General features: G+C 40.6%; 1 protein-coding gene and 1 non-coding gene across 6 annotated transcripts; both read right to left on the minus strand.

The window, feature by feature from the left end:
* Nucleotides 1-13065: 13065 nt before the first annotated feature.
* LOC131238154 (cysteine-rich receptor-like protein kinase 44) lies at nt 13066-106884 on the minus strand. 5 transcript variants are annotated; one of them, XM_058236182.1, is made up of 7 exons: nt 105933-106884; nt 16630-16752; nt 16359-16498; nt 14842-15052; nt 14434-14671; nt 13943-14093; nt 13066-13536 (listed from the first exon to the last, which is right to left on the minus strand). In XM_058236182.1, the coding sequence occupies exons 1-7, from the start codon at nt 106768-106770 to the stop codon at nt 13189-13191; spliced, it is 2049 nt and encodes a 682-aa protein (XP_058092165.1). In that variant the 5' UTR covers nt 106771-106884; the 3' UTR covers nt 13066-13188. The 5 variants fall into 5 exon arrangements, with proteins under 5 accessions (XP_058092165.1, XP_058092164.1, XP_058092166.1 ...); XM_058236181.1 differs by having other exon boundaries at nt 16624-16752; XM_058236183.1 differs by lacking the exon at nt 105933-106884 and adding an exon at nt 21345-22328 and having other exon boundaries at nt 16624-16752.
* Nucleotides 46021-46125, minus strand: LOC131222426 (small nucleolar RNA R71). Its single transcript, XR_009160038.1, has one exon. It is a non-coding gene; the product is annotated as a small nucleolar RNA R71 (small nucleolar RNA).
* Nucleotides 106885-144179: the final 37295 nt, after the last annotated feature.

Consider the following 144179-nt stretch of genomic DNA (forward strand, 5'->3'; position numbering starts at 1 on the left):
GAAACACATGTGATTTAATCTCCATATTTCCTACCATGTGGTCCACTTTAGCCTTCAATCTAGATGATTTTGGTTTTCATGCCCTATAATAATATTTTAAAATATATAGACGGCTTAAATAGAACACACACATATTATTAGGCCCTATAGGGCCCCTTATACCACCGTTAATTATTAATGGTGTGGCACCTTTTTAGGCCTTCCATCCATTTTGAGATATCAATATAAGTCATGAGCCAAAGAATGAGGCGGATAAAAATCTGTAGTGGACTCCACCACAGAAAATAGTGGGGAGAGTGATTCCCACCATTGAAACTATCATAAGGCCCATCGTAATATTTATTTGAATCCAACCTGTTCAAAAGTTAAAAAATACATGAAATAAGCGAAAACACAAATATCAGCTTGATCTAAAACTTTTGTGGCCTTTAAAAGTTTTTAATGGTGGGCGTCATTGTCCCACTATTTTTTGTGCTGGGGTCCACTGGAGCTTTGGATTTAACTCATTCTTTGGATATTGCCCTAAAATGATCTCTCCAAATGGATGGAAGGTGTAGATACAAAACATACATCATGGTGGGGCCCAAAAATGAGAGGTATATAAATCTCAGGTGGATCACACCACATGAAAACAATAGTGATTGGATATCCATCATTAAAATCCTCCTAAGGCTCACTGTACTCTTTATTTGACATCCAATCTGTTTATTATGTCATACAAGCCTAGATGAAGGGGAAAAATAAAAATCATCTCGATCCAAAATTTTTATGGCCCCCAAAATGTTTTTAATGGTTGACACTCATTCAACATTGTTTCCTGTGATGTGGTCCATTTCAGATTGGGATACACCTCATTTTTAGTCTCATACTGTGAGATGATCTCTAAAAATAGATGGACGGCATGGATTAAACACATACATCATGGTGGGGCCCACAGAGCACCAACCACCAACCATTGAATGGTGTCAGGGGAAGTAGCCAGTCCGTTTCCCTTATTTGTGGTGTGGTCCATTTAATCTTTAGATATGATTCATTTTTTTTGATAATTCTCTAAAATGATCTTGGAAAATGGATGAACGGTGTGCGTTGATCTCAAATTTTCGGTAAATCCAAATGCCACACGAAACAATGTGGAATAATGAATTTCCATCGTTGATACCTTCCTTAGGCCCACAGTAATGTTTATTTGCCATCCAACCTGTTCATAATATCAAAAAGATATGAATGAAGAGAAAACACAAACATCAGCTTGATCCAAAACTTCTATGGCCTCCAAGAAATTTTCAATGGTAGAGGTTCAATTACACTATTTCCTATGGTGTGGTCCACTTGAGCTTTGGATATGCTTCCCTTCTGTTCTTTAGACCTCAAATTATCTGTTAACATGGATGAACGGAGTGGATAAAATAAATAAATAACGGTGGACCCCACAGAATTTACTTAGTATGCTAAGGGTAATGAGTAACTCACTTAAATGTAGTGGAGATGGGTTTCCTTAAAACATTCCTAATGATATATTGTGCCTGCCTAGATGTGATTCACATATCCAACCCACTCATTGTGCGTTCCACTTGGATGAGGGGTCAGACTAACTTTCAGCCGCATTCAAAACTCATGTGGGCCCCACCAAGTGCTTTTATATTTTTAGGATGTCTTTGCATAGTTTTAGATGGTATGGCCCACCTGAGTTTCGTATATGGATGATTTTTGAGATATCTCATAACATAAAAGGGACCAAAAAAAAAAAAAAAAAACAAACAAACAAAGAAACAAAGAAAAACTCTTATAAACAAGTCTCTCAATACTAACTTGGCATATATAGAGACAGTATGCCAGCCTGACATGTGTATGTAGGATCCGGGCCATTGGTCAAGTGGGTCCCTCCATGGATGTTCTCTGTCCGAAAAATCGAGCCGGTTGGATCATCAGATGAGCCGCCACACTTGTACATTCCAGATTGTCTGCCAATTTTTTATGTCTGTTTCTTATGCATGTGTTATACTCCTGATGAGTGGACCACTCTTATTTTTGGACATAATACATGATTTATGAAGGCCCACTTTTGAACAGCCCGGATCTTGTGCACACGTGCCATGCCAACATGTGTTTATGCTAGTAGTTTTCGCATTTCATGTTCTTACATTCCTTCTACACCACTACCAAATCCTCTTCTAATCATAACTCTAATGGGTGTTAAGGCTTGATGATGTTTGATGAATCCTTGAGCTTATCTGACAGTTTGTAACCATCGAACTGGCACGAATCTGCATCAATCAGCAACTGGATGACTTCTTTCATGGTGGGGCGAAGAGCTGGGGCCGAACAAGTGCAACAGATGGCAATTCTCAGTGCTTGGATCATCTCGCTCCTGAATGAGCCCGATAATTGCTTGTCCAAGACATTGAACACCCCTTCTTTAGTTGGGATCTTTTACGAGACCCAAAAGACGATGTTCATGTTCTCGCCGAATTCTGCTTCGATGGGTTTTTTTCCCCAGTAATCAGCTCCATCAGTACTACTCCAAAGTTGTATACATCGCAATTGATTGTTGCCTTAGATGAACACGCGTATTCTGTTATCAGGAATAGGATGACATCGATCGTTATTTAACTAGTGAAGGAAGATCGTTTGTGTTTTGAATCATTTTAAATAAATGAAATGGCAATAGAATTCTAATACAGCTGGGGAAAAGGAATGAACTTCCTCCCATTAAGGTTTTGTTTGGATGTCCCCAGATGCATTTCCACTCAAATCAGGATTTCCAATATGTAAGGTCCAATCTATAATGCCAGCAATCACGATTTCATGCCAAGAAACAATAGCCTGCCTGACAATTACCATTCTATTAGATCAACACGTGTTCTGTTCTGCCCAACTATCCGGTCTACTTGTGATTTGGGTACATCCAAACACATCCTCTTGTAAAACTACATATGCTTTTCATATGCATTAAGTTCAAATATAATCCAACCAAATCAAGATTCAATTCAAAGGGATTAATAAAAAAAATTCAGAAGCAAAGACAAAATTATGTAAACTGTGAAATGACAATGCAAACAAATATTCTATCCAAGATTACTGAAAATATTTAAGATTTTTGAGTAAAAACCAATTTTAAATCAAACCCAAAAATTAAAATTAAAATAGAATTACATCGAAATTCCATTGCTAAGTGCCAAGTATCCATAGGTTCCAACGATGACGGTAGTGGTAGATTAAAACAACAAAATCTGCAAGACCTTTGCAACTACAAAATCTGTAAAATACCTTTACCGACGAAAATAATTTCATCGGTAATAACATTGCATCAGATTATTGCCAACGATTTATGTCCATCGGGAAAAACACCTTTACCGATGAAAATGTTATTTCGACGGATGAGATTTTTACCGACGGTTTATGTCCGTCGGGAAAAACACAAACGAAAATAATTTGATTTTTGCCAACGATTTGTCCATTGGGAAAAATTCCTTTATTGACGAAAATAATTTCGTTGGTAATAACAGTGTCAGATTTTTGCCCACCATTTATGTTCGTCAATAAAAACACTTTTACCAATGAAAAATAATTCGTCGGTAATAACATTATACCAGATTTTTGCTGACGATTTATGTCCGTCGGTAAAAACACCTTTACCAAAGACAACAATTTCGTTGGTAATAACATTGTATTAGATTTTTGCAGACGGTTTATGTCTGTCGGGAAAAACACTAACTGACGAAAATAGTTTTCGTCAGTAATAAAATTTTTCAAATTTTCTTTTTTGCCAAGAAATTCAAAACACCCATTACTGACAAAAAATTTGATCGTGAAAAAACACTTTTACTTACAAAAAATAATTTCCTCGGTAAAAGTTTACTTTTGCCGATGAAATTATATTTCGTCGGGGAAAGTCCTTTTTACTAACAAAATAAATTTCGTCGGTAATAATTTCATCAGTAAAAGGCTAATTTCTTATAGTGTTCCTTCCAGAAATGTCAAAGACTAAGAACTGTTACAAGACTAAGAACTGTTACAATATACAATCATTCCCTTTTCATTATATCTATTCACATTATCAGTATATTGACCATAAAAACATTATTAGAAATTGGAATGGGAAAAGGTGGTTTCGGTTTCAAAGATGTCTTAATCAAGCCTAACTCGCCCTTATGAAGAGAAGATACAAAATTCTTCCTGTTGAATGACGTCAATAGAATCTCCAACTTGTGTGCTCATTGTGGTTGGTCTTTGCGCCAATACCTGTGAACCATTGTATATGATTTACGTATTCTAATTTTTATTTTATTTTTTTAATATGTGAAGGTAGATGATTTCAACTTACAATTCAATGTTGTTATGCCTGTTGATTAATAATAAGTGGCTTGACATTTTCTCAAAACGTCCTTCCACTTGGTGAATCTCTACCAATTAGTTGTTATGATGATTGGACACAAGTATATTTTTTTTAGTGTGGCTTGCCCACTGTAGTGCCAGCAGATGATATAGTAGTCACATGTTAATGCTTGGGTGCGGTGATGGCATGCCTGATAACTTAGATACAAGCAACATCAGATGAGTCACCATGGGAGCAGTGATGGCATGCCTAATAAAAATCAAGGGTACATCCCTCTCCATACTGTTTCCTTTGAGGTGGCTTATTCACATAACTAGTCAGCTTAATTTTGCTTGGCCCTAAACTATATAGAAAGATCAACTACTTGGGTGTATTGGTTTTTAGTTTAATTTTGATGTTAGAAATGGGAAACTCTTTATTGCTTTCCATTGGATTTTAGTGTTTTTTGTGTTGATATTTATTTTCGTCTTTGAATCTTGCTAGTCATGGTATTTTCTAAATCTTGAGGATTTTCATGTGTATTTCTTTTGGACATGCAATTGGTTTTGTTTTGTTTTGCTTTTTTTTCTTTTTTTAATGACATTGTTCAAAAGAAAATTAAAATATGCTATAAAGGTTCAACATGGTTCAACCTAATGACATTGTTCTTGAGAATTTTTTTTTTTTTTAATGACATTGTTTAATGACATTTTATTAATGTATAATCAATTGGTATAAATTCGTAATACAAAATGATGAGGCCTTTTGGATGAAACTTTTTGTCGGTTTTTCACACACCCACACATACACCACCCACACACACACACACCGTAGTCGGGTTTTATTTTTAGAATCCCACACCGAAATACGCTGACCAAACAGATAGACAGAGTTAACGTATAAGACATATTTCACTGTGGGCCTGATGGCAAGGACCGCACCTAATCGATTACCGAACAGATTCACTTTGCCGAGAAGAATTGACGTCTAATTACCTATTGCTTAGTAGTACTATACCTGCAAATGCATCTTAAAATAACAACTTATCCAAAAAATCTTACGGATAAATGAAGTAAGCTCCTTTGAGGACTAGGTTTTACGTTTGCTACTATAGGTCATTAGGAATACTATGGATTTCTATTAAAGACACCTCTGGACATCTAAGTGTAGGTGATCCATTCAAATGGAAAGCGAAGAGGACGAAGATATTGCAAGGTCCGTTGTTGTTCAAACGGTTATGGCTTGTGTGGCCACGGTTGGAGAATACTGTCGAGCTTACATGTTCAAACAATCGGCACGTTATGGGGATGATAAGCGGACAAGGTTCATCAACTCGATTAGTCGGGCTAGTGACCGGGATTGTATTACTCAACTCAAGATGAGTCGAGAAGCATTTTTTCTGCTATGTACAAAAATACACGAGAAGACACTTCTTCGTGATAGTCGTAATGTCAATCTTGAAGAACAAGTCGTTATTTTTCTACACACAGTGGGTCATAATGTTCGCAATCGTGTAATAGGACATCGATTCATTTGATCAGGTGAAACCGTTAGTCGCCATTTTCACTGCATACTTGATGCCTTGGTATCACTGTACCCTGAGTACGTTTAACAGGCCGGACAAGAGACGCCCTCCGAGATCCGAACAAATCTAAATTGGGCTGCATATTTTCAGGTATAATTTTATCTGAAGGTCTCGTTGTATATATTCTTATTCTTGTCCATCTATTCACAATTATTCCGCCCTCTAAAATTCCATGAAATGTATCTAAGATTGTGTCGGTGCAATAAACCAGACACATTCCTGCTCATGTATTAGCAGCCGACCATGCTAGCTTCCGCAACAGGAAAGGGGTACTGTCTCAAAACGTACTTGCGGTCTATTCTTTTGATATGAAGATTTTGTATCTGCTAGCCGGCTGTGAAGGTTCTGCTTCTGATGCGAGGGTGCTACACAACGCGTTGACCCAAACCAATGATCCTTTGACTGTCCCTAATGGTAGTTATTGTTCATTATAATCGTTGCCATACAAATCAAATTCCTACTGAATATTTCAAATGAAACTCTTAATATAACATTCATTCAAATGTGTAGGAAAATACTACATTGTTGACGTTGGATATGCTCATTCACCATGATTTATGGATCCATACCGGGATGTTCGATACCATTTGTAAGAGTATTGAACTGGGAGAGCACCGGTGAACATGAAGGAGCTGTTTAATTATCGTCATGCCTAATTGTGTAATGTAATTAAACGTTGTTTTGGCTTAGTGAAGGGTAGATTTCCGATATTGAAGATGGTGATGCAGTATCCTCGAAACACAAGTTAAAGTTATCATTGCTTGCTTTGTCTTACATAATTTCATATGATCGGATTTTGAGTACCATAAAGATCTACAGGATGCTGGTATATCAATAGCCGACGTGGAAAGTAACCCTACACTGACCGAGGTCTTCACAAATGATAAGCGATAGTGGTTATTTCGATCGAATCAACTGGAGAAAGAAGCATGGGTTAGAGCGCGCGATGACATCGCACAGCGAATGTGGGAGATGCGTAATATAATAGTAGGACTAGATAGTGTAGTAGATAGCCGCAACATTCTAATTTTCTCTTCGCAAGTGTTGTCTTGAAGTAATGAACTGCTTTTTATATATGTTCATCGTTGTATGCAACGAATGGAGGACATAAGCTATATCAGTATTTGAATCGTATGATTAGAAACTTACTTCTAAGTTGTTTACGCATAGAAACAAGGTGTTATGAATATTCATTAGACCGGCCCATAATCATGTGCTTTATGTGTAGGTGCAATGTCGGACTCTTTGGTAAATAATACATCCACACCAATACAATCGCCGATTAGGTCTCCTGTGTTATACCTACTCGATCTTCACCACGAGAGAAGACAGTGAAATCCCTTGCAGAGCCCCTCTCCCGGGCAACAAAGATCAAATGGAGCAAACCAATGGATTAGGTTCTATTCGACACGTTGCTGGAAGAGATCGCATTGGGACGAAAATCCGACAATGGATTCAAGAGAGAAGCGTATCGATTAGCTGTTGAGGAAGTGACAAAACAAACGGATGTTCCTGTCAACTGGCAGAACGTATAGAACCGGTTGTGGTATCACAAGAGGGAGTTTACTGACGTTAGGGACATGCTTGCCGCTAGTGGATTTGGATAGGATAATGAACGAGAGGTGGTCACGGCACCTGACGAAGTATGGGAAGAGTATCTGAAGGTATGGAAATCTTGTCCATTTTTCCTGTTTGTATAATGTAATATGCTTTCATATGTTAACCTCTGATTATATAAATGTGAATACTTGTAATTACTTATACAGTGACTCATTTGTTGTAGTCACACTCGCGCGTTGAGAGGTTACGGGGCAAAAGAATCGAGAGAATGGATGGCCTACCAACTATCATCGGAGCCGAGCAGGCGACCGGATGCTATGTGCAAGGAAGTAGGAGTATGACTGTATCCTCCTCTCGGGTTCAAGGAGATCTTAACGAGACTTGGACAGAGCTCGATTATCATCTCGACGACCGTATTGACCTCTCAGAGGATACTTTTGGGGATTCGACAGAGAACAATCAATTTTTCTCGGACACACCGACTGGGGAAAATTGATTCTTTCGCAGTACTCCCCATCGCGGGTTAGATTCTAATCAAGTCAATGGGAGTAGCACCAAGAAGCGAATGCGCCCTCCTCGTCCCTATGATGTACTTGGCATATCTCTTAAGTCTGTTGTGGAGGCCATGCGTGATTTTAGCCTAGGAAAAGAGGTCAACCGAACTAGCAAAGTTCTGGATGTCCTGGAAGAGGTGCAGGGACTACCCAACTTTGAGTTTATTGAAGTTGGTTAGCGCCTAAGCAGGGACGAGAAGCTCGCATCATTCTTTGTCAATCTACGACCTGAGTGCCATGTCGATTGGTTAAAAAAAAACCCTCCGAGTTAAGTTTGGTGACGATGGTAGTGGTTTCGTATGATGGGGATTGTTCTATGTTTGAGTTACTGTGATGTTTTTGGACCTGTAATAACTTTTCTTATGTTGTTTGGTTGTGGAGAATGTTTTTTTTTTGGGTTTATATCTGGGATAGAACTATGATGCTTTCATAATTGGGATGACATTAAACTTGATATAATAGATTACTATGATCGTTTGCTATAACCAGATCAGGTAGACATTCCTGATAGTACTGTAGGGGAAAATCTTACGTTACAAATATTTAAGCTCTACTACAGTCGGACATAGCCAAGGTACGTATTCATATTCATTTCAATACGTTGCAATAGTCACAATAACCTTCGTAAAAAATATATTCAAGTGAGCTACGTTAGTTTATTATTAGATACATGTACATTTACTATCCTATTCACATATATATTTTTTTCTTTTCATCTGCGCTCAATTTGATTTATTGATTAACATGTTAATGCAGATGGGGAAGGAGAAATATTACGTCGTACTGGTTGGTCACCGACCGGGGATTTATTTCTTGGAATGAGGCTAGATTGTAAGTAGAAGGATACAACGGGAGTAGACACAGGGCCTTCAAAAATTGGAGAGAAGCTTCAACTTATTGGGACAGTCACTACAGTACCACAACTGCTCAGCCAACTATAAGACTGACCAAATTTGAGGGGGGGTGCATCCATGTCTTGTGATGAGCTTGCCTCACAGAGGACATCATGGTCGTCGACCTAACAGACGACCCGAACTATGGTTTCTCGAGCTACTTCGACAGATGATGCCGTTGTCTCTATTGGCGAGAGAGTAGCTGCACTTGTAACTGGTCTTGTGGTTTTATTTTTCGTTCTGTATATCTTCATTAAACTCTAGCTCTATGATGAAACAACATATTACTGTTTTGATTAAGCCTACCATGGTACTCTTATTCATGATATGCAAGATATGCTTTATGTTTTTTGCTAATTGACCTGCTTATGTTTAATGAGGTATATAGGATAAAAGTGAGTGTATGCATACTTGTGTATGTCGACATAATTAGAAATCAGTGATCGGTTTACACCGACACCCTGATTGGGCTTGATTTACGATACAGAGATACTGTTGAATGGTCCAGATCTTATATAATTTCATTTCGTCATTGAACCTTGACATGCCATGCCCCACGCTGTGGTGATTGAACCGTCCAACGAATGGGGTCCTCTTTTGCGGACACTGAACCAAAAATCTATCGAAATAGAAGGTTGCTTACGTATTCAATATCAAAAGAAGACCTGATATAGTGTTAGCTGGGCAATTCCATATCCGGAGATTCACTCAGCATGGATCGATGTACCTTAGGCTAGGTATGCAAGGGTACATCCGAGAACAAGTCCAAAATTCTACACGACGTAGTTCTTTTGATCCAGTACGATCGAGACCGTTGATTTGAAGGGTCCACAATAACCGTTTATGAAGCCATTTCTAATGGAATGAAGCGAAAACACAAAAGATATAACCTGACACAAAAAGTTTAATGGCCAAGATAATGCCTTTAATGGTTCTTACTGAATATCCACTATTTCCTGTCTTGTGGCCCATTTGAGTATTGGATACACATAATTCTGGGTCCTAAATACTAAAATGATCTAAAAATCGTCATGGATGGGGTGGATTTCTCAAAAACATCGAGGTGGCTCCACCCGGCATCCTTGCATTCTAACATTTTGCAGAAGGCTTTCTCAGGAGAACCGCGGATTGCGTCCTACCCCCGCCCGGACAAACGGATTACCGCGCGGGCAGGGCTATGTGGGGCCCACCATGATGTAAGTACTTTATCCACTCTGTTAATCGTTTTTATCAAATCTTTATAATATTTGAGCCTTTCTATTGGGCAGGTCCACAGCCCAGTGGACCACGGCAAATGAAGCTGCAGTGATAATGACAGCCACCGTTGAAACCTTTCATGGTACCACCGTGATGTTTTGATACCATCCAACTCATCAATAAGGTCACGTAGACATGTATGAAGTGAAACAACAAATGTCAGCTTGATCTGGAACTTCTGTGGCTCCCAAAATGTTCTAATGGTAGAAGGAAAATCTCTTTTTGGACCACGGATTCCCTTTCCCCCTCCCATATTTTGTCTCATAACTTAAAATGATTTGAGAAAAACGATTGACGGATTGGATTCAACACTTCCTGATCACGGTGGGCCCCACATAGCCCTACCTGGACGGATTACTGTCCGGGGCGGGGGTAGGACGCAATCCGCGTCCCCACAGGCGCTCCTTACGGCAATCCCTCGGCTGCCCAAACACATCAACAGCATGTTAACGGTCCAATCCCACCGACCGTCCAAACACGTAGCCGTGAATCCCATGGGCTATTGCAAACCCATGGGATCAAGGACAACCACTGAAAGCCCACCTGCAACCTTAAATTTGATCTCATACCGTGTAATCCCGTCTAATTCGCCTGCCCAAACACGCCCTGAAATACGCCCTGAAATGATGGCTAAAAACGGATGGACAGAGTTGATTTGTCACAAACATCACGTGGCCCCACCGAGCGCAGGAACTTCAGGAAATAAGTGTATGCCTTGTCACCTCTGTCTATCGTACGGTCAAGCCAGTGCCACGTATAATGCTGACAAGCTGTACAGAAATATATTTAAAAAATATGGTGCTTGACAGTAATGGCAAGGGGTCCAAGGACAGGACTGATATCTCTCCAGGAGTGATTGACCGCTCTTTTGGAGTCCTCGTCTTCGTTGAAAACGAAAAGATGAAAAATCGTACACGCTACAGCTAGGTCTTTATCCCACACCGACACGCGTTTTCTCTTACGACGTCTCATAGAGGCCGGGGGGTCAACTGAGATTACGTCCACCAGTTTCGCATGCCCAATAATGAGGCAGGTTCAAAGCTTAAGTGGGCCATGCTACAACAAACGGTGAGGATGGAAACTCCTGTCATTGTAACCTTTCATGGGCCATCCTGATGTTTATATGCCAATTCAGCTTGTTAACAATGTGATTTCCTCCGTATGAACAGAAGAAATTAATGTCAGCCTGTCCAAAACTCATGTGGTCCACAGTGCATTAATTTTACATTAATGGGCATGCTTTTGCATCCAGGGTGTAGAAAAATAAAAAATAAAAAAGGAAAACGAAAGGTGTTAATGCTTTATAATGGTCAATTGTCATCGCTGTTATCACGTGAAAAAAAAACTGAAAAAGTGGAAGCGGATTGCATCCTGCACCAGGGAGGGCGTGAGGCTCCCACTGATTACATTAGTTTTATCCATACAGTCCATTCATTTTACAAGATCATTTTAGGTCCATAAGGAAAAACAAGGCAGATCAAAGACTTAAGTAGGCCACATTAATAGGAATTGAATGTCCACCGTTGAAAACTTCTTGGTAGCCAGAAGTTTTGCATCAAGCTAAGCTTATACTTCGGTCCTTGCTCTTACTCCAGTTGTAGACTCTTAGGAGTTTCAACACTTGATTAAGGGTTCGAGCACCCATAGGTGGTGAAATCCCACTACAGCATGTGTTAAAAAAGAAAAAGAAAAAAGCTAAGCTTATACTTATGTTTTCCTTTCATCCAAGTCTACAGCGCCTTATGAACAGGTAGGATGGCCGATAAACATCACAACCCACCCCGTACAAAGTTTTCAATGATGAGCATCGTTATCAGCTCTGCTTCCTGTGGTGTGGTTCACTTGAGCTTAAGATCTGACTCATTTTTGGGTTTATAGACTATAATGATCTGGAAACATAAATGAACAACATGGATATAACCATAAATTAGGGTGGGCCCTACAAAGCCCCTGCCTGGTTTACATTAGAGACGCTTTTCACAAGGTTTAGATAGAGATGATGATGGTGATGAATTGGAAAGAGGGTTTCACATTGTACCTGAGGCTATGAGAATTTGTGAGAACTCCTTATGTGACTCGATGAAAACATGGCATGTTCAGATGTGGGTTCCTTTGTTGAAAGGATTGATATTACTCTCTTCAAGGTTAGCCCTTCCCTTTGACTTGTGGATGTGGTGCATCTTCATTGAGACATGACCATATCGCAAGAGATCCTATATAACTAGGTGCTTGCTAGACCCATGGTTGCTTAGTCTGTTTCTGCCAGATTTTAATTAGAAGTCTTTCACGAACTCTTTTATAATCTGTGTGACCTCTACAGTTGTGGGATTTGCTAACAAGGCTCCATGGCCATAAAACAACCTCATCAAATAATAAAGTATGCATCCCAAAACTATAATAATTGAAGGGAACGACGACAAATATTATGAAGAGTCCCAACTGATGCAAGCCACCATAACTTGGGGTACTATGCTATCTTTTCCTCTTAGTATGCCACGTGTAGAGAAAATCAGTATCATGAATACAAATGTCCCTAGAGTGAAGATCACTTGGCTTAAAAATCACTGAAATCCATGTGCCATGTTAGTGGTAGGTTATGGATGAGTGAAGAATATCACAATGGTAGTTTCAACCATGGTTTAAAATAAATAAATAAAAACCCCAAAATTAGCAGGATCTATCTGCATTGCCCTTCCAACCGAGTTCTAGCAGCCCATCAAATCCAAGTTCAATCCAAACTGCTGATCAATGTCGGCCCAAAGTGGAAAAATCTAATAACACTTGTAAATTGAATCTGGACTGTTGGCTGTTTTTTTTTTTTTTCCAACTGATGAGCAGGGTGGTTTGATTTCTTTGCCCCTGGCAAATCCATGCCAGGCATGCCTGGCGAACAGTGCGAACTTACACAAACAAAGATATTACATAAAATGTCCTAATTAATCATTTTCAACTTCATAGACAGTCTCATTAATTCATATCTAACTTAAATATCATAAGATTTCAAATACCATTTAATCCGATACTCTAACGGGGATCTAATTCAGTAATCGACATCTCATTTACGGACCATGGCGATGCCATAACGGGAGATTGATTCACCTCACCTGTCTGGGTACGGGACTCTGTCATAGACATGTCCGGAGCCATTCTACTAGCGATAAAGAATGCAGGCTGTGATGGTGTTGCGAGAGTGACAGTGAAGCTGTTGAGCATGAGCACAATCGATGACATTGTGGGCCTATCGATCACGTCTTCTTGAACACATAGCAATGCAATGTGGATGCACCGCATCACTTCGCTGCTTGAGTAAGATTCGCCTATAGTTGGATCAATGAGCTTTAAAACTGTGCCAGTTTTCCAATGCTTCCATGCCTACAAAAATTGCACCATTGCAAAAATCATGTTTTTAAAATGGAAATATTGATGTGTTAGATTAATAACATTAATAATGCTGTAGCTACTCATTTAAATTGTCCATCCAAATTGTACTCTCCTCATAGTGCAAGATCCAGGCCATTCATCAGGTGCGATCACTATGAAATTAATGGTTAGAAAATTAATAACCAGCAGTGTATATTCAGTGCGCACATGTGGGACCTGATTTTCGGGCAAATGCATGTTCATGGTCGACCCACCCAATGGATTTAACTCACCTCACACGTGTGCCATGTCGACCAGTGCGTAGCGAATAAAATCCTCTAGCCACAGCATTCTTTCAGCAATTTTACAAATTTCATTTCATATTGTTGAGATAAAATCGTCAAGACATTCTACTTACGTAGCTGAGAAGATCCTCGGCATGGTCTGACTCATAGAAGTTACTATTCTTCTGACCGGTCACGATCTCCAGAAGTAAAACACCAAAGCTGAATACATCTGATTTGACGGAGAATTGGCCGTGCATGGCATACTCTGGGGCCATGTATCCACTTCAAGGGAAAATCACAAATACCAACAGATGTTTGATAGATTAGTAGAGAATGTTTGATTTTACTAAAGCTAGATTTTAGTTATTAGATAGATAGGGAGAAATTAGAAAACATTTACAAGACCAGGAATGCTGAACCGGAGGTCCCAACAGTTTATGGGACATGACCCAAAATCAGGCTGATCAGACGATCCCCATCGTTCAATTATTTTTTTACCCTCCCATTCCTCATTCGGGTAGTTACTTCAGCTAATATTTGGGCCACATTCCAAATCCTGTCTGCTTCTGCAATAGGTACCTCTGAAGAAAATGAGCAATAGTTTTAAGGTTTAAAGACTTACTATGTCCCTGCAATATTACTTGTATTGCCCTGAGTTTCGTCTACTCCAACAATCTTAGCCATACCAAAATCTGCGATTTTTGGAATCATCTCGGCATCTAATAAAACATTGCTAGCTTTGAGATCTCGATGTATAATCCGAAGTCGGGAATCTTCGTGAAGGTAAAGTAGGCCTCGAGCCACCCCACCGATGATTTTGTAGCGCCTTTCCCAATTCAGACATGCCTTTTTATTTGGATCTATACAGTCAGCCAACAGATGCACATGAGTTCATCAAATAATTCACCAGAGTAAATAAAAAAATCATTTCATATGGTTTAATTGTAAGGAAAATTCTTATATAGGATGAGTTAATAATTTTGCAAAAGCATGGATAAAACAGATTATATGTATGGAGAAGGGTCCAAACCAAACAGAAACTTGTCGAGGCTGGCGTTGGGCACATATTCGTAGATGAGAAGCTTCTCTTCTCCTTGGACGCAGCAACCTAAGAGCCTAACAAGATTCCTGTGTTGAAGTTTTGCAATTAATGCAACCTCATTCTTGAATTCTTCTGAACCTTGTCCAGAGTCCCGAGAGAGCCTCTTCACGGCTATTTCTTGTCCATCTGAAAGCTTACCCTGCAACGATAGCAGGATTGTCAAGATCATTACTGATCAATATGATTCCAGAATGCACAGACCCATTTATATTTGGGCCATATTCCGAATGATGCACATCAATCTTTGGGTTAATTGGACACTTCCTCACACCGGGGATGCACAATTTCAGCCTAATCATTGCGGCATTTGAAGTGCCCCCATCTACATAGCGGTCCAAATTTTAGATAGTTTCGATTGATTTACAATGGCTTGGTTGATGGATACAATGAATAAACACATGATGGCTTTCTGATATCTTGCAATAATCATAATACGAGTATTGTTACATGTAATCCCCGGCTGAGGATATGAAAACATATATCGATATCAATAATACCCAAAAATATATCATCGACAGAGAAAAACACTGGGAAAACATTGGAAAATTGAAAAACCTTAGAAGATGGTAAAATAAAAGTAGTTGAATATTTATGAATTAAATAATTATAAAAGAGTCTCATACATAATAATTTTTCCTTTAATAGAGACCTAAAAGCATGTAACTCTGACACAAGGGAAATATTGGAATATATGAAGGAAATTGTGAAAATTGCCAATGATACTTCAACAAATATTAAAATACACATATTTACATATTTAGAAATCAAATACTAGCAAAAAAGATCTAATATTGCCAACTCAAGAAAATATTGGGAAACATGGGAAAATGATAGATCCATCCATCCATCCAATCATATATTTATGCATGCACATACATACATACAAACAAATATACATGATTTATTTATCCATCCATCCATCCAATTATCCATGCATGCATGTATACGTACAATAACACACACACACACACACACACACACACACACACACACACACATATATATATATACTTACATGCATGGTCTATCCATCCATCCATGCATACATATACACACATAAATGCATGCATTTTATTATATAACCATGCACCCATGAAAAAAATTTGAAAAAGAAAATTTTTAATAAATAGATTCTTAATGATATCAATGCATAGCCATTTTAATTTCGGATCTTATCAATAACATCTTCCATATATTCCATATATTGCAATACAAGGCGATACAAATGACCTCTAGAATTTTTGTAGTTGAAAGTATTGTGATTCATTGGCAATATTGATAAATTGGTGATAATTTACAGTATATCGACAATATATAGTCGATACCTATTTTTTTTTTTTTTTATTACTATGGGTGTCATCGGTTGGTATTGCCAAGCTGGGCTTGGAGTACCATTAATCAGGTGATCTTATCGATAATATAACTTATAGTTGAAATAGTGATACCTTATAAACAGCACCAAATCCGCCTTCTCCAAGCTTATTGTCTTCAGAGAAGTCGTCAGTTGCGGCTCTTATTGCGCCCAAATCAAATAGCAGTGACTCCTCATCAAATGGTAATGATTCATTTCTTTCAATCCTATGATCTACACAAACAGTGCCGTTTTCAATCATTTGTGCGTGTTTGCAAGACTTTAAGGTAGGTAGTGTTAACTGCAAATTTTAAAAAGAATGAGACTGTTTGCACCAGTGCAAACGTGCAAAGGTTAACCTTTACCGATCACTGATTTCTTCTTTTTCCTCCATAGGAAACAAGCTGCGATGACAGAGATGAGCACGACTGCAACAACTATAGGAACGATGATGATTATGATAGTTCGAGATGAGTTTCGCTTTCTTCCTGCAAAAACAAGAAATACAGAGGTTTTAAGGCTGGAAAGCAGGTCACATGGGTCAGAGCCAAATATAACTGGCCTGAGGCTTGTAGTATAGGCCCATGGAGTGGGCACTGCTTAGATATTTAGCGCTTTTGTTAAATAAAATTGGGCAGGGCACACCATTACTGTTAGTGTTCTTTAAAAATGGGTTAGGGTTGCCAAAACAACATACATGTGCTAGGGATACCATCCACACGCCACCACATGTATTCTCGCAAAAGAACATTTGAAAAGAAACGCATTGATCAAATCATGCGATATTGTCATTTTAAATCAATATTTCCCCTCCACATATATTTAGATATGTTTGTAAAAGAGTTAATAGAAAATCCACCTCCAAGATTAATTGTGGGCATTTAATCGCCCACCATTTTCCTATGGCGTGGTCCACCTAAGATTTGGATCCGCCTCGTTTTTGGGTTCATGCCCTAAAATGAGTTGGAAATTGGATATTGGACAGTATGAATAGAACACATACATCATGGTGGGGCCCATAAAGCACCATCGAGTAGCGACCTCACTTCTGGCAATGCCAGTACGGAATCTGCATCCCAACCAATGTATACACATGGCACACTTATTTACCTAGACTTGGACAGAAAACTAAAGCTGTAGAAGTACACATGGCACACTTATTTATCCATGCATGCTTATCCAAAAGCTAAGTTTGTAAAAAATACAAAATTTTCAAATAGCACCATTTCTGGAGGAGAGGGGAGGGGGTGCTGATTTAAGAGAAAGAAAGAAGGGTTTTAAAGGAAACAGAGGGGGCTTTAATAAAATAGGTTGTCATGATTCCTCATTGACCCAGGGCAACTTTTTATAGACCCAAGTGGATCATTTAAGAACCCTTGAACCTATCTCTAAAAAGATTTAAAGCTACTCATGAAGTGCAAAGTGCGCCTCAAATGCATGCTCTCCGCCTAACCAATCTCTCTATTCCATCCTTTTCTATAAAGCAACAAAAAAGAACTTGAGTGCGGATTGGATTGCCTATGTTGAAGGCACAGGAAAAGTCAGTGATGTCCCTTCTCCTTGGTCCTCCTTGTCGCCCATTAACACCATGTTACAGAGCATGCAGATTTTCCCTATCTGAATAGACTGCGTACCACACAACCCAATTTTTAATGTGTGAAACTTCTCTAGCTTCACCATGATTCATGTGTTAAATCCATACCATCATCAAATGTTTTTATATCATTCTAGAGCATGAGCCCAAAAATGAAGCACATCCAAATCTCAAGTGGACTACACCACAGAAAGTAGTGAAGATTGAATGACTACTGTTGAAACATTTCCAAGAGTCCACTGTATGGTTTATTTGCCATCTAACCTTTTCACCAGGTCACACAGACCTGGATTAAGGAAAACACAAATACCATCTTCATCAAAACCTTTTGTCACCGGAAGAAGTTTTCAATGATAGGCATTCAATTCCCATAGTTTCTTGTATTTCTTGTAGTGTGGCGTGCTTGAGCCTTTGATATGCTTCATTTTTTGTCTCATGCCCTAAAATGGTATGAAAATAGATGGACAATGTGGATCTGATATATGCATCATGATGAAGCCCGCAAAAGTTCTACATGTCAACCCTGCTCTGGTTTTCTTCTCCCCACGGAATGTGCTACACCACAGCAAGTAAATTTCTTAACATGTGAAATTTACATGGGCCCCATGATAATGTATTTCTTAAATGTACACTGTCTATCTATTTTTTCAGATCGTTATAAAATATGAGACAGAAAGAAAGTATAACAAAGCTAAAGTGGACCATACCTTATTTTTAGGCTCATGCTTTAGAATTATCTAGAAAATTTGATGGGGGATATAACACAAAAATCATGGTGGGACAAATTTGTGTTATGTAGCACGTAATCTATTTGAGAGAGAGAAATGCATCTTATCTTATGAGCTGGAGTCATCCAAAATTATCTAGCCAATGAGAAGCGATGGCACTAGAAATTCCCGTGCCTCCAACACCAACTATATGCACTGAAAAAGAATATGCTATATTCTTTAGGAAAAACAAAGTTAAAAAAGCTACTTTACAGTTCTACAATCTTAGTCCAATATTTTAATAAAACATATCAATGCACTATCCATTTTAAAAACACACAGCATATAGCTTGCACCCAAGTTATCCATTAAGTACTCTAGCCTTGAATATATTCTGAGCCAGTAATAAGGCCAGTGAACTCATCATATGGGTCATGTTAGAAATAATTGTGCGGCTTGAATAACTTCAGCCAGTTTTTATTTAGCTGTTCGTTTATTTTGCAACTATTGCCCAGCTGGTCAGTAAATCAACATAACTCTTGAGCCAGGGCACCAACATAGTGGGACCCTCTGTTGGAACATCATGGTTGTGTGCCAAGTCGGCACGTGCAGTGGCGTGTACATAATCTACCTTGTATACCTGCGAACGCCTAGAAAAGTTCTGTCAAAAGAATATCATGTAGAGGTATAAAGGAGAGTGCGGTTTGACATTCAACAGGCAAATCTTTTCATCATACAGGGAGGATCCTCCAATATTATGATTTGTAGTTATGGATCCTTTCCAATCAAGGTATGATGATTTGCTGAGTCAGATGCCACTTGCCTGAGTTGACTTGGGCTTGATTAAGTTTGATCCAGCTCAACGCCACAAGTCAGCAATGAAAACACACTTGAGTTGGACCGCTAAGCTGAGTCACCCCATGACTCAGCTTGACCAGGCTTAGCCACGACTTAACTCTGGACCTAGTAAACTGGTCGAAAGCTGCGACTATATATGGTTCATGTGGAAAAATATCAATAATGAAAGATTTCATCATCCAAACAAAGTAACTTAGAAGCAGTGATGACCCACAAAACATTTTCTAGCTAAACATTCACATGAACGGTGGCCATATTGAATCAGAAGGTATAAAGAGAAAAATCATCACCATCTTCCTTAAGTGAATAAGACCTTGAATCCACATGGGTATTTTTTTGAATCCACAGGCAAATAATAATAATAATAAAATAAAATTTTATTAATCAATAATTATCTAATTTGTATGTGTCTCAATTACATTGTTAATAAAGAAAAAATAAACTTAAATTCGTAAATATATATTAAAAAAGTAAAATTCTTACTCTAATAAAAATAACCATTCTAGTAAAACTTCTATAAAGCTTAATTTCTACAGATAAAAATTTTAAATAAACTTTTGCTAGAAAAGTCTTAACGTGATTACAAGTTTATTTCTAAAAAAGAATAAAATTTTAAACTTTAAAAATAAGAAAATGTTTATATATATATAAAGAATTACTAAAAATAGTAATTTTTTTTCTAATTTTTTATTTTTGGACTGAAAGCCCACATCTCTGACGAATTGGATAGACGCGACCCACTTTGTGGTCCTGTTAACCCCGGATGACCCGTTAAAGTAAAGATTGATAAGGTAACGTAACTCTGATCAAAAGTTATGGCCAAATTACGGTTGACCTTCTTTTGATCGAACCATGCGAGATATGAATGTATCCGCGTGGCCTCCAACATCACAAACAAAGAATATTTAAATGTTGACCGTGTACTGTAATAGGTTCTATATGAAACTATGAACGACCCAGATTATCGCGTGGTGGGGCAGAGGAGCCAAACAGATTGGGCGTGACTTTAGGAGGTTGCTAGCAAACCTCATCCCCCTAGGTCAGGGTCGACGGCAACCAGGCGCATTTCCTGTGGTGCAGAGTCCAAAAGTACTTCCGGGAATTATTGAATGATCATAGCCATCCATCTCTTATATGCGAACATGGATAGTCGCCAAAATTCAAGCCAAGCAGGTGAAATTTACCACTGAATATGTGTTTGTTATATTTGGAGTGACGAAAAATAATAAATAAAAAAAATCAATAGTAAACATTCAACTACATAAATCAATAATGAATATCATCTTTTCGATGTGGAAATTAGATTAAGGCCCACGGACTATAAAACCTAAAAGATGGACGATTTGGCATGATTATTTGTCCACTCCAAATAGGTGAACGCAACGCACTCAAAAATTTTTCAAAAAAAAAATCTAGAAGTGGGGATGTGCTTTGCAGTGCGGCACATCACAATTCAATCCATGACAGTTTCTCCATAAGGATATGGACAGAACACTCGGATTTTCTGTTTGTACAAGTGAGAGCCATAGCTTAATCATCAAGACCGTCCATCTGATTCAATCCACGATTAGTGGGCCATTCTGAAAAATCTCCCAGATTAGAAGATCCTAACCACCGATTTTTATCTTTTATCTGGGTTTCTCTTGTGAACCGTCTATTTACATACCACAAATTGAAATGTTCAGACCATATCGTGGAGGTGATTTTTCATTTGCAGCCCATCTACGGTGGAGACAAAAGAACCGATGGTTTTGATCACTAAAAAATGGACCCCACCTATACAAACCTAAAATCAGAAGGGAGGAGAATCATATAATCTCTCCATCTAAAAAAACCATTCAACAAGTAGCTGTGATTAATCAGAAAGGCGAAAATTTTTTTAAAAAAAAAAAATTCAAGAGAAGAAGACCAGAAATCTTACCCGTGGTAGTTGTGTTAGGTGATGGAGGAACCAGAGGTGGAGTGAGAGTAGTAGTAGTAGGAGGAGGAGCAGGTGCTATGGCTAAGTCGTCATAGAACTTGTATATCTCAAACCTCATAGTGCAACTCGGCCCAAGAACTCTCCCACCTTGTCTTCCATTACAACATGCCGGAATTCGACCGACTGCATCTTGTAAGCACGCATTGCAATCACTCCTTGACAGATCTTTTGTGCATTGCACAAGCCCATATATCGTTTGGAAATTCGAGAAATTCGTTGAACCTGTAGCATACCTATCTGGGTCAGAAGCCCCCCTCGAAACAAGACCATTCATCAGACCTCCCAAAAGCCGATTAAACTGATCTGGGTTTGATATATTTTGCGTATTCACCAAGTAAACCATTGGGCTGTTAGTAGACGATGACAAGATCGGTTGATTGGAGTAGCGCAAGAGACAATTATCATACCATGTAATTGCAGTCCTATTAGGGCAACTATCGACGATTTCTTGCCTTGCAGTGTTGAGGCAATCACCGCATGATTGGGGTGTAGTGTCACCTCTGCATTGTGCAAGTCCATAGATTCGGTTTGGGTTTTCGCCGAGCGTGAGGTTAGAGAAGCCGGTGCGTGAAGCATTAGAGGATAGAGAAGAGAGGGAGATGTTGAGGTTAGTTCCAAACGTGCTATTAGCAGTGTAATTAACTGTGCTTGGACAATAGGTCCAGAGAGGATCTGCAGTGTTTGTTGGGAGATGGAAGATGAAGAGGAGGGATGAAAGGAGGAGAAATTCAAAGGGTTTTGAAAAGAGAGAAGGCATCATCTGGTTGTTGGAAAGTATAGCTGACTAATGGGAAGATCAGATGCTTTTTTACGGATGAAGAAGGTTACTTAAAGAGATGTTGGGCTAGTAAACGATTTGAAAAGGGCGACGGATTGGCTGTGCCTGGGTACAGGAAGTTCCTTTAGTCAGAAACTGTCCGGGCCCACAGAGATGGCCGTCACAAATCCACTCTCCATCGGTTTGCAATACCACAATGAGACATGCAATTAAAAATCAGGTAGATCCAATATTCATGTGTGCCACACCAAACGAAACCGTTGGGACGGAAATATCTACCGTTGAAACCTTCCTGTAGCCGACCACGATGTTTAAATCCAAACCGTTGGTAGGTTTATCACTACCCAGATAAATTGTAGGCACAAATATCATCGTGATACTTCTATGAGCCCCACAAAGTTTCCAATGGTGGATGTTCGATCCACGCTGTTTCTTGTGGTGTGGCTCACATGGTTTTGCATTTGCTGACTTTTAGAGTCGTACGTCTTGAAAACTGCTGGATGGAGTGGATTTGTGACCACTATCTATGTGTTCCTCCCACAGCTTCCTACTACAGGAAGGCTTTGAAAAGTAGCCAGTGTGTCACCTACCATACTAGTGGCATTCATGTCCATTCAATGGAGCATGTATGAAAAGTCAAGACTTCAGACGAACTTATCCATCTGATTTCTCGCAATGAATTTGAACTTTAACATGGGTGTTTGGACCAGAATTTTTTATTTTTTATTTTTTTAATTGAAAACGAATACTTTCCTAATAAGGTCTCTTCTCATTATACTAAGCAATCATTAAACTTTTCTATAACCAATATTCTAAATGAAAAGTATAAGGTGAGCATTGCCTGCAAATGAGATTTCCATCTGCCAAGCATTGCCTCAAAAAAGAGATTTCCATTTCCCATCCAAATTAGATATCAATACATAGCCATATGTTGGGTTTTTTCTAAATAAAATAAAAACGAAAAAAAAAAATTAATTAAAAGACATGTCTCTTAATTGTCATTTTTGGTAAATCATGGTAAATAGTTATGGTGGGTGTGTTTTTATTTTATTATTAATTTTGAATTCAACAATGGTGGTGGAAGCATGTCATTTATTAAAAGACATCATGGATGGTCATGATTTTTTCATGGAAAGGGACTCAAAGCATCTTTTGTTAATTAGTCTATAAAAATACATCTTTAAATCGTTCCAAAGCACAACAACCTGGCAGTCTCATCTTTCCATCATCCTCTCCACTATTCCCCTGTTTTAGATAGTGTTTGGAATGTTGCAAATTGAAGAAATTTCTTAAGATAAATTGTAAATAGTTAAAAAGTGACTAATTAAACTGTAAAAATAACAAACTTAGGGGGTATGCTGTAGAAGTATGTATGGGGGCGCACAAGGTTTTACAGTTTTGTATGCCAAAACTTACATTTACCTAGTTAAAAAGACAAGGCTTATTGTATTTTGAATGCAAAATTATCATAACCCTCTTGGAAACTGATTTAAACATTAATAGGATGCAAAGATTACGTTAAAGTTAACGATGTCATAACATACCTCAAGAATATCTCTGGTTGCATTTTTTTTCTTTCTACTTCTCATCGTTCGCTATAGAATTCATAAAAATTCATTATTAGATAATCATTACAATTTTGACATATACCAATATAATTTTTGTTGCTTGTAAAATTGTTGAAATACGATTTTTCTTTCTTAGATAAATACATGAAACGTCTACAAGAAGTAAAAGAGTGCACATAAAGACATCCACCATGCAAAACTTTAAGCTTAGGGGTCATTTGGATGAAAGTAAATGGATAAATATGAGAATCAGATGTAAATGGAGATAAATGATGTGGCGTTTAGATAAGAGTAAATGCATGTAAATAAAATAAAATGAGAGTAAGTGGGCCCATAAAAGAAATCTCATTTTAAGAGAGAATTTGAAAGTAAATTGCATGGAAAGCCTTTTTATACAAGTAATATATATATATATATATATATATATATATATATATGTGTGTGTGTGTGTGTGTGTGTGTGTGTGCGCGCGCGCGCGCGCGTCTTGGAGAGTTGCACAAGTAAACATAAATGTCACTGTGCACATGCCTATTGTGCACATGGTAGCACATTAATGATACTCCAAAATAATTCAATTATTATTTATAACAGGTAGCCAAGCTATTAAGTCTAAACCTAAAAAAAATTAGGCAATTTCACCATTAATGTGAGCTATAACGTACAATGTAAATGGATGGCTTAAAATATTATTTCTAACCATTATTATTGTTATTATTATTGATAAATGGCTTACTTTTCAAACCATTATTATTGTTATTAATATTTAGTATCAAGTGTAAATGCCTTAATTTTTATGCTAAAAGTCCTGAATATGGTACATGGAAAGATATCCAAGCATAAAAGATTCCTTATACGCCCGCATACGTTTATCTGGCTACCTGAACCGTGTATTAGGTTGGACCCACGCGGTAAAATGGTTGGACGACTTTTCAACAAGCGGGTCATACAAGCAGAGATGTTGGACAGCTAAGTCAATGCAATCGCATCTCAGTCACGATGACTCGGTCACAGGTCATGAATTATAAGACTCGTGTAAACACGTCATTGGCCACAAAAAAGGAGGAGGGACCACACGGAGAAACGGGAAATGGACGCGTCTACCTGGGCGGCTCGGCCTATTGCAATCCCGAATGGTGTTTCCGTGATGTGCGACATATGCACCCGTGTGGTGCTTTCGTGATATGCGTTCGTTTTTTCATTTATGGGAGCACATTAGGTGCGGCACTTACAGTGGGCCCTACCTTGATGCATGTATTATATATCCACGCTGTCCATCCTTTTTTGCAGATCATTTTAGGGTGTGAACCCTAAAACGAAGAGGGTCCAAATCTCAGGCACCACGGGAAGGAGTTGTGATTGACGGTTAACAACTTATAATGGAAAACAAAAGTATTGGATCGATCTGATGTTTGTTTTCCCATTCATCCATGTTTATATGATCTAATCAACAGGTTGGATGGAAAATAAACGTTACAGTGGGCCCCTAGGAAGGTTTTAATGGTGGGAAATTCAATTAGCCACTATTTCTTATATAGCATGGTCCACGTGAGATTTGGATCGGCTTCGTTGTTTGGATCATGACCTAAATCAATCTGAAAAATGTATGGACGGCGTGGATGTAGAATACGCAAATCAAGGTGGGCCCGACGTTAAGGTACGCACTGTCTTGGGTGAGGCCGGGGTCGCACCTAATACGATTACCTTTTTCGCAGCGAATGCTATTCGTATTCGCAGGCGCACAAATTAACGCACATCACAGGAGGACCACACGGCTGCATATATCTCACACGTGTAAGATATCCAGACGGTTCATCAGACATTCCCAACGGTGAATTTATCTACGTTTATAATTAAGCCGACCTTCTCATTGGTTGGCCCACACAACACATTAAATACGGACCATTGGTTATCATTTTTCTTATTATATGTTTTCACTATGTGTAGCCAACTAGATGAGTAGACCAGCCCATCTTTTAACGGAGGATATTCCACATGTGACAAGCATGATAACCTGCCCGGATCTTCGAAATGTGTGTCAAAAGTTCATGTAGATTCGTGGCCGCGAATGGCGCGTTTGGCAACGGCATTCTGCTCAGCAAGAAATAATTGAGTCATGCCGTGTGCGGCGGACCACATAAGTGCGACCATACCGAAAATTTCATCAACTGCACGACCCTCATTTCAATCAGTATCCATCCAATCCCAATTGTTCGGATGGTTACAGCCGAGATGCAGAATTTTTACCAAGTCCCATCTTTCTTCTTCTCTCTTTTTTCTTTTTTTCTTCGGTTCTACTTCTATTCCTATATTTTTATTTGAATTTAGTTTAATTATATTAATGGTTAAATAAATTTTTTAGTTTGTAATAAGATGTGAAGCTTATAATTCATTCTAATGTTTTAATTTACTTTGATTCAAGTTATTAAGTTTAAATGTTAAACAATTCATTAATATTGATTTAAATAAAGTTTTAGTTTTAGTATACTTTGATTTATTATCTCCAAGAACTTTCAATGCTTAAGAAAGTTAAAATTGATTGCTTATTTCTTTTATAATGAATTAATCTGTAAAATCAATTGATCCATCATAGACTACGGGCACGATAGATGCTTTGAATTTTCCACAATTAATACTTTCATGCTTAATGTGATAATTGAATTAATTTAAGTTTAAATCTATTTTAGTGTAATGTCCTGTAAAATTTTAAGTGGAGACACTTTTATGTCCGTGAGCGAGACCATTATGAAGCCGTACTAGCCTAACTAAATACCCTAATCAAGATAAATTTGGTAAACTTAGGATAATTTAAGCCTAACACTGTTTTCGCTAAGCGCGAATGAGTAGCATTGTAAACTTAGGCAGTCCCAATAGAAAAATCCTGGGGGATAACTTATCCCAAAAATTTCCCGATTAGCCGAATTAGATATAGATTGTGTGTTAGTGATCCGCTAGAATCAAAACTATAGAATAATGTCCATCTTGCCGAGCTTGATGTCCCTCACAGATATTGAGTCGAGATAGTGCCTAAAAAATGCTCAACATAGGCCCGTAAGCTGGGTGCATGGGATGTGCAAATGACTTGGGGGATAACCTAGAATTTATGTGAAATCAGCACCCTTCATTCTTTCGTAAAGTTGTAGATTCCGGAACGTTGGATGATGACTAAATTTGTGGCACTAATAGAGGTTATTACCCTGCCCGTTTATGTATAGTTAAGAACTCGATCGACGCTCAGTGATCGTCGATCTTAGTTAAGGCCCTCCCAATTGATTAGCACACCTGATAATCAAATGTTTGTGTCAAAACATAGATCACTTAGTAGGACACCTACTCCATAGTGTATATTGCCCCGTATACCTCCTATGGGGCCCTATTGGTGTGAAACAACCTCCCTTAGGGTTAGTATGATGAACAAATAACTATTGGGGTCATTCATTCCTCTTACCCAAATTTTGGTGCCCAAGCCTTAAAATTAAGAGAGAAAGAGGAGAAAGAAGAAGAGAAATTGGTGTGAGAGAAGGATAGATCGGAAGAGATTATTCTTCCCTCCTTCGATTGTCGTCTGTGCCGCAATCGAAACCCTCATATGAGTCTCCCGGTAATGATAAGGTGAGATCTAACTCTTACTCCCAAACCTTAGAGCAAGTAGAATGATTTCCCAAAATCTTCATAAGCCCTTTGTGATTTTTAGGCCTCGATGACTTTCCCTGAAACCTTAACCATAGGAGCATTAAATTGGATGAATTGTCGCAAATGTGCAAACCATTATCATAGGTTGTCATTTATTAAATCTTGAGAGTTTCGATTACTGATTCTTAGTTGCGAACAAGTTGATACATGCTAACTTGCGTACGTTTCGGTTTTAATCACATATAGTGCTAATTCCGACTTATTGATGCTTACATGTTTGATGAAATGCCCGAATGAACGTGAATTACTAGATTTAGGATTCATGCTATATTTCATTGTATTGCTTGATGGATAGTTAGTCTTGATCGATATTTAGAACTACTTAAGAGTTTGGGTTAGTTGGCAAATGCCAAATACAGGGTTAGCCCGATTTAGGGAGGCTACCCTAGACTTGTTTGATTAACCATGTATGACCATGACTAATTGAATCTAAGATACCCTATGCCCATTGAATGAGTCCACTGATAACCATTAGTGATTCGATCCACAAGACTCATGGATCGAATATGACGGTATGGGATATCGTGTTTATGATATTGGCTTAAGCTGGGGTGACGAGCCTTCTCATAGTGACTGTGGCAATGCTATTATTCAAAATTTGTCTATCGTATGTGTTCAATTGGGAGTGACGAACCCAAACAGTTCAAGGGACATAGGCAATGAATGGTTAGACGAATAGGACTTAATAAATACTCAACTAAACATACATATCTACCTCATTGCATTACCTTATGTTGTGGAGATTTGGCGTTGTAGTCATATGATGAGGGAGTGTTGGCATTCACAAAATAGGCATTGAAGTCGCTTGAGGGGGAACGTTGGATTGTAAGAGCATGCATCATTTCATTATCCCATTTATGTATATTAACAAGAGTACTTAGAAAATGAGTGTTTATATTCTTTATTATTACTTATATTGATAAGGTTGATAATGTGTGTAACTTAAAACTAATGGAACCACTAAGTTGATCACTCACTCCCACTTTGGAACGATGCTTTAAAACACCAAACAGACGATGTTGTGGATGTAGGTGTTATCAAGGCTGACCCATTGGATGCATACATGGACCCAGAGGAGTTCTTGTACTTTCAGTTGTCGGATGGACCAATTTAGCCAGTGCGTTGCTCTGCTAGGAGTATCGGATGTTTTAGTGTTAGATGGACTTTACTTCGACACATTTTACTTACTTTTGGGACTATATATTGGGCCCTATCTATGGACCCATACTTTAGATAGATGTATATTATATATTTTTAATTGATTTAATTACTTCCGATGAATTTATTTTAGAGTATATTACACTGTCTAGCTTAGTTCTATGCTAGTTTGGATATCATGTTAAAACATATCGAAAGATCATAATTTCGCAAAGCATAAGTAACACTCGGAATATTAGGGATCAAGTACGTGCTTAACCCCTGAAATTTGGCACGTCACAAGTAGATATTAGAGGATGAGTTTAGAGTTAAAGAAGACTATGGGCTGGGGACCTACCATAATGAATACTCTGACACAGTTAGGAATTTGAAAAATCAGACACTTAAACCTAGGATCCAATTGCCCGTGTGATATGTCGTGGAACTTGAAACCTAGAAACTAGTACCATAGGATCAAACCCAGAAACTTGTATACTGGAATCTCGACATAGCAATTTGAGTGATAGAAGTCATGTTGGTAAATGTAATCAGGTCTATAAGGTTGTACATCGTTTGTAAGAGCACGAGGATCCTTTTAGGTGGTGCGTTAAAGCGTGAGAAGGAAGGCATTGGCCTTAAGCCTTTGGAAAATATCGAAAAGGGAAGAAAATTTAGAGTATAGCGCAAAAAGAGGGGTGAGGGTTAACCCTCAAATTGAGGGTCGACCGTCCCTTGCTAGTTGGACCAAAATAAGTCCAGAGTTTGAGGGTCGATCCTCAAAATCGAGGGTTGACCCCCAATTGTCTAAAGACCATGGGTTGACCCTCAAGTGCGGTTTATGTGTGCGTGTGGGTTGTATAAAAGACGAGTGGGGCTTCATTCGCCCCACTCCCTTCACATCTAAACACATATCTCTCTGCCCTCCAACGGAAACCCTAGCCTCCCAAGCTGGTTAAACCTCCCAAAACTCATTTTTGCATCGATTCCTTCATCCCCTTTCAGAATCAAAGTTCCTGGGTTGGCAAAGATGGCTCTTCTCTCTTCTCTTTCATCTTAGTTCGTGGTTCCTTTGATTTCGGTGCTAATGATGAAGAAAAGGAGTGCCGAAGCAGATGAGAGCCCACTCCGTGAACATTGCACAAAGCAAAAGGAAGACATGGGTGCTTCCTCTTTCGATCCCACTGCGGTTCAGTTTAAGAAAAATGTGGGTCACGATTGTGGCAGTCCATTGCCATCCCACGCATTGCCGGTGGGTAAACAAGCCGCCCCACCATGTGCTGCAAACCAAGAAAAGTTTGGCCACCACCCCATTTGCTTTGAACGCCATATAGACAATGAATTAATTATCACTGACAACGTAGCGCTCGACTAGCTATATGTACTCAGATGGGACCCCATCTTAGTGCCCAATGAGGAAGCGGATGAAGATTTGGTGTGCATATTCTATGCCACCATTAGGAATGCAAAATAAGAACCCTTGCGCTTCAACATAGTGCGTGGTGGGCTTGTGTACCACTTTGATGTGAAAGTCATTTCAAAAGTTATGGGGGTACCACATGAGAATGTAATTGTTCCGGAGAAGGATAAGAAAAGGGAAAGGCACAAGGACACTAGGATCGCTTTCATATGTGGGAAGCATAAGAGTTGGGAGTCCAAGACCTTCCTTAACGCTTACAGGATGCTTCCAGTGTTTTGGATGCTACATCTCATTTTCATAGATAATGTGCACCCTTGAGCAAGAAAACGCACCAAGGTAACGTAATATATGTTGGAAGTGTTTTATTTGTGTTGAGGGTCAAATATTGCCTATTAGACCCCAATTATTGCTTGGTTTTATGAACATGATTATGTTTAACGTCCTATTTTAATCGCGTTTGTGTTGCAAGGTGAATTGATGTCAAGAATCACTAAAGCAGGAGACGGATCTTAGGGGACTGAGATCGAAGAATTCACATGCCAAAGATCCGAGAAAACTCAGCGTTTGAAGTTAAAAAGGCCTTAAAAGCGTCCTGAATGTAAGATCATAGGGTTCCCACCATCCGTTTAGTTCGAAACTTTATCTGGCATGAGTATCACAAAATAACTAAACACATCGAATTTTAGCCATTGGATCCTTGTGGAAGTGGCCCAACGGATAGATCAATCCATAAAACACTGATCTGGGGCCCACCTGATCTTTGGATATGCTCTAATTTTGGTCTCAACCCCTTAAAGTAGATGAGGAAGCAGGTGGTTGGAGTAGATTTCTCATGAACATCATGATGGGCCCCACCTTTGGGTGCGTGCGCACACAGTGCATGTAATCTCGCTGTGCACCTGACTAGCCGAACTGGTTAATAGACCGTTGACCGAAGAATTTTTTTTTTTAAAACTTCTCTTCTTCCTACTACGCAAAGCAAAACGCGAACAGAGGATTGCGGTTGGGTCCTTGTGGCCACCATCGTGATTCGACGGTCCGATCCAGAATGTCCATTTGAACCCCATCGTCCATCTTACTAAGGCTTAGGTGACAAAATTCAAAGAAACAGCAAGGATGAGTTCTTATCCGTTCAAATGCAGGATGAACGACTGAATAGAAAATCCGTGGACCACACTGAAACCAATCTGAAACTGTCCATTCTTGACCAAAATTTTTGAGAGGAATTCAATGGACGGAGTGGAGTTCCTCACCGACGTTGATCAGGGGCCCACCGATCATCATCGCGTGATAAATTCTGCAAGCCCTGCGTTCGAGAAAACCAGCCACTGTCGGTCGTTGTGCGATCATGGACATAATCGGATCAGTGATCCGAACCGTTCAGAAGATGCAGAGGTGGTCACGACCCCAACCATGGAGCCAAATCAGAAGTTGGGATGATCGGCCCTCCCAAAATCTAATCAAATGCAACTGCTTAGGCATTTTTCTTGCGTAAGAACGACAGTCCGATTCTTTTGTGAAGTAGATTGCGTAAATAAGGTCGGTGACCGACCTTGCTACTCGGTTGGCCGTTATAAAAGGACGGGAAGGAGAGAGCTTAAAGCCATCTGGGGACATGCGAAGCCAAGAAGAGAGAGAGAGAGAGAGAGAGAGAGAGAGAGAGAGAGAGAGAGAGAGAGAAGTGGCCGACCATCATCTTCCTTCCTTCCTCTTTGCTTTTATTGTTTTGTTCATATCTTTCCTTTATGAAATTTTAGTTTCATTGTGTCTATGATGAGCTAAACCTCTTAGCTAGGGCTAAGAGGTGAAGCTTGTAGCGTGATGGGGTGGTTTCTATGGCTTTGATTCATGTTTAATGACTTCTCTTTGATTATAGTTTGATTATAAGGAATGTTTTTAGTTTTTAATGATTTATTGTGACTTAAATTACAATGGATCTGCTATAGCTCTGAGCATGTTCTTTACATTATGATGATTATAAAATTAGGAATCCCTATTGTTCACCATTATCTCGTGGACATGGTTGGATGATGGAACCCTTTCTAATGTTCATAAATCTTTCAGATTGGATATGGACTGGTTAAATTCTGTTGTTTATTTTATCTCATGGGCATGGTTTTTTGATGGAATCAAGTCTAATTCTCATACCTCTCATCTCTTGAAAACTAGATCAAAGGAAGTTCAGATTTGATTTTTAATGTTATATCCTCCAACTGGATGAAGATGGGACTCTAAATCCAGTTGTGTTTATGAATCAAGCGTAGATATCCTTGATCTCTATAAGTGGATCCTTGGAAACCCTTCCCACCTTTGAATTTTACAAGTTTTAGTTAAAGTAGTTCACCATTACTCTCTTAAAATTTTCTGATTTAGAGTATATCTTCTTCTAGTCACTTTAAGAATACGTACAAGGTTCAGCCCCTGTGGATTCGACCTCGGTCTTACCGAGATTATTACTACACCGCAACCCTATACTTGAGGTGGTGAACAAGTTTTTGGCGTCGTTATTGGGGACTGACGATTACGTTTTTCTAGGATTAACTAGTTTTAGAATTAGGTTAAGATTAGGGTTTTTCTAGTTTTTTATTCTAGGTTTATGTTTTTCTATTTGATTTCTAGAAACTAACCTAACTTTCTTATTTTGTAGGATTTTGACATAGACTTTCTAATTTGGTAATCTCTTTCTAATTTTTCTATTTTTCTATTTTTAGGATTAAGGTTTTATTTTCTATTTGTAAAAACTTTCAATTTTATGATCTCTTTTATTTTTAGAAACTTACTTTCTAATTTAGGTTTAGAACTTTCCTAATTTGTTTTTAGAAACTTTCTATTTTCCTTTATAGGAATTTTTCCTTTTTAGAAACTAATTTACTTTTTTAAAAGAACTTTCTGACTTTAGAATTTCTATTTTTTGAAAATAATTTCTTTTGTTTTCTTTTGTAGGATCTTAATATAGGAACTTCTAATTTGGTAACTTCCTTCTAACTTTTCCTCTACTTACTTTCCATATTTGCTGTAGGATTTTTTAGGATTAGGTTCAGGATTAGGGTTTCACCATATATATGCACGATTGGGAACGTTAATATGTTGAGAAAGCTTTTGAGAATGCGAAAAAGTGTGAAGGGATGTATGATGATTATGATAGAAATCAACTTGTGTCTCAAAAATTTTCTAAAACCATCATTGAAAACCAATTGGAATATACTACTCCACTGGTTAAGAAATCCTTATGCGATCATATGCGGGAGAACAATTACACCCCACGGACAGTACGCGATTGTTGGGGTTATCATAATTATGGGAATGAGAATTATTATTAACCATCAAATAAGAAGAAAAAAAATGAGAGATTATATTATGAGTGATAATATGTATCAACAGCCATCATATTCTCCCACCTATGATCCGTATGACTATGATCAGTGGAAAAATCAAAATTGGGAAGATGAACCAACAACTCGTTATAATAATTATTCTCTTAGATCTCCTACCTTTGAAATCTAACCAAAATCGATCTAAGAGAAGTTACTTAAGAGTGATACAGACTCTTCTGTGGACATGAGAAAATTATTAGAAGAGCTTGAATCACGCCTCAATAGGTTAATGGAGGCTAGTGTAGCCCAGCCTCAACCTAATCCAGAAACACAATTTGAGGAAGGTATAAGCACTTGCAGCTAATGGAGGCTCATTTACTCTAGCCTCAACATAGTTCAGAAATACAATACGAGGAAAGTGATCCTAACTTGCTTTTGAAGAACTCTGAAATTTGGAATGAAGAGTTGGATTATGTTAATAAGCATATGGTTCAATTTCTCGAAAAGTCGATCTCGATGACGGTTCAAAAGAATTATCAAGAGACGTTGGTGTCTTTCAAATATAATGATGATGACACACTTCACTCACATGACACATTTGGTTTCAATGATGAGGAAGGTGTTAGTTTATTTGAACCTCAACCCAATCTAAGAATAGAATGTGAGGAAAGCGATCCCATCCCAAGTGTGTACTGCACGGAATTAGATGGCGATCATAAATGTTCAGCCCAAGTTCTGTGGAATTAATCTTAAGTTTGGTCCAGGTCAGTGATCAAGAAGTATATGAAGTGATCGGTTATAAGGATTTACTCCACTCATCCAACATGTCTGATTTACATGTGGAGGATAAGCCCCTTACAACAAACCCTTCTAGCTCTTGTGAGACATGTTTGGACCACTACCCTTAATTGAATGATGATAGGATTCAGGGAATTGAAACCATTCAGTTAAGGCCACCATTTGAGTTATTAACCGTTGATAATACACCTCCTCTACTGGATGGTACCGATGAACAGAATTTTCACATCAATGTGTCGCTTATTAATCCTCGACTTATCTATGCAGGGCAAGAGCAAGAGAGCATGCTTCCATCCACTTCCAGAGATGATGAAATCCTTGGGTAGATCACACACTTCAATGGGAAAAATGAGCCATTCTCAGCTGAATTTCCAAATTTGGATGATTGCTTGGCACACTTTGTAGATTCAAATGATCACATAATAAAAGACAGTGAATGCCTCGCAAGACAATATCTCGGTAGTTGTCACTGACTGAGAGAACCCTTATTCTGAAACCCCTCCTTCCCCAGACCTTGAATGTCTACCATTAAAGGAGGAGCTGACAATTGAACTGAAGTCTAGAACTTCAGAATGTGTAGAGACTACATCTGCTGAGAATTTTTCTGAATTTTATCTACTTGTAGTCTCCGATTCACCATGGGGTACTAAATCTGAAACTTTCTCTGTCACAGGTGAATCATATATACTTTAGATACTTCAAGCGATTCAATGACTTTTTACTAAGATGTTCATCAATTTCTCTGGAAATTCATGCTCCTGGGCATCCAAGCTTATTTCAAAAAGGGCTTTTAGGTGTTCTTATTGAGAAACCTACTGAGAAATTTATCACGATATTGGCCGGAGGAGGAACCTTGCGGCATGACTAAGTAGCTTTTCCCTTGCTTTCATAGGACTAGGGTAGTTTGCTTTTGTCGTTCGAGGATAGTTGGTTTTATTTTGTTAGGATAGTTTGCTTTTTAGTTACTCTAGGATACTTTACTTTTTGTTGATTTAACTCTTGTGCTGACTCACCTTCACGCTGAGATCTCTTTGAAAAAATCGTACAACTCCTTCATCAAGTACTATCTTTCCATCACTTCATTTTCGTTGTCTTATATGCATTACATGCTTATATCTTTTACATTGAGGATAATGTAGATTTTAGGTTGGGGATGAGAGATTAGGTTACCTAATCAGTATTTTCTTGGTCTTGAGCAAGAATTGTGAAAATTTTTAAAATTTTTCTGAAAATTTTTGTGAATTCGAAGTGATTTTAACGGCCATCTTTGATTTAGAAGTATAAGATGCGTAATGTTGGTGATTTATGACTCTTGGATTCAGCTACCTGTTAGATTTCATGGTTAAGTTTGAATTAGTAATCTATGACTAGAAGTTTTAAACATTGATTGAGTTATGATTTCACATGTCACATCTAGCTTACACATTAAAGTTTCAGTTCGATATTAAATTATTAACCTGATAATCACTAAGCATGGAAGGAACCAACCTAGGAAATTTGTCCATCATGTTCATCGAAGAAAAAAAAAAGAGAAGAATATCCATCTAAAAAAAATAGTAGTCATCGAAAACGGCTACCTATTAAAGATCTTTAAAAAGGTTGACACAATGTGAAGCCATTGATAGAAAAATCAAAAGCTGGAAGAGTAAAAATGTTTAACTATAAGGCAAGTTTCGGTTTAGGTTGGGTTATCCCGGAATGCTCTGTTTGATTATCGATGTTATCATGAAAATTAACTATTGGACTCTTAATAATGATAAGCCGAGATTACACTATACATCCATGGAACTCAATGTTTATAATTATTCTAATTGATAGATTAATAATTTGAACTTGACTATGAAGTTTACTGTGCTCTTGACTATAGGAGAAAGTAATGCCCAACATTCATGAATCTTAGAATTCTAGTATCTATATGGCTTTTCAAAAATCACTCGAGTTTATAGAATTTGTCCTGTAAATCTTAAAATATTTTTCACATACTTTGCTTGTGATTAGAAAAATGTTGGTTGGAGATTTTGTTGAGGGTTAAATATTGCATATTAGACCCCAATTATTGCTTGGTTTTACGAACATGATAATGTATAACGTCTTATTTTAATGGTGTTTGTGTTGCAAGGTGAATTTAAGAGCTTGGACTGAAAAAGGGTGTTAGAAGCATGGATTTGATGGTTAAGAATCACCAAGGCAGGGGACGGATCTTAGGGGACCAAGATCGAAGAATTCACTTGCCAAAGATCCGAGAAAACTCAGTGTTTGAAGTTAAAAAGGCCTGAAAAGTGTCCTAAATGCAAGATCACTGGGTTCCCACCATCCATTTGGTTCGAAACGTTATATCTAGCCGTAGGATCACAAAGTAACCATACACGTCAAATTTCAGTCATTAGATCCTTATGGAAGTGGCCCAACGGACAGATCAGTCCATAAAATACTGATATGGGGCCCACCTGATCTTTGGATATGCTCCAATTTTAGTCTCAACCCCTTAAAGTAGATGAGGAAGCAGGTGGTCGGAGTAGATTTCTCATGAACATCACGATGGGCCCCACCTTAGGGTGCATGCGCACACAGCGCACGTAATCTCGCTGTGCACCAGCTAGCTGGACCGGTTGTCACACCCCAAACCTGAAAATTGGGCTCATAAAGTTCTCAATCGCTGAATTCGATGTCGACAACTTCCGTAGTACCCCATTCTCAGCTCCCAGCGTCCATACGCCAAATTCCGATCCTGGAATCCTATAAGAAGGATTTTCCAATATACATTTAAAACTCGTAATAAGCATAACCACAAGTTTACCCAAATCACAAAGGTAACATCATCATCACATATCTACTAATATAAACAATTGAATACAGTGCTGAAAGGAAAATACATATGTCAAAATTAAAGCTCCAGAAGTCAGCTACACGCTCCAAGCTCGACGCTGGTGCAACCTAATGCCACCTGCACGCATCTATCGTGCATAAGCTTATAGAAAGCTTAAAGGGTGATGTAAGTGTGTGCATAAGATAAGTACCAAGTATTCAATACAATGCCTTAATCATACAATATCGGAATTACTGGCAAGATCATGAATTATACGATATCAGAGTAAACGAAAATACTACAAGTCTATAAATCATACAATATCAGAGTATGAAATATAGATCAGCTATGTAAATGAGGAGTCATAGAGAGACAAATATCAGAGGATACAATACAATATGTAAATCCTGCTAAGTCTATCTAGGCTATATAAGTGTAGAAACATAACAACCCAAAAATACCATATGCCTGGGAATGTAATGCAATATGCGATACGAATGAAATGACCAAGCTGGAGTGTGAAGTCAAGATGATAGTATGTAGTATTGCAGGCTACAGGGTCCACCATAAGGGACTTCTATCCAAACCAGTCCCATACCTAAATTTGAATAGTCAGACTCAATGTGGTAAGCTCTTGATCTCAGGTTAGTTGTGCGCCCTAACCGAAATCTTGGCCATTGCGAAGGTACACGTAACAAATAGTTGTGCACCACCAGCCTGAGTGGATAGTGAATGAATGAATGAGTATGCGACTCCTGCTAAATAAGTCCATATATTAGAACTGTACATCTCTGGGATCATCATCGGGGTCTAGTACACTCCAAGCTGGCTATCGCTCCAATCGGCCGCGTAGCCTAGCGAGTGGAAAAGACCTCATTACCTGCCTGCCAGTAGTATAATAATGCCTACCCGGCTTGTCGATAGCAGACCCATTTGGGAGCTGGTCAGACTCAGCCTAGTTATGCCTACTACCTCAGGCAGGTAAGGCCACACTCCCTTCCAACCGACCATGACACAGTGGAAAACGCGGCCTCCAGGTATACGGCCCTCATGCGCTTATATAGATCCACTTGGTCTCAACGTTGGGGCGTCCTCTGGTACTAAGAGGGTTTAAGGATTTTCACCCAGGGCCATATATGGTAGCCCGATGTAAGTAACAGATTTTCGGTGTCCCATCTAGCCATCCACGACATGACTGTGGAGGATACGACCCTGATGTCGCTAGGGCGTACAGTAATCACCATCACACAATGCGAGTTGCATGAATCACGCAATCCAATCATACATCAATCCTGCACATACCATGCACGCATATGAGATAACTCCGCCTATTAGGGAGTCCCATAAACTATTTGTACTATGGCATATGCAATGGTCAATCACATCTCATAATAAATATGCAGATGATGCGTATGGGCATGTATCATGATGCTATGTTGTCACATACTCATAATTGATATCAATAACCGGCATCAACAATCGGCCTTAACAATGTGGACATTTAACCAACATTGCCCCCAAGGAATGACCCACATAGAGCCTAACATATAGTGGACCCATAGCCTCACACAAGGGCCTAATATACAACACCATAGTCCTCACTCGAGAGCTTAATACACATCACGATGGGCCTCTCATATGGCCCTAATATATATCACGATGGGTTTCATCGCCTGGCCCTCAAATGTACCACAATGGGCCTCATCACATAGGCCTTATATACATCACATTGGGCCTTAAACATGGGCTGAATATACATCACAATGGGCCTCAAATATGGGCCGCATATACATCACATTAGGCCTTAAACATAGGCCGAATGCACATCACAATGGGATTGACTAAATAGTGTTTGGTTGTAAGGTTTATTAGTGAGGGGATAATGAATGCATTGAACAAGGCTAAACTGCCAAGCAAAAAACTGAGGATAGTATTGTTCGACCCCAGCCTTGGCATTCTTTCCATGCTCGATTGACCCCCTGTATGGAAGGTCTCGACCGATGAGATAGAAGGCCATATATCACAAGCATGGGCAATACAATCTAATGAGCTATAACCCATGGGCCCCAAATACATCTCAATGGGCTCAACCAATGCGGCCATAAAACATCAATTGGGCCTCAAACATGGGCCATAAATACATCACATCGGGCCCCAACACATGGGCCGGGTACACATCATATTGGGCCTCAAACATGGGCCTTATATACATCAAGTGGGCCGCATCCATGGGCCTCATATATATCAAGGTGGGCCTCAACAACGGGCATCATTCATAACAAGGTGGGCCGCAACAACGGGCCTCATATATATGTATCAAGGTGGGCCTTATGCACGTGGGCCTAATACATTCCCCAAAAAAAAATGAATCATATTGAAGGATCATCTGGATCATACAACAACTAGCAGTGGAGATAATGATTTCCACCGTTAAAATCATATAGGGGCCACCATAGATAACCGTGGGAGCAGCCACACCCACCGTTGAAACATTTATAGGATCTACCGTTATGTATTTTTGAGACCGACCTATTCATAAGTTAACATGGAGATAGATGAAGTGAAAACACAAACATCAGCTTGATTGGAACTATCGTGGCCCTTAAGAAGTTTTGAATGATGGATGTCACTGTCCCCACTATTTTCATTGGTGGGGTCCGCTTGAATTATAGATCTGTCTCATTTTAGTCTCAAGCCTTGAGACAAGCTCACCAATTGGATGGACGGTTTGGATGTAACACGTACATCAAGTAGGGGTATAACACATGCCTCAGGATCAGACCCCAGAACTAGCTAACGTCAGTACAACAGCAACCTGATGCTGCTGGACTGCTAGTCCAGCATCCAGGTGGTATTCCCACCGTTCCAGCAGTGGACTGTGGATATCACATGCGTACAGTGGGCCACACCATCAGATGGACGGAGTAGATATACAATACATACTCCGAGTTGGGTCTCACGTTCTCTGGGATGGATGGCAAAGTTAAAACCCATACATCGGTGGCATTCCACCATCCAGACAGCTGGACAGTGTGGATATAATATACACATCAAGGTGGGCCCACTCGTCCATCACATGGACGCTGTGGATAACACATATATCATGTGTGGGACCCACAGGTCTGGATGACGTCACTTCAGCAGCTGATCAGCTGGTGTGGATGCACCAGCCAATCCGTTTCCAATCTAGGTGGGTCCCACGTGGGGCCCACCATAACATTTATTTTCCATCCCATTTATACATAAGGTCATAAAAACCTGAATAAAGAGGAAAAACAAATTTCATATTTGTCCAAAACTTCTAGACCCAAAAAGGGCTTCAATGGTAGACGTTCAATCCCCTACTATTTTGATGGTGCGGACCACTTGAGTGCCGTGAACGGCTGATTTTTGGCGGATCTCAATTCCCAAAGGGGACCCATCAAATGCACAGTGTAGATGTACAACATATATAATGGTGGGGCATGTGGTGGGACCCACGGTTGCACCCGTCAAAGGTAGCAAGGACGCCACTTGTTGGCAGTAGCAACGTCCCAATACATTTTTTTATTTGTAGTGGATTTTTATAGGTGGGGCCCACATCAGGAGAATCTACCCCGTTGGTTGGATTCTATGGCTCGTAATAGACCCAACGAGTCCAATATTCAACATGTTTTGATGTTAAGAAACATTACAGTGGGCCTTAACGGATTTTTAACCATAGAATTTCTGTTTTAGATGGTGTGGCCTACTATAGTTTCGGATTAGCTTTGTTTTTCGGCTCAACGCCTAAAATGAGCTAGGAAATAGGGTTAACGGTGTGGATTAAACATGCATCATGGGTGGGACCTGTTGTGGGTCCCACACTCCTCCCTACAAACACATGCAACATGGGATGTTGCTTGCTGACGCTGGTAGTAGCGTCTGTTACACACCCCATACTCACATTATAGTGGAATTTCACCACCTATGTGGGCTCACTTGGTGGATGGCATGGGTAAAATGCACACTTCATGGTGGGGTCCATCCGGGTGGGCCACAGGGCCTCATCATCACCATAAAAGAAAATGAAAGAGAGAGAGAGAGAGAGAGAGAGAGAGAGAGAGAGAGAGAAACACATGTGATGGAGGGACCTCGACACTATAGGCCCTCCCTTTCATGCATATAACATACATCAAGATGGGTCCACCACAAGTAGGCCCTCAAATCATCAAATCTAAACAAAATTACCCACCTTTGATCTTCTCGGACTCCTCCTTCTACCGATGCGACCTAGAGCTCCAAGGGATGGATTTTAACGGTTGAGATTGGCTTTGAAGGGTTGGATTGAGTGGTAGGGAGTGGGCCACACAAAGCTCTCTCATGAAGCTTGCTTGGACGTGAGTTGCTCTCATGGAGGTTGGGAGAAAAATGAGAGAGAGATGAGAGAGAGAGAGGTGATGTGAGTGATGGAGTGATGGGGAGAGGGATGGGTGAAGTGATGTAAAGTTGACTTTTGGGGATGGGTAGTTGTACTTGGAGATGGGTGTGAGTGATGGGAGTGATGTGATGTGTACTTGACATTTGATGTGATGGATTCTCTCGGGATTGTAACGCACGGTGCTTTCCTCGAACTGAACGCGGGCCCATATCTCCTAGCCTAGGTATCACCTCGGCACGTAAGACACGACATCGGAACCGCGGTGACGGCGTGGTCGCTAGGGTACAAGTCTCGGGTTGAGTCGACTCTGGAATGCGGGATACGACTCAGGGTTGTGCACAAATGCTGATTACAGGTCGCGGGTTGTCGAAATTCGACCGGGAGGACCGCGAAAGCCTAAGGGACGGTATAGTCTAGGACATGGGCCTTACACCGGTCAACAGACCATTGACCAAAGAATTAAAAAAACTTCTCTTCTTCCTGCTGCGCAAAGCAAAACGCGAACAAAGGATTGCGGTTGGGTCCTTGTGGACCACCATCGTGATTCGACGGTCCGATCCAGACCGTCCATTCGAACCCCATGGTTCATCTTACTAAGGCCTATGTGACAAAATTCTAAGAAACAGTGAGGATGGGTTCCCATATATTCAAACGCAGGATGGACGGCTGAATAGAAGATCCTTAGACCACACTGAAACCAATCTGAAACTGTCCATTCCTGATCAAAATTTTGAGAGGAATTCAATGGACGGAGTGGATTTCTTCACCGATGTTGATCAGGGGCCCACCAATCATCACGGCGTGATAAATTCTGCAGGCCCTGCTTCTGAGAAAAATGACCACCGTGGGTCGTTGTGTGATCATGGACACGGTCGGATCAATGATCTGGACCGTTCAGAAGATGCAGCGGGTGGTTACGACACCAATAATGGAGCCAAATCAGGAGTTGGGATGATTAACCTTCCAAAAATCTAATCAAACGCAGTTGCTTGGGCATTTTTCTTAGGCAGGAATGACGGTCTAGTTCTTTGCGAAGTGGATTGCGTAAATAAGGTTGGTGACCGACCTTGCTGCTCAGTTGGCTATTATAAAAGGACGGGAAGGAGAGAGCTTTAAGCCATCTGGGGGCGTGGGAAGCCAAGAAGAGAGAGAGAGAGAGAGAGTGAGTGAGAGAGAGAGAGAGAGAGAGAGAGAGAGAGAGAGAGAGAAGTGGCCAGCCATCATCTTCCTTCCTTCCTCTTTGCTTTCATTGTTTTGTTCATATCTTTCCTTTGTGAGATTTTAGTTTCATCGTGTCTATGATGAGCTAAACCTCTTAGCTAGGGCTAAGAGGTGAAGCTTGTAGCGTGATGGGGTGGTTTCTACGGCTTTAATTCATGTTTAATGATTTCTCTTTGTTATAGTTTGATTATTGTTGAGGGTCAAATATTGCATATCAGACCCATTTATTGCATGGATTTACAAGCATGACACCGTTTAATAGCCTAATTTAGTTGAATCTGTGATGCAGGGCGCCTTCATGAGCTTGGACTGGGAAAGGACACTAAAAAGCATGGATTTACCGATCTGATGACACTAAAGCATGGGACAGACTCCAGAAGACCAAGAGCGACGGAATTATACACCAGGGGTCCGCAGAAATCGAGGAATCGAAGCTCAAGTGGCCTGAAAAGTGTCCAAAATGCAAGATCATAGGGTCCCCACCATCTGATCAGTTCGAAACTTCACACGTGGCTTGAGGACCATAAATAAACCGTACACGTAAAATTTCAGCCCTGATCACTATGAAAGTGGCCCAACGGAGATCAGCCCCTTAAATCCTTAAGTGGGACCCACCTGTTTGGATCTGCTTCATCTCGGTCTCCACGGTCTAAATGATGTGACAAAATGGAACGGATTTCATATATACATCATGATGGACCCCACAGGGCCAGTGCGTGTACTAGACGGTGCACTCCTGCGGTGCACCGAATTCCTACAAAGGGTCACCACCGCGGCCGCGTCCTCCTTCAAAAAACGATTGCTCCGGTCCTCCTCGTGGGGCCCACTCACACTGTGATGATCCGAACCGCCCATCATCGAGGGTGGCGTGAACATCGCCTAGGTGGCGTAATCTCGGAAGATAATGGAGAGTGGATTTCAGCTGTTAAAACGGATGATTAACGGTGACTTGAAAGATAACGTGGGCCACATGAAATGAGGACCAAAAGTAGTGCTTCCCACCTGATTTTTCGAGTAGAACACAGTGGACGGATCGGATTTTCCAAAAAGATATTGAAATGGGACCCACCATCGTCACAGCGCTACCCTCGGATTGTACGCCCTAGTCCGCGGTCGGACAGCTGATCTGAACCGTTCATCATGTAGGTGGGCCAGAAAGCTCCCAGAGGACGTTGTCCTTTTGGAAGGAAAGCAAAGAAGAAGAAGAGGAGAAGACTCCGAGTTTGGCTGCTGTGCGTCTCCGCAACCAACTCGTCCGCGATCTCCGGCCTTTCGCACGGACCTCCTTCTCTACATACAAGGAGTCCCAGCTTCCGCAGCTGAGTCCTGCCAGGACTCCACAGAGGGAGAAAAAAAAGAAAAAAACAAAAGGACGGGAAGAAGAAGGTGAGGAGAAAACGGGGCTGCTGCTGCTGCTCGCTCCCGTTTTTGGCTTGTGAGGAAGAAAGGGAAACGGAGGACGTGAGAGCTGGCAGCGTGGATGCTCGGTTTTTACTTGGACAATTGCAAGGGAGAGAGAAGAAGGCAATAGAGAGTTCGTTTTCTCTTCTGATTTATTTTTTTATTTTATTTTGTTTTTATTCTTAAGAGCGCTAGCCATCCATGTGTGGCTAAACCTCTTAGCCAGGGCTAAGAGGTGAAGCTTGTAGCGAGATGGGAGAGTTTATTCTATGGAAGTGAATTAAATTTCTGAACTTACTGTGGTTTAGTTGATTATTACAAGGAATATTTTTATTAGTCTATAATGGTGTGTTGTGACTGAAATTACAATAAACTTGCAATGGCTTTGAGTATTTCCTCCCCTTTTTAGGTTTATGAAGTCAGGAAGCCCTGTTGTTCACCATCGTCTCCTGGGCATGGTAGGATGACGGTACCCTTCCTGATCTTCATACATTGTTGATTAGTTGGTAATTAGTTTAATTCCGTTATTTGCTTTGTCTCCTGGGCATGGTTAGATGATGGAATCCATTCTAATTCATATACTTTTCTTCTCTTAAAAAATCAGATCAAGTAAGTTCAGTTTGAATTCTATAATCCTTGCCGCAAGCATAAGATCTCCCTGATCTCTACAAGTGGATCCTCTGAATCCCTAGTTTCCTTCCTCTGAATTCCTTAAACTTTTAGATAATTATTCCACAATTATTTCTTAAATCCTATTTGGTTTAGATCACATCTTAGTCTAGTTCTAGTTCTACTTGGTTTCAGATAACGTACGGGTCAGGTCCTGTGGATTCGACCTCGGTCTTACCGAGTTTATTACTACATCACAACCGCACTTGGGGTGTGAACAAGTTTTCGGCGCCGTGACTGACGGTTACGATATTCTGAAATTAATTGGTTTTAGGATTAGTTTAAGATTAGGATTTTACTAACCTTAGTTTTATTTATTTATTTCTATTTGAGTTCAAAACTAACTTGTTTCCTATTTTATAGGATCTGGACATAAGTTTCTCAATTGGTAATTCCTTCCTAATCTCTCTACTTTTTCATATTTTTAGAATTAGGGTTTAAATTTTAGAAATTTTCTAATTCTAGCACTTTTAGAATCTAATTTATTTTCCTAATTTGTTTTAGAATATTTTTTAGGAACTAACCTTCTTATTTTGTAGGCCTTTAAGATAGAAATTTCTAATTTGGTAAGCTCTTTCCCTACTCCCTATCTTCCAGTTCTCTTTTAATAATCTACTCTCTAGTTTAGATCTTTCCTAATTTACTTTAGAAATTTCCACTTTCTTTTAAGAATTCCTTCTTTTAGAAATTAATTTACTGTTATTTTTCTTCTCTTTTTAGGAATCTAACTTATTTTTGTTTTATTTTGCAGGTTTTTAACTTAGGACTCCAATTTGGTAATTTCTTTCCAACTCTCTCTTTCTTTCTAGATTTTCTTTTCCTTTCTTAGGATTAGGTTTTTAATCGAGGGCTGCGAGTGTTTTCATGCCCAAGTGGGCCCGTGACGACACTCGACGTCTCTTGACTGAAGGAGGATTAGTTGAGGGGTTGACTATCCATCGCAGGATTAGACACCGCTCGAAATCCCCTGAGTTAACTGAGGTTATGGCTGAAGACCAACCTCCTCTACTTCCACCCAGGGTGGAGGATACCCAGGATGAAAATGAGGTGCAACAGGCACCCCCGCCTCGTACTTTACGAGATTTTTTACAACCGGCGGGAGTGAGTACGCCCTCATGCATGATTTTTCCTAAAAACACAGGACAAATGGACATCAAGCCAGGAGTTATCCAACTCCTTCCCAAATTCCATGGACTTGAATCGAGAGTCCATATTTACATTTGAAAGAGTTCGATGAAGATTATAGCTACATTATGTTTTCCTAATGTATCCGAGGATACAATTAGTGAAACTCTTTCCTTTTTCCTTAAAAGAGAAAGCTAAGACGTGGTTACATTCATGCGTCCTAGATCCATTGGCACATGGAACGACATGCGAGGGAATTCATAAAAAAATTCTTCCCACATCATAAAACGATTACCCTCGAAAGCGATCATGAACTTTGCCCAAAAGGAAGATGAAACATTCTTTCAATGTTGGGAAAGGTTCAAAGATTTGGTCAGTTCATGCCCACAACACGGATTTGAAACGTGGCGCATTACAATTTTTTTCTATGATGGACTGACATCTTCCATGCACCAAATGGTCGAGACAATGTGTAATGGAGAGTTCATTAATAAAGATATCGACGAGGTATGGGACTACCTCGATAGTTTGGCTAAAAAGACACAATCTTGGGACTATTACCCAAAGTCGAACACCACGTCTAGGCCAACTCAATTAAAGGAGAAGGGTGGATTATATCTCTTGAAAGAAGAGGATGATCTCAAGTGTAAAGTGACTACGCTCATAAGGAAAGTTGAGGCCATGGAAGGAAAGAAGGATAAGGTCAATGAAATTGTTTGCGGCATCTGTGATTGCAACATTCACACAACTGAAAACTGTCCTACAATACCTGCCTTTCGAGGAGTGTTGAATGAACAAGCCAATGCCGTAAATAACTATCAAAGACCTTTAACTGGACCTAACTCCAACACATACAATCCTGGCGGAAAAATCATCCAAACTTTAGTTGGAGGAATGGACAAACGGCGACTCCTCCGGTTTCTTCAATCAAAATCCAAATCAAGTGAAACCTCAAGAGGAACCTGGTTCAAAATCCCATACAAGAGCCGGCTCAAGCAATGCGGGGAATCACAGATTTCATGCAAAAAATAGATTCTCGTATGACGGTTATAGAAAAGGGGATGCTTCCCGCACAACCTCTCCCCAATCCTAAACCGCAATATGAGATAATGATCCCAGCTCTTCAAATCCGATGGGACATGCTAAATCCATCACCACTCTTAGGAGTGGGAAGATCATTGATAAAACTCTTCCGGTTAGGCCCGAAAAGCCTCAAGAACCAAAAGAGGACAACAATGATGGATCAGTGATGTTCCACAAAAAGTGGAACCGGAACTTTTATGAGGGCTTGCTCCATTCCCCCAACGGTTGGTTTCACCAAAACCTCTCTAACTCTCGGATATCCTAGAGGTGTTGAAACAGTGAAAGTCAACATTCCTCTACTTGATGTCGTTAAACTATACCTTCATATGCCAAATTCCTAAAAGACTTATGCACGACCAAGACGGAAAATTATTCAAAAGAAAATCTTCTTGATCGAGAAAGTGAGTGCCATCCTCAAGCAAGACGTGCCCAGAAATTCAAGGATCCCTGTAGCCCAACCATATCATGTGTAATCGGGAACCATCGAATTGATCACGCACTTCTTGACTTAGGAGCGAGCGTCAATGATTCCCTACTCGGTATACAAACAGTTAGGTTTGGGTGAATTAAAACCCACCCTAACCACACTACAACTTGATCGCTCTGTTCGTGTACCAAGAGGGATAATTGAGGATGTGTTGGTCCAAGTTGATAGATTTTACTACCCTGTAGATTTTATCATCCTGGACACCGAACCCATCAATAACATGAGCACTCAGATTCCCGTCATTCTTGGTCGCCCATTCCTTGCCACGTCAAATGCAATTATCAATTGTAGGAATGGTATCATGACTATGTCTTTTGGAAATTTGACATTGGAGTCAAACATTTTTTTCAATAACGGCAGCAACTCAGAGGATGATGACGATTTCCACGACATTAACATGATTGACTCTTTCGTGGAAGATACGACACCTCTGACCTTATCCTCCGACCATCTAGAGACGTGCCTGGCCCACTCCCATGATTTTGATGATGACATGATTAGGGAGACGTGCGCCTTGCTTGATACTGCACCGGTACTTGAAGTTAACCGATGGAGGCCACAATTTGAAGAATTACCACAAACCGATGTAGTGCCTCTACCGTCTAACCTCAAGCCGCCGAAGCTTGACCTAAAACCTTTGCCCTCTGATTTGAAATATGCCTATTTAGGTCAAGATGAGACATACCCGGTGGTGATCTCTGCCCACCTGGAGAAAGAACAGGAGAGTATGCTTATATCTACTCTCATTGAGCATAAAGGAGCCCTGGGATGGACGATAGCGGACCTCAAAGGAATCGATCCCTCGATTTGTACTCACCACATATATCTTGAGGATAATGCAAAAACCGCTCGGCAACCACAACGTAGACTAAATCCAAACATGAAGGAAGTGGTTAAGGCCGAGGTTCTTAAACTATTGGATGTGGGTATTATATACCCTATATCTGATAGTCAATGGGTGAGTCCAACTCAAGTGGTCCCTAAGAAGTCCGGAATCACCATCGTAGCCAATGCTAATAATGAACTCGTGCCAACTAGAGTCACTACTGGTTGGAGAATGTGCATTGACTACGGAAGTTGAATACCGTCACGAGGAAAGACCACTTTCCTTTACCATTCATTGATCAGATCTTGGAAAGGTTAGCTGGTCATTCCTATTACTGTTTCCTTGACGGGTATTCAGGCTACAACGAGATAGAGATAGCCCCGAAGACCAGGAAAAGACCACATTTACATGTCCCTACGGCACCTTTGCCTATCGAAGGATGCCATTCGGACTATGTAATGCCCCGACCACCTTTCAGCGATGTATGCTTAGTATCTTTTCTGATATGGTAGGGCAATATCTAGAGGTCTTCATGGACGATTTGTCTGTTTACGGTCCATCTTTCAGCAAGTGCTTGGAAAGTCTTAAATGTGTGTTGAAAAGATGTGAAGAAAAGAACTTGGTACTTAATTGGGAGAAGTGCCATTTCATGGTTCAAGGGAATTGTCCTTGGGCATATCATCTCGTCCAAGGGAATCGAGGTAGATAAGGCAAAAATCGATCTTATCTCTAACCTACCTCCACCCAAGAACATCGAGACGTGCGATCCTTCTTAGGACACGCGGATTTTACAGCGATTCATAAAGGACTTTAGTCTTCCTCTCGCCCTTTATGTAATCTTCTTCAAAAGGATGCTCCTACGAGTGGACTGAGATGCCCGGAAGCTTTCACCAAGCTTAAAGGCACGTTAACCACCGCACCTATCATGCACCACCCGACCGGAGCCTTCCTTTTGAGCTTATGTGCGACGCTTCGATTATGCTCTTGGGGCGGTCTTAGCCCGAGAAAAGATAAGAAGCCCTACGTCATTCATTACGCAGTAGGACTTTAAATCCCGCCCAAGTGAACTACTCGACTACGGAAAAGGAACTCTTAGCCGTAGTGTTCGCCTTGGACAAATTTAGGTCCTACTTGATCGGATCCAAGATCATTATCTATACGATCATGCGGCACTTAAGTATCTTCTTTCTAAGAATGATTCTAAGCCCCGCTTGATACGATGGATCCTTCTACTCCAAGAATTTGATTTGGAAATTAAAGATAAAAAGGAGTAGAGAATGTAGTGGCCGATCACCTTTCTCGCCTTAATACCTCCGATTCCCTTGAGGTGACCCATATCAATGATATGTTCCCCGATGAACAACTGTTCGAGTCTCCCATTCACCTTGGTTCACGATATTGCTAATTATCTTGCTACAGTGCCATACCGACATAGACAGCGCAAGATAAGAAGAAATTCTTCACCGAGGTGCGCAACTTTTTCCTGGGATGATCCTTACTTATTTAAATATTGCCCAGACTAAATTCTAAGGAGATGTGTACGACGAAATATTACCCACTCTCCTTCTGTCACTCCGAGGCCTGTGGTGGTCACTTTTCCGCTAAAAAGACCACGGCCAAGATTCTGCAATGTGGCTTTTATCGCCCACTATGTTCAGGGACACTCATGAGTTTTGCAAAGCTTGTGAGCGTTGTCAGAAATTGGGAGCATTGTCCCGTCGAAATATGATGCCTTTGAATCCCATCCTTATCATTGAAGCATTTGATTGTTGGGGCATCGATTTCATGGGACCATTCCCCCAATCGTTTGGAAATCTGTATATTTTGCTCGCCGTGGATTATGTCACTAAATGGGTTGAAGCGATTCCGTGTCGAAAGAATGACCATCGCATGGTCATTAAATTCTTAAAAGAAAACATCCTTTTCCGGTTCGGAATGCCTCAAGCCATCATTAGTGATGGGGGCTCACACTTTTGTAATAGACCATTCGAGAGCTTAATGAAGAAATACGGTATCTCTCATAAGGTAAGCACCCCATACCATCCGCAGACAAGTGGACAAGCTGAGATTTCCAATAGGGAGATTAAACACATTTTGGAGAAAACGGTTAACCCTGATCGTAAGGATTGGTCAATCCGATTGACCGATGCCTTATGGGCATACCGTATTGCCTTTAAAACCCCTATTGGAATGTCTCCCTTTAGACTTGTCTATGGAAAAGCTTGTCACTTGCCTGTGGAGTTGGAACATAAAGCGTACTGGGCGATCAAAAATCTTAATTTCAATCTGGACAATGCTGGTTCGCTACGTAAACTTCAATTGAATGAACTTGAAGAAATTCGGAATGATGCGTACGATAATTCGAGAATTTACAAGGACAAGATGAAAGCATTTCATGACCAACACATTTTATGAAAATCATTCACGCCTGGTCAGAAGGTCCTTTTGTACAATTCTCGATTACATCTCTTTCCGGGTAAGCTTCGATCTCGTTGGACCGGCCCTTACATTGTTGTTACTGTTTTTCCTCATGGGGCCGTTGAGATAAAAGATCCCGACAATGGCAAGGAAGTTTAAAGTCAATGGCCATCGATTGAAACAAAGATGTTGAGGAAATTTATTTGGCGAAACCATATTTAGATGATTTGGTGAACAAAGATGTTGAGGAAATTTATTTGGCGGACCCAGGTTATCAAGATTGATTAATTCATGGTCCATTCTTGTCTAGTTGAAGACGTTAAACTTAGCGCTCCTAGGACGCAACCCAAATTTTCATTCCATTTCACTTTTCTCATTCATTAGTTCAATGTTTGTGGGTAACATTACTGCAAACCCTCACGAGACTACAACTCGTCCACTAGGGGTAACCTAGGGGTTTAAAGGCTTGTTGCATGCGCTAAATGCAATCAAGAGCACCTGCGAAAGTGGTATAGGTAGGATTTTATTCTTGTTAGTTTTGTGTCACTTTCTCTCTCGTGCTGACCGGATTCCATGCTGCGATCTCTTGGAAAGTCCCTCACGATTCATCATCCAGGTACTATCTTCCCTTCACTTTTTCTTTACTTTTGTTGTTCTATGCGCATTCCATACTCATATCCTTTACATTGAGGACAATGTAGCTTTTAAGTTGCGGGTGGGAGATTAGGTTACCTAATCAGTATTTTCTTGAGCAAAAATTGTGAAAATTTTTAAATTTTCTCTGGACTTTCTGGTGAATTCAAAGTGATTGGACGACCATCTTTGATTTAGAATTACAGGATATGGAATGTTGGTGATTTACTGCTAGTGGATTCAGTTGCTCGTTAGATTTCACAGTTAAGTTTAATTATTAATCCATGATTAGAAGTTGTAAACATTGATTGAGTCATGATTTCACATGTCACATCTCGCTTACATATTAAGATTTCAGTTTGAAACTGAAGGGTTAATTTGGTGATCAGTAAGCATAGAAGGAACCAACTTGAACAATTGCCCGTCAAGATCAATTAAAAGGAAGAGATATCGTCGAGAAAGGTTAGGCAAAGAATCTTCACTATAGGTTTGCTCCCTATAAGTGTGGACTTCATTCCCCTTCTTGGTTTTTAGTTTTTTTTAAAAAAAAAAAAAAAAAAAAAAAACTGAAGGAATGAAAAGATGATCTTTGAGGCAAGCTTTGGTTATTATGAATTCTCTTGTTGATTACCGACAATATCCTGAAATAAAGACTTGAATATTAATGTTGAAAGTTGGGATTACACTTTACATCTGTGGAACTCAATGTTTAGAATTATTTCTAATTAAGGGACTAATACTTTGAATGAAGTTTATCGTGTGTTTGAGTCTAGGAGAGAGTAAGGCCCAACATTCATGAATTGTTGAATTCTGAATATCTAGATTGTTTTCCAAAATCACTCGAGTTCATAGAAATTCTCCTGTAATTCTCAACTTATTTTTCGCATACTTTGCTCGGGACTAGCAAAATGCTGGTTGGGGGTTGTGTTGAGAGTCAAATATTGCATATCAGACCCATTTATTGCATGGATTTACAAGCATGACACCGTTTAATAGCCTAATTTAGTTGAATCTGTGATGCAGGGCGCCTTCATGAGCTTGGACTGGGAAAGGACACTAAAAAGCATGGATTTACCGATCTGATGACACTAAAGCATGGGACAGACTCCAGAAGACCAAGAGCGACGGAATTATACACCAGGGGTCCGAGTAAATCGAGGAATCGAAGCTCAAGTGGCCTGAAAAGTGTCCAAAATGCAAGATCATAGGGTCCCCACCATCTGATCAGTTCGAAACTTCACACGTGGCTTGAGGACCATAAATAAACCGTACACGTAAAATTTCAGCCCCTGGATCACTATGAAAGTGGCCCAACGGACAGATCAGCCCCTTAAATCCTTAAGTGGGACCCACCTGCTGTTTGGATCTGCTTCATCTCCGGTCTCCACGGTCTAAATGATGTGACAGAATGGATGGACGGAGCGGATTTCATATATACATCATTATGGACCCCACAAGGAGCATGCGAGTGCATAGACGGTGCACTCCTGCGGTGCACCGAATTCCTACAAAAGGGTCAGCTACCGCTGACCCGCGTCCTCTTCAAAAAATGCAACAGCGTTTTCACAGTGGGGCCCACTCGACACCTGAAGTGATGATCCGAACCGTCCATTGTATCAAGAGGGTGGGCGTGAACATCGCCTAGGTGGCGTAATCTCGGAAGATAATGGAGAGTGGATTTCAGCTGTTAAAACGGATGATTAACGGTGACTTGAAAGATAACGTGGGCCACATGAAATGAGGACCAAAAGTAGTGCTTCCCACCTGATTTTTCGAGTAGAACGCAGTGGACGGTTCGGATCATCACTTCAGGTGTCGAGTGGGCCCCACTGAGGAGGACCGGCGGACGACAGCGAAAACGCTGTTGCATTTTTTGAAGAGGACGCGGGTCAGCGGTGGCTGACCCTTTTGTAGGAATTCGGTGCACCGCAGGAGTGCACCGTCTATGCACTCGCATGCTCCTTGTGGGGTCCATCATGATGCATATATGAAATCCGCTCCGTCCATCCATTCTGTCACATCATTTAGACCGTGGAGACCGGAGATGAAGCAGATCCAAACAGCAGGTGGGTCCCACTTAAGGATTTAAGGGGCTGATCTGTCCGTTGGGCCACTTTCATAGTGATCCAGGGGCTGAAATTTTACGTGTACAGTTTATTTATGGTCCTCAAGCCACGTGTGAAGTTTCGAACTGATCAGATGGTGGGGACCCTATGATCTTGCATTTTGGACACTTTTCAGGCCACTTGAGCTTCGATTCCTCGATTTCTGCGGACCCCTGGTGTATAATTCCGTCGCTCTTGGTCTTCTGGAGTCTGTCCCATGCTTTAGTGTCATCAGATCGGTAAATCCATGCTTTTTAGTGTCCTTTCCCAGTCCAAGCTCATGAAGGCGCCCTGCATCACAGATTCAACTAAATTAGGCTATTAAACGGTGTCATGCTTGTAAATCCATGCAATAAATGGGTCTGATATGCAATATTTGACCCTCAACAATTATAAGGAATGTTTTTAGTTTTTAATATGATTTATTGTGACTTAAATTACAATGGATCTGTGATAGCTCTGAGCGTGTTCTTTGCATTATGATGATTATGAAATTAGAAATTCCTGTTGTTCACCATCATCTCATGGACATAGTTGGATGATGGAACCCTTCCTAATGTTCATAACTGTTCACACACCAACTATAGGGTTGTGATGTAGTAATAATCTCGATAAGATCGAAGTCGACCCATAGGGACTGAACCTTGTACGTAATCTGAAAGTAACTTGAACTAGAACTTGGCGAAGATGTAATCTAAATCAGGAAATTTTAAGGGAATAATGGTGAAATCTTAAACTAAAACTTATAAAATTCAGAGGTGGTAAACTAGGGTGCCAAGGATCCACTTATAGAGATCAGGGAGATTTATGCTTGATTCACGAGCACAACTAGATTTAGAGTATCATCTTCATCCAGTTGGAAGATATATCATTAAAAACCAAATCTGAACTTCCTTTGATCTAGTTATCAATGGATAAGAGGTATGAGAATTAGAATTGATTCCAACACAAAACTATGCCCATGAGACAAATCAAACAACAGAATTTAACTAATCTACATCCAATCTAAGAGAGTTATGAATGTTAGGAAGGTTTCCATCATCCAACCATGCCTAAGAGACGATGGTGAACATAGGGTTCCCAAATTCACAAACCCTATAATGAAAAGAACATACTCAAAGCTATCGCAGATCTATTGTAATTTTAGTCACAACAAACCATTAAAACTATGAATATTCCTTATAATCAAACTTAAATCAAACAAAGTTCAACAACCATGAATCAAAGCAATAGAAAACTGCCCATCACGCTACAAGCTTCACCTCTTAGCCCTAGCTAAGAGATTTAACCAATCACAGACATGACTGACCTATAATCTCTTAGAAAAAATAAGAAAAGAATGAAGAAAAAGAAAGCAAACTCTTGTCTTGAACCAACCCTCCACACTTTCTCTTTCTTTCTTACTCCTCAGTTCCCAAAGATCTGCCTCCACGGCTCCCTGGATGAGTGCTACCCACGTCCTCCCTTCCTTTTAAAGCCTTCATGAGGCGGTGGAGAGTTTTTACGCTGGAGAGACGTAGTGCATATCTCGCATGCATGTTGCAAGCATAACGCAAAACGAGTTGCGTTTGGAGACAATTTTGGGACGGTGAACATCCTCACCTTGGTGATTTGGCTTGATAGCTAGGGTCGTGGCTGGCCTGAGCTCCAATTGGACAGTTCAAATCGACTGTCTGATCACGATCTTGATCGCATAGTGGCCCACGGAAGTCGGGTGCATCTGGACATGTGAAAAAGGAAAATTCTTAAGCTAAGATGCTCGGTGGGCCCCACAGTGATGTTTTTAGAGAGATCCACCCCGTTCATTGGATTTATGACGTGATTTCAGTCGGAAAGGAGTGGTTTTGATTGAGTTTTGGTGCGGTTCACTGCATCAAATCACCTTGTCATTCATCTTGCATTCGACAACGATCCACATGTGTACACATTAATGGGACAAAAATCTCAACATGGCTAGGGTCGTGGTCACCTTCTGAGGTGAGTGGACGGTCCAGATCGTCCCTTGGGATGAGTACGGTTAGCCACAATGATCGCCCAGTCGGACGCTAGCGGAAAAACAGGTTTTTCGTTTTTCTTTAAAGAAAGGTTGGGTCAACGGTCGTTTGACCAAATACCCTGGTTCAGTGCGGTGCGGAAGTGCACCACCTGTGTACTCCCACGCCATATGTGGGGTCCACTGTGATGTTATATGAGAGATCTGCTTTGCCCATTCATTTTGAAACCTCATTTAATGGGTTGAGACCAAAATTGAAGCATATCCCACTATTAGGTGGGCCCCAGATCAATGTTTTATGGGCTGATCTGTCTGTTGGGACACTTTCACAAGGATCCAATGGCTGAAATTAAACGTGTATGGTTAATTTATGGTCGTCAAACTATATATAAATTTTTGAGTCAAACGGATGGTGGGAACTCTATGATCTTGCATTCTAGACGATTTTCAGGCCTCTTTAACGTGAATGGCTTGATTTTCTCAGATCTCTAGCGTGTAAATTCTTCGATCTTAGTCTCCTGGGGTCCTTCCCTTACCTTGGTGATTCTGGAGTGTCAAATTCATGCATTTAGTACCCTTTTTCAGTCCATGCTCCTAAATTTACCTTGCAGCACAAACACGATTAAAATAGAGCGTTAAACATTATTATGTACATAAAACCAAGTAAAAATTGGGGTCTAGTATGCAATATTTGACCCTCAACAATAATTCTTTCAGATTGGATGTGTATTGGTTAAATTCTGTTGTTTACTTTGTCTCATGAGCATGATTTTGTGATGGAATCAAGTCTAATTCTCATACCTCTCATCTCTTAAAAATTAAATCATAGGAAGTTCAGATTTGATTTTTAATGTTATATCCTCCAACTGGATGAAGATGGGACTCTAAATCCAGTTGTGTTTATGAATCAAGCATAGATATTCCTGATCTCTACAAATGGATCTTTAGAAACCCTAGTTTCCCACCTCTGAATTTTACAAGTTTTAGTTAAATTAGTTCACCAGTACTCTCTTAAATTTTCCTGATTTAGATTACATCTTCTTCTAGTTTTACTTCTAGTCACTTTCAGAATACGTACAAGGTTTAATCCCTGTGGATTCGACCTCGGTCTTACCGAGATTATTACTACATTGCAACCCTATACTTGGGTTGGTGAACAATTTAGTGGGCAAAGGCAAGCAAGTTTGCCTCCCAACCATAGCACTTCATCATATCGTGACCTTTGCCAGTTCCTCCTGGAAGAAAGCCTTGCCCTTCTCTTGGTCTACAAGATGGCCAAGCAATGTGGGTTTGCAAGCCCTACCGATTCGAGATCGGTACCACTCCGTATCATTAATTCTACCACCCTTGCTTGGATGGGCCTCTCCGAGTAACAAGAGGAGGGAGAACTCCCCAAAGAAGAGGATGAAGAAGCAGAAGAGGAGGAAGAGGAGACTGAGGGCGAGAGCCAAGATGAAGAGTTTCGGGTGCCATTGGACATCGAGGCGCACTAAGATCGCATGCAGCAAGGGCTGACTAAGGTGAGGGCTGACCTAGCAGGGGTCAAGGCCAAGATGACTAAGATGGAGGAGAAACAAAATGTCTAGAATGAGAAGATTTGTAGAATCCTAAAGAGGAGTGCCACCCCCTGATTCCACTGCCCATTAGCTCCTAGCGATAGTCTAGGTCTGTATTAGTTAGGAGTGAAAGCTAGTTTTACCAAACATCCTTAGTTCTCTCCTTGTTTTGTTTCTATTAGTTGTTGTTGTTCTCTTTGCCTTCTCATTTGAATTAGTATGGTGTATGGGAAACAATGTGATTGTTCGGTGTAGCTTATCAATGAAACTATTCCCAAATTTTTGTTTGCTTGCACACTTGCTTACTGTGTATAGAATTGAAAACATAACATGTTCAACGAAAATGTGTAACCCAATTCCATAATTGATGCTTGCCCTGTAGTTAAATACAGCAAGTAATGCCACCCAAAGGCAATTGACATTTGGTTCGACTCTCGTATAGTGGGTTAACGTTAGTCGATGAGGGTCTCCCCTCCTTTAGTGGCTAGCAGGGCCCCAACTCGTGTTTAGGATCCAAGATGATATATGAGTAGCCACAGCTCATGCAGGGGTTGCAACACTTATCAACATCGGATTTGCATCAGGTCGTCAGTGCCGCTCATGGGGCAATACTGGATTTACCGCCGGCCTTTGACTAGCTGGAATCATGCGTCATCCTCTACCCCGCCTATGCCTCAGGCAACCCCGACCCTAGATTTGATGAGGCAAATGTTGCTACTAATGTAATAACAGTAACAGTAGCACCAGGCAGCAATGCAGTAGCAATAACGACAACAATAACAATAGACCTTGGCTATCACCCAAAATCTGAATGCCACCCCACCACCACAGCCAATGATGACTCCCACGACGACAACGATGAGTGGCTTATTTGAGCGCTTTTAGAGGCTTAGACCGTCTACCCTCGCAAGTACCCACCGACCCGAGGACACCGAATATTGGCTTAATTGGGTCGCTAAGATGATTAAACTACTCCATTGATCCAAGGCTGAGCAATTCAAACTTTTGACACACGAGTTCGAGAAGGAGGTAGACCTGTGGTGGGATAGTGTAGCAAGGGCCGTCTTGATCGAATTTGCTTAGATTTGGGACGAGTTTGAAAGTCATTTCTTCAAGAAGTATTACCCACTTGCCTACCACAATGATAAAGAGAGTGAGTTTCTTCGCTCATCATCTTTTTTGCCTTAAAATTTTTTTTTTGTCCTTATACACTATTTTTTTGGGTATTATACAAAGGGATTAGAAATATTAAATATAGAATTTAAAAATAACTCATTGAGTAGCACCTTAATTGGTTATGCTCATCATACCATAGCCCAGATGCCAAGAGGACCAAGTGGCTGAGTCGACTCAAAAAGCCTTGCTGAGTCGCCATGAAGTCATGCCCAAGATTGAGTTTTGCAATAACTCAGCTCAAAACTCACTGGACCGAGTTTCAAGTTGAGCCAGCCTTCAAGTTAACTTAGACTCAATTGACCCTGATCCAGTTCAAAATAATAAATAAAGAGATGGAGCATACCTAATTTGTTGATTGCCAAAACTAATTATAACATATTTTTAGCTGACACTTTCATGGTAAAGATGGACCAAAGAAGGCCCAATCGGAGGCGAACATGATTTGGACAGTCAAAACTTTAAAATAGATATATCTTGCAAATTGGGATTAGTTTTTCGACGTATCATATATGATTTTGGATAGGAGAAGCTACTTTAGCTAACTAACCCTGCTATATATGCTAGGTCACCCACGCTGTAAATGAGCCAAGTTGTAAATGATTTATAGGTAAATTGATCTCCTTTTTTTCCTATAAATCAGCTGTAAATGACTTGCAACATTTATCCCCATCTCATTTACAGGTTAAAAGTTTGGATTTCATTTATAGGCTCTCTCCATTTACAGCCTAAATGGCTATAAAATTTTGAAAAATCAGCTCTCCATTATCCAAGCAAACAAATCATTTATTTACATTTTAAAGCGAAACAGGAAAGTTGTAAATGATTTACAGCTTAATGCCAAATAGGACAAGTTGTATAAATCATTTACAGCTTAAGCCATTTGTAGGCATCCAAACAAATCTTTTTTTTTTTTTTTTTAATGTTTTTTCAGATCCAAACTTCAAGTGGACCACAGCACAGGAAACGGGAGGAATTGAATGCCTACAGTTGAAAGTTGAAATGAGCCTAGGGCCCACATGGATGTGTAGCTGTCATCCAACCTATTCATCAGGTCACATACATGTATGAAGGGTAAACACAAATATCAGCTTGATCCAAAACTTCTGTGGCCCCCAAGAAGAATTGAATGGTCGGTGTTCAATTTCTCGTTTCCTGTGGTGTGGTCCACTTGAAGTTTGGTTCAAGCTATTATTTATGTTTAACCTTTACGGAGTTCTATTGATTTCTTAAATGAGGTTGGGGATTAGCTACAGCCTTTTGGAGGTCTATTGTTGTTCTAAATGTTATTTCAGCAACTCTTAAAGCATAAAAATGAAAGATGTTTAAAAGTCCAGAAGTTCAGATTTCTCTATTAAAAAGTAAACTCATGTCTTTGTATTAAAATCATCGATGAAAATGGTGAAATTGCTATTGTTATTATTTGAACGATAACCAATCTCATACATATTTGAAAGCACAAGCTAAACTGGAGATGTGGCTCTTTGTGATTTTTCAATTAGGAAAGGATCTTCGTTTCTTTTCATAGACGTAACCATCACAAATCTGATTTGGTTGGTTGAAATTCAATACACTTTTTTTTTTTCTTTTGAAAGATACTGAATTTTATTAAAGCCTACAGGGCAAAAAAAAAAAAAGCTATCAAGATTTCCTCTCTGGTAATTTCCCCTGTTTTTAGACTTGCATATGTGGAAATCAGGATTAAAAATTCAAAACCTAACTCAAACTCAATAGGGCCAGACTTTTAAGTTGATTGGAAACTTGGTCAAGTTTTTTTTTTTCTTTTAAATTATTCAGCTGAGTTTCTTTTGTGGAGGCTCGTCGTTGTTTTCAAGAGCTCATTGAGCTTGTTGAATACTTCAAGTTTCCTACACTACACAAGGTAGCCTTGCCTTTTCCATCACAACTATCACTCTCACACATGGAAACTTCAATGGTGTGATGTTCCAAACGTAGGAACCTATCCCATCTCTTAGAGAGAAAAAGAGAAACCAACAACTTTTTTGAATTTAAAAACTTGGGTCCTTTTCTTTTCTATTCCTGGAAAACACTTACTTTTGTGGCCAATGAGAAAATTTTGAAAATTAATTCTCATGAATTGTGCCCTTGGTGTATACTTTTGTGTTGGATGAAGAGGACTAGTTTCTTTCTTCTCTTTTTTCCCATACTACAAGTCCACAAACAAGATCAAGGGTGGCATTTAATATGAAAACACGTAATTATCTACTGTGGGCCTCACTAGTTTGTAAAACTGTGTTTATCTGCAGTTTGTGGCAGTCATGGAAGAAAACATTCACCATTTTCTTTTAAAAAATCTTATTTCTTCCTTTAATCAATGAGGTCATGCATTCATTTTTCTGGCAGAAGCCAGAAATAAAAGGTCTGAAAGCAAGGCTTACAGGTAGCATTCAAACCATAAAATTCCCTAAACTTCCTAATTAGCCAATTCAATGATCACGAAATCTCTCTCCATGAATGTGGTTCTAGGTCTTGTTTGGTTTTGAATTTCATAGCTTTCTGGGTGTGGTCCACTTGGAGTTTGGATCTGCCGCATTTTTGGGCTCATGCCCTAAAATGAGTAGGTAAAATGGATGGATGGCTTTGGATTTAAAAAATACATAACAGCGGGCTCCACAGATTTGAGTGGAAAAAGTCTTCTTTACTCGGTTCTAGTGAAGTAGCATTCCAAACAAGCCTGATTAGTGGATTGGCCTGATTTTTGCACCATTTGTTCTTGAAGGCCAGTCCAACTCGTTGGATGGGTTGGATGCCATACGCACATGGCATGTTAACACTTGGGTGCTAGTTGCATGATACCATTATTTTCTAGCTAATTTTGTGTGAGATCTCAAGGTAGGTTTTACCTATCACCACGCCAAAATTGCAAATTTATGATGGAATTCTATCAGAAAAATCGCTTGGTTTAACGATGGATTTAATCCGTCGCTAACTGAAAAAGTCTGTTGCCAATCTCGTCTTTCTCGAAAATCTGTCGTCCAAACGTCATGGAATTTTTCGACGGACCAAAATCCGTTGCTAAAACCTGATTTACGATGGATTTCAGTCTGACGTAAACTGGCGACGGACTAAATCCGTCGCAAATTTTGATTTTGTGACGAAATATGATCAGTTGTAAATTCCCACCCAAAATAGCAATTCACGACATTATTTAGTTTCTTTTGCAACGGATCATGGTCTGTCATAAAATGGCTTTTGCCTTGAACAATTTTTTTTAAAATATGGTGGAAAATTATGTTTTTTTCTAGTCTAAGAATTGTTTTTTAATAGAATTTCAGTGGTTTAATTGTAAAGATTTGTATCTAATATTATTTTTTTAACAATTGATTGAATGCAAATATATATATATTATTGTTTTTATATTGAATGAGTGGAAATTATTATTTTTTTAAAAATTTAAAATTAATATTTAAATTATTTGTAATATGACATGAAAAAGAATATTGAGAAGTTTAAAAAATTAATAATGTTTGAGAAAAAAAAGAGATTTTGAAAAAATAAAAATTGTGATTTAATAAAAATCTATTTTGTGGGAAAAAAAAGAATATTGAATAAAGTTGATAATTTTGAAAAAAAAGAATTTGATTTCGAGAAAAAAAATAATATCTTGAAAAAGAAAATTAAAAATATTTTAAAAAATGTGAAAATTTTGAGATGTTGAAAAATGAAAATATTTTGAAAAAGAAAATGAGAGTTTGTATTTTGAAAAATAAAATAAAATTGAGAAGTTCGATAAAAATAGACAAGTTTGAAAAAATGCTTTTAAAAAAGAATGGAGAAGTTAGAATTGAAAATTTTAAAATTAAACAATATTAAAGAATCGATACTTTAACAAAAAACAGACATTTTGAAATGAAAAATAAACAAGTTGAAAAAATTTGTTATCTTAAAAAATAATTGAAAATGTTAAAAATTAGAAATTAAAAGAAAATTTTATTTATAAAAACATTGAGATTTTGAAAAAAAAAAATATATCATTTAAAAAAGTAAATTGAAAAGTTGAAAACAAAATGATGCTTTTGAAGGAAAAAAAATTGGCATTTTGGAATTTTTGAGTAAAAAATAATTTAAAATTTGATAAAATTTTTGAGATTTTGAAAATAAAAATTCAGAATTTGTATTTTAATTTTTTTTGAAATATTTTATAATAAAAATGATATTTTCTTAAAAGTTTTCAAAGAAAAATTAAGCGTAAAAAATATACATTTTTTTAAAAAATGTTATTTTTAAATGGAAATCAAAATTTATCTGTGAAAAAAAAAATGTACCCTGATCAGGGTGAGTAACTAGTCAAATTGAGGATATTGATCTCTAAAATAGAGTGAATGGGCCAAACATATAAAATGGGCCAAATATTCTGTTCAAAATTGTGACCCAACTTATTGACTTCGTGAGAACCTAAGAAATTATGTTAGTAAGTATTGTGGGGCCCATTATGATGTGTGTTGAACATCAACACCGTGCATTTGATGTGTCCCCTTTAGGTTATGAGATATCTCAAAATCATCCATATATGAAACTCAGGTGGGCCATACCATCTAAAACCATGTGAAGACATCCTAAAAAATATAAAAGCACTTGGTGGGGCCCACATGAGTTTTAGATGCAGCTGAAACTTGGTCTGACCCCTCATCTAAGTGGGACACACATAATGAGTGGGTTGGATATGTGAATCACATTTAGACAAGCCCAATATATAATTATGAATGCTTTAAGGAAACCCCTCTCCACTCCATTTAGGTGAGTTACTAATTACCCTTAGCACACTGAGTAAACTCTGTAGGGTCCATTATTTATTTATTTTATCCACTCCGTTCATGCATCTTAATAGATAATTTGAAGTCTAAAGAACAAAAAGCAAGCATATCCAAAGCTTAAGTGGACCACACCACAGGAAATAGTGTGATTGAACCTCTACTGTTGAAAAATCTTGGAGGCTATAGAAGTTTTGGATCAAGCAAATGTTTATGTTTTCTCTTCATTCACATCTTTTTGATATTATGAATAAGTTCGATGGCAAATAAACATACTGTGGAAATTATTATTCCACACTGTTTCGTGTGACATGGTCCACTTGAGCTTTGGATTTATCGAAAATTTGGGATCCACTGTTCGTCCATTTTTCGAGATCATTTTAGAGAATTATCCAAAAAATGAATAATATTCAAAGATTAAATGGACCACACCACAAATAACAACAGGGGTGATGATTTTTACCGTTAAAAAATTTGTAGGGCCCACCATAACGTTTATTTTCCATCCAATTTGTTCATAAGGTCACAAGGACCTGGATGAAGAGGAAAAACAAATTTCATATTGATCCAAAACTTCTGTGACCCCAAAAGGGTTTCAATGGTAAACGTTCAATCCCCCACATGCTTTCGATTGTGTGGTCCACTTGATAGTTAGATCTGTCTTATTTTTTATCTCAAGCCTTGCGACCAACACGCCGTATGGATGGACAGTTTGGATATAACACATACCTTGTAATAGAACCCACAGAACTTGCTGACAAGTTGAGTGTTGAGTAAGGAGACTGGGACGCGGATTTCCTGCAAAAGCTTTTAGCAAGAACTTCCCGCCCTGAAACCTAGGTGGGGACCACCGTGATGTTTGTGAGAAATCCACTCCGTCCATCCATTTTCTGAGATATTTTTAGGATAAGAGGCCAAAAATGAGCCGTATCCAATAGTCAAGTGGGCCTAAAATGTGAGTATTGAACGTACACAGTTGAAATATTCATGGGGCCACAGAAGTTTTGAATCAGGCTAATATATGTGTTTTCAGTTCATCCCAGTAAGAATGACGTTATTAACGGAATGGATGGCATGTAAACATCACTTTCTACCCCAGAGTTTTCAACGGTAGGAATTTTCCTACCCACCTTTTCCTCTAGTGCGGCCCACTTGAGTCTTGGATCCTTCTCACTTTTGGTCTCAAATCCTAAAATGGGCTCAGAAAATAAATTTATGGTGTGGATTTCTCAAAAACATCACGTTGGCTCCACCCAAGTTTCCAGCGCAGGAACTTCCTGCAAAAGGCTTTCACATAAAATCCGGGTCCTACTACTAAGTGACGTCACCAAGTTCTGTGGGCCCCACCATGATGTATGTTTTGTATCCAGGCTGTCCATCCATCTGGAGAGATCATTTTAGGGTAAGATCGAAAGAACAAGTCACATCCAAAGCTCCAGTGGACCCCACTAGAGAGAAAACAGTGGGGAGTGACACCACCGTTAAAAACTTCTATGCTTTGAGTGGTTAGGGCGCCGGCCCTAACCAACCCCTCTCTCATCCGCGTCTCTCTCTCTCTCTCTGCGCCTCTCCCTCTCCCTCTCCCTCTCCTCATTGCCTCTCTCCCTATGTGTCCCTCGAGACCCCTCTCTCTCTCTCTCTCTCTCTCTCTCTCTGTCCGACAGTGTCAGGGGCTCCGGCTTTGAAATTTTCGCGGGTATTTTCCCCTACTTTATTTTTCTCTCAGATTGAATTTATGATTCTGGTCTTTATCTGTTTGCATGTATTCCATCTTGTTTACAGGATTCAGATTATCAGAATCTTTCTCTAGTTGTTTTGATCATATCTCTCTTTCCAAGGAGATGCCTATCCTCCAAAAATAAATTTTTTTTGTCACCAGACCCAAATCGGGTTGTTAGCCTTGAAAGAAATTAGGTATTCACCCATATTCTTCTTCTTCTTCTTTTTTTTTAAACCTAAGAATATGCATTGGATAATCGTGTTTTCCATTTTATACTAGTGGGCCAATGTTTTAGTTATCAATCCACCGTGGATAGACTCAGACTTGAAAATCTCCTAGTTTGATAGATCCAATCCACCGATCTTGGGCCTGGTTTTTTGTTAAATGTTTAACCATCTATTCACCGCCCATTATTAAATGTTAGATTCTCCTATGGAGGAGAGTTCGTGGCGTGGTATAGTGGGCCACAAGTATCCACAGGATTTATCAAATCTCCATCAAGATTTAGCTGATTAATAGCCAGATCAGACCTGGGTCTATAGATTCAGATCCGATTAGAAATTAGGTCTTCTTAGGTACTTAAAAATCCATACCAGGCTTCTTCCTTGAGGCAGAGCAGCCTCGATGGACTATCCTTGATGCATATATTTCAAAGTTGAGCCCTTATCTGAAGTTCATATGTTGTCTTACGCCTGTCAAAGTAAAAAATACCGATTGATGTCTTTTATTCGACTTTAAGATTATCATAGGTTGGATCTTTTCTTTCATGCGAAAGTTTGTTCGAAATGGATGTTTACTAAGCATTGTATTCATCTTCTTAGAATGAAGATAAAATGTGTTGATTGTTTCGTTGCCTTTTGTAGTCTAAAAGCATATGATGTTTGCTTATCTAGAGATTTTAATATGTTTCACACTAGTAGCAGTTGATTTTATCTTGGCATGCAGGATGTCTACCCACAAGCTAGGAAGCTATTCCTCAGCAAAATACACCAATATATAAAGAAAGGCTCCTGGATGCGAAGTATGCTTGTGGCTTCTTATTCAACATAATTGGATCCCATCCACTTGAGTTTAAAGAGGCAAGCATTTCTTATAATTTATTCTATAGAGAACTCACTTCGCAAAGTTTCTCTATGCTGCATTTCATTGAATGCTGTCTTTTCTAGCCTATATGAATGGGGTTGAAGTTTCTTATACTAGCTAATGTCTTTCTATCTTTGTCATATTGATTCCATAGGACAAACATAACTTAAACGGAGGTTGTTCAAATGTGTTACCAACTGAAGGCACGACAACTTTCTATGCAACCTGATGTGAACTTGGCCTCTTATCCAGAAAATATTCTCACATATTTGGTCCATGCACTTGCACATCATCCTTCATTTCCTAGTGTTGATGAATGCAAGGAAGTTAAAGCATTTGAGTCAATTTACCGGTATCCTTGTTGTTCTCTATTGCATTTGTCTTTTAATTGCTCTAAATGAGGATTCTACATGGAATGGTCTCTTGATTGAGTACAAGCCAATATCCAATTATGTTTAAATCCGTGTTTATATTTCTCAGTTCTATGTATGCAACTTGGGAAAATTGTGCAGACATAGTTGTTGGGTAGGACTTATTTCAAAGTGTACATCAATGACCCACATTAAACTGAAGAAATGCTATCCATGGTTAGCCCTACTGAGGCATATTCATCTGGATTGCTGAACCATGGCTCCAGTTATAGAAATCAAGAATCAAATGTACCGTGGATATTTGCAGTTGAACAGTTATTAACGATTAAGTGAAGAATTGGAACATGGTCCATCCATAATGGGTTCATTTGAACAATGACTTTAGTTGCAAGGGCTATAAGAATAAATAGGATTTATAAGAATAAATAGGATTTATGTACCAGATACATGATGCATTCATGGTTTTCTAATCCAGGCCACTGGTCCATATAAGGGAACTGTGGTTGCTGGCCAATGAAAACTTACACTGTAAGCATACGTCCTACCAATCAAATCTCAATGGGCGTCTACTATGAATGGAAATGCCCCAAGTCCATGCAAACTAGAAAATCCAAACCATCTAGAAATGTCAAGCAAGGTGGGCCTAAAATCCCTGATGGAGAAACTGCAGCATATTTTAACATGCCATTTCTTCCTCTGTGAAAAACCTGGCAACACAAGCAAGGTGGGCCTAAAATCCCCGACGGAGAAACGGTTGGGTGGAGTGGATATATAACACATCATCAAGGTGGGCCCACGGCAAGGGTAACACATCATCAGACTGCATACTGAGTTGCTGCTATACTTTTTTTATACTAAGTAAATTCAGTTGGGCCCATTGTAAATGTATACGGTTTATCCAATTTGTCCATCCATTTTTTTCATCTAGATGTAGACGTTGAGCCATAAATTTAAGAATATCCAAAGCTCAAGTGGGCCATACCATAGGAAACAGTGGAAATACTGATTGATCGTTGAAACCTTTCTAGTTCCCATAGAGATCTTTATTTGTCATCCAACATGTTCATAAGATCACAAACGCCTGGATGAAGGGGAAAAAAAAATCATCTTGATCCATAACTTCTGTGGCCCCCCAAAAATTTTCAACGGTATACACTCAATTCACACTATTTCTTATGTTGTGGTCCACTTGATCTTTGGATATAGCTAATTTTTAGGATCATGACTTAAAATTAAGTATTAAATTGGATGGACAGTGTGGATCAAATACATATATCATGGTGGATCCCACAGATTTTACGGATTACTTAGCACGCGATCCCTTCCATTTTCAACGGAGAAAAAAAGGGTAGATGAAACCTACCGTTTTAAGAGGAGGAGACAGAAGGCGGTAACTGTAGCGAGAGATTGCAGAGACAGAGAGAGATTGTAGAGAGGGAGGGGGAGAGATTGCAGAGACGGAGGGGGAGAGACTGTAGAGACGGAGAGAGATTGCAAAGAGGGAGGGGGAGAGATTGCAGAGACGGAGAGAGATTGTCATTTTCAATGGCTGGTGCTTCTTCTTCATTCGCTGGAGCTTCATGGCTATAATGGTGGTTGGTGAGTTGGTGCGTTTCTCCCTCTTCCCCTCTTTTTAAAAATCTGACCATTGAGCCTGTAAGTGACTTATAGGGAAGTGACTTCCCACCCCCATCCCCCTGCAGTTTTTTTGAGCCTGTAAGTGACTTACAGGTTGTAAGTTACTTACAGGTGATTTTTCTCCCCCAAACACCACCTGTAAGTGACTTCCCCGTAAGTCACTTCCCACTTACCCAACTTACAGGCATTGATTCTGGTCTTTATCTGTATGCATGTATTCCATCCTGTTTACAGGATTCAGATTATCAGAATCTTTCTATAGTTGTTTTGATCATATCTCTCTTTCCAAGGAGATGCCTATTCTCCAAAAATAAATTTTTTTTTGTCACCAGACCCAAATCAGGTTGTTAGCCTTGAAAGAAATTAGGTATTCACCCATATTCTTTTTTTTTTTACCTAAGAATATGCATTGGATAATCGAGTTTTCCATTTTATACTAGTGGGCCAATGTTTCAGTTATCAATCCACCGTGGATAGACTCAGACTTGAAAATCTCCCAGTTTGATAGATCCTATCCACCGATCTTGGGCCTGGTTTTTTGTTAAATGTTAGATTCTCCTATGGAGGAGAGTTCGTGGCGTGGTATAGTGGGCCACAAGTATCCACAGGATTTATCAAATCTCCATCAAGATTTAGCTGATTAATAGCCAGATCAGACCTGGGTCTATAGATTCAGATCCGATTAGAAATTAGGTCTTCTTAGGTACTTAAAAATCCATACCAGGCTTCTTCCTTGAGGCAGAGCAGCCTCGATGGACTATCCTTGATGCATATATTTCAAAGTTGAGCCCTTATCTGAAGTTCATATGTTGTCTTACGCCTGTCAAAGTAAAAAATACCGATTGATGTCTTTTATTCGACTTTAAGATTATCATAGGTTGGATCTTTTCTTTCATGCGAAAGTTTGTTCGAAATGGATGTTTACTAAGCATTGTATTCATCTTCTTAGAATGAAGATAAAATGTGTTGATTGTTTCGTTGCCTTTTGTAGTCTAAAAGCATATGATGTTTGCTTATCTAGAGATTTTAATATGTTTCACACTAGTAGCAGTTGATTTTATCTTGGCATGCAGGATGTCTACCCACAAGCTAGGAAGCTATTCCTCAGCAAAATACACCAATATATAAAGAAAGGCTCCTGGATGCGAAGTATGCTTGTGGCTTCTTATTCAACATAATTGGATCCCATCCACTTGAGTTTAAAGAGGCAAGCATTTCTTATAATTTATTCTATAGAGAACTCACTTCGCAAAGTTTCTCTATGCTGCATTTCATTGAATGCTGTCTTTTCTAGCCTATATGAATGGGGTTGAAGTTTCTTATACTAGCTAATGTCTTTCTATCTTTGTCATATTGATTCCATAGGACAAACATAACTTAAACGGAGGTTGTTCAAATGTGTTACCAACTGAAGGCACGACAACTTTCTATGCAACCTGATGTGAACTTGGCCTCTTATCCAGAAAATATTCTCACATATTTGGTCCATGCACTTGCACATCATCCTTCATTTCCTAGTGTTGATGAATGCAAGGAAGTTAAAGCATTTGAGTCAATTTACCGGTATCCTTGCTGTTCTCTATTGCATTTGTCTTTTAATTGCTCTAAATGAGGATTCTACATGGAATGGTCTCTTGATTGAGTACAAGCCAATATCCAATTATGTTTAAATCCGTGTTTATATTTCTCAGTTCTATGTATGCAACTTGGGAAAATTGTGCAGACATAGTTGTTGGGTGTTGCATATTGATTGAAGTGTCTGAGCCCAATTTTCAATGGCCATTATATATACCAAAATACAAGGGCCACAAATGATTTCAATATTTTAAAGAAGTTGCTTTTGAACAAGAAATGGATTCTAGAGTTGAGAGAGCATCTTTGTGTGTTGGAATGATTTTTGCATCTGTAATGCTTCTTAGCTCCTTTAGTATATAGCTTTTTACCCATAAATGAATGAACATAAAATTACAAATTTGCAGATTTAGTTGTGCTTTTGGTATAAAAGACATTGTATTGGTTCCATTTCCATGTGATATTCTAGAATATACTTAACAGTAATAGGTGGGAAAGGTGGGTGTATAATGTGGCTCCCATATGATGTTGCTGCTTTATTTTTCAGCTGAGCAATTACTCTTCACTGGAAGGTGTTCCGTACTGCAAGCCTCATTTTGATTAGCTTTTCAAGGAAACTGGCAGTTTCAACAAGAGCTTCCGGTCACGTAAGGCTTCTCTCTTGAGTTGTATCAGATTCTCTTTGATTTCTATCTGCTTAATTACATGATGTGTTTTTGCTTTTTAGCAGCTGCAAAGTCGGCAGAGAAGTTGACCCCAGAAATGGTATGCTAAAACCATTGGACCTATCCATGAATTTGTGGCAAGATTTTCTTTTGTTGGAAAAATAATACATAAAAAGGTTTCCTTGGTCCCCTCTTTTGCAAATGAGGGAAACCTTCACATTTGAGGAAACTGATTTCCTTTTTTATTTTCTCAATATCATCTCCGTGTGAATCATTTTTTAAAGGACTATCAGGTGTAATATTTTTAAAAAATAAAAATAAAAATACAAAGATTAATTTTTGAACAAGTGGACTGGACGACGGATTTGAGGTCCGTCGCTCCTCAGATTAGCGATGGACCTTATTCGTCGCCAATACTTTTAATGACGAATAATTCTTGGTTATTTCCGAATTTCAGCAACGGATTTTTTTTTCCTTTTACGACGGATCTTATCCATCGGTGGTCCATTGTGTTGTGGTCCACTTGATCTTTGGATATAGCTAATTTTTAGGATCATGACTTAAAATTAAGTATTGAATTGGATGGACAGTGTGGATCAAATTCATATATTATGGTGGATCCACAGATTTTACGAATTACTCAGCACGCGATCCCTTCCGTTTTCAACGGAGAAAAAAAGGGTAAATGAAACCTACCGTTTTAGGAGGACGAGACGGAAGGCTGTAACTGTAGCGAGAGATTGCAGAGACGGAGAGAGATTGTAGAGAGGGAGGGGGAGAGACTGCAGAGACGAAGAGAGATTGCGGAGAGGGAGGGGGAGAGATTGCAGAGACGGAGAGAGATTGCCATTTTCAATGGCTGGTGCTTCTTCTTCATTGGCTGGAGCTTCTTCTTCATTGGCTGGAGCTTCATGGCTATAATGGTGGTTGGTGAGTTGGTGCGTTTCTCCCTCTTCCCCTCTTTTTAAAAATCTGACCGTTGAGCCTGTAAGTGACTTACAGGGAAGTGACTTCCCACTCCCATCCCCCTGCAGTTTTTGGGTAGATTTACTTGTAAGTGACTTATAGGTTGTAAGTTACTTACAAGTGATTTTTCTCCCCCAAACACTATGTATAAGTGACTTCCCTGTAAGTCACTTCCCACTTAACCCAACTTACAGGCATTGATTCTGGTCTTTATCTGTTTGCATGTATTCCATCCTGTTTACAGGATTCAGATTATCAGAATCTTTCTATAGTTGTTTTGATCATATCTCTCTTTCCAAGGAGATGCCTATTCTCCAAAAATAAATTTTTTTTTGTCACCAGACCCAAATCAGGTTGTTAGCCTTGAAAGAAATTAGGTATTCACCCATATTCTTTTTTTTTTTACCTAAGAATATGCATTGGATAATCGAGTTTTCCATTTTATACTAGTGGGCCAATGTTTCAGTTATCAATCCACCGTGGATAGACTCAGACTTGAAAATCTCCCAGTTTGATAGATCCTATCCACCGATCTTGGGCCTGGTTTTTTGTTAAATGTTAGATTCTCCTATGGAGGAGAGTTCGTGGCGTGGTATAGTGGGCCACAAGTATCCACAGGATTTATCAAATCTCCATCAAGATTTAGCTGATTAATAGCCAGATCAGACCTGGGTCTATAGATTCAGATCCGATTAGAGATCAGGTCTTCTTAGGTACTTAAAAATCCATACCAGGCTTCTTCCTTGAGGCAGAGCAGCCTCGATGGACTATCCTTGATGCATATATTTCAAAGTTGAGCCCTTATCTGAAGTTCATATGTTGTCTTACGCCTGTCAAAGTACCGGTATAAGAAAAAGTACTGGGAAAAAAAAAAACTGATTGATGTCTTTTATTCGACTTTAAGATTATCACAGGTTGGATCTTTTCTTTCATGCGAAAGTTTGTTCCAAATGGCTGTTTACTAAGCATTGTATTCATCTTCTTAGAATGAAGATAAAATGTGTTGATTGTTTCGTTGCCTTTTGTAGTCTAAAAGCATATGATGTTTGCTTATCTAGAGATTTTAATATGTTTCACACTAGTAGCAGCTGATTTTATCTTGGCATGCAGGATGTCTACCCACAAGCTAGGAAGCTATTCCTCAGCAAAATACACCAATATATAAAGAAAGGCTCCTGGATGCGAAGTATGCTTGTGGCTTCTTATTCAACATAATTGGATCCCATCCACTTGAGTTTAAAGAGGCAAGCATTTCTTATAATTTATTCTATAGAGCACTCACTTCGTGAAGTTTCTCTATGCTGCATTTCATTGAATGCTGTCTTTTCTAGCCTATATGAATGGGGTTGAAGTTTCTTATACTAGCTAATGTCTTTCTATCTTTGTCATATTGATTCCATAGGACAAAGATAACTTAACGGAGGTTGTTCAAATGTGTTACCAACTGAAGGCACGGGAACTTTCTATGAAACCTGATGTGAACTTGTCCTCTTATCCAGAAAATATTCTCACATATTTGGTCCATGCACTTGCACATCATCCTTCATTTCCTAGTGTTGATGAATGCAAGGAAGTTAAAGCATTTGAGTCAATTTACCGGTATCGTTGTTGTTCTCTATTGCATTTGTCTTTTAATTGCTCTAAATGAGGATTCTACATGGAATGGTCTCTTGATTGAGTACAAGCCAATATCCAATTATGTTTAAATCCGTGTTTATATTTCTCTGTTCTATATATGCAACTTAGGAAAATTGTGCAGACATAGTTGTTGGGTGTTGCATATTGATTGAAGTGTCTGAGCCCAATTTTCAATGGCCATTATATATACCAAAATACAAGGGCCACAAATGATTTCAATATTTTAAAGAAGTTGCTTTTGAACAAGAAATGGATTCCAGAGTTGAGAGAGCATCTGTGTGTTGGAATGATTTTTGCATCTGTAATGCTTCTTAGCTCCTTTAGTATATAGCTTTTTACCCATAAATGAATGAACATAAAATTACAAATTTGCAGATATAGTTGTGCTTTTGGTATAAAAGACATTGTATTGGTTCCATTTCCATATGATATTCTAGAATATACTTAACAGTAATAGGTGGGAAAGGTGGGTGTATAATGTGGCTCCTATCTGATGTTGCTGCTTTATTTTTCAGCTGAGCAATTACTCTTCACTGGAAGGTGTTCTGTATTACAAGCCTCATTTTGATCAGCTTTTCAAGGAAACTGGCAGTTTCAACAAGAGCTTCCTGTCATGTAAGGCTTCTCTCTTGAGTTGTATCAGATTCTCTTTGATTTCTATCTGCTTAATTGCATGATGTGTTTTAGCTTTTTAGCAGCTGCAAAGTCGGCAGAGAAGTTGACCCCGGAATTGGTATGCTAAAACGATTGGACCTATCCATGAATTTGTGACAAGATTTTCTCTTGTTGGAAAAATAATACATAAAAGGTTTCCTTGGTCCCCTCTTTTGCAAATGAGGGAAACCTTCACATTTGAGGAAACTGAATTCCTTTTTTAAAGTTACTTTTTTTTCTCAATATCATCTCCGTGTGAATTATTTTTTGAAGGACGGTCAAGTGTAAGATTAAAAAAAAATAAAAATAAAAATACAAAGATTAATTTTTGTGAACATGTGGACTGGATGATGGATTTGAGGTCCGTTGCTCCTCAAATTAGCGACGGACCTTATTCGTCGCCAATATTTTTAATGACGAATATTCTTGGTTATTTCCGAATTTTAGCGACGGATTTTATTATATATATATTTTGCAACGGACCTTATCCATTGCAAATGAAATGACGGATGTTATCCGTCGCAAATAAAACGGCCCAATAAACAGTGAGACTAAGCGGACAAAATCCGTCTTTTTTGGTTTTATGACGGATTTGGTCCGTCGCAAATTTGTGATTTTGGCGTAGTGTTTTCCCATACCATTTCGGCTCCAACAGATGTGGATCTTCCATGATTCATTCAAGCAGGTTGTTCAGTCCGCCTGGGAAGCTACTAGCAACCCGGATCCTATGTTTAACATGCTCAGGAAGCTACAGAATGTTAAACCTGCATTGAAAGGGTGGAATAAGGAATCTTTTGGCAACATTTTCGTCAATATCAAGTTAGCGGAGCAGTCAGTTCAGCAGGCGGAGGACCTTTTACTGCAGCTTCATGAGGATGGTGCAGACACTTGTTCAGCCCATATTGAGCTATGTGAAGCCAAAACTCATCTCAATCACTTGGAGCTCTTGGAGGAAATTTACTAGAAACAAAAATCCCATAATCACTAGTTAAAAGAGGGAGAGAGGAACTCCAAATTCTTTCATACATTAGCTAGCATAAAAAACTGGAACTCGGCAATTAATTCCCTCAAGCTGGATTCGGGGCAAACTATTGAGTCGCAGCAGGTATGAAAGAGGCGGCAACTATTAGATTCTTCCATAAGCAGTTTTCAACAGGTGCGATTGAGCTGGTGGAGGATCTCCTCGCATCAAACCCTGAAGTGTTAACCACGGCTAACAACGCCCTACTGATGGCCTGCCCACCCTCCAGGAAGTCAGGAAGGCGGCCTCGGCCCTCCATCCTGATGGGGCACCTGGCCCTGACAACTTTCCTGGGGCGTTTTTCACATCCTGTTGGGACATAATTTGCCACAATCTTCTTGCTGTAACCAAGGCTTTCTTTTTTGGGGAGCCACTTGCCCAAGGTATATACGACTTCCCTCATATGCCTCATCTCCAAAGGCCCATCTCCTAAGAATTTCACAGACTTTCGCCCTATAAGTCTGTGCAATTGTCTCTACAAGGTCCTGGCCAATATCGTAGCCTACCAGTTGGTGAGGGTGCTTCCTAAGCTAATCTCAAAGGAGCAAGGTGCTTTTGTTAAAGGCAGATCTAGCGCCGAAAACATCGCTCTAGCTCAGGAGGTTCTTAGGGAGATCAACAGGAAAGTTTGTGGCGGGAATATTGTGTTGAACCTAGATATGGAAAAAGCATATGACAGAACTGAGTGGCCTTCCCTTTCTAACGTGTTGAACCGTTTTGGCTTTGTCGCTTCATGGATCAGGTTGGTCGAGCGATGTTCAACAATTATTGCTGGTTTTTTTTATCTTAATCAACGGAGACAAAGGGATTTTTCAAATCAACCAGGGGCTTGCGCTAAGGGGATCCCTTGTCCCCTAGCCTCTTTATTCTAGCCACAGAGGTCTTAAGCAGAGGGTTTTCAAATCTGGTTAACAGGAGATCATATATGGCATATCAGTTGGGTAGGAGCGGTCCCGCGTATCTCACTTGCTGTACATGGATGACACACTACTATTCATCAATGGCAGGATCAAATCAGTCCGGGCAGCTAAGAGCTTCCTCAACCTATATCAGCGAGTTTCTGGTCAACTAATTAATCTTCAGAAGAGTACATGTCATTGTTCAGCTCACCTTTTAGCCTCCAGGGCCAGTAACATACAAAAAGTGTTGGATATGACTATCGGGACAACCAACCTGGTGTATCTTGGAGTCCCTATTTTTGCAGGTAGAGTAAAAATCTCATATTTCCAATCACTGATTGACAAAGTAGATCACCGGATCAATGGGTGGAAGACGAAATGCCTATCCCAAGCGGGGAGGGCCACACTGATCTCCCACATTCTCTCCAGTATCCCGATTCATGTTATGGCAACTATGGTGGTCCCGTCTCATATTTTGAAGTCCCTAGAGAGTAGGTTTGCGAACTTCTTCGGGGGATGGTCAGACGGGAAAAAGAAGTTTCACTGGAGGAAATAGGCAGAGATAGCCAGCTCGAAGGAAGAAGGGGGGCTGGGGATTAGAAGACTGTCGGAGGTCATGCAAGGGCTTCGCCTAAAGATGGCTTGGGGTGTGAAGTACAAACAACAGAAAAGCGTGTGGGCGTCTTTCATGTCTACAACTCATGGCCACGACTTGCAGCCCGTGGACCATGATTAGAGGACAAAGTGTGCTTCTCCTCTGTGGAAGAGGATCCGTGCGCTATTTCCTCTTTTGGATTCTAAGGTGTAGTGGCAGATCGGGAGAGACAATTATAGTTTTTGGCAGATTAATTGGACCTGCCACGGGCCCCTTCAAGGCAGAACATCTAAGCCCATTACTGTTGGGCTGGCTAATCTTCAGGGCCAGGATTGCCGGAGGAAACGCAGTCCCCTTCCTCCTACGGCGGCATACAATTTTCTTCCGCAAGAGATGATAAATACTATCTTTCACGGTGGATTTTGCACATCAGAAGGCCCGACGTCCCGTATTAGCCTTTTGGGCCATCTGGTACGTTCACCATCAGGTCTGCATGGGCAGTAAGTAGAACCCGTAGGCCGAGGGTGGCTTGGAGTAAGAAAGTGTGGTCCCGTTACCTGCCACCGAAGATCTCCTTACTGATATGGAAAGCACTTCACGATGTGGTCCCGGTGGAGATCACTATTCAATTTAAAGGTATTCACCTCGCTTCTCGTTGTGTTTGTTGCGATGATATCTCCCCCCTAGGGCCTTCTCTGGAATCCAGCAACCATATATTCCTATCCAGCCCTCGCGTGAAAGCGATATGGTCCCTCTTCGTAGCCATATTTGGCAAATCCCCTCTAGGTGGTTCCTCTATTGTAGAAAGGCTATCCCAGTGGTGGAGTGGCCCTTCTCCCAGGGGCTGGGCTGGAACCATAAGTAATTTGGTGTCAAGCCTCATCCTTTGGGAGTTGTGGAGAGGGAGAAATCAAGGCAAATTTGTTGGCAGCCCTCTCTCCATCCAAGTCTAGGTAGCCTGAATAAAAGGTTGGATATATAGTATCTTGTCCATGTGGAGCCGAACCTCAGCCCTCTCAGCCCACAACAGCCATGCCCTCTCAACGGTGAACTTGCGGTCAGTTTCGGGCCCCTCTCCTTCGAGATTGGTATAGGTTATTAGGTGGCTAGGACCTCCCATGGGCTGGGTGAAAATGAATGTAGATGGTTCTGCCAGGGGAAATCCAGGGTTGGCAGGAGGTGGAGGAATCTGTAGAGCTGAGAAGGGCGAGTTCCTTTTTAGGTTCTACGCAGGATATGGGACAACTTCTAACACTCAGGCTGAGATCAAGGCCATCCATGATGGCCTCTTTCACTGCTTCAGCGGGGGCTTCTCCAAAGTCATCATCAAATCGGACTCTTTGCTAGTGATCTCTTTCCTTTCCCCGAATTTCCAACTTAGCTGAAAATGGAAGTACTGGTTAAGCCGGATTAAGGGCCTGCAGGATAGAGGTGAAGTGAAATTTCAGCATACATTCAGGGAAGGCAATGAACCGGCTGATGGGCTGGCTAGGCTGGGTAGTGGCTTGCAACCCTCTACTCTCTTCGTGCACTTGAACAACCTCCTGAGAGAAGTGAAGGGAAGAATTTTCTAAACATAATGGGCCCGGGCGTTCTTAGGAGATGATTCCTTGCCCTATTTCCTATTGTTCGAAAGGATGTCCTTTTCTTTTCTTTTATGATAGGCTCCAGATAGGTAGTTTGCCTATTGGGCCCGAATGTAAAGCGGTTGTTCAGCTTATTCTATGGAATAGAAATCTATTTTGGGAAAAAACATGGCACACTTATTTACCCAGGCCAATCCAAAAATTAAATCTGTTGAACTACACATGGCACACTTATTTAACCAAACTAGTCCAAAAGCTAAATTTGTAAAAATACAATTTTTTTTTTTTTAAAATAGCACTTTCTTTGGGGGAGGGGAGGGGTTCTGATTTGAAGAGTAAGAAAGAGGGGCTTGAAAGGAAAAAGAGAGCTTTAATAGGGTAAGTTGTGGCAATTTAGTAAACTCTATTTGCAGAATTAAAGAAGATTGTCGAGTGCATCAGAGATGAGAATTTAAATAATTGAAATAAAATTCATACCTGATCGAGACAACATTGTTGTAACTCAATTGTTGTACTCTTATACACCTTACAATTCAAGAGAGACTTCAAGTGTAGGCTTGGGGACCCCGGCTTGTTTATATAGTTACAGAGGATGAGGAGTTTGTAACCCATTGAAACTCCTCCCCCTTAGGCTCTACATGAATTTAAGATTCCTATTTCAACTGAAACACTGTGTGTGCAATAGAATCCTAGCACACCACCCCTATACATTTTACATCAATCACAACTTGAGTGGGGGTCCACCAGTATGCCCGATCATGTTAAACCTTTATGGTAATCCACACCATTGATCAATAAGGCACACCTTATAGAATTCTTACATTCTCCCACCTGAGCCATATTGATCAATGTTAAGGATTAATTTTCAAAAATATTTTAAAAATATATATTTGTATTAAAGAAAACATCTGAATGGTCAACCAATGCAATTATTGGATAGTACGGGCAACACTTTTATAATCTAGTCTATCAAGACCACTAGTATTGGATCACGATAGCCATCAAAATATTTAATCTAGGCGAAGTGAGATTAAACGTGGTCACAAATACTACCAGTCTTAACGACATATATCAAGAACTAAAAAGTGTGATGTAAATATTACACGCGCAGTGTGATGATATGTGTCTATCCTTAAGAGGTCCAGGAACTTTCCGATGTCTTTAACGAGACAAGTCCACCTACTTAAAATAAATTGTGCATATATAAAGAGAATAAGAAATTAACTTCATATCAAAATCATCAAAATTTTATAAATGAAATGCCTTCAATATCTATGAAAATAAAATACACTCAACTCCTATTAGCTGAATACATATGTGGATTAATAAATCTCATACATATTACATGCTCTTGAAATGGCGTAATAGGGAGCCCTTTAGTGAGAGGATCCGCAATCATCTACTTAGTTCAAATGAACTCTATAAAAACTAGACGATTCTGAACCCTTTCCTTCACAACAAGATAATTGATGTCAATATGCTTCAACCTTGATGAATATTTATTTTTGTTAAATAATGAAACCGTAGCTAAGTTATCACAAAAAATTCTCGATAGTTTCTGGATATACTCTAATACTCGCAAAGTTAAGAAGAGATGTTGTAACCATAATACCTTATTTGATATTTCATAACAATCAATGAACTCAGCTTCCATGGTGGATAAGGTTGTTGTTGACTATTTGACACTTTTCCAAGACAGCACAACCAACTATCATGAATATGTAGCATGAGGTGGAATTCTTTGTATCAACACAGACAACATAGTCTGCGTCCGAGTATTTAGCCAACTCTAAATGATCACCCCTTCTGTATGTAAGTATGAAGTCTTTCGTTCCTGGAAGGTCAATCAGCTTTGGGGCGAGCCAAGCAATGGTGGAACCAAGCAACCGATGGCTCTAGGATAGGAATCCTTCGTGGCATGACCCCATCCATTATCTTTTGGGAAATTTGGTCATCCAGAAATTCCAGACGATTCGAAGACACACAGATCAGAGCGGACCACGTGAATGTCAGAATCCATAAATGGTTCTCCTCTATCTTATTTGCCTTCCCTCCGTCTCTTAGCAGGGATGTTACCAGCAAAGAAGCACTCCTATATCTGGGCATTCCCCTCCTCCCTAAAATACCGCCCATGGTCGTCATCAAATGGAGCAGACTCGAGGAGGGATGGGAAAAACTGAACGTGGATGGATCCTTGAGAGGAAATTCGGGCCTAGCAAGTAGTGGGGGTATTTTTCGAGACCTTAAAGGCAACTTTATCTTTGCCTTCTCCAAAGGTTTCGACATCGGAACCAATTTTCAGGTGGAAACAAAGGCAGTGGTGGATGGTCTTAACCTGTGTTTAGCCCGCGACGAAAATAGGGTTGTCATAAAAAGTGATTCCCAAGCGATAGTAGACCTTCTTTCCAACTCGAGCAGGACCCTGTGGAATATTTTCTACTGCAAAAGGAGGATTCAATTCAATCATGGGAATGATATCTATCACCATCAACCACATCCGGAGGGAGGCGAATAGAGTGGCAGATGGCCTGGCTCAGTTGGCAAGCTCAGATCGAATGGTCAAGGAATTCAACCAGGTAGCATATCTCCCCGCCATTCCACGTGGGGACCTTGTCCTAGATTGCACAGTCATAGGAACTGTTAGAGAATCTTAATTCCACCGTCTAGCTCACTAAGCGCCATCGTTGTTCCTCTGAATTCAGAGTTTTTATTTTCTTTAATTCCAGCTAGTCTTTCTTCTTTAATCCCCTATTTTCTGCTTAGCTGAAAAGATAGGTGAGGCCCGAAATTTTCTATAGAGCCCACTCGAAATACTTGATTGTACATAATCTTTCTTAAATGTGAACTGCATTTTGAAAAAGAAAAAAAGTCTTTCGTTCTTTGTAGGTAGCGCAATACCTTCTTTACAATTATTTAATGTTGTATTCCTAGATTTGATAGATAACTACCAACATTCCAACTACAAAGGCAATATCTAGTAGTATGTAGACTTGAGCATACATGATGCTTCCTACTACTGATGAATATGGAAAATTTTTCATTCAATTCTTTTTCAAATCATTCTTAGGGCATTAGAACTGTTCGAATTTATCATCCTATACAATGGACGATTATCTATGAGCATAGTTATGCATCCTATTCCTTTCAAGTACATAGGCTATCTGTGATAGGCCTACGTGATTTGTCACAACCTATCTCAATGCCGATGACATAAGAGGTATCACCAAGATCATTTATTTCAAACCTTTGAGATAAGAATTTCTTGGTATTACTCAATATCCTAATGTCACTTCTAGTTAACAAAATATCATTAACATACAAAACTAATATGAAGAACTTGCCCCCACCAATTTTACCGTAGATATTCTCATCTTTGGTTTTTTCTACAAAATCATATGAGGAAATTACTTTATGAAACTTTAGGTAGCACTATTGTGAAGCTTATTTCAACCCATATTTAGATTTCTTGAGTTATAAATCATATATTCTGAGCCATTAGATGCAAAACCTTCTAATTGCAACATTTATACATTTTCATCTACATCTCTATTAAGAAATGCAATCTTTACATACATTTAGTGTAGTTGTAAATCCATATGAGCCACAAGAAACATTATGATTCTCAATAAGTCTTTCTTAAATACTGGTGAGAATGTATATTTAAAATCAATACCTTCATATTAGTTAAAATCATTGGCAACAAGTTTGTCTTTATATTTTTCAATATTATCCTTAGAGTTCCATTTGGTTTTAAATACCTATTTATAACCAACCGGTGTTATTCCTTGGGGTAAGTCAACAAAATCTCAAACCTTATTGTCCTTTATAGATCTCAATTCATCTTCCATGACATCCACCCAACAAGAGGGGTTAGCACTTTGTTTGACTTGTGTAAATGATTTAAAATCATTTTCCACTCCTATGTCAAACTCGTGCTCCTATAAGTATACAATATAATCATTTGGAATCACATGCATCCTCTCTCTTTCAGATTTTCTTGATGGCTTACTATCTTTTAATGTGACTTTGATTTCCTTCCTCAGTGAGTTGTACAAGAGGTTCATTATGGTGATATGCAGTGATTAAAAGCTTAACTGAAGGATTTGTCCCCACGTGACCCAAAGTAGCCGTGACGAGAATCACAACTTGTACATCCTTAAAAACAAAATTTCTAATATTCGTGCTCACACTATTTTTAGTATTTTCAATGAATCTGGCATTCCGAATCTTAATAATCCTGATGGAGTAGGAAGGACAGTAGAATCGATAACCTTTTAACATTTCTAGATATCTTATAAATAAATAACTTCTGGTTCTGGAATTGAGATTTATTTCATGGGGGTTATAAACTTTGGCCTCAAGAGGGCATCCTCAAACGTGGAGATATCGGGTGCTTGGTTTTCTCCCATTTCACAACTCAAAATGAGTTTTATTTACAATCTTCCTGAGGACCCTATTAAGGATATGAACTATAGTTTTGATCACATCACTCCAGAGAGATTTTGACAATATTGAATTGCTTACCATGCTATTCACTATGTCCATAAGAGTGCAGTTACGCCTTTCAACAACACCATTCTTCTCTTAGGTCTCGGGCATGGTGTACAGGGCAACAATGCTAAAATCTTGTAGGTATCTAGCGAATGGTCTCGGATTGCGACCTGATTCGTCATATCTGTCATAGTATTTACTACTACGGTTAGACCTGATGACCATACTCTTCCTATCGAGTTGATTTTTAACTTCAACCTTATGGATTTCAAAAGCATCTAAGGCATCTGATTTTTTATTTATAAGATAAAGGTACTCAAAACGAGAATAGTCATTTATAAAAGCAATAAAATATTTATAATCAGTCCAAGATGTTGTAGGGAATGATATACAAATGTCAGTATGTATCACTTGTAAGAGTCGTACACTCCTAGTTGCACATTTCTTTCTAATTTTGGGTTGTTTACCCTTAATATAATCAACACGTATTTTATAATTGGAAAAGTATATAGAATGAAAATTTTCTTACTGCACTAGTCTTTCTAGTCTCTTACGAGAGATGTGGCCCAATCACCTATACCATAACACAAAAGAATTTTTATAGTCAAGTTTTCACTTAGATCCTAGTTTATTATGTAAAAGTAATATATATATATATATATATTAAAAGTTAAAACTTAAATCCTACCTAACCTTTCTATCCCTTTCTTACCTTTTCCATTCCTTACCCAACCCACCGTGCACCCGAGCCCCTCTCTCTCTCTCTCTCTCTCTCTCTCTCTCTCAGCACCAACAACATGGTACCTCTATGGCTCTATCTAATATTCCATATATATAATATTAATTGAATATTTGATTTAGAAGTTGTGTCGGGTGTGAATTAGGTTAGTTAGGTCCGGTGGCTGGGTTAAGTTCGGTGTGGGTTGGGTCGAGTGCAGGTTGAGGTGAGAGCAGGGTCAACTCAGATTCGAGGTAAGCTCACCTCGACTCGATCCACTAGCTCGTCTCAAGCTCGAATCAAAAGATTTGATAAACAAGCCAAGCTCCAATGATAAACTCGAGGCAGAAATCGAGCTTGAAGAGAGCATGGACAAGTCAAGCCAAGCTTAGCCCTCGACTCACTCGGCTCGGTTTACAGCCCTAACTAGCTGAGAGATAGGACGGCAATTATGCTTTTGATAGCAAGGCTCTTCCAAAAGAGTCCCTGCTCATCACTTCTATCACCACTATGTATTGATCCACACCACTCATCCGCAAACGACCACATTGGAAAAATCTCACCAATCAAAGATCTCATTATCCATACCATGTGACCTAAACAGCGGTCCACAAAACATTTTCTAACTCTACTTTCACAAGAACGGTGCCGATCTCCAATCGAAGAGAATATTTACACGTTGACCGTGTACTGTTATAGATTTGTATGAAATTATTAACGGCCTAGATCATCACGTGGTGGGTTAGAAGAGCCGAACAGATTGGACTTGACTCTAGGTGGAGAACCTTGCTAGCAAACCCCGTCGATCCTAGGTGGTGGGCAGCAAACAGGCCCATTTCTGTGGTGAACAGCCCACAGGCGTGCAGTACATCTTAAAGGACTTCCAGATTGGGTGGACATCGATGTAGAAATTGTTGAATGATCATAACCGTCCATCATTTAGATGCTGACTCTCCAAAATTCATGCCGAGCAGATGAACCTGATCAGTGACTATATGTTTATTATATTTGAACTACTGAAAATTAAATTTCAGTAGTTAATATTGAAATACATATATCAATAACGTAGATCATCTTTTCAATGCAGAAATTAGATTATGGCCCCCCGAATATAAATCCTGAAAGATGGACGGTTTCAATTATTTTTGAAATAAGAGTTGGTGGGATGCATGATTGCCTGTCCACTTTGAATGCGCGCACTCAAAATTTTTTCCCATAAAAATCTAAACGTAAGGTTGAGCCTTGCAGGGACGCGGATAAGGTACTACCCCCGCCTGTTCGGAGTTCCGTACTGGCGGAGGCTCCAAGGGCCACTGAGGGGTTAAACTAATGTATCAATTTTATCCACACCGTCCATCCATTTTTCCATATAATTTTAGAATACTGAACCAAAAATAAATCAGATCCATTTCTTGAGTGGACCACACCATAGGAAGAAGCGGTGCTAAGGATGCCCACCATTGAGTGATTTTTAGGGTCCACTGTGTTGTTTATTTGCCATCCAACCTGTTGATATGGTCATATACACCTGGATGAAGTCAAAAAACAAATATCATATTGATCCAAATCTTCCGTAGCCCCCAAGAATTTTTAAATGGTAGGATTTTTAATCCCCACTTTGTGGTCTGTTTAAGCTTTGATCTTTTCTGTTTTTATGTTAATAATCTAGAATGATCTTTTCTGTTTTTTCTTCTTGAAGCAAATAAATCTAGTTTATTTGCTTCAAGAAGAAATTTTTGTTGGCTTTGATAAGCCTCGAGACAACTCAGAAAATCTGATTTTATAAGAGAAGGAAGAGAGATAAATAAAAAACAAAAATAATAAAGATAAAATAAAAATAATAGACACTTATTAGCTTTCAAATTGTTTGACTGGACTAAACTTTTTGTACAGAACTGATGTTGCTGTGGTTTTTAGCTTATTCACCTTTGCTGTAACCGGATATACAAGTCCCTTTATACAGATATTTGCAAAAACGTGTGAAAAAACTACACACCTCTACTAAGTGCTTTCAACATTTAATATTCCTAGAAACCTACACAGCCTTTGCATCTTTCAAAACAGCTCCTTGAGAACTGCAGCTGCTGCATTGGGAGTTCAATGGTCGACGGTTGTTGCTGGGACATAGGTTTTGGGTTGCAACTCCAATGGAACTTGCACAAACAAATATATTACATAAAAAGCCCTAATTAACCATCCAAGACTTCCAGACAGTCTCATTAAAATATAAATTCACTAAAATACGCTCGAAGAGATCAGATACCCTTTAATCTGATGCACTAGCGAGGTTCTAATTCAGTAACTGACACCTCATTTACGGACCATGGCAATGCCAAACCTGGAGATGGATTCACATCACATGTCTGTGTGTGGGACTCTGTTGTAGGCATGTCCGGAGCCATTCTACTGGCAATAAAAAATGCAGGCTGTGAAGGTGCTGCAAGAGTGACAGAGAAGCTGTTGAGCATGAGCACAATCGACGACATGGTGGGCCTATCGATCACATCTTCTTGAACACATAGCAACGCAATGTGGATGCATCGCATCACTTCGCTGCTTGAGCAAGATTTGCTTATAGTTGAATCAATCAGCTCTAAAACTGTGCCATTTTTCCAATGCTTCCATGCCTGCAAAATGCACCATTGCGAAAATCATGTTTTTAGAATGGAAGTATTGATGTGGTGGATTAGTAACATGAGCAATGCTGTCACTACACATTTGAAGGATCCATCCAAATTCTACTCTCCCAGAGTGCAAGATCCAAACCATTCATCAAGTAGGGCCACTGCAAACATGGGATCTGATTTTTGGACAGAAGCATGTTCATGGTCGACCAACCCAATGGATAGAATTCACCTCGAACATGTGTGCCATGTCGACCAGTGCGCGGTAAAAAAAATCTTCATGCTTCTCATTTGAGAGTAGCCACAGCATTCGCTCAATGATTTATTAATTTCATTTCAAATATCTGTTGAGAAAAATTCATCCAGACATTCTACTCACATAGCTAATGAGATCCTCGGCACGGTCTGCCTGGTAGAAAGTACCGCTCTTCTCACCAGTCACAATCTCCAAAAGTAAAACTCCGAAGCTGAATACATCTGATTTGACGGAGAATTGCCCGTAAATGGCATACTCTGGGGCCATGTATCCACTTCAAGTGAAAGTCACAAACATCAACAGATGTTTGATAGATTAGTAGAGAATGTTTGATTTTACTAAAGCTAGATTTTAGTTATTAGATAGATAGGGAGAAATTGGAAAAACATTTGTAAGACCAGGGATGCTTATCTGGACGTCCCAACCATCTATGGGACATGACCAAAAATCAGGCTGAACGGAAAATCCCAACCGTTCAATCATTTTTTTACCCTTCCATTCGTCATTTGGGCTGTTACTTCAAACCAATATTTGGGCCACATATTTGTTTGGGTGACAGAATGGACATTCCATATCCTGTTTGCTTTTGTAATGTCTAACTCTGAACAAAATGAGCAATGGTTTTAAGGGGAAAAGGCTTACAATGTCCCTGCAATTCGATTTGTATTGCCTTGAGTTTGGTCCACTCCAACAATCTTAGCCAAACCAAAATCTGCGATTTTCGCATTCATCTCTGCATCTAATAAAACGTTGCTAGATTTAAGATCCCGATGAATAATCCGAAGTCGAGAATCTTCATGAAGATAAAGTAGGCCTCGAGCCACCCCAATGATGATTTTGTAGCGCCTTTCCCAATTCAGATATGCCTTTCTATTTGGATCTATACAGTCAACCAACAGATGCACATGAGTTCATCAAATAATTCACCAGAGTAAATAAAGTAATCATTTCATATAGTTCAATTATAAATTAATTTCTTATATAAGATGAGAGTTATAATTTCGTAAAAGAATGGATAAGCAGACTGGATGTGTGGAAAAGGGTCCAAACCGAACAGAAACTTGTCGAGGCTAGCGTTGAGTACATATTCATAGATAAGAAGCTTCTCTTCTCCTTCGACGCAGCAACCTAATAGCCTGACAAGATTCCTGTGTTGAAGTTTAGCAATTAACGCAACCTCATTCTTGAATTCTTTGAAACCTTGTCCAGAGTTGTGAGAGAGCCTCTTCACGGCTATTTCTAGTCCATCTGAAAACCTGCCCTGCAATGATATCAGGATTGTCAAGATTATGACTGATCGATAGGAGGGCCATAATCTGAATGAAACCCATCTATCTTTAAGTTAGGGACTTTTTTTAATTTTAAAGGAAAGCGGACGCATACCACTAGACTATCATTGATCGGAAAAATATGCAGGCATTCTGGAGGGTCCCAACAAAAAGTGTTAGGGACCCTCACTTGTCCCAACAAAGCTCAATTAAAAAAAAAAAAAAAAAGGCATGCATGAAAAGAAAATAACGGGACATGGGACATGAGAAAAATGGTAAAATATCTTAATGATACTTCAACAAATGCTAAGATACACATATTTCCATGTTTAGGAATCAAATAATTAACAAGCATGGATCGCTGGCTCATGAAATATCAGGAAAATATGGAAAAAATGGTGGATCCATCCATCCAATTATCTCACCATTTTTTATTTTCTTTTTTTCAATGAAAGGGAGACACCACTTGGAACTTTTTTATTTTTCTCACTTAGAACTTTGTTATTCAGATGGAAAAGTTATACAACTTTCTAACCATTTATCACTCCATGCATGCACATATATACATAAAAAAAATATATACATCATCCATTCATCCATCCTTCCATCCAACCACCCATGCATACAACCATATATAGACACATGCATAATCTATCCATACATCCAACCAACCAACCATCCATCCATATATGCATGCACATGCATGCATACATACATATTTACCAATACATGCATGCATTTGGTCATATAAACGTGCATCCATAAAAATAAAAACAAAAATAAAAATAAACAAATTTGAAATGGACTTTTTTTTTAAATAGATAGATTTTTTGCAGATATTGATCCATTGGTAACAAACTGGTGATATTATCAATAATATCATGGATACACTGGAAATACAAGCAACATGTGAAATTTATTCGGACAAAAATATCGCGATGCATTAATGACATTAATAGATTGGCCATACTTTTCAACACATCGGTGATATATCACCAAGATCTAGAATATTTTTATACCAGCTGTCGATGCCGAGAATAATATCAGCGATATTATCGCCTATTGCCCAGATAAGACTCTGCACTAATATTATTGATACTCAGAACAATGATACCTTATAAACAGCACCAAATCCACCTTCTCCAAGCTTATTGTCTTCAGAGAAGTCGTCCGTTGCAGCTCTTATTGTACGCAAATCATATAGCAGTGATTCCTCGTTTCTTTCAATCCCATGATCTACACAACCAATACCATTTTCAATCATTTGTGTAGGTTTGCCAGGCTTCAAGGTAGGCAGTGTTAATTACCAAAAATTTTAAAAGGGATGAAACTGTTTGCACTGGTGCAAAGGATAACCCATAGTGACTTACCGATCAATGGTTTCTTCTTTTTACTCCTCAAGAAACAAGTAGCGATTGCAAAGATGAGCACGACTGCAACTACTATAGGAATGACAATGATTATGGCAGTTCGAGATGAGCGTCGCTTTCCTCCTGGAAAAACAAGAAATACAGTAGTTTTTAGGCTGGAAAGCGGACCACATCGGTTCCCAACCAATATAATTGGGCTCAGGCCTGTAGTACCGGTCAAACAATGCCATTTTCAATCATTTGTGCCCACGTCAAAAATAAAATAAAACTTATATATATAAAAAAAAAGGCCTGTAGTACAGGTCCATGAAGTTGGCACAGGTCAAATATTCAGCGCTTTTGTTAAATAAGTTGGCCAGGGCGCACCATGACTGTTAATGTTCATTAAAAAATGGGTTAGGGTTGCTAAAGCCTCACACATGTGCAAGGGATACCATCTACATGCTATCCCATTTGTCAGCACAAAAGAACATTTTAAAAGAAACACACGGAAACAGAAAGAAAATAAAAATAAGTGTGTAACAAACTGAAATCTTACAATATTGTTATCTTTAAAGTAATATTTACCCTCTAGCAATATTGAAATACCTTTGTAAGAAAGTTAATAGCAAATCCACCTCCACAATATACCTAAGCTTTCTCCACTAGAGAAATGTGTGTTTCGAACCCGTATAATCCAAGCAACACCCAGTGTACCCACACGGCACACTTATTTACCCAGACCAATTCAAAAATTAAATTTGTTGAACTACACATGACACACGTATTTAGCCAAACTAATCCAAAAGCTAAATTTGTAAAAATACAATTTTTATTTTTATTTTTATTTTTTATTTTTTATTTTTTTTTAAATAGCACTTTCTTTGGGGGGAGGGGAGGGGTTCTGATTCAAAGAGTAAGAAAGAAGGGTTTCAAAGGAAAATGAGAGCTTTAATAGGGTAAGTTATGGCGATTCGGTAAACTCTATTTGCAGAATTAAAGAAGATTGTTGAGTGAGAGATGGGAATTTAAATAACTAAAATAAAATTCATACTTGATTGAGACAACATTGTTGTAACTTGATTGTCATACTCTTCCACACCTTACACCTCGAGAGAAGCACTAGGATGGTTGAGAGACTTCAACATGTGTAGGCTTAGGGACCCGGGCTTGTTTATATAGTTACAAAGGATGAGGAGTTTATAACCCATCGAAACTCCTCCCCCTTAGGCTCTATACGTATTTAAGATTCCTATTTCAACTGAAACACCATGCGTGCAATACAATCCTAGCGCACCACCCTTATACATTCTAGATCAATCACAACTTGAGTGGGGGTCCACCAATATGCCTAATCATGTTATCCAACCTTTACGGTAATTTAGACCATTGATCAATAAGGCACACCTTATAGAATTCTTACATTCTCCCGCCTGAGTCACATTGATCAGTGTTAAGGATTAATTTTCAAAAACATTTTAAAAACATATTTTTGTATTAAAGAAACATCTTAATGGTCAACCAATGCAATTATTGGATAGTACGGGCAATGCTTTTACAACTGGTCTATCAAGACCACTAGCATCGAATCGCGATAGCTATCACAATATTTAATTTAAGCGAAGTGAGATTAAACATGGTCACATATACTACCAGTCTTAACGACATATATCAAGAACTAAAAAGTGTGATATAAAGATAACATACGTCGTGTGATGATATGTGTCTATCCTTAAGAGGTCCAGGAGCTTTTGAATGTCTTTAATGAAACAAGACTGCGTACTTGAAATATATTGTGCATATATAAAGAGAATAAGAAATTAACTTTGTATCAGAATCATCAAAATTTTATAAATGAAATGCATATAAAAAAAATGCCTTCAACATCTATGAAAATAAAATACGCTCAACTCTCATTAATTGAATACATCTATGGGGTTAATGACTCTCATACATGTTACATGCTCTTGAAATGGCATGATAGGAAGCCCTTTAGTGAGAGAATCAGCAATCATCTGCTTAGTGCAAATGAACTCTATAAAAACTAGACAATTTTGAACTCTTCTCTTCATAACAAGATAATTAATGTCAACATGCTTCGGCCTTGATAAATATTTGTTGTTGTTAAAGAATGAAACCGCATTTGAGTTATCACAAAAGATTTTCAATAGTTTCAAAATATGCTTCAATACTAGCAAACTTGAGAAGAAACGGTGTAACCATATTACATTGTATGATGCTTCATGACAAGCAATAAATTCAGCTCCATGGTGGATGAGGTTGTTGTCAACTGTTTCACACTTTTTCACCACAGCCCAACCAACCATCATGAAGATATAGCCTAAGGTAGACTTTTTTGTATCAACATAGCCAACGTAGTCTACGTCTGAGTATTTAACCGACTCTAAATGATCACACATTTTGTATGCAAGTATGAAGTCTTTCGTTCTTTGTAGGTAGCGCAACACCTTGTCTACAGTTATCTAGTGATACATTCCTGGATTAGATAGATAGCTACCAAACATTCCAACTACAAAGGCAATATTCAGGTGTTTATAGACTTGAGCATACATGATGCTCCCTACTACTTATGCATACGAAAAATTCTTCATTCGATTCTTTTCCAAATCATTCTTAGGGCATTAGAACTGTCTGAATTTATCATCCTTAATTACACCGGAAGATTGTCTAAGAGCATAGTTTTGCATCCAATTCCTTTCAAGTACCATATCAATATAGACCATTTGTGATAGGCCTACGTGATTTGTTACAATCCATCTCAATGCCGATAACATAAAAGATTTCACCAAGATCTTTTATCTCAAACCTTTGAGATGAGAATTTCTTAGTATCGCTCAATATCCTAATGTCACTTCTAGCTAACAAATATTATGAACATACAAAACTAATATAAAAAACTTGCTCCCACTAATTTTTCCATAGATATACTCATCTTTGGTCTTTTCAACAAAACCGTATAAGGAAATCACTTTATGAAATTTCAGGTACCACTATTGCAATACTTGTTTCAACCCATATATGGATTTCTTGAGTTACAAATCATATGTTCTGAGCCATCGGATGCAAAACCTTCTAGTTGTAACATGTATATATTCTCATCTACAGCTCAATTAAGAAACATAGTCTTTACATCCATTTGATGTAGCTCTAAATACATATGAGACACAAGAGATATTATGATCTCAAATGAGTCTTTCTTACATACTGGTGAGAAAGTATATTTAAAATCAATACCTTCACATTGGTTAAAATCATTGGCAACAAAAATGTCTTTATATTTTTTAACATTACCCTTAGAGTCCTATTTGATTTTAAATACCTATTTACAACTAATCGGCTTGGTAACTCAACAAAATTTCAAACCTTACTGTCCTTCATAAATTTCGACTCATCCTTTATGACATCCACCCAACAAGAGGGATTAACACTTTTTTTGACTTGTGTAATGGATTTAGTATCATTTTTCACTCCTATGTCAAACTCGTGCTCCTATAAGTGTACGATATAATCATTTGGAATTACAGGCATCCTCTCTCTTTCAGATCTTCTTAATGGCTCACCATCTTTTAGTGTGACTTTCATTTCCTTCCTCAGTGAGTTGTATATGAGGTTTATTATAGTGATTTGCAGTAATTAAAAGCTCAACTGAAGGATTTGTCCCTACGTGACCCAAAGTAGTCGTGATGGGAGCCACAACCCACACTTCTTTAAATATAAAATTTATAATATTCGTGCTCACACTATTTTCAGTATCCTCAATGAATCTGACATTCTCAATCTCGATAATCCTGATAGATTAAGAAGGACAGCAGAATCGATAACCTTTTAACATTTTTAGATATCTTATAAAAAAACAGCTTATGGTTTTGAGGTCGAGTTTTATTTCAAGGGGGTTATAAACTTTGGCCAGAGGAGTGTTGCGCAACACGCCAATAATGCAGTGAACCGAGATCCAATCTTCAGCCTCACCCACAAACAATAAACAGAAAGAAATATAATTTAAAAGTAGAATCAAAGCATACCAAACAAACCACAAGACAAGATATACGTAGAAAAATCCCAAATAAGGGTAAAAAACCACAGGTGCAAACTTCCACTATGAAGAAAACGAGATTACAAGCAATATACTAACCTTTTCTCTTGGATGTATAAAGAAAACTCTTTGCCCACACTTTAAAATAACTCCCATTACCCTAGAATAGCCCTAGAGACTCCTATTTATAGTTTAGGTAACTTCTCTTTCGCACTTCTTGTGAAACCATCTTAAAAATCCGCAGTTCGTGCAAAATCTGAAAACGAATCTGCGTAACCTCGACTGGTCGAGCGGACCCTCGACTGGTCGAGCATGGGCCACGACCGGTCGAGCACCGTGGACCTAAAAAATCATAGCTCGCTAGACTTTGAGTCGAGTCAGCCCGTGACTGGTTGAGTGGGCCACTAGACCGGTCGAGCGACCCTGTCCAGATGTGGCTCCACATCTCAACAATCTCCCACTTGGAGACACAACACCATAAACCTTTATCTTCTACATCCAAAGTGCACCAACTCCTTGTCTTCAAGCCTGAAGATGAATCAAAGCTGAACAAAGCTTCAACTTCTCCTGTGTGATCGCCTTGGTCAGCATATCCATAGGATTCTCACTTATATGAATCTTCTCTAGAGCAATCGATTCATCTTCCAGTAAAGAACGTATGAAGTGATATCTGATGTCAATATGCTTGGTCCTTAAATGAAAAACTGAATTCTTAGCCAAGTGTATTGCAATCAGACTGTCATTGTATAGCTTGCAATCTGCTTGCTTCTTACTTAACTCTTCCATGAAACCTTGCATCCACATTATCTCCTTGTACACTTCTGTAGTTGCAACGTATTCTGCTTCCATTGTACTGATAGATAGTATCTTCTTAACTGAGAGACCCAACTGACTGCAGCACTACCCAGAGTAAAGACATAACCTGTAGTGCTTCTTCTGTTGTCGATATCTCCTGTCAAATCTGAATTTACGTAGCCCCATAGCTTGATTTTTGATCCACTATAGCACAGCCCTATATCCATAGTACCTACCAGGTATCTGAGGATCCACTTCACAACTTCTCCATGTTCCTTCCCGGGGTTGTTCATGAACCTGCTAACAACTCCCACTGCTTGAGCAATGTCTGGCCTCGTGCTCACCATAACATACATGAGACTCCCAATAGCTGACACATATGAGACTTTAGCCATATAGTCTCGTTCCTCCTGTATCTTCACATCTTGCTCTTTAGAAATCTTGAAGTGGTTGGCTAATGGAGTGTTAACTGGCTTAGCACCTCCCATATTGAATCAATTAAGTAACTTGGCTATGTACTCTGCCCGTGACAAAAATATTTTCTTATTTTCTCTTTCACGCTTTATCCTCATGCCTAGGATTTATTTTGCAGCTCATAAATCCTTCATGGTAAATTTTCTAGACAGTTGTCTTTTGAGATCTGAGATGTCCTCATGCTTGATCCGGCCACAAGCATATCATTAACGTACAGAAGAAGGATGATGTACGACATATCAAAATTCTTCAAATAATAACAGTGGTCTGCATGACATCTTCTACAACCGTTTCCTAACATGAAACTGTCGAACTTCTTGTATCACTGCCTCGTGGCCTGCTTCAGGCCATATAGACTCTTCTTCAGTCTACACACTTTGTTCTCCTTTCCTGGTGCCACATATCCTATCAGCTGATGCATATATATCTCTTCTTCAAGGTCCCTATGAAGAAAGACTGTCTTAACATCTAGCTGCTCTAAATGTAAGTCCTCTATAGCCACTATATTCAAAACCATGCGAATTGTAAACAATTTCACTATTAGTGAAAATATTTCAATGAAATCGATACCTGCCTTTTGTTGAAACCCTTTCACAACCAATCTGGCCTTGTACCGTTTCGAACCATTGTACTCCTCCTTTAGTCTATAAACCCACTTGTTATGAAGAGCTTTTTTACCCTTAAGTAGAGTGACTAGCTCCCATGTACGATTAGACTCAAGAGAGTCCATCTCATCATCCATGGCCTGCTCTCACTTAACCCGTGTATCTGACTGTAATGCCTCTTCAAAACACTCTGGTTCACCATTATCTGTCAGCAGTAGATAATGTAAGGAGGGTGAGTATCGAACCGTGGGTCTCCTCTCTCGAGTAGACCTCCTCACAACCGGTGTCTATAGATCTGCCTCATAATGCTCCTGTGCATGATCATCCTGTGGCGCTATAACACACGTGTCCGGTAACTCTTACAACTCTACGAATTCTTTCTCATCAGCCTTATTTTGCTGCACACTGTCCTTATGCATTACTTTTTCATTGAAGACTACGTCCTTGCTTCTGATAATTTTTCTATTTTCTGTATCCCAAAAACGGTATTCAAAATCATGCTGCTCGTAGCCTATAAACGTGCACTTCCTGAACTTCACATCCAGCTTGTTTTTGTGCTCTTCATCAATGTGAACATACAAAGTGCAACCGAACATTCTGAGATATGCAAGGTTCACTTTTCTCGCTCACGTTTCTTCTGGTAGCCCACCATCTAATGGTGATGAGGGATTTTTATTGATGAAATATGTGGCAGTATTAATAGCATCTGCCCAAAACATCTTAGGCAACCCTGCATGTAACCTCATGCTCCTGACGCGCTCAAGAATGGTTAATGCGCTCAGCCACACCGTTTTGTTGCGGCGTCCCTATAATCATTTTTTGTTGTTTAATTCCATTTGTTGTACAATACTCCTCAAACCATTTATCACAATACTCTCATCCATTATCTGATCTGAGACATTTTACTGTTTTACCTGTCTCGTTTTCTACCATAACTTTCACTTCTTAAATACATCAAATACATCAAATTTATACTTTAAGAAATAGACCCACAGTTTTCTACTAGCATCATTAATAAAGGAAATAAAATAACGTGAACCACCAAGAGATGATACCTATGCCGGTCCCCACACATCAGTGTGTACAAGCTCCAACAGATGCGTCTTTGAAGCGCGTCCTGTCTTTTTGAAATTTACCCTTGCCTGCTTGCCATACCGCAATCCTCGTAGAATTTTAAGTCAATAGACTTCGGCCCTGGTAGCTTCCCTTTTGATAATAACACTTTCATCCCTTTCTCACTCATATGTTCCAACCTTTGATGCCATAACTGCTCATTCACTCCAGTTGATGCGACTGCGAGTGAACTATACGATCTTGAAATCTCGTACAAAGTACCTTCCTTCTTGCTTCGAGATATCACCAAGGCACCTTTTATGATCTTTTAGGAATTATTAGTGAAGGTCGTCACATATCCGGTATTAACCAACTGTTCCACTGAGATTAAGTTCTGTTTCAAGCTTGGTACATGTCTAACATCTTTCAATTTCAAAGTTCTTCCATCTTTCTAATTTATATGAACATCTACCTTTTCAACATTACTGCACGACTCATCATCACCCAGGTAGACTCTCCTGAAGTCACCTGACACGTAATCACGCAGAACTTCCTTACATGAAGTGGCATGAAACGACGACCTGAGTCTATGACCCAAGACTCATTCATCGCATCAAGAGACAAGATCAGCGCCTCTGTGTCGCTCTCCTCAGATAGATTCACTGAATCCTTCCTGCCTTGAGAGCTTCCTTCTTGTTTCTTAAGCGCACTGCAATCACATTTCATGTGATCCTTCCCGCAATGTCAACACCCGTCTTTGTCTTTACTTCCCTTGGACTTCTTTCTTGAGAACGGCCATGTTTATTGCCTCATTTATTCAGAAATCTTCCTCTTCCTTCAACGTTTAAAGCATTCCCTGAATCCCCTGAAATTCCCGATGTCTTTCTTGTAGATTCTTCGTTGAGAATTAGACAGGCCACATCATCGAACTTCAACTTTGTCGACCCTGAAGAATTGCTCACAGCAATCACCAAACCATCTCAACTGTCTGACAAAATGGACAAGATCAAGAACAACTTCTCAATTCTAGTCTTCCCTTCTTCCGTCATCACTCTCAATAGAACTAAATCAATAGCTCTGATACCAGTTGTTGCGCAGCACGCTAACAATGCAGTGAACCGAGATACAATCTCCAGTCTCACCCACAAACGATAAAAAGAAAGAAATATAATCTAAAAGTAGATTCAAAGCATACCAAACAGACCACAAGACAAGATATACGTGGAAAAGCCCCAAACAATGTTAAAAAAGCACGGGTGCAAACTTCCACTATGAATAAAACGAGATTATAAGCAATATACTAACCTTTTCCTTTAGATGCATAGAGAAAACCCTTTGCCCACACTTTAAAATAACTCTCATTATCCTAGAATAGCCTTAGGGACCCCTATTTATAATTTAGGCAACTTTCCTTTCGCTACTCTTGCGAAACCTTTTAAAAAATCCGCAGTCCGTGTAAAATTCGAAGACGAATCTACATAACCTCGACTAGTCGAGCAGGCTGCTCGACTGGTCAAGCGGGCCCTCGACTGGTCGAGCATGGGCCTCGACTGGTCGAGCACCGTGGACCTAAAAAATCATAGCTCATTGGACTTTGAGTCGAGTCAGCCCTCGACTGGTCGAGTGGGCCACTCGACCGGTTGAGCAGGACCCTCGACTGGTTGAGCGGCCCTGTCCAGATGTGGCTCCATATCCCCAAACGTGGAGATATTGGGGGCATAGTTTTCTCCCATTTCGCAACTCAAAATGAGTTTTATTTATAGTCTTCCTGGGGACCTTGTTATGGATATAAATTGTAGTTTTGATCGCATCACCCTAAAGAGATTCTGGAAATATTAAATTGCTTATCATGCTATGCACTATGTCCATAAGAGTGCAATTACACCTTTCAACAACACCATTCGTCTCTTTGGTCCCAGGCATGGTGTACAGGGCGACAATGATAAAATCTTACAAGTATCTAGCGAATGGTCTCAGATTGCGACCTGATTCGTCATATCTGTCATAGTATTTACCACTATGGTCAAACCTGATGACCATACTCTTCCTATTGAGTTGATTTTTAACTTCAACCTTATATATTTCAAAAGCATCTAAGGCATCTGATTTTTCATTTATAAGATAAAGGTACCCAAAATGAGAATAGTCATCTATAAAAGTAATAAAATATTTATACTCAGTCTAAGATGTTGTAGGGAATGACACACAAATGTCGGTATGTATCACTTGTAAGAGTCATACACTCCTAGTTGCACATTTCTTTCTAATTCTGGTTTGTTTACCCTTAATACAATCAACATGTGTTTTATAGTTGGAGAAGTATAGAAAATGAAGAATTTATTCCCGCACTAGTCTTTCTAGTCTCTCATAAGAGATTTGGACCAATCGCCTATACCACCATATGAAGGAATTTTCATAGTTTTGTTTTCACTTAGATCTTAGTTTATTCTATAAAAGTGATAAAAAAATTAAGCTAAAACTTAAATCCTACCTTATCTGTCCGTCTCTTTCTTACATTTTTCTTTTCCTTACCCAACCCACCACACACCCGAGCTCCTCTCTCTCTCTCTCTCCCCCAGTCGCCCGAGCTCGACTCGGCGCCTACTCGATTCATATCAGTCGTACGACTTGCACTTTTTTTTAAAAAAAAAGGAAGGTTGTTGTATTGATATGGAGAAATGTACAAGTATGATGGGTGGGCCTCACAACAAGACATGCGGCCACACCCACCCTGAAACTATCCAGAAAAGAAAACCACAAGAACAACCCAAAGGACTGGAGAAAAACAACAAACTACCCGCCCATTCTGATAGCTCTTAAACCATGTGACTTACATTTGGCAACTCACCCGAGCTCTCTCTCTCTCTCTCTCTCTCTCTCTCTCTCTCTCTCTCTGCACCAACAACAAGGTACCTTTATGGCTCTATCTAATATTATATATATAATATTAATTGAATATTTGATTTGGAAGTTAGGTTGGGTGGGGATTGGGTTAGTTAGGTCAGATGGTTGGGTATCATATAGGTCGGTTGGTGACGCAGGGGAGGACGTGAGGTCGAGCACCGTCTTCCTCAAGAGGATAACTATCCCGAATCCGCGGAACTTCTCTGGACTCCTCACAGAGACTTCTCGAATCCACGAGGAAAGAAAGCAGAAAATAGAAATAAATTCTAATAAATTCGAAATTGATTGATCAATGATTAAAATCGAGTTCACAACCCTTTAAATAAGGGTATCAAGCAATGGGAAAGAAATCATAATCAAACTACAACTCAAACTCCTAGAATCCGCGACTTACTATAAATAGTAAACTTACTATTTATAGACGGCTGTGATGTCTACTAGTGCGCAAGGTTTTCGGCCAAAAATAGTAAGTGTCCTATTTGGCTTCACCAAACCATTCTCCTAATTATTCTAAGCTCTTTTCACGTTGGGCGCAACTCCTAAAGCCCGACGGATGAAGAGTTATAATCAAACTAAAACTTACTATTTATAGTAAAAACGAAATTAAAACGGGGAAACGACCGTCAATCTAGGGGTTTTTCGTAATTTCGAGCTGCGTAACCTAGCGTAGCTGGGTTGGTTGGCTAAAGTAGCTCGTTCTATCCCAAAATCATATATTTTACGTCAGGTAACTCATTCCGGATTGCGAGATACGCCCGATCTAAGGTCCGACGGTCCGGATCACTTCTGTCGTCGACCGGGCCTTTTCTGATCCATCTTGGCCATGAAACTGTCCGCGACCCGCTCTACATCAGTCTCCTCTACTTCAAAAGAACTCGTCCTCGAGTTCTCATCCTGCTCTGGTTCATGATACTCGGTCAAGTCTGTGACGTTGAAAGTCCGTGAGATCGCCATGTCATCTGGAAGATCAACAACATAAGTGTTGTCATTGATCTTTCGAATGATTGGTACCGGTCTAATCTTTTTATTTTTCAACTTGTTGTACGTTCCAGTCGAAAATCTTTCTTTGCGCAGATGGACCATAACTTGGTTGCCTACCTCGAACATATTTTGTCGCTGATGCTTGTCCACTTGCTCCTTTTACTTTTCGTTCAAGGCATGTAGCTTGGTCTGTACCTCCGCATGAATGCCCATGATCTTGTCTGTCATATGTTCTGTTGCAATACTCATGCTTGGGAGCTTGGGCAGAGGGACCAAGTCTAGTGTGTGGCGAGGTACTCGTTCGTAAATAACCTGGAATAGGGTTTTTCCTGTCAAGCGGTTCACCATGTTGTTGAATGCAAATTCTGCTTGAGACAAGGTCAAATCCTACTGCTTCAGTTTTTCTCCTGAAATACATCGAAGGAGGTTTCCCAACGTGTGATTCACAACCTCGGTTTGCCCGTCAGTCTGTGGGTGGTAGGCGTTGCTGAACTGAAGTCATGTATCGAATCAAGTCCACAAAGTCCGCCAAAAGTGGCTTATAAACTTCGTGTCACGGTCAGAAGTAATAGTCTTGGGAACCCCGTGTAGCCGCACAATTTCTCTGAAGAATAGGTTCGCCACGTGTGTTGCATCGAGAGTCTTCTTGCATGGAATAAAGTGTGCCATCTTGGAGAAACGATCTACTACCACGAACACCGAATCCATGCCGTGTTGTGTTCATGGGAGACCAAGCACGAAATCCATAGATAAATCCTCCTAAGGGCCATTAGGCACGGGTAACGGAGTGTAGAGGCCCGTATTATGAGATTGCCCATTAGAGGTCTGACAAATATAATAACGTTAGACTGCCTTTCCCACATCACGTACCAATTGCGGTCAGTAATACCGTTTTTCTATAAGAGCTCGCGTCTTGTCTCATCCAAGGTGTCCACTGAGGACACCTCCATGTAGCTTTTGGATTATCTGTTCACTTAGCGAACTATTTGGGATGCACAGTCGATTTTCCTTGAAAAGGAACCCGTCTTTCATATATAAGTCGTCGGGGTGACCTTCTTGGTATCTAACTCATGCGTCCTTGAAGTCGTCGTCATCGGCATATATGTCTTTGAGGCGCTCGAACCCGATAACCTTATTGCTTATAGTGACTAACAAAGTTGCACGATGACTCAGTGCATCAGCTACTTTGTTCTGTTGCTCTGACTTGTGTTTTAGTACAAACGTAAATTCTTGCAAAAATGAGATCCATCTAGCATGTACACGGTTAATGTTAGCTTGACTATTAATGAATTTGAAAGCTTGATGGTCTGTGTAAAGTATGAATTTCCTTTGAATCAAATAATGTCGCCAGTGTCGCAGTGCTTGGACTACCACGTATAACTCGATCTCATATGTAGACCACTTCTTACGTGCATCGCTAAGTTTCTCAGTATAGAAGGCTACCGGCTTACCTTCTTGAGACAAAACTTCCCCAATTCCGACATATGAGGCATCACATTCAACTTCAAACAGTTTATCGAAGTTGGAAAGTACAAGAACCGGAGTCGTGGATAATCTGCGCTTGATTTCAAAAAAGCTCTTGTCGGCTTCGTCAATCTACTGAAACTGCCCTTTCTTCATGCAATATGTGTCCTTTCTTCATGCAATCTGTGATTGGTGATAAAATGGTACTGAAATTTTTCACGAACAGACGATAGAATGTCGTTAGTCTATGAAAACTTCGCACTTCATGAATATTTATGGCAATTGGCCATTCTCTGATTGCCTTCACCTTTTCCTCATCCACCCGAATGTCCGTGAATGTTATAACAAAACTCAGAAATAATATGCTATCAGTCATGAAGCTGCACTTTTTTAAATTGAGATACAGTTTATTTTTAGTGAGTACTTGAAAGACCTTCTTGATGTGTTTCATGTGGGTGGTTTCGTCTTGACTGTATATCAAAATATCATCGAAATAAACCACAATGAACCGCTCAATGAAAGGTTTTAGAACTTAGTTCATCAATCTCATAAATGCGTTAGGCGCATTCGAAAGACCGAAGGACATGACCATCCATTCGTATAATCCTTCCTTGATCTTAAAGGCCATTTTCCACTCATCACCCGACCGTATTCGAATCTGATGGTAGCCGCTCCTTAGGTCCAATTTAGAGAATATTTTTGCACCCTCTATCATGTCCAGCATATCGTCCAACCGTGGTATAGGAAACCTGTATTTTATGGTGATTTTGTTGATGGCTCGGCTGTCAACACACATACGCCAACTCCCATATCTTTCTTTGGAGTTAATAGAGCTGGTACAGCACATGGACTCATGCTCTCTCAAATAAGACCCTTATGGATCAACTCCTCTACTTGTCCCTACAGAATCTCGCACTCATTCGGACTCATTCGATAATGAGGACGATTCGTAAACTGGACCCAGGGACAAAGTCGATATAGTGTTGGATATCCCGCATAGGGGATAACCCATCGGGAAGGTCATCGGGCCAGATTTCTTTGAATTCATGTAGCAGGGGCCTTAGTCTTTCAGGGATGTTGGTAGGCTCGAGTTCTTCTCCTTTTACAATTAATGCATCAGTTTATCCTGTTTCTTTGGATTCTTCAACGAAGTCCTGTATGGTTAAGAGAAAATAGCCCTCAACTTTAGAAGTTTTAGGTGGTCCCTCTGGATCCATAGGGGCCAATATGGTCTTTCGGCCATCCTTGACGAAGATATATATGTTATCTCGCCCTTTATGAGTGGCGTCACGGTTAGATTGTCAGGGCCGACAGAGTAGTATGTGACATGCTTTCATGTTAACCACATCATATAGTATTTCATCCTTATAATGTTTACCAATTGAAAAGGATATGTTGCACCGTTTAGTTACCTTTGTTTCGTTGACCTTCTTGATCCAACCAATTGTATATGGAGAGGGATGACGCTCCGTTTTCAATTGTAACTTTTCCACCATGACGTTGGAGACGATGTTATCGCTGCTCCCGTTGTCAATGATCACGTCACAAACCTTTCGATTCACCGTACACCTAGTGCGAAAGATGTTATGCCGCTGTGGATGTACTTCTTTTCTTGGCGCATATAATAGTCACCTCACAACGAGCGACTCGCCGTGATCTTGCTAAACCCAACCTGAATCATCTGTCTCGTCCTTAGTGGTATGTTCCTATTCTTCAATATCTGGATATTCATAAGCGTTATTAGTACTATTATTATTGATGACGAGGTTTGCCACTTTTCGCCGGGGACAAGTATTTGATAAGTGACCCGGTTGGTTACAACGATAGCAATTGTCGGGCCTTGGCCGAGCATAGGGGTTCGAGATTCTACTTGGACTAACAGCAGTTGGTACGCCCCTTTGGGGTCTAGCTTACCCGCTTCCCTGATCTCGGTTATCAGACGTAGGAGGTTGAGTGCGTGCTCCTATGGGTTCCTTCCCCTTGAGCTGTGGAGTTCCCTAGGGCGGACCTGCTATAAAGATCCTTGCAGTAGGATAGGTCCGTATGTTAGGATGTTCAAGTTGGGCTTCTGCCCGAGTAGCTAACTTGATCGCATCATTCACCGTCCAAACGGACTGCATCTGGACCCGATCCTGGACAACCATACGTAATCCATCGTTGAATCGGGCGACTTGTTGCGATTCAGTCTCGACCAAATCGTTACGCACCGCCAGGCGGTAAAATTCTTTTGCGTATTCTCTCACAAATCGACTACCCTGTCGATAATTTTGATATTGTTGAAATAATACCTGATCGTAATCGCTAAGGAGGAATCGGGTACGTAGTAGCTGCTTCATCCGCTACCAGGTACGGATTGGTACTTTCATCTGCCTGGTTCGCGCGAGTTACAGTTATTCCCACCAAGCTGAAGCTCGTCCTTTCAACTTGTAGGCCACAAGCTTGACCTTCTTTGCTTTAGGGATGTCCATATAGTCGAAAAATCGCTCAACTTCAGAAAGCCAATCGAGAAAATTCTCAATGTGTAGTTGGCCATTGAAGGTAGGAATATCAACCCTCATCTTGAATTCTCGATCCGTTCGATCTATTCGATCGCCGCTATGTCTTGGGTGTTGGAAGATTATGTCGTCGATTTCCTCCTCATTGGAGCCCCCTTCCTCAGGAGACCCTTGGATGCACTACCGGTACTATCTTGCTATCAGGGCGATTAATTGGGGGTGGAGGATTGCCACCAGAAACATGGAGTTACCTTAGGTTTTCCTCCAAGAGATCCGCTATGCGGTCGATGGAAGCCTGCAGCCCTTGCATGGCTTGCTGATTCTCTCGTTGCGCTACTTCGAAAGCTGCCACCGTTAAAGGTAAATTTCCTGGAGCACCGCCCATGGGATTGTTGCTCGACCCATCGTTAGAAGCCATCGATCCAAAGAGAAACCTCGCTCTGATACCAAACTGATGCAGGGGAGGACATGAGGTCGAGCACCGTCTTCCTCAAGAGGATAACTATTCCGAATCCACGGAACTTCTCTGGACTCCTCACAGAGACTTTTAGAATCCACGAGGAAAGAAAGCAGAAAATAGAAATAAATTCTAATAAATTCGAAATTGATTGATGAATAATTAAAATCGAGTTCACAACCCTTTAAATAAGGGTATCAAGCAATGGGAAAGAAATCATAATCAAACTACAACTCAAACTCCAAGAGTCCGCAACTTACTATAAATAGTAAACTTACTATTTATAGATGGTTGTGATGTCTACTAGTGCGCAAGGTTTTCGGCCAAAAATAGTAAGTGTCCTATTTGGCTTCACCAAACCGTTCCCCTAATTATTCTAAGCTCTTTTCACGTTGGGCGCAACTCCTAAAGCCCAACGGATGAAGAGTTATAATCAAACTAAAACTTACTATTTATAGTAAAAACGAAATTAAAATAGGGAAACGACCGTCAATCAAGGGGTTTTTCGCAATTCCGGGCTGCGCAACCCGGCGTAGCGGGTTGGTTGGCTAAAGTAGCTCGTTCTACCCCAAAATCATATATTTTACGTCAGCTAACTCATTCCGGATTGCGAGATACGCCCGATCTAAGGTCCGATGGTCCGGATCACTTCGGCGCCGGGCCTTTTTCGATCCATCTTGGCCATGAAGCTCCCGACCCGCTCTACATCAGTTGGGTCAGCTTAACATCAAATTGCTACTAAGTTAAGTTGAGTGCGAGTTGGGTTGGGTGCAAGTTGGGTGCTGGGTTGAAGTGGAAGGAGTATTGACTCGACTCAAGGCAAGCTCGCTTCGACTCAACTCGAAATATTTAACAAACAAGCCAAGTTTCAATAGTAAACTCGAGGTAGAGCTCAGGCTCGAAGAGAGCATGGACAAGTCAAGCCAAGCTTGGCCTTGGACTCGGCTTGACTCGGCTCAATGTACAGCCCTAGCTAGGTGAGAGATAGGAAGGCAATTATACTTTTGATAGCGAGGTTCTTCTTAAAGAGTCCCTGCGCGTTGATTCTATCACCACTATGTATTGATCCACACCACTCATCCGCAAACCGCGACTTGGAAAAATCTCACTAATCAAAGATCTCATTATCCATACCATGTGACCTAAAGACAGCGGTCCACAAAACATTTTCTAACTCAACTTTCACAAGAACGGTGGCGATCTCCAATCGAAGAGAATATTTACAAGTTGACCGTGTACTGTTATAGATTTGTATAAAATTATAAACGGCCTGGATCATCACGTGGTGGGGTAGAAGAGCCGAACAGATTGGGCTTGACTCTAGGTGGAGAACCTTGCGAGCAAACCTCATCGACCTAGGTGGTGGGCAGCAACCAGGCCCATTTCCTGTGGCATGGAGTCCACAGGCGTGCAGTACATCTTAAAGGACTTCCAGATTGGTTGGACATCGATGTAGAAATTGTTGAATGATCATAACCGTCCATCATTTAGATGCTGACTCTCCAAAACTCAGGCCGAGCAGAAGAACCTGATCACTGAATATATGTTTATTATATTGGAACTGCTGAAAATTAAATTTCAGTAGTTAATAATGAAATACATATATCAATAAGGTAGATCTTCTTTTCAATGCAGAAATTGGATTATGGCCCACCGAATATAAATCCTGAAAGATGGACGGTTTCAATTATTTTTAAAATAAGAATTGGTGGGATGATTGATTGCCTGTCCACTTTGAAAATTTTTTCCCAAAAAAATCTAAACGTGTGGTTGAGCTTTGAAGGGATGCGGATTAGGTACTACGCCCGCCTGATCGGAGCTCGGGACAGGCGGAGGCTCCGAGGGCCACTGAGGGGGAAAAGTGATGTATCAATTTTATTCACACCGTCGATCCATTTTTCAATATCATTTTAGAGTACTGGACCAAAATTAAATCAGATCCAATTATTAAGTGGACCACACCATAGGAAGAAGCGGTGCTAAATGCCCACCATTGAGTGATTTTTAGGGTCCACTGTGTTGTTTATTTACCATCCAACCTGTTGGTATGGTCATATACACCTGAATGAAGTCACACACACACACACACACACACATATATATATATATAGGATTTTTAATCTCCACTTTGTGGTCCATTTAAGCCTTCTAAATTTTCTATTTTTGTCTTAAAAATATAAAATGATATTCAAAAATGGATGAACGGTGTGGATAAAATTAATACATCACTTTGGCCCTTCAGTGGCCCTCGGAGCCCCCGCCTGTCCCGAGCTCCGAACAGGCGGGGGTAGTACCTGATCCGGCCCCGCTTTGCAGTACCGCACGTCCCCGGTTCCATCTATCACAGGTCCTCCTCCCAACGATACAAGTGAGACCAATAGATTAATAATCAAGACCGTCGGTCTGATTCAATCCATGATCACTAGATCATTCTAAAAAAATCTCCCAGAATAGAAACCACAGTCACCAATCTTTGCCTTTTTCTCTGTGTCTCTTCTGAACCGTCTATTTACATACCATAAATTGAAAGGTTTAGTCCATACTGTGAGTTGATTTTTTGGTAGTAGCCCATCTACTGTAGGGACAAAAGCACCAATGGTCTTGATCACTAAAAAATGAGACCCATATATACAAACCTAAAATCCAAGGGGAAGGGGATCATATAATTTTACTCCCCATCTAAAAACCAATACTATTCCAATAGCGGTTGTGATTAACCAGAAAGATGAACACAAATCAAGAGAAGAAGACCCGAAAACTTACCTGTAGTTGTTGTGTTTGGTGATGGAGGAACCAGAGCTGAGGTAGGAGTAGGAGGAGGAGGAGAAGGAGGAGGAGGAGTCGGTGCTGTGGCTAAGTCGTCATAGAACTTGTAAATCTCAAACCTCAAATTGCAACTCGGCCCAAGAACTCTCCCACCTTGTTTTCCATTACAGCACGTTGGAATCTGAGCAATTGCACCTTCTAAGCACAAATTGCAATCATTTCTCGACAGATCGTCTGTGCATTGCATAAGCCCATATACCGTTTGGAAGTCCGAGAAACTCGTTGAATTCGTAGCATACATCCGTTTGGAAGAGCCAAAGGCCGCCGTCGAAGCAAGATTTTTCATCATCTGGCTCAAAATCTGATTAAACCGAGATGGGTTTGATATATTTTGTGTATTCCACATGTAAAACAATGGGTTGTTATCAGACGATGATAAGAATCGTTGGCTGGAGTAGCGCAAGAAGCACCTATCATACCATGTAAGGGCTGTCCTATTAGGGCAATTTCCGACGATTTCTTGCCTTGCGGTGTTGAGGCAATCACGGCATATTGCGGGTGTAGTGTCGCCTCGGCATTGCGCAAGGCCATAGATTCGGTTTTGGTTTTCGCCGATCGTGATGTTGGAGAAGCCGGTGAGTGAAGTATTGGAGGAAAGAGAAGAGAGGAGGCGATTGAGGTTAGTTCCAAACGTGCTATTAACAATGTAATTAGCTGTGCTTGGACAAGTGGTCCAGAGAGGATCTGCAGTGCTAGCCGGGAGATGGAAGATGAAGAGTAGGAGGGATGAGAGGAGGAGAAATTCAAAGGGTTTTGAGAGGAGAGAAGGCATCATCTGGTTGTTGGAAAATCTGAGTAATAGGAAGATCACATGCTTCTTACGGAGGAAGGAGGTTACCTGAGGAGATGTTGGGCTAGACAACGGGTCATATTTCTTTGGAGTACAGATCATCTGGACTCGGTCATCTGTTTCCAGCGCACAGGGAGTTATCGTGCCCTGGAATTTAAATATTGGGCCATGTAATCAGTACTGATATTAACATAGCAATTTAATAAGATATAAAATATTCACAAGCACCTACCGGATAAAACTTGGGTCGGGCTTGGGTTGAGCTCTTGGGTTGTCCGACCCAGTTCGAATTCCAACAATGTATAAGTTACTTATAAATTATAATTGAGTGTGGATAGTATGTGTTGAAGACAAAGGAAATTCCACCGCCATCGAGTCTCATTGGTCCACATCATTTCTGATGACTCGAGCTAATTAGATATGTTGGATTTCTCGATCCCAAATGCACAACATGACTTTTAAAGGAGTGGTTTGTCCTGTATTTTAGCTTGTTTGTTTAGAAAAAATAAAATTCTTTATGATAAATAACACATATATAATTAATAAAATCATATATACAAAAATTAAGATGTGTATTGAAATATAGTAGACTAATCTAATAACAAAATTATTAGCATGTATCAACCGAACTTGCTTGGGTTGGTCTTGAGTTGAGAATTCCCAACTTGAGGTACAGTTGAATTGGATTAGGGTTGAGGTATATGAACCTTTGGTTGGACTAGGGTTGAGCACCAACCCGTCTCAACTTGCCCAAGTCTAGGACTGAACCCGATACATCCTGCCCAAGCCCAACCCAATGTCGGGTCGGTCAGAAGTCGGTGGGGTCGAACCCAACTTTCAACCCTATTGAAAAGTAGCCAGTGCCTCACCTACCATACACATGGCATTCATGTCCCTTCAAGGGATCATATCTACGAAAAGTCAGACCGATCAAACACGCTTAACCATTGATTTCAGGCAATGAACTTGGACTTGACCATGCGGCATGTTTGGCTGAGAAAAAAAAGATAGAGAAAGGAATACCTTGTTGATGATAAGACTTCTTCCCATTGTACCCTGTTACCAATCATTAAACCTTTTCATAACCAGCATCCCAAGTAAAAATTATAAAGTAAGAATTGCTTACAAAAGAGATTTCCACCTGCAAAGCATTCCCTCAAAAATGAGATTTCCGCTTCACATCCAAATTAGATATCAAAATGGAATACAACCATATACTGGGTTTTCTTGAAAAAAATAAAAAAATAGAAGACGTATCTTGGTTGTCATTGATAGGCTCTTAGTAAGTAGTTATGGTGAATTTTCCATGAATTTTGAATTCAAACAATAATAGTGGAAGCATGCCATTAATGGAAAGATATCATTGATTTTCCACGAAAAAATGACTCTAAAGTGTCTCGTGGTGTGGTCCACTTGAGCTTTGGATTTGCTTCATTTTCTTTGGTCCTCTATGCTACACAAGTAGGTAGGGATGAGCACAACTTGTCTATGACCCTGAAACGAGGGATGTGGGCAGGACCCTGATCATAAAGCCTTCCTCAATGTATGTATTCTATATCCATATTGTCTATTTGCTTCCTTTAAATTGATAAATAAAGCTTAATTTAATGCACAGTTCTACAAAAGAAGCATATACAAAGTTCAGGTGTACCACACTGCAGGAAACAATGGTCATTGACCATCCAACTTGTTGATAAAGTTACATAGAACCAGATAAAGAAAAAAACAAATATCGTCTTGATCTTAAAACTTCTGTGGTCCATGAAAGGTTTTTAATGGCCAATAATCATTGTTTCTTATGATGTGGTCCACTTGAAATTTGTATTTGCTTCATTTTTTTGGATCTGACATAAAATAAGATGGCAAATGAGATGGATGATGTGAATATATGATGCATACATTGAGGTGGGCCTTTTGGGGTTCCAACCTAGTCACGCTGGTCAGAGAGCGGAATGGATGCCAGAATTGGCCATCAGATTTTTTAGATCATTCTAAGGCAGAGTCTCAAAAATGAATCGAGTACAAATCAGCCTCATCCATAACTTTCGTGGCTCATAAGAAATTTTTAATAGTAGGCATTCAATTACCACAGTTTCTTGTAGTGTGACCCATCTGAGATTTGGTTCTGCCTATTTTTGGCTCATGCCATAAAATAAGTTTTTTATTTTTTTTTGTTTTTATTTTTTATTTTTTATTTTTTATTTTTAAGTGGAAAAAAGCCACCAACAATTTATTGAAAACAAAATGAACCTGTACAGCCCTTCAGACAGCCTCCAACAAAAAGCTAGGGAGGCTGCCTATCATATACCTGCATACAGACTGGACAAGAGAAACAAAAGCACAAGGACTGCCAAGAGAGGGACGGACGGACGGAGATGACTCTCAAGCAAGGCTAGCGAATACCAACAAAATAGCCAGCCCGGACCCAATGCTTCAGACTCCCAGGTTCCTAGTCTGGCCATATCAAAAACCAAACAACCCCTAATATGCCTAGGCAGCTCCAATGAAGAGAGAAAGAAAGAGTTAGCGCAACCTTCGCTAGCCGCTTTGGCTAATGCATCTGCCACAACATTCCGCTCACAATAGATATGCGTGAATGAGAGAGTAAGGGCACGACTGAACTGGTCGATGACCCCCATCATGTACCAAATCTTACATGTGCAATGGCCTGGGGGATCAGCCGCAGCTTCCACAACTATCTTCGAGTCAAATTCAACAACAATGTTCGAGAGGCCCAGACGACTACAGAGGCTGATACCGTCCAGCATGGCTTGAGCCTCCATTGTTGTGTTCATAGCGGTCCCATAATACCTGTGAAAAGCAAAGATGAGGCGGCCTTGGGAGTCTCTGCAAAACCCCCCCTCTGCCACTTACACCCGAATTACCTCGAGAGGAGCCATCAACATTCAGCTTGACCCACCCCAAAGGAGGTCTTAACCACTTGACTAGTTGAGGCTTGACACTAGGAATCACCCTATCGGACCGAAGATGCAAGGCGTTGATAGATATGATAGGCAAGGTTTACTTTTTTCTGGCCCAGCCCGAAATGTTTAGGTTGTATCCTGATTTTGTGAAATACATGTAGTTAGGGGCAGTCTCCTTTTGGATAGGGTGGGACTTGGTTATGTCAGGGTAACTTCCTGATAGTTGTATAGATATGATAGGTGGGTTTACTTTTTTCTGGCCCCTCCCAAAATGTTTAGGTTGTATCCTGATTTCATGAAATACATGTAGTCCTTTTGAAAAAAAAAAAAAAAGGATGACATTTGCTATAATTTTATTTATTTATTTATTTTTAAAGGCGTTGATTGAAGAAGAGTCGATGAAGGAGGGTGATTTAGTGGCAAGCAATGAATTTTCAATTTCCTACAACCAGCTGGAAACCCGGCCAATGACCTCACGACCAGACATCCTGCTCCGATCAAAACAAGAGGCGTTACGACTGATCCAAAGCTCCCAAGAAATGAGGGCAGGGGTCAGGCCGAACAACTACTTGAGACGCGTTGAAGAGGATGCCCTCTGTCACGCCCCAAATTCGAAAACGGGCTCACAAAATTTTCGATCGCCGAATCTGGCGTCGACAGCTTCCCTAGTGCCCCATTTTCAGATCCTAGCACTCACATGCCCGATTCCAATCCTGGGACCCTACAAGGAGGATTTTCAGTATGATTTTTTTTTTTGTAATGGAGCATAACCACAAGCATAACTAAGTCACGAAACAACATCACCACATATCCACTATATCAAAAACTTTAAGTACAATGAGTAAGAAAGGGAAATACAATATAATGAAAGTAACAGAAACTTCAGAAGCTCGGCTGCACGCTCCAAACTCAATGCTGCTGCAATCTAACGCCACCTGTACGCATCTATCGTGCATAAGCTTATAGACAGCTTAAAGGGTGGTGAAAGTGTGTGTAAGGCGAGTGTCAAGTGTATAATATCAGAGTAATGTGGAAATATGTGGTAAGTCCATGAATGCTATCAACTATACCAAAGCTATGTGATGTAAGGCATGAATGCTATCGGCCATACCAAGGCCATGCGACGCGAGGCCTATGTAGCCAAATGTCATATGCGAGATGCAAAGCAAGCGTGTCAGTACTCATCAAGTACACATCAGTACAGTTCCTCTCTGGATATCATTGGGGTCAATACACCTCACAATGATTTTCTCCTCCCTAGCTGCATAGTCAAGCAAGTGGAAGAGACCACGCATTTTTTTACAGATTTTCATACGTAGGGCCCGCATCAGGCGAATCCACCCCGCCCGCTAGTTCCCATAGCTTGATAGCCCCTCACTCGAGCGGATAAGGCCACACCCCTTCCAACCGACCACGACATAGTGGGAGACGCGGCCTTCTGGTATTCTGCACTCGGGCGCTCGTATATCCACTCGGTCTAAACGTTGGAGCATCTCCTGGTACCAAAAAGGTTCTGGAATTTTCACCCAAGGACATCCTAAGTGCCTACAATGCTAGAGCCAATATTTTCGGTATCCGATACAACCATCCAGGATGTGTCTGTGAAGGTCACGGCCCTAATGTCGCTAGGGCATGCAGTGATCAAGTCACACATATGCGAGATGCATGAGTCACACCGTACAATCATGGAGCAATCTTGCACATACCACCCGATCATGTGGAGCACTCCGTCTCACAAGGAGTCCCGTAAATGTTTCAGCCCAACGGCTTATGTTATAATCAAACATTTCTCATATCAAGCATACATATGATGCATATGCACATGAATCATGGGAGTGTACTAAGCATGTTATAAAGTGATGAATTATCAACAAGTATGGGCCTATCAATGGGCCCTAAGGAGAGTTACAATGCGGACATTTAACCAACATTGCACTTACAATGTGGACGTCAAACCAACATTGTTCCCAAGGCATGGCCCGCCATAAAATATCATTACACAAACCATAGGGAATCACACATTGCAATGGACCTATATACATCTCATTGGGCCTCGACCCATAGGCCTTGGATACATCAAATAGGCCACATCATATGAGCCTTATATAAATCAAGTAGGCCGCATCAATGGGCCTTATGTACCTTGTAATGGGCCATATCCCATGGGCCTTTGAAATACATCACAATGGGCCTTGTAACATGGGCCTTATGTATATCAAAGTGGACCTAATCATATGGGCCTTACATTCACATCAAGGTGGGCCTCAACAACGGCCTCATACACAACAAGGTAGGCCTCAACAACGGGCCATAAATATGACAAGTGGGCCACATCACATGGGCCATATTATATTAAATGGGCCGCCCCAACTGGGCCCTATGCATATCAAATGGGCCATACATAAGATAAGTGGTGATAATGATTTCCACCATTTAAAATTCCTAAGGCCCACCAAAAATATGTTTCCCATCCAACCTAATCATAAATTAACATAGTGACAAATGAAGTGGGAAACAAATATCAACTTAATGGGAAGCTACTATGGCCCTTAGAGGTTTTGAATGGTGGGCGTCATTGACCACTACTTAAAATGGTAGGGTCCACTTGAACTACAGATCTGACTCATTCTTTAGCTCATGCCATAAAAATGAGCTTTAAAATGGTTGAAAGGTTTGGACGCAACACATGCATCATGATGGACCCCACTGTCATGGGACAGTGTGAATAAAACACATAAAGGGGGTCCCACCATCCGCCTGGACAGTGTGACTAAAACACATACATCACTTGTGGGCTCCAACCATCCACTGCCTGTGGACGGTATGAATAAAACACATGCATCATTGTGGGTCCCACGTGGGGCCCACCATAACATTTGTTTCCCATCCAATCTGTTGAGGAGGCCACGCATACCTAGATGAAAGGAAAAATAAATTTCATATGATCTAAGACTTCTGTGAAAAACCCCAAATGGGTTTCAATGGCAGACATTCAATCAACACTGTTTCCTGTGATGTGGGCCACCTGAGTTCCCGATGGAGCTGAGATTTGGAGGGGGCCCACCAAATCAATGACTTGGATAACAAACATACATCATGGTGGGGCCCACAGCTGGGGCCGTGGGTCCCTGCCGTCCGCGTACCTATTGCAGCAGGCGCTGCCTGCGTCTCTAGCAGCAGCAGCGTCTGCCGCCTATATATATTTTTTTATTTTTTTATTTTAGAAAACGCATTTCTTGTAGATTTTCATACGTAGGGCCCGCATCAGGCGAATCCACCCCGCCCGCTAGTTCCCATAGCTTGAGACAAGCCAAACAAACCCAATATCTGATATTTTTCGTTGTATAGAAATGACAGGATAGTTTTTCAATGGTAGAAACTACTGTTTTATGTACTATGGCCCGCTAGAAGATCGAATGGACTTCATTTTTCGGTTCAACACCTAAAACGGGCTGAGGAAAGGGATGGACGGCTTGGATTAAAAACATACATCAGGGTGGGGCCTACATGGACAGCCTCCCAAAAATTAAATTTTTTTTTGTCTTGCTGCCGTCAGTACACCCACTGTCAGCCCACACTTCACTTGTTGGCAACGTCCAGCGTCCCTGGACGCTGGACGGTTGCATATAACACATATATTTAAGGTGGGCCCCACCCACATACATGCTACCAGGGTAGGCCACCAAATGGTTGAATGGTGTGCATGAGACCCACATCAAGGTGAGGTCCCTTTGATGAACGGTTTGGACATCTAACAACTTATTAAGTGGGCCACAAAATAAGGAAGGAGACAGAGAGAGAAAAAGAGAGATCGACTGATGGAGGGACCCTGCCACTATGGGCCCTCCCTTACATGATTTGAAACATACATCGAGTGGGTCCCAATACATGTGGGCCCACCAAATAAAAAAATCAACGGTGGAGATTCCTTCTCCACCAAAATAGAAGGTCTAGATGACCTCTTTCACACTTAGAAAGTAAACATCATGATGGGGTCCATGGAGAATGGCCCCATCATGGAGTGATCATGATAATCAAGGTGGGCCATCGGCCACATCTTAGGGTCCAAAATGAGATCCATACCATCAATTGGTAGGCCTCACTTGGCCCATCATAAAAACATAAAAACCTAGCCTATAAGGCACCTACCGTTCGATTTTCTCGGTCTGTTGGAACGTCGGTCTCCTTGTGCTTTACTTTGATGGAGAGGATGAGAAATGAGGGGCTAGGATGATAGATTTTTGGGATGGAAAGTGGGCCACACACATGCACTTTTCTCTCATGGAAGAGCTTGGACGTGTGAGGCTCTTGCTTGCTTGGAAAATGTGATGAGAAATGAGAGAGAGAGAGGGTTGTAAGGAGAGAGAGTGAGAGATGGGTGATGGATGTGAGTGATGGGTGAGGTGATGGTGTACTTAACATGAGAGTTGACATGGCGGTTACCTGACTTGTGGAGGAAGAAAGCATAGGTTGCTTTGTACTTGACATGAGGTGATGGATTGATTGATGGGACATGTTGTAGAGATTCTCTTGGGATTGCAAACGTGCGGTGTTTTCTTAAAATAAACACCGGCTCACATCTTCCTGTCAGGGTATCGGATCGGTGCACGAGTCGCGGCGTTGGAACCACGGCGACAATGCGGTCGTAAGGGTACAAGTCTCGGATAAAGTTGACTCAATTCTACAGGATACGACTTAGGGTTGTGTGCAAATGTTGATTATTGGTCGCAGGTTGCCGGAATTCGATAGGAAGGATCGCGGGACTCGACGGAACAGTACGAACTAGGATACGGGTCTTACACCCTCAAGGACTAGAATATGATTCTCTGCAGGATAGAGTGAGAAGGGATTAGTGGAACATCAAAAATCCGGTGGAAGTGGGCCCAGACTTCAATGGTAGTGGATCCCAAATAGATCAAGTGATCTAAGCTCTCCACATTGACTGCAAGGGACAAGGCGGCCCAACTAGGCGAGGCTACATGAGCTTGGGGGTTAACAAGCTGGGGCCGATCATGAGGCTGCTGCCACAGGGAGGGAGAGGATGCAGACAGAAGGGACGGGGGCTCTGCCTCACTGGGACGCTGTCTCCCATCCTGAACAGAAATGGCCTGACCGGTTAGGGCCTGGTCTCTGAGAAAGGAGTGTTGTGCACTCATTCTGCCCTAAATTGGATCAGAGGCCTGCGCACCTGGATAGCTACCCGCTGAGGAACCTGTCACACCTCCGCAACATTCGCACCGCGAGGCTAGACTTACCCCTGAATTTTGGACAGCTGCGTCCACTGGAATAGCCTTATGCATGATTTTCCACAGGAAGATGCCAATTTTAGGCGAAAGGGCCTTATTCCAGGTCCACAACACCCACCGGGGCTTCTGTCTTCGCTGGCAAATTCCCTGCTAAGCTGACTTCACTGAGAATTTTCCTGACGCCGAAAGGTTCCAAGCCAATGTTTCTTTCCTGTAGGATAGCGGGGTCGGGCTATCTCTTAGCGAGAGATAGATGTCCGGAGGAAGGATGTCTTTGATATCCTGCAGAGAAAATCTTAATGATGGAGCAAAAATATCCTTAACCGAAGCATCCCTCAGATGGTTCGGAATAGAACCTTCAACCATCGCTGCTAAGAACCCTTCACTGCTCCAATTTTGGGTCCAGAAATTTGCACAACCCTCACCTAGAAGCCATTTCGAGTGAAGCATCGCAAACGGGAGCGTCTTCAGCACATCCTTCAAAATGGTCGAATTAGCAGCTGAGTTCGTGCCCCTAGAGTGGATGAGCTTGGTGATGTATTTAGACGACATGAGCCTCCCCCACAGAGATCTCCCTTCTAGAAAGTTTCTGCTCATTTTGGTCCTGAAACTTTCATAATGTCCTCCATACTTCTAAAGCCCATACCTCCCTCTTGCATAGGGAAACACATCTTCGACCATCTAATCTAGTGCTTCTTCTTCTTACCCTCCGCGTTCCCCCAAAAAAAAATTGGTCAGGCCTGATTCAAGCAACCTACACAGGGGCAGCAACAACATTTATCTTCTAGGCTTCCATGATAACCCTTTTCTCTCAGCCCTAAATAAGCTGTAAAAATGGTGGAGCAGCATGAATTTCACAAGGACATCAAGGTGGCCACCTCACTTTTTTTAATGGTCTTGGAAGGTATTCAATATGGAAGTGGATTGTTTTCTATGCTTATAGCATATTGAGTAAACTCGGTGGGGCCCATTATGATGTTTATATCCTATCTATGTTGTCCATCCATTTTAAAAACTCATTTCATAGTACAAGCCCAAAATTGAAGAATATCCAATGCTCAAGTGTACCACGCCATAGGAAACATTGTGAATTAAACACTTTTATTGGAAAAAAACTTATCAAGGGCCATAGATTTTTTTTAAAAAAAAATTATTTAATCAAATTGATATTTATGTTTTGGCTTCATCTAGGTCTATGTGACATTATGAACGAATGACAAACAAACATAATTGTGAGCCTTGAGAAGGTATCAACAATGGACATCATTATCATCTTTATCCCCCACTGTTTTCTGCAATGTGGTCCATTGTGGTCCACTTGAGCTCTGGATATGCTTCAATTTGGGTTCATATACCAAAATAATCCAGACAATATGGATGGAAGGCACAATAAGACTCATCCATCCATATGATCCTTACTCATGCCTCGGTGATAGACTCACAAGAGTTTCAAATGGAGGTCGTGAGTTCGAGTATCCATTGTGGTTCTACCGTGGGGTGTGAGTGTCTGGGTTTGTGTGGGTGTAAGTTCGTGTGTTAAAAAAGAGACTCATGCATCTATAGTGGGCCCCACAAACTCAGCAAGCAATTGGTTCCATTCAATACCGATAGATGATCCAATCTATTTCCTGGATAATAATACAAAACCACATTGATCGGATGATCCGAACCATCCATTGTTTGGCCTTATTTTCTATAGTCATTCCCTTTCTAGTTCATCGATGGGATGGTTGTGATTGTGTTAAAAAGTAATTCTTTAGAATTATAAGCCATCCATGATGGGCCCTAACAAATAGGTATTTAAATTATTTCTCCATCTAAAATATATTCCATTAATGGTGTGGGGATCTTACCACTGTGCTTTGACCAGGGGTGCACATCGAACCGTAGGAACGATGTAACCGGACCGGAACCGTTGGATTGGTCCAGTTTGGTCCGGTTCTAGGGTGCTAACAGTCCGGTTCCAGTTCCAAAATTCCCAGAACCGTTGATTATGGATCGGTTCCGGTTTAGGGCCCTGTAGAACTGAACCGAACCGTTAAACCGAACCATTGATTTGAACCATTACACGAACCGTAGATCCGAACCTCACGAACCGTGGATCTAAACCATTACACAAACGTAGATTCAAACCGTGACATCTAATGAACATAGGTCATAACTAACTGATCGGTGGACATCTAATGAACGGTCAAAAGAACGTATTCAAATTCAACAAAGTAGATGTACTTTAAATTGAATTCCATGCTCAGCAAACAGCGTTGTCGAGTCAATCTGATGGTGTGGCTACGTCCCATGTACGGTCAGTATCATTACACATGGCACACATGTACCTTAAATTGAACTGCCCAAGTAGTGGGCACAGTATCGAAGGATCATCATTTAGCATATGATCTTAACTGTCTGATTCGTGGACATTTGATGGACCGTTATAGTGAGAAATCTTCAACGGTCCAAATCAATAGGAAAATGTCCATTGATTAGAGGTTAGAATTGTCTAATGAATCTAAATTTGGAGCTCTGTCCCATCTATAATGGGTCCTATTATTTGGACGGTTTGAATTTTGTTACATGCAAGCCATGTGTCTAGTGTCTGATTGCATCGTGTAGGTTATTAAAAAAAGAGGTCTCCCATATAACTAGTTGGATGATAAGTTACCGTTCAACTGCCATATATGTGTCCACATCTCTAGTGTGTAAAACATCCAAACCGTCCAAGAATTGATATGAAGTTATTCCCATCCATTCACTCCCGATTGTATGGTTCCAAGACCTTAATAGTATCGTTAAAAAAATGCAATTGGGCTAGAGTTTAAAAAGCCCAGAACCATGGAACCGATCCGGAACCAAACCAGTTTTCACGGTCCGGTTCCGATTCCAAAAATCCTAGAACCGTAGGGGACGGTTCGCTTCCGGTTTCACCCCAAAACTAGGCCGAACCAAACCATGTGCACCCCTAGCTTTGACTACGGAACTAAAGGCACACATACAGAAATTGAAAGTATTAATATACAGTGCATATCCTTAGGATGAGAATCTTCTACTTGCTGCCTTACACAATCAATTCACATGACTATATTTAGCAAACATAAAAGATGAAAAACATTCATCTACTTGGCTTTATTTTTTGGGAAATGTATTAAAATTTTATTGGAATGGGCATGGTAGTGGCAATACTATCTCAAAGTTAAGGACATTGTAATGTGCCTTAAGCATATCTTTAAGTGTGTTTTCTTTCTACTTTTCTTTTACTACTGAGTTGGTGAGTTGCTAGCAATGTGAATTCCAGCACACCCTGAAGGAAGGAAATGAGCCAGCTGACAGGTTAGCTAGGCTGGGCAGTAGCTCGCAATCCTACGCGCTGATCAAAGCCGTCGACAACCTTCCGAGAGAAGTGAAGGGGTTGATTTTCCTTGACAGGGTGGGGCTGGGTGCATTTAGGAGATAGTCTTCCATAACCCCCCCCCCCCCCCCCCAAACGCTTTTTTCCTTTTTTAGTCCTATGATAGGTTCCGGTTAGGCCTTTTTTTTTTCCTGCTAAACCTGAATGTAAAACAGGTTGTACGACCTTTTTGCAATGGAATATACAGTGCCTCTGTTTTTATTATATAATATATATATATATATATATATATATATATATATATATATATATATATATTAGAGTTGGTGGGAATACATCATTTAAATAATCATTACAATTTTGATATATCATCATTAGATAATTTTTTAAATCATCATCATTTGATAATCAATTCAATTTTGATATATGTCAATGTAATTTCTATTACTTATAAGTTGAAAAGATGCTTCTTTATAATATTTACTTAAAACGTTTACTAGAAGTACACAGTTCTCATTAAGAATTCTATCATGTATGAATCGGGGCTAACTAACAGTTAACCAATTAATAAATGTAACACCCATTTTTTTAAAATAAAAAAAAATATAGATATATTTTTTAATTTGAGTGGGGATTGAACTCCTACCATTAAAAACTTCTTGGGAACCTGGGAAGTTTTTGATCAAGCTGATATTTGTGTTTTCTCTTCTTACATATTCGTATGAACTTATGAATAGGTTGGATATCAAATAAACATTATAGTGGGCCCTAGGAAGGTTTCAACAATGGGTGTCACAGTCTCTACTCTTTTTTGTGGTGAGGTCCACTTGAGCTTTGGATCTGCATCATTCTTTGGCTCATGCCCTAAAATGATCTCTTCAAATGGATGGACGATGTGGATAAAACACATACATCATGGTGGGGTCCACAGAACTTGGTGCTCTCACTTCACAGCGAGATAGCCACTGAAGTCGTCAGTAGCTAATCTGTGTTCGAGATCCTGGACTTTCTAACCATAAGTTGGTCATACAAAAACAACAATTATCCAATTTATACATGAGCCATGTGCGGCCAAAATCTTATATTTCAATATCGGATGCGGATTGCGTCCTACCCCCGCCCTTCTCCAGCTAGGAACAGGTAGGAGCTTTGAGTGGCCACCGTGATGTATGGGTTATATCCACACCGTCCATACATTCTCCGTATCATTTCAGGATATAATCCCAAAAATGAGGCAAATGCAAGCTAGAGGTGGACCACACAATGGGTATTAAACTCTTTCAGTTGAAAACTTCTTAGGGGTCACAGAAGTTCTGGATCAAGCTGATATTTATTTATTTTTCTCTTCATCCCGATCCGTGTGTGTAACTTTATGAATGGGTTGGATGGCAAATAAACATCATGGTGGGACCTAAAAAAATTCAACTATAAGAGTCATTATCACCACTGCTTCCTGTGGTGTGGTCCACTTGATCTTTGGATCTGCCTTGGTTTTAGGATAATATTATGAAATGATAAGGAAAAATGTATGGACGGTGCGGATAAAACTCATACATCATGGTGGCCACTCGAAGCTACTGCCTGTTCCTAGCTAGAGATGGGCGGGGGTAGGACGCAATCCGCGTTCTTCAATATCTAGAGGATAGACGTGCCAGGTAAGTCAGCTACGAAGACTTTGACGAAGTTATGGAATGAGACACGTGTTAGAATGTCATTGGACACAAAAAAGACAAGGGACCACACGTAGAAAACTGAAACTTGGGCTATTATTGCAATTAAAGTTGTACACGAGCAGAGTAAGCTCGGTTACTCGCTCGACTTGACTCGAAATTACTCGACTCGACTCGACTCATCATGAGTTTGAGCCGAGCATGAGCTGATTTTTTATACTCATTTTAATTTTGAGTAGAGTATGAGCTGGGCAATACTTGACTCGTATGCTCGACTCGGTACTCGACTCGTACTCGAGGGTATATATACCCACCCAAAAAAAACCTTACGCCCTTATTCCTTTTAGTCATTTTCAGCAGCCCGCCCACTCAAAAAAAATCCATTTCCTTCCCTCTCAGCGCCCGTTTGAAATAACCCATTACCTCTCTCTCTCTCTCTCTCTCTCTCTCTCTCTCTCTCTTATTCCCCTGTCCGGTGCTGTCCATCGTCCGACCTATCACTCTTCTTCCCCCCCCCCTCTCTCTCTCTCTCTCTCTCTCTCTCTCTCACTCCCCTGCCCCGCGGTGCTAGTCCCTACCACTCGTCCCTGCGGCTTGCCCGGTGCTCATGTCCGGTGCCGCAGCTCGTCCCTACTGCTTATCTCCCTGCCCTGCACGCACGGTGCCGGTTGTTCCTGCCGTAGCTCGCCCAGTAATGTGTGGTGTTGATTTATTATTATTATTTTTTGTATAAATTGTTAATATATGTCAGAAATTGATTGATTTATTTATTTTTTAAATATTGTGTGGTGTTGATTTATTATTATTATTATTATTATTTTGTATAAATTGTTAACATATGTTAGAAATTGATATCATGCCAGAAATTGTTAATATATGTTGATATATTTTAATATAGCTAATATATGTTAATATAGAAATATGTTAATATAGCTAATATACATTAAAATTGTTAATATATGTTAATATAAAATTTGTTAATATGTTAATATAGAAATTGTTAATATGTTAATTATTGTCCTCTACTATTCAAGTCCCATGACCTAATAGTTTTTTTTTTTTTATGTTTTTTAATTTACTTTATAAATGACAGTTTACTTGTTACTTTGTTAGTGTTGAATGCTATCACTTTTTTAAAAAAAAAATTTAAAAACCACTAAAATTTTCATTTCATCCACAGAAGAATTACATGACATGCACATAGGTTCGGGCGGCCGCCAACAAAAAGTTAGGCGGGGCCTATCGTAAAGGATCCCTAAGGTGAAAAAACAGGAAAAAATCACTATACAGTGTCTCTATGTTCCGCTATTAGAGGGATGGTCCTGAGGTTTCCCAAGCCCACCTTATCGAACAGAATGAGACCCCTGATCTGGGTTGGAATGGCTTAAATGTAGTTGTAGAGAGAGGAGGTTTGGGTTTCACCCCCCAGCCTAACTAGCCCGTCTGCCGGGGCGTTACCCTCCCTCTGGATATGGCTGATAATGATCTAACCTTTATTCAGAATTGTCACGCCCCAAACTCGGGAACCGGGCTCACAAAATTTTCAAACACCGAATCCAGTGCTGACAACCTCTGTGGAACCCCATTCTCGGCTCCCGGTGCCCATTCTTCAGGTTTCGATCCTGGGATGCTACGAGGAGCATTTCCAATGTCAATTTGATTCGTAATAAGCATAACCAAAGGCATAACCCACAAACAACAACCAAAAACTCCATCACATTTTCACTATGATAAAAAGCTTTACAAGTACAATGAGTATAAAGGGAAATACAATGATGATGAACAAAAACTCCAAAATGATCTGCTAATTGCTCCTGCCTCAGTGCTGCTGTGAGCCAACTCTACCTGCATGCAATAGTCGTGCATAAGCTTATAGAAAGCTTAGAGGGCGGTGAAAGTGTGTGCGCAAGGTAGTAGTTATGCAGTATCAGAGTAATGTGGAATATGCTGATAAATTCATGAATGCCATGAGCCGTACCAAGGCTATGCGATGCGAGGCATGGATGATGTCGGCCATACCAAGGCTATGCAATGCGAGATGTAACTCAAGCATATGAATCCTCATCTAAGTCCACATATCAATACAACTCAACTCTAGAATATCACTGGGGTCTAATACACTTCAAACCAGATTGTTGCCCCATCACGCGTAATAAGGCGAGTGGAAGAGACCTCACTATCCGCCTACCAATATCGAGCTCGGCTCGTCAATAGCGGACCCATTTCTTGAGCTGGTTAGACTCAGCCTAGCTTTGCCCCCTCCTCTCGAGCGGGTAAGGCCACACCCCCTTTCAACCGACCATGACACTGTGGAAAGCGCAACCGTCTATTAATCGGCACTCGGCGCTCATGCACCCACTCGATTTAGACGTTGGAGCAACCTCTTGGTACCATAAGGGTTTAGGGACTTTCACCCAGGGATATCTATAGCACCCCATGTAGAATAAGATTTTCGGTATCCAACCTTGCCAACTACGATACGCATGTGGAGGCTACGGCCCTGATGTCGCTAGGGCGTATAATACCATATCACACAATGCGAATGCATGAATCACATTATCCTGTCATGCAGCAATTCTGCACGTATCGTGCGCTCATTTAGGACAACACTGCTCATTCGGGAGCCCCTAAACAATCTGCCCGAAGGCATATGCTATGATCAGTCACTTCTCATATCAAGCATACATATGATGCGTATGATCATGAATCATGGAACTATACTAAACATGTTATATGGTGATGGATGCTATTCATAACGAAGATAGGCCTAGACGGCCTACAAGTATGGGCCTAACAATGGGCCCTAGGGAGAATTTTAATGTGGACATGTAACCAACATTATTCGTACAATATGGACGTCAAACCAACATTGCTCCCAAGGCACGACCGTCATAAACATCAACACATAAACCACGGTGGAATCACATTATAATGGGCCTTATGTACATCTCATTGGGCCTCGACCCATGGGCCTCTGGTACATCAAATGGGCCGTATCACATGGGCCTTACATTCATCAAATGGGCCACATTAATGGGCCTCACCAACGGGCCTTATGTACATTACAATGGGCTATATAGTCCATGGGCCTTAAACACAATGGGCCTAATCACATGGCCTTATGTATATTAAATGGGCTGCACCAATTAGGCCCCATGCACATCCAATGGGCCACACCCAACATAAGTGGTGGTGATGATTTCCACCATTAAAATTCCTAAGGCCCACCATGAAATATGTTTCCCATCCAACCCCTTTCATAATTTACATAGTGATAGATGGAGTGGGGACAATATCAACTTAATGGGAAACTGCTATGGCACTTGGAAATTTTGAACAGTGGGTGTCATTGACCACTACTTTGAATGGTGGGGTCCACTTAAATTTTAGATCTGGCTCATCCCTTAACTTCTGACATAAAATGAGCTTTTGAAATGGGTGGGTGGATGGGATGCAGCACATGCATCATGGTGGGTCCCACTGTTATTGGACAGTGAACAAAACACATATATCATGGTTCACCGTCCGTGGACGGTGTGCATAAAGCACATACATCGCTGTGGGATTCCACCGTCCACTTGGACGGTGTATATGAAACACATACATCAGTGTGGGTCCCATGCGGGGCCCACCGTAACGTCTGCTTTCCACCCAACCTGTTGCTAAGGTCGCACGGACCTGAACAGCAGAAAAAAAAGGTTTTAATGCTAAAAGTTCAACCTCACTGTTTCCTACGGTGTGGGCCACCAGAGCTCTGGATTAGGCTGATTTGTAGAGTGGGCCCACTTCAGAGAGTGGCTCACCAGATGAACGGTGTGGATATTAAAAATGCATCATGGTGGGGCCCACGCTTAGGCCCGTGGGCTACTGCCCGTCCGCCCATCCGCCGATGCGCAGGCAATGCCTGCTGCCTTCTGACAGCAACAGCACCTGCTGTGGCTGCATCCTTTTTTTTTTGTTTTGTTGCAGTATTCACATGTGGTGTCCACGTCTTGAGAATTCACTCCGTCCAATGGATTCTATGGCCCAAAACACACCTAATAAGTTCAATGTTCTACACGTCTGCCGTGTAGAAACAAAAAGGTGGGTCCTACTAACCTTGAATGGTAGGAAACGTAGTTTTCTATAGTATGGCCCGCCTGTTTAGCAAATCAGCCTCATTTTTCGGCTCAACACCTAAAATGGTTGGGAAGAAGGATGAACGACATGGATTGAGTCTGCACATCAGGGTGGGGCCTGTACAAGTGAGCCACCCCATAAGCTTGGGAACTGGCTAATATTTGTGTTTTCCCTTTTTGTCTAGCGTCCCTGGACGTTGGACGGTTAAGCGTGCACATGCATTGAGGTGGGCCCTGCGTAGGTGGGCCACCTAATGATGGATGGTGTGGGTACAATACATTTAAAGTGGGCCCCACTTATAAACGGCTTGGATAAAATACCTGCCTCATGGTGGGGTCCATCCTGATGGGCCACATGACCAGATTAACACAAGAAAAGAAAAAAATAAGAAGGAGAGGGAGAGAGAGAGAGAAAGAGAGAATGGGACACGCATGTGATGGAGGGACCCCGACACTATGGGCCCTCCGTTGCAATCAATCATACATCAAGTGGGTCCCATTATATGTGGGCCCATTAATTTAAAAAAAGAATCCAACGGTAGAGATTCCTTCTCCACAAAAATAGACGGTCTAGATGACCCATTTTCAAATTAGAAAGGCAAACATCATGATGGGGTCTATGGAGAATGGCCCCATCATGGAATGATATTGATAATCAAGGTGGGCCATTGGCCACATCTTAGGGTCCAAAGTGAGATCCGTACCATCGATCGGTATGCCTCACTTGGCCCATCATGAAAACAAGAAAAACTAGCCTATAGAAGCACCCACCATTCGATCTTCTTGCTCCCTTGGCTTCCTTTGGTCCTTAGCTTCGATCTTAACGGAGAAGATGAGGTTTGGATGGTTGAGATGGGAGATGAAAGGGTAGGAAAGGTGGGCCACACTTGTGGCTCTCTTAGAGTGGCTTAGGAGGCTTAGACGTATGGTATTTTGGTTACTTGGAAATGTATTTGAAAAAGTGAGAGAAAGAGTGTTGTAAAGAGAGAGAGAGAGAGATGTGATAAAGTGATGGATGGGAGAAAGAGGGATGGGTGTGTAAGACACTTTTTGACTTTTGTGGTAAATGGTGTAAGAAAGGCATGGGTGGTGTAAGAACTTTTTGACTTTGGGGTTGCTTGGGGAAGGGTAAGAGGTGATAGTGTACTTGACATGTACTTGACATAATGGGATGGATTGATTGATTGATTGAGGTGACATCTCGTAGAGATTCTCTTGGAATTCGCACGCGCGGCATTTTTCTCGCACCGAACGCCAGCCCACATCTCCTGGCCAGAGTATTGGATAGGCTCGTGAGACGCGGCATTGAACCTCGGCGACGGCGCGGTCGCTAGGGTACAAGTCTTGGGTTGAGTCAACTCGGGTTGACGACCTATGAATCAGGGTCGTGTGCAAATACCGGTTAAGGGTCGAAGGTTGCCGGAATCAGACCGAAAAGATCGTGAAAATTTACGGATCGGTATGGTCTAGGATACGGGTTTTACAGCTCTACCCTCCTAATAAAAATTTCATCCTCAAAATTTACATAATCATCGCAACTAGTCATAACTCATGAGGGAGAAGAAACATAACATCACTATATAAAATCAGAGATAACATATAACATACAACACAATTAATCATCAAAAAGATGGGGATAACGCTCTCGAATTTCAGCCTCGCGCTCCCAAGAAGCCTCCTCAACAGAATAGTGACCCCATTGAACCTTCACCAATGGAATGACCTTGGTCCGTAGGACCTGCTCCTTCTGATCAAGGATACAGACTGACTGCTCAATATAGGAAGCGTCCTCACGAACCTCTAACGACTGCCAATCAATAATAGAAACGATGTCTGACCCACACTTCCTCAACATGGAGATATGAAAAATATTGTGGATGCCAGACAACTGAGATGGCAAGGGAAGCCGATAGGCCATGGAGCCAACGTGCCCAGTGATCTCAAAAGGTTCTATGAATATCGGGGCAAGCTTGCCCTTCGCTCCAAATCAAACTACGCCCTTCATGGGCGAGACCTTGAGATACACATGGTCCCCTACGTCAAACTCCAAGGGACGACGCCGACGATCAGCAAAACTCTTCTGCCGGCTCTGAGCTGTGCGCATGCTCTGCCTGATGATATCAATAGCTTCTGACGTCTCCTACACAAGCTCAGGACCTAGGAGATGACGCTCTCCAACCTCGGTCCAACAACTCGGTGATCTGCATGGTCTGCCATATAGTGCCTCAAAAGGAGCCATGCCGATGGTCGTCTGATAGCTGTTATTGTATGCGAACTCAGCCAATCGCAGATGCTCATCCCAGCTACCCTTAAAATCGATCGCGCAGGCCCGAAGCATATCCTCAAGGATCTGGTTGACCCTCTTGGTCTGGCCATCGGTCTGCGGATGGTACGCGGTGCTGAGCTGCAAATCAGTCCCCATCACTCTCTAGAAGCTCCCCCAAAACTGAGACATGAACCTCGGGTCTCGGTCAGAAATGATCGAGACTTGAACGCCATGCAGTCTCACAATATTCTCGATGACTAATCTCGCAAGCCGGTCCAAAGGCCAAGTCGCACGAATCGGAAGAAAATGCCTCGACTTCGTCAGACGATCCACAACAACCCAGATGGGGTCATGACCACACTGAGTCCTTGGCAAGCCCATAATGAAATCTATCGACACGTGTTCCTACTTCCATATCGGGACACTCAACGGCTGCAATAGACCAGGGGGTCTCTGATGATCGGTCTTAACACGCTCGCATGTGTCACATTCGGCCACAAAACTAGCGATCTGACGCTTCATCCCCGCCTAAAAATACTGTTGCCTCATATTGTGGTACATCTTCGTCGAGCCATAGTGGATAAAAAACTGCGATCGATGTGCCTCGGTCATAAGATCTCTATGTAACTCAGGAATATCCGGGACACATAATCGACCTCTGAAGCGAAGTCCACCGTCAGAACCAATCTGCCAATTTGCCTAACTCTCAGATGCTGCCTCTGCTCGGTAATCCTGTAACGACTCGTCTACCTGCTGAGCCTCGATTACCCTTGCGACAAGAGAGGGTTGAATCGACAGGCTCGACAACTGCACAATAGAAGACTATAAGTTAAACTCAAAGTCGTACTCTGCTATATCCTAGAGCAACCTCCACTCCTGAATCATCATATGCGCCACCAAACCTCGTGGCTGATTGCTAAGGGCATCCGCCACCACGTTTGCCTTACCCGGGTGGTATTAGAGATCGAAATCATAGTCCTTCAGGAGCTCCATCCAATGCCTCTGCCTCATGTTCAACTCAGACTGCGAGAAGAGGTACCTCAAGCTTTTGTGGTTAGAAAAGAGCTCGAACCTAACCCCATAGAGATACTGTCTCTATACCTTAAGTGTGAAGACAACTGCAGCCAGCTCTAAATCATGCGTAGGGTAGTTCAGCTAATGGGCCTTGAGCTGATGAGACGCGAAGTTCACTGGTCTCCCATGCTGCATTAGGATAGCACCCAAACCAATATGTGAGGCATCGGTGAACACAATAAATCCATCACTCCTAGAGGGAAGAGTAAGGATAGGAGCGGATGTGAGGTAGTCCTTCAACTCCATAAATGCTCACTCGCAAGTGTCGCTCCAAATAAACTCTGCGCCCTTCCTAGTCAACCTGGTCATCGGGGCTGCAATACGAGAGAAGCCCTCAATAAAATGCTTATAGCAGCCCGCCAAACCAAGAAAACTGCGGATCTCCGACACGTTTGTGAGCTGGCCCCACTGACGCACTGCCTCACCTTTGAGGAGTCCACTGCGACACCCTCCCTCGTCACCACGTGACCGAGGAACTTCACCTCCTCCTGCCAGAACTCGCACTTCTCCAGCTTCGCATATAACTAGTGTGCGTGGAGGGTCTGCAACGCAACCTCTAAATACTGCTCGTGCTCCTCACGGGTCCTCGAATATATCAAAATGCCGTCAATGAAGACTACAACAAACTGATCGAGATAAGGGCAGAAGACCTTGTTCATTAACTGCATGAACACTGCAAGTGCATTGGTCAGTCCGAAGGACATGAAATGGAACTCAAAATGACCATAACGCATCCTGAATGCTATCTTCGGAATGTCCTCATCTCGGACCCGAATCTGATGATAATCGGAATGCAAGTCAATCTTTGAAAATAACTGTGTACCCTGCAGCTGATCAAACAAATCATCAATCCTCGGGAACGAGTACTTGTTCTTGATCGTGACCTTGTTGAGCTCGCGGTAATCTATGTAGAGCCTCAATGAGCCATCCTTCTTCTTCACGAAGAGTACTGGTGCTTCCCACGGTGAATTGCTCGAACGAATAAAGCCCAACTCGTGCAACTCGTACAACTACTTCTGCAATTCCCGCAACTCCAATAGTGCCATACGATACGGGGCCTTTGAAATAGGCGCGGTACCGGGCATGAGATCAATCTGAAACTTGGTGAGTCAACGAGGCAGTAATCCCGGAATCTCCTAAAACACATCGGGAAAATCTCAAACTACAGGCAACTGGTCGATGCCCACCGCTATGGGCTCCTCTATGGTACATGACATCAAACAAGACAACAGCTCTCCTCTGGGCTCAGTAATGAACTGGAACTGCGGCAAGCCGGGTATACAAAACGTGACTGTCCTCGCGGAGCAATCTAATATGGCGTGGTACTCGGCAAGCCAATCCATGCCCAAGATGACGTCGAACTCGGACATCGGTAATGCAAATAGATCGACAGGCAAAAAGATATCCCTAACCAGAATGGGGCAAGACGAGCAAAGTCGGCCCAACACTGCAGTCTTTCCCAAGGGAGTCGATACTGACAAGCCCTTATGAGCAGACTACAACGGCAAACCAGTCGATCGGTAAAAACTCTCAGCCACAAAAGAATGCGATGCACCAGAATCAAATAACACACGTGCAATGCATGCAGATACTAAAAGTACCCTTGACGACTCCTCCAGATAACTGAGGATCCTGCTGGGCCTTGTGAAATCTAGTATGAGCCGGCTGCAGAGGTGTCTGTCCCCTCTGAGCGTGTCGTTGCTGCTGCTGTCGCTGAGGGGGTCGAAACTGCTGCCTCTGTTGCTGCGGCCTCGGAGGCTGGTGTTGATGCTGCTGCTAAGGTGGCCTCGGTGGTGGGGACTGTTGTCACTGCTGTTGTGGGGGTCTCTGTTGCGGTTGTGGTGGAGGCTGCTATAGACCTCTCTGCTGCTGCTGCTGGGGGCGAGGACACTCCCACATACTGTGCCCCGTCGCACCGCACCTAAAACAAGAGCCGGTGAATTGCCTCGGAGGTGGTGCTGGAGGTACTGCTGGCGCTCGGAAGGCTGGGCGACCTGTGCGCCTCTGCTATGGTCGACCCTGCTGAGAATCACTAGAAGGAGTCTGCCTCTTCCGGTCTCTTTTCTGACCGTGATCGGCCCACTCAACCTTAAAAATCAGGGCCTTCCGTACCACTCCCTCGAAAGTCGGGAGCTCATGCCCAATGACACGGCCTCAAAGACCGTAACATAAGCCATCCTCAAATCAGCGGGCTCTCCGCTCCTCATCATCTACCAAGTACGGTGCAAATATAGACAGTGCTACAAAACGAGCCACGTACTGAGCCACTGTCATATCACCCTGCACCAAGGCCTCAAACTCCAACGCCCACTGTCGTCGGATGTGATCAGGAAAATACTGTCGGTCAAACCGATCTACAAAATCCTCCCAGGTCCATACAAAACAGCGCCCGCTGCTCAAGAGACTGAAGTCCACCAGTGCTCAGCCTCACCACGGAGGAGAAATACGGCTAATCGGAATCGCCGCTCGGTCGTACATCCCATCATATCAAATATCTTCTCCACATCGGCGCGCCATCTCTCAGCTACCGTCGGGTCTGGTTCACCCTGGAAACATGGGGGATCGAGCCATTGAAACTCTTGAAGAAGGGCACTTGCGCGCTCCTGCTCGGCCTAGTCTGCTGAAACAACGGGGTGCCTACCCTACCCCTGAAGTGCAGCCATCACAGCCTACAACATCTGTTGTAACTGGGAGGCACTCACGGATACGATTGGATCCACACCGGTCTCTGGTGGAGGAGCTGCATCCATAGGCTGGGCAGTATGAATCTCTGGTGGTGGAGTGGGGATCGTAGGTGGTAGGGCGGGAGTTGCAGGTGGTGGAGCCGGAGTCTCAGGTGGTGGTGCGGGATTCGATCGGGTCACTCTCCTGCGTGGCATGTCCTACAGGAAAGAGCGAAGGTGCCTATCAACTTAAAGGCTTACGAAGGCACGCACGTTAAGGGTCTGTAATAAAAGATCGCTAGGCTATTCGAACTTAGGACTTAAATCATTCATAGCAGACATGTAATGTTGTTCTTGGTTATTCCCGAGTTATGCTCTGATACCAACTTCTGTCACGTCCCAAATTCAGGAACCGGGCTCACAAAATTCTCGATCGCCGAATCCGACGCCGACAGCCTCCGTGGAACCCCATTCTGGGCTCCCGGCGCCCATTCGCCAGGTTCCGATCCTGAGATGCTACGAGGAGGATTTTCAATGTTAATTTGATTCGTAATAAGCATAACTAAAGGCATAACCCATAAACAACAACCAAAAACTCCATCACATTTCCACTATTATAAAAAACTTTACAAGTACAATGAGTATAAAGGGAAATACAATGATGATGAACAAAAACTCCAAAATGATCTGCTAATCGCTCTTGCCTCAGTGTTGCTGCGAGCCAACGCCACCTGCACGCAACAGTCGTGCATAAGCTTATGGAAAGCTTAAAGGGCGGTGAAAGTGTGCGCGCAAGGTAGTAGTTATGCAGTATCAGAGTAATGTGGAATATGCTGATGAATCTATGAATGCCATGAGCCGTACTAAGGCTATGCGAGGCATGGATGATGTCGGCCATACCAAGGCTATGCAATGCGAGATGCAACTCAAGCATAAGAATCCTCATCTAAGTCCACATACCAATACAGCTCAACTCTGGAATATCACTGGGGTCTAGTACACTCCAAACCAAATTGCCACCCCATCACGCGTAATAAGAAGAGTGGAAGAGACCTCACTATCCGCCTGGTAATATCGGGCTCGGCTCGTTAATAGCGGACCCATTCCTCGAGCTAGTTAGACTCAGCCTAGCTTTACCCCCTCCTCTTGGGCGGGTAAGGCCGCACCCCCTTTCAACCAACCACGACATAGTGAAAAGCGCAACCGTCTGTTAATCGGCACTCGACGCTTATGCACCCACTCGATCTAGATGTTGGAGCAACCTCTTGGTACCATAAGGGTTTAGGAACTTTCACCCAGGGATATCTATAGCACCCTATGTAGAATAAGATTTTCGGTATCAAACCCTACCAACCACGATACGCATGTGGAGGCTATGACCCTAATGTCGCTAAGGCGTACAGTACTATATCACACAATGCGAATGCATGAATCACACTATCCAGTCATGCAACCATCCTGCGTGTATCGTGCGCTCATGTAGGGCAACACCGCTCATTCGGGAGCCCCTAAACAATCTGCTCGAAGGCATATGCTATGATCAGTCACTTCTTATATCAAGCATACATATGATGCGTTTGATCATGAATCATGGAACTATACTAAACATGTTATATGGTGATGGATGCTATTCATAACGAAGATGGGCCTAGACGGCCTACAAGTATGGGCCTAACAATGGGCCCTAGGGAGAATTTTAATGCGGATATTTAACCAACATTATTCGTACAATGTGGACGACAAACCAACATTGCTCCCAAGGCACGACCGTCATAAACATCAACACATAAACCACGGTGGAATCACATTATAATGGGCCTTATGTACATCCCATTGGGCCTCGACCCATGGGCCTCTGGTACATCAAATGGGCCGTATCACATGGGCCTTACATTCATCAAATGGGCGTCACCAACGGGCCTTATGTACATTACAATGGGCTATAGTCCATGGGCCTTAAAATACATCACAATGGGTCTAATCACATGGCCTTATGTATATCAAATGGGCTGCACCAATTAGGCCCCATGCACATCTAATGGGCCACACCCAACATAAGTGGTGGTGATGATTTCCACCATTAAAATTCCTAAGGCCCACCATGAAATATGTTTCCCATCCAACCCCTTTCATAATTTACATGGTGATAGATGGAGTGGGGATAATATCAACTTGATGGGAAACTACTATGGCCCTTGGAAATTTTGAACGATGGGCGTCATTGACCACTACTTTGAATGGTGGGGTCCACTTAAATTTTAGATCTGGCTCATCCCTTAACTTTTGACATAAAATGAGCTTTTGAAATGGGTGGGTGGATGGGATGCAGCACATGCATCATGGTGGGTCCCACTGTCATTGGACAGTGAACAAAACACATATCATGGTTCCATCGTCCGTAGACGGTGTGCATAAAGCATATACATCGCTGTGGGATTCCACCGTCCACCTGGACGGTGTATATGAAACACATACATCAGTGTGGGTCCCACGAGGGGCCCACCGTAATGTCTGCTTTCCACCCAACCTGTTGCTAAGGTCGCATGGACCTGAACAGCAGAAAAAAAAAGGTTTCAATGCTAAAAGTTCAACCTCACTATTTCCTACGGTGTGGGCCACCTGAGCTATAGATCAGGCTGATTTTTGGAGTGGGCCCACTTAAGAGAGTGGCTCACCAGATGAACGGTGTGGATATCAAAAATGCATCATGGTGGGGCCCACGGCTGGGCCCGTGGGCTGCTGCCCGTCCGCCGATGCGCAGGCAGCGCCTGCCGCCTTCTGACAGTAGCAGCGCTTGCTGTGGCTGCATCCTTTTTTTATTACAGTATTCACATGTGGAGCCCACGTCTTGAGAATCCACTCCGTCCAATGGAATCTATGGCTCAAAACAGACCCAATAAGTTTAATGTTCGGCACGTCTAGCGTGTAGAAACAGAAAGGGTCCTACTCACCTTGAATGGTAGGAAACACAGTTTTCTATAATATGACCTGCCTGTTTAGTAGATCAGCCTCATTTTTCGGCTCAACGCCTAAAATGAGTTAAGAAGAAGGATGAACAGCATGGATTGAGTCTACACATCAGGGTGGGGCCTATACAAGTGAGCCGCCCCATAAGCTTGGGAACTGGCTAATATTTGTGTATTCCCTTTTTGTCCAACGTCCCTGGACGCTGGACGGTTTGGTGTGCACATGCATTGAGGTGGGCCCTGCGTACGTGGGCCACCTAATGATGGATGGTGTGGGTACAATACATTTAAAGTGGGCCCCACTTATAAACGGATTGGATAAAATACCTGCCTCATGGTGGGGTCCATCCTGATGGGCCACATGACCATATTAACACAAGAAAAGAAAAAAATAAAAAGGAGAGGGAGAGAGAGAGAAAGAGAGAGTGGGACACGCGTGTGATGGAGGGACCCCAACACTATGGGCCCTCCGTTGCAATCAATTATACATCAAGTGGGTCCCATTATATGTGGGCCCATTAATTCAAAAAAAGAATCCAATGGTGGAGATTCCTTCTCCAAAAAATAGACAGTCTAAATGACCTATTTTCAAATTAGAAAGGTAAACATCATGATAGGGTCCATGGAGAATGGCCCCATCATGGAATGATATTGATAATCAAGGTGGGCCATCGACCACATCTTAGGGTCCAAAGTGAGATCCATACCATCTTAGAAGTACCCACCGTTCGATCCTCTTGCTCCCTTGGCTTCCTTTGCTCCTTAGCTTCAATCTTAATGGAGGAGATGAGGTTTGGATGGTTGAGATGGGAGATGAAAGGGTAGAAAAGGTGGGCCACACTTGTGGCTCTCTTAGAGTGGCTTGGGAGGCTTGGACGTATGGTATTTTGGTTACTTGGAAATGAGTTTGAAAAAGTAAGAGAAAGAGTGTTGTAAAGAGAGAGAGAGAGAGAGAGATGTGATAAAGTGATGGTTGGGAGAGAGAGGGATGGGTGTGTAAGAGACTTTTTGACTTTTGTGGTAAATAGTGTAAGAAAGGCATGGCTGGTGTAAGAACTTTTTGACTTTGGGGTTGCTTGGGGAAGGGTGAGAGGTGATGGTGTACTTGACATGATGGGATGGATTGATTGATTGATTGAGGTGACATCTCATAGAGATTCTCTCAGAATTCGCATGCGCGGCGTTTTTCTCACACCGAACGCTGGCCCACATCTCCTGGCCAGAGTATTGGATCGGCGTGCGAGACACGGCATCGGAACCGCGGCAACGGCGCAGTCGCTAGGGTACAAGTCTTGGGTTGAGTCAACTCAGGTTGACGACCTATAAATCAAGGTCGTGCGTAAATACCGGTTAAGGGTCGAAGGTTGCCGAAATCCAACCGGGAAGATCGCGAGAACTTACGGATCGGTACGGTCTAGGATACGGGTCTTACAAGAATCCTCCTTAATCTAGTTATCCAGTACCTCCATCGTCAGCCCTTCTTTGAATTTCTATTAATAAGATCTACAACAAAACTAGAATCAGACTCGATCTACACCCTTTTGAGGCCCAAATTCAGACAATATGTCAGCCCATCTGAAACGGCCCGTAACTCAGCTCTATTATTGGAATCAAAGTCGTATGCCTTATCGAATGTGAAAATTAACCTCCCTGATTCATCACTGCAAATACCTCCGCCTCCCGAAAGGCCTGAGTTATCTCTGACCGATCCGTCAACATTCACCTTGCACCAACCCGGGTTCAGCCGCAACCACTTTATCACCATTGTTCTCATGGGTTCCATCTTAGGAATACTTATGCCTAATGCTTGAAAAGTGATACCAGCGGCCAAACTCAAAGAGTGAGGACTAGACGTGTCCTTGAAGAGGAATTTAAACCAACCGTTTATTCTTGTGATGACCCTGTGGGCTTGAATATTCTTGGCATCAAACCTGATTTCGTTTTTGGCCCTCCATATCTCCCAATAGAGGATAAGAGGGAGGAGATGTTGCATCAGGGCTACCGCGCCCCTGGCTGAAGAAGAAGCCCACCATATTCTTGAATGATACCACTTTATGATGCCTTTGGTTTTTCATTTTACATTTTGTTATTAGTTAGCTAGATAATTAATATCAATTTCAGTTTGCTCCTTTTTTTGCATAGATATGAATTATTTGTATTGTTCTAGTTGTAGTATAGGATAATCAGTTGCCTATTTGAGGATTTCTATATTACCAGACATAGATTTAGTATGTTCTTAGATGCATAAAAATTCTCAAATTGTCCCTTTTACACAGTTCAGGATTAGATAGATTGTAATGTCTTCATTTATTCCAATTTAAATGCATATGCCTGTTCTGGTTTCATCTCTCCTTTTTCTCTCTGGATATATTTCATGTATTTATTTCCATCGTCAAATGTCCACACTTTGTGTTGATGATTGACATGAAAATCCAATACAAAATTAATATATTCTGAAGAGATAAGGGGAGATGCTGCCGGAATTTTGATTTAGCATTTAAATTGAAAAATGAAGGCATTACAATCTATCCAATGAATAGGTGACTGATTTAGACAGTTAAGTAAGTATGTCCGTCTAGCTGTTTAGCCATCTAGGTATAGCCGTATAACATATCGAGAACTTTATTTTATATATGACTGGTCAAGACAAAAGCCCAAATACCCCTGTAAGGGGTGCATCAGCTACATCTCCTCTAATCGTAGAGGGAGACAAAGACACGTCAACTGCATGCAAAGAGGAGAAGAAGATATCAGCAGTGTGGGATGATTTCGAAGCTGTGACAGTTAACGGTGTACAGAAGATAAAGTGTAATCACTGCAAAGGGTTATACAATAAAATTCCAGGAGGATCTACGGCACATCTAAATAGACATTTGAAGACATGTCCTAAGAGACCAAGACTCTTTCCTCCCAACCAATAGTTACTGTCATTTACGAAGTCAGAAGGGGACAACTCACAAGGCGTAGTGTCCACTCATAAGTTTGACAAAGAGAAGCTAAATGAGTGGTATGTTAGATTAGTGATTCTGGAAGAAAAACCTTTCAAAATGATAAAAAGTAAAGAGTTTAGGGCTTTCTGTCAATTTCTTAACCCTCGGGCTGAGAATGTCTTTCACATCACAGTGCAGAGAGAGTGCATGAAGATGTACGCAAAGGAGAAGATGAAAATGAAAGAAGTTTTGGCTTCAGTGTCCGGAATAGCTTTGACGTCCAATTTATGGATGGTGTCCAATTAAAGAAAAGGATACATTTCATTAACCGCTCACTATGCCAATAAGGATTGGAAACTCTGTAAGAGAAATTTGAACTTCCGCAACCTTCCTCCTCCACATACTGGTTTACTTATTTTAGATTGCATCTACAGTTGTCTAGAAGGTTGGGGCATTGAGAAGAAAATTTCAGCAATAACTTTAGACAATGCTTCAACAAATGAAAATGTCATTTCATACTTACGTAACCAGTTAAGGGCTATAAGAAATTTATTTTTTGAAGGAAAAATATTCCAGGTCAAATGTTGTACCCATATTGTAAATTTGATTGTACAAGAAGGGCTGAAAGAAATTGACAACATTATAAAGAACATAAGAGAAAATGTAAAATATATAAGGGGGTCGCCATCGAGACTGAGTATATGGAATGACATCATCCAACGTTTGAATGTGTCATTTTTTTAAAAAAAATGTTGAAGTTGGATGTGTATACACATTGGAACTTGACCTATGAAATGTTAAATACGGCAATGAAATTACAGCTTGCATTTCCTGAATACGTGGCGCGTGACAGAACGTATGCTTAGTTGCCGAGCATAGATGATTGGGCTAAAGCAAAACAAGTTCACACATTTCTCAAAGTTTTCTACGATTACACAAAGATTTTTTTTGGGAATCAGTATCCAACCGCGAATCTGTTTCTTCTGTCTCTTTAGAAGATTAAGGATACTCTACAGAAAAATGCCAGTGCGGGTCCAGATTTCATACGCCAGATGATAGTTGGTATGAAGACGAAGTTCGATAAATACTAAGATGAATGTCATTTGTTGATGTCCTTGGTAGTTGTTCTTGATCCCCGTTATAATATGGGGTTGGTTAGCTTTATTTTCATGAAGCTTTATCCTACTAAAAGATCGACAACAGAGACGTCTAAGGTTCGTCAAGCCCTTGAAGATTTATACAAATCATATGTTAGTACTTTACCTACAGCGGGTGTTGAAGAAATTAGATATGTAAATATTTCTGTACCTGTTAATCCGGATGTACTAAATGAATACATATCATACTTGACACAAGCACGAATGAGAGTTGATACTAAAGAATCAGAGCTAGAAATGTACCTCAATGTGCCAATCGTAGTGCGATCCGAATTTGATGTGTTGGAATAGTGGAAGATGATTGTTAGTGAATCAAAATACCCTACATTATTTATGATGGCATGAGACATATTATCAATACCAATTTCAACAATGGCTTTAAAATCCGCATTCAGTACAGGGAGCAGGGTTGTGAGCAAGTATCAAAGCTCACTTTCGCCAAATACAGTTGAAGCGTTGATTTGTACGGAAGATTGGTTGTGCTTGATATGGGGAGGAGATATGAATGATGATGATGAAGAAGAGAAGATTGAGATTCGTGATGAGTCTCTACTTGCAGGTCAGTAATTATTTTCAGTTTTTCAATTCTTTTTGGTTGAAAGTTGAATGATCTGTAATATTATTTCACTGCAACTGCAAATATAAAAGTGTTAGAATGTGGTTTGGAAGACTTTGAATATTTGATATTTATTTACATATGTCTGTTCATTTGTTTTTATTTTTGATACATTTATATTGCTTTATTTTGTTCTTATATCAAGTTCAAATTATTTATCGATATTCTGATTTTTATTACAAATTGAGTGTAAATATGTTGTCATCTGACCCATTGATAAACATTTGGGACTATGCTTCCCTAGTTGAATCACCACCAAGGTTTGGAAAAATAAAGATTAAGTGTGGTATATGTGGCGCAAAGTTTGTGAACAAGACTAATCGGTTTCGGTTACGCTTGTCATGTCAATGTGGTGATGTAAAACCATGCCCCAATGCCCCTAAGGATGTCCAAATTCTTTTTCAAGCCCTATTAGATTCGAATAGAAAACCTTCCACTCCATCCAAACCTTCTGCTTTTGAATTTAGTACACGAATGACATCCATAAAAGATGAAGAGGAGGAACCCAGATTAAAAGCTTTGGAAGAAGAACAATTCCAACTCACCTTAAAACGCAGTATGGAAGAAGTTTCTAGACTTCAGCGATATTCAAGTAAAAGACAACACGATGTTGAAGCAGGATCGAGTACGACAAACAAGAAGAAGAAAAAAAGTAATAAATTTAAATTCCTGACTCATCTCGGTAAATTTTATAAGGCATTGGATACTACATACAATTCTTCATATAAAGAAAGTTTAAAAAATCCAGTTTAAAGTATAAAAGAGCATGAAGAAAATATTTCTTCGCCTTCTGACTCAAAGGAAGTGAACCAATATGTATATGAAAAAATAGATAGCAGTTCCGATGGATCAGATGACATTACAGGAAGGCACTCCTCTTATGGAGGTTATTAGTTATAAATTGTCATTTTGAACAATGTAATGTAAATATGTAATTATCGAAGTTTTTTAATCATAAATTATGTGCATTTTATATATTTTATTACTCTGTTCAACCTCGAATTCCAATTGACAATCGAATTGAAATTCAAATGAATCTTAATTTATAACTCGAACTCGACTCAAAGCTCGAACTCGTTGCTCAAAAACCCTGCTCGAATTGGGCTCAAATTTAGACTCAGACTCGAACTCGACTCGAAAAATCGGACTCGACTCAGCTCGATTTTTGTTCGGACTCGACTCATACTCGTACGTGTAGAGCATGAGCAAGGAATCCATGCTCGATGCTCGAGCAGAGCCGAGTACGAGTAGGACTCGGGCAGTGCGAGCTGAGCATGAGCTGGGCAATACTCGGCTCGGCTCGACTCACGTACAGCTTTAATTGCAATCCCCCGAATGGTGCTTTCGTGATAAGCAACCTGAGTGCGACTTGGCTTCGATCCCAGAAACCAGCGACATGGGTGAGACCCTGACCATAGGGCCACCTCGATGTATGGATTGTCTATCCACGCCATTCATCTATTTTCCAGCTTACTTTGGGACATGATCTCAAAAATGATGCTGATAAAAAATTTAGGTGGACCACATTATAAGAAGCAGTGTTCATTGAACGCCTACCATCAAAAGCTTTCTAGTGTCCACGTCCACAGTAATGTTTTTTAAACCATCCAACTTGTTGAAAATTAAGGTCATACAAATATGGATGAAAGGAAAATAAATAAATAAAATTAAACCTTGATCCAAAACTTTTTGGCCCACAAAAGGTTTTACTGTGGAATGGTCCACCTAGAATTTTTATTTGCTTCAATATATTTTTTTAAAATTTTATTTTATCATGGCTTGCCTTATAGGTCGAGGTGGCCCTCTATGACCCTGGAAAATCTCTCTGTCACATTGACAGCACAAAACATGAATCTCGATTGTTGTGCTTTGTCATGTTTCACAGCTTTTTTAGTTGCATTAGAAGGTCGATGATGCCCTACCCTTGGCCGTTTTAATGTGCCATCACGATTGTTTGGTCCAACATCGATTCTCTACCGAGGTCAGTCCATTTTACACAAATTTATTGTATCCATGCTAATGTCGAGATTAGGTAGGAACGGGTTGGTATCAATCCACATTGCTTTGTTGCCTTTTTCAGGGAACTTCAACCTTTCTCAGTCAACATTGTCCTAAATAATGTTCCTGTATACAACACATTTGTTAGTTGAATATGAATGAGATACGTACCATTTACAATTCTCACTCTTTTTTAATTCTTCAGTAGATGAAATTTTATGATTGTAATGGATTTTGATAAATTTCTTAGCCAATAGAATTTTAAATATTTTATTGTCTTGATTAATATCAAACACATGTACTTTTTGACCTTTTTATGTGGTCGATGCAGTCGATTCACCTTGACCAATGCTGGCTTTTTAGCCATTACTTCAACGATCACAATCTCATAGTTTGGATCATGATAATGCGTTTCGATGGACGAATTTTTTTGGTCTAATTTCTTTTGAAGAAGTTCCTCATACTTAGAGACCTTTCTCATCAAATCGTATAGCTCCATAAATTTTGTCCCACTAAACTTGTTTTAAGGTTTCTACTCCAAGCCATCTTGTGCGAGTTCCACAAATTCAACATCGGCTGTGATGACCTTACACTGAGTCTTGGCTCTCTTAGACCGAGTGATATAATCATTTGTTTCCGTAGGTTATTTGAATGAGTTATATCAACACATAAGCATATTGAAATCTCCAGTGGACCACACCTTAGGAAAAACCGATGAATGGCTATCAAAAACTTCTTGTAAGAAACCTAGGTTTTGGAAAATTTTGATCTTCGTATTTTCCTTCATCCAAGTTTGATTGACCTTATGTATGGGTTGGATGACAAATAAACATTTACGAGTCCTTAGCTTGTGAAATTAGTAATGGTGGATATCCAATCACCATTGTTCTCTTGTGGTGGGGTCCACATGGAAAACATGGATAAAACACATACATCATGGTGGGTCCACAAAGCACTATCCAGTAACTACCTCACAACTTACGGGGTCAAGGAGCGGCCCATCCGGTTTTTCAGCTTGTACAAGGGTGTTATCTCTTACCATGTGGGGTGCACCTTGATGAATGTGTCTCATATCCATGTCATCCATCCATTTTTTTAGATCATTTAAGGAAGTGTCCCAAAACTTAAGTAGATCTCGTTCTCCGATGGACCACCTTGCCGGAAAAGGTGGTGAATGACCATTAAAAGCTTTCACTAGGCCACAAAGTTTTTGAATCTAGCTAATTTTGGTATTTTCCTTTAATCTAGTTGTGGTTGACTTTATCAATAAATTAGATGGCGAATAAACATTATGGATATACTTACAGTAAGACCACATGAGTTTTTAATTGTTAACATTCAATCATTACTATTTCTTATGGTGTAGGTGAACTGAGACTTGAATCTACCTCTTTTTTAGGCTCATGATCTAAAGAAATGACATAAAATAAATGGATGGCTTGGATAAAACACATATATCATTGTGGAACCACATGGAACAGTCCAGGCAACCCGCCTCAACTGAAGTGTGCCAACAACGAGGCTGATTAAGTGAGACCCCAACCTCACCCAAGACAACGAGGCCTTAATCGTGGGGCCCACCATGATGTGTCTATTCTATATCCACCCCCATACATCCCCAGGATCATTTTAGGCAATTATCTAAAAAATGAAGCAGATCTAATTATTAGGTGGACCAAGTCATAGGAAACCGTGGTGATGATTGGCTATTAATGAGCCACAAAAGTTTTGGATCAAGCTGATATTTCTTTTTTACCCTTCATCCAGGCTTATGTGACCTTCTCACCAGATTAGATGGAAAATAAATACCACAGAAACATTAACTTCTGCCCTAAGAAGTTTTCAATGGTAGGGTGTTCAGTCACCACTGTTTCCCAGAGAATGGTTCACCTGATAAATTGGATCCGCTTCAATTTTTGGATAATACACTGAAATAATCCATAAAAACGGATGAACTGGGTGGATACAGAATGCACACATCACGGTGGGCGACAGGATAAGGACCGCGCTGTCTTGGGTGAGGCCAGGGTCTCGCTGCAGCCAACACCACGACATAGTTGTGTGTTGATGTCACCAAATTCTGTGGGCTCAATTATGATGTATTTATTATATCCACACCGTACATCCATTTGGAGAGATAATCTCAGAACATCAGTTCAAAAATAAGTCATATCCATAGCTCAAGGAGACCACACCACAAAAAGTGTAGAGAATGATTTCAAGCTTTGAAACATTCCCAAGGCCCACCATGATGTTTATTTTCCATCCAACGTGTTCATGAGATCACACAGACGTAGATGAAGAAAGAAAAATAAATAAATAAAATATCAGATTGATTCTAAACTTCTGTGAGCCCAAGAAGGTTTCAATGGTGGATGATCAATCCCCACTGAATTCTGTAGTGTGGTCCACTTGACATATCCATGTGTCTAATTTTTGGGATCAAGCCTTAACACTTTCTCTCGAAATGTATGGACGGTTTCGATATAACATATACATCATGGTGGCCCCCACAGAACTCGGTGACGTAAACGCACCAACCGCAGGTTTTGCCTCAACAAGCTTCGTAACACGGTAACGGTAGCTGGCTACAATAAATGTCAGTTGCGTTTTTATCTTTTAACCAAAACTTTGATAGTAGGTTTTCCTTTTTTACTTTTTTCTTTTTTTTCAAAATCACAAAAATGTCCATTTCATTAGTAATGAGTGGTGGTGCTGTTTTTCCCTGTGGCATGGCCTACTTGAAATTTGGATTGGAGTGATTTTTATTCATTGAGGACAAACTCAGAACACAAACATGATGGAGGGATTGGATTTCATGTAAGCACCAAGACGAGTACAATAAATGGCTTTGTAGGTTACGCTTAACCTACAAGTGCGTGTAGTGGATCCGGCCTCCAGAAAGATTTAAGCAGAAGCATACTTTGAACCGTTGTACACCGCAAGGGTTCGTCACCAATGTAACGTATGATCGGTTGCACAGTTGGAAAAATCAGACCGTCCATTGAGCTGGTCCCAATATGGACAGACACTGTATCAACAATATTTACTTGAAAGATGCTGTGAAAAATAAATAAATAAATGTCACTTCTCTTTATTGTAATTAGGGTAGTTTATAGATGGCTGGGATTTACCAATCAGTGTGCTTTCTTTTATTATTATCGTGGCTAAAGAAACACACCAGATGGAAAGTCCGGATTTACCATCCGTACAATCCCACGGACATAGGAGTGGCAACAAACCAAGAATGGTTCGCCGCACAACAAAACTGACAGATTGCCACTTCTTTTTTTTATTCAATAATTTCTTGTGGAAAAGTAAATGCACGCTCTCGGTTACATCATTTAAGCACTCAAAGCAATGCCACATGCTTAACAATGTTAATCCGAAGAATCTAGACTTTAAGCACAAAGTGAGAAAAGGATGGGACTTAAATTCCACAGCCATCGTTATTGAATTCGTCCATTCCAAAGTGGAGGGCGGATCCGGTGTTTCCTGGATCAAATATCATTATTGGTCCACATCACTGCAAGTGCCACATCACCAGCTTATTTTAATATATTAAAAAATTTACACTTCAGGAAAAGTCCAACTCCGTTAGACGGTTTCCTTTGGAAATCGGATTGCATACCGATTACGGTGCACTCTTGCTCTTACCGTACTGAGTAAACTCAGTTGGGCCCACCTTGTATGTACGTGCTCTAAGGGGTTGAGCCCAAAATTGGAATATATCCAAATATCAAGTGGATCGTACCACTGTAAACAATGGGGATAATGATTTCCACCGTTGAAACCTTGCTAGGCCCCACAATGATGCTTATTTGTCATCCAACCTGTCCATAAGATCATACAGGCATGGATGAAGAGAAAACACAAATATAAGCTTGATCCAAAACTTTTGTAGCCCTGAGAAATTTTCAACGGTAAACGTTCATTTCAACTGTTCCCTATAGTGTGGATTCAAATGTATATGCTTCATTTTTTGTCTCAAGCCCTAAAATTATTTGATAGATGGAGAGGATAAAATACATAAATCAATCATGGTGAACCCTACATAGTTTACTCAGTACGCTAACATAGTGAGTTACGCAATCCGCTTCCTTTTACATGGGGATTCAGTGCATAGGTTAAGTAGCGAGTCTCGCTGCTAAAGAAACGTCGCCTAGTTAATTATGTGGGTCCCACCATGATGTATGTTTTGTATCCACACTGTCCATCCATATGGAGAGATCATTTTAGGGCATATAGCCATAGAATGAATTGTATCCAAAACTCGAATGGACCCCACCACAGAAAACAGTGGAAAGAGTCACACCCACCGTTAAAAACTTCTGCGGGTCAAAAGTTTTCCATGAAGCTGATATTTGTGTTTTCCCTTCTTCAATGTCTATGTTAACTTAAGGTCCATTGTGATTTTTATTTA

Source organism: Magnolia sinica, chromosome 1 (genome assembly GCF_029962835.1).
Source record: "Magnolia sinica isolate HGM2019 chromosome 1, MsV1, whole genome shotgun sequence".
NCBI lineage: Eukaryota > Viridiplantae > Streptophyta > Magnoliopsida > Magnoliales > Magnoliaceae > Magnolia > Magnolia sinica.

Coding starts and splice junctions, on each gene's coding strand:
- LOC131238154 (XM_058236181.1), bottom strand. CDS start 106,770: ATGATGCCTTCTCTCCTCTCAAAACCCTTTGAATTTCTCCTCCTCTCA. Junction 16,753..105,932: donor ACCAAACACAACAACTACAG/GTAAGTTTTCGG, acceptor TTGTTTTTGCAG/GAAGAAAGCGAAACTCATCT. Junction 16,499..16,623: donor GAAATCAGTGATCGGTAAAG/GTTAACCTTTGC, acceptor CTGTTTGTGTAG/ATCATAGGATTGAAAGAAAT.